Below are 144,179 nucleotides of genomic sequence, written 5' to 3'. Positions count from 1 at the left end.
TCAGTTAAGAGTCTGACTTTGGCTCAGGTCATGATATCAAGGTTCGTGGGTTCAAGCCCCAAGTCAGGCTCTCTGTTGTCAGTGATTCTCTGTCTCCCTCTCTCTCTGCCCCGCCCCCATCACTCTCTCAAAAATAAAATAAACATTAAAAAGAAAGAAACTGTGAAGCCAGACATCCGGTTGGTTTAGGAATGAGGTCCCTATATAGATCTGGTAAAGCTTTCTAAGAAGAGAAGACAACGGTGAATATGCTTCACACTGCGTATGAGTTTGACTTCTCATCAAAATCATACAACAAAAAGAAGATTAATGGACAGACAAGGAAAGAGCAAGATGGAAAGTTATGGGTGAGGAAATAAGAGTGCTAGAAAATAGCCAGAAAATGCACTCTACAAGCTGATCACCTAACATCTAGAGTTCTTAGAACCCAACATACAAAATCATCAGTCAAGATCCTCTTAAGAAACCAGAAACCGCTCTGGATCTTAAAAATACAGGGAACTGAATTTGACTAAAGTTGAAGGAATGAGTAAACAGGTAATTGAAGAGCCCAGAAAGCAAAGAAAATATGGCGAGGCCACAGCAGGAATTCACTGCCACCTGGGGCAGGAGGAATTGTACAAGGAAGTGGCATCATCAGTGTCCAGAAACACAGGGCGTTAGAAGAGTTAGGACCAGGGCAGGGGCCCCCATGCAGAAGCTGGGCATTGTGAAGAAATATGTCTCATGAGAGAGGAGTCTTACCCTAGACAGAGCAAAAGAAAAAGAAATACAGATTTCTCCTGCTAGAGCATTCCTACCAAATCTTTCATAAGTCAAAATGCTGTAAAGTAAAGAAGCAATTCCCATCACTTTCTATGGAAAAATTTGTGAGTATTCCCAGACCCGAAAAATAACCTCTCTTGGGCTTTTCTGATACCTTAGGACACATGTTGCTAATGGATGCACAAAACAAATCCAGTTAAAGCCCAGATGCTCATAGACACAGTTCACAGCTATGGTGGCTGGATGCTGAGAGGCTGAGATGCTTCCCAGAGAAGGAGCTTGGCAGGACCCCTCTCCCTGCTTGGGGTGTTCTGTCTCTATAATAGCTTGCTGCAAAACAAATGTTGAATGCTATTTTCACTTCCTTTTCTTCATAACAGTGAAAATTCTCTTTAGATTTCCTTCAGTTAGCAGAAAAACTTCAGTTAGCTTTCCTTCAGAAAGCAAAAGTTTGCTTTCATAAAAGCAAAGTGGCATAATGCAAAATTTTGAAAACCAGGGAAATACCTGAACCCGACTTCCCCCCTCTTCCTGTCCTGCAGTCTTCTGCCAGTGCCTTCCACTGGTCAAACCTGCCTAGAATGCAACCGGTCAAACCTACCTAGAAATATAATTCCCTGTGATATAGAGCAGAGCAAGGGAAGGGTGCAAATTACATCTGAGAGAAAACAGGTAAATGGTGGGCATATAGGTCAACTCTAAGAGGAATGGGAAATTCCCCTGCCTCCATCTAGTCTAACCATGCAATTCTCCGGCAAGTTGTGGTTTGTTTGTTTGTTTGTTTGTCTATCTGATTCCATCTGTGTAGACATACGACTCTGGGACACAACCAGAGGGCAGGGTCCCTAACTGTTGTCACTGTGATGGATTTTTCGTAGAAGCTACAAGTCTCTTCTAGAACCAGACAACAACCAATTCTTCTTGATGGAGATGATAGTGATTGCAGATTTGGAAGGAAGTCAAACTTCAAAACAAGTCTACCCAACACCCAAACAAATGTTGGGAATTTTCTAAATTCATTAAATGCACCAATTGGTTCTTTTAATCTCATAATATCAAACTAATTTCATTGTTCTTCAGTGACAGCATTATCATCCAGTTAATTTAGCCAGAAACTTGGGAGGGTGGGGGGTCATACTTGACTCTTCTTTCTCTTTTCCTCCAACCAATCCCCCTGATGGCCCAGCCCTCAAAAGATATTCCAAATCCACACATCCTTCATCCAAACTTCTCTCCATCTCCACCCCTAGTCCTACTCACTTTCATCTCTTCCCCAAACCACAACAAATGGCCTCTCAACCCCTGACCTGCTCCCATCCTCCCATCTACCCCTCACTCCCAGCCTCCTCTCCCCACAAGGCTTATATGGCCACTCTTTTTTTTTTTTTTTATGTTTGTCTATTTTTTAAGTGAGACAGAAAGAGAGAGAATGAGTGGGGGAGGGGCAGAGAGAGGGAGACAGAATCTGAAGCAGACTCCAGGCTCTGAGCTGTCAGCGCAGAGCCTGACATGGGGCTCAAACTCAAGAACTGTGAGATCATGACCTGAGCCGAACTCCGAGGCTTAACCAACTGAGCCACCCAGGTGCCCCATGGCAGCTCTTTCATTATCTATCTCTCAGTGACAATGGCATGTCCTCAGAGAAGCCTTTCCTGGCCACCATTGAAAACTAGCTCCTGGGGTGCCTGGATGGCTCAGTCAGTTAAGCGTCCACTTTGGCTCAGGTCATGATCTTGCGGTCTGTGAGTTCAAGCCCTGTGTTGGGCTCTGTGCTGGCAGCTCAGAGCCTGGAGCCTGTTTTGGATTCTGTGTCTCCCTCTCTCTCTGACCCTCCCCTGTTCATGCTCTGTCTCTCTCTGTCTCAAAAATAAATAACGTTAAAAAAAAAAAAAACTAGCTCCTACCCCTGCCATGTGACCCAGTTTTACTGTTTTCATGGTATTTGCAGTGCCTGAAATTCCCTTGTTCTTGTCTTTTTCTTCTTACCTTCTCCATTAGGAAGTAAGCTACATGGGGGCAGTGGCTAGTCTGTCCTAGTCACCACTGAAACTCCAGCACTATAAAAAGTGCCTAGCATTAAACAGGCACTTGATAAATATTTATCAAATAAATGAAAGAATTCATTCTTCTACTCTCTCCATGAGATTGCTTGACTTGGTCAACAATTTAGACAGCAGAGAGGCTCATTACCTAAAATAAATTTATATTTAGAGTTCTGCATAAGTTTTGAGAGGGTTTTGAAAAGTGAAGGTTACCCTAAGAAATATTTTAAGCCAACTGATCTGTCTTAGTCTGCTTGAGCTACCCTAACAAAATACCATCAGCTATTTGGCTTAAAAAACAGAAATTTATTTTCTCATAATTCTGGAGGCTGGAAGTCTGAAATCAGGGTGCCAACATGGTTGGTTTCTGGCGAGAGCTCTCTCTTCCTGACTTTTGGATGATTGCCTTCTCACTGTATCCTCACATGGAAAAGGACAATGTCCCTCTCTCTCTCTCTTTCTCTCTTCCCTTTATTATAAGGGCACTAATCTCATTATCATGGTTCCACCTTCATGACCTCATCTAATCCTAATTGCATCCCAAAAATCTATTTCCAAATACCATTACATTGGGTCGGGGGTTATGGCTTCAATATATAAATTTTTAGGGGAACACAGCATGACCATTACAATAAAATTCACATACATCAACATGATACTAAGAAAGGGTTGTCCCTCAGCCATGTCCACAATTTTCCTGGATTTCAACCAAACCATACTCTCTAAAAAATGACAGGCTTTTTCCATACCTCTGCCTTTCCAAATTTCTTTCCTTCTGCCTGGAACATCATTCTCTTTTTTTCTCCCTGATACCCTTCAAGATTCAGCTCAAGAGTCCCCTTCTCCTAGAAGTTCCCCTCCCCTCCCCACCCACTCCATCTTAGATGGAGTTAGGCATTTCTCTCCCTCTCCCTCTCTCTTTGGCATTTCTTTTTTTATACTCTTAGGGTATTTTGCCCAGACCTTTACCCCAGGCTTACCTAGATTTGCATACCTCATCACTATTATTAATGCACGTATCTGTCTCTTCAAGTGGATTGTATGCTCTTTAAGGTCAGAAGTCATATTATATTCACCTCTGCATTCCTGGCACCCAGCTTTTAGATGCTTAACCAGTGTTTGGTGAACAAACAAATAAATGAGCCCTAGATTTGGGGCTCTGAATTCTGGGTTCTAATATCCAGAAAGTGGGGTATATCAAGACTATGGTGTTTAAAACACCTGGAATCATGAGAGAACATTGTCACGTACACCTCTCAACCCTGAATATCAGTTACAAACCTAAGGAAATTCCTTTTTAAGAAAATTCCTTTTCTTCAGTGCTCTTCTGTGATGGGCTGTTTTTCATCACCATATCCAGCTATACAGATTTTTATTTATTATATGAGGAAGACACTGCAGAATCTTTTTTTTTTTAAATAAAACTCTCAAATTGTAGGCCTGTCATCATGCTATGCATTTGCTCTTCTGTTGCCTTTTGTAAGTGGATTCTCTGATGAAATGTCCATGGAGAAATTTTTCTTTGCCTTGGACAGTCAGAGGGAAAGAAAGCAAAAGCAACTTTGTAAGAGTGATGTTTCCCAGGACCCGCATCTCCATCTCCTTCTTAATAAGTCAGTAGCCATGACAACCTCCAGGGAGCCTCAGACAGCTTGGAGGCTACCTGTATGTGCCATCTGCTTTGCTCCATGGGCCTCACACAGAGGATTCAGGTCTGTATCTGGCTGAGCCACAGGCGAATACAAGCGTTTCCTGAAGCCAATCTTTCCTCAACATGGTCACTCTTAGAGACTACCACGGCTGATACAGATTTGTCTTTGACCCAGGTTTGTCAGGCTTATCAGCTTCTATTTCTTCTTTGGCTTCTGACTATGGCTCCCACTTGCCCTTCATTGTTCTCTGACTTCACACTAAGGCCTTACCCAGAATGCCCTACCCTAGGTTCCCAGGGTCTGCCATGATACTCTTGGTCCTGGCTCCAGCCTACCTCCTCTGACTTATGGCTGCCCAGGCCATTTTGCCCATATCCCTCTCACCCTCAACTCCCTCCAGCCCCCATTCATTCCTTGTCTCTGCTAATTACCTACTTCTGCTAGGGCCATGATAATGGGTGAGTGAAGAAGTTCACACCACCCCATGGATGGAATAAGTATGCTGCTGAGATATTTCCCTCAGCTGAGATTAGATTTGGCCAACCTTATCAAGAGTACCATCTCATATGCAAATACATATGTGCTTGGTTCTAGACTTGATTCTAGACTTTTGGAGATAACCCTTGGTAAATGACAATAAAATGTATGACTAAAAAGATGCTTGATCTCATAATTCCTTCAGTGAAGTTTTCTCTGTTTTATTAATGGATGATTATTTAAAGCTTAAGATTTTAAGAGAGAAAGACTGATTATCACTCATTTTTGTCTTTCGAAAAATGGCATATTTCCAGGCACACATTGAGCACCAAATATTTTAAGGGAGAGGGGAGGGAAGGAGGAAGGGAGGGAGGGAGGAAGGAAGGAAGGAAGGAGGAATGGGAGAGGAAGGGAAGGAAGGAAGGAAGGTGGGAGGGATGGGGGAGGAAGGGAAGGAAGGAAGGAAGGAAGAAAGGAGGGGGGAGGGAGGAAGGAAGGAAAGGGATGGAGGAAGGGAGATTAGTTCCTACAAAGGCAGATTTTTGGCACATAATAGAATCAGGTGGAGGTAGAGGTAGCACTGTAGAAGTGAAAAATCACTGAACTAGGAGTCAGGAAGCAGGAACTATAAACCTGACTCCACCACCAACTTGCCACACGACTTTAAGACATTCTGGGGCACCTGGGTGGCTCAGTTGGTTAAGTGTCCAACTCTTGATTTCAGCTCAGGTCATGATCTCACAGTTTGTGAATTTGAGCCCCATGTCGGGCTCCACACTGATGGTGCACAGCCTGCTTGGGCTTCTCTCTCCCTCTCTCTCTGTACTTCCCCTTTGCTCTCTCAAAATAAATAAATAAATAAATAAATGTTAAAAAAAAAAAAAAAAAAAAAAAAAAGACATTCTGCCCCGAGTCTCTTAGTAGATCTCAAGGTCTGAGAAATGGAATCCAGATTTCATCAGGGTCAGCTGGACCCTCTTGTCTTATGAGTTTTCTAGAGCTTAACTGATTTTAGATAATGGTTTTTTTCTCTCTGGACAGATCTGTGTCGATCAACTCCAGAGTATCCCTGAGATTTGGGGCTTCTACCCAAGCTTTCCTATAGCACCTGGGTCTCAGAAATGTAACCCCAACTTGCCAAAGGCCAGTCAAATCTCCTTGCCAGCTCCTTGCCAAAAGAATCTAGCTCCTTATTCAGATACCCTTCTGTCCCCCTAGTATCCCAGAGGGTTTTGAAAAACAACCCTAGAAACCTCAAAATAGATGGCCTCAGACCTGAATAAAAGGAAATATCAGGTTCTGGGATTTGGGCTCCCATTCTCTAAACTGCCAAAAGATCTATAATTTCCATATTATATATTATATATATATATATATATATATTAATCTATTTTAGAAAGAGACAGGAAGAGCAAGTATGAGTAGGGGAGAGGGAGAGAGAGAATCTCAAGTAGGCTCCACAGCCAACATAAAGCTGGCTACAGGGCTTGATCCCAGAACCCTGGTATCATGACCTGAGCAGAAATCAAGAGTCAGATGCTTCACCACCTGAACCACCCAGGCACCCCTATAATTTCCCTTTAAATTTAAACTTCTATTTAGTGTTTTCTCGTCTTATGTCAAAATGACCTGTTGGTTTTGGGGGTTCTCTCCACAGCTTGATGTAAGTCACAGGCAGCAGGAGGGATAAAAAACTCACTAAGAGTAGCTTGAGCCCATCGCAGTGGCATGAGGTTGTATTTCAGACATTCACGTTTTCACCTATCCCAGAGCTTTTCATGTTGGGCCTCAGTGGAGGATCTGCTTTTTGAACACATTTTCAAAAGGAAATAATTCATAAACCTTAAGTACAAAGAAAACAATGATTCTTAAGCTTTTGTTTCTCCTCATTCAACCATTTTTGCCATCTCTGGCTATCCTAGGCAATGACCCTCCCAGGCACACAACAGGGTGGGCAGTACTAACTTTTTTACTTAGCAGCAAGCGTTCCCCTTACCCTCAGCCTTGGAAGAAGTCATTGAGTGTGAATGACTTTAGGCTGTAAGATTCTTGGTTGCTCCACAGCACTAGGACCCACAGAGTCCTCAGAAAAATATGAAAAAGAAAAAGTGCCAAAAGACTAAAATCCCAATGGCACAGGCATATATGGTACACAGTGAGTGGTGCACATGTTTACTTGAACTATTCAGGATTTTTAAAGTAAGTTTTAGGAAGATAAATTACTTTGAATCCTTGTCAAAAGTAGTTCTGAAGCCCATCTTTGATAAGATCCCCATCCTCAATGAGATAGAGAAAGAGGGTGCAACAGACCCATGGTATAGGCACCCAAGGCTGCTAACTCACATTGTGTTCAAGATCCCAAGCAAAACTCTAGGGTAAGAAGCTCAACCCCCATCCCTCCAAAGCCATGGCCTTCTCCAGACCCCCTGGGCCCTTGCATCTCCTTCCCTGCCCACAATCAAGACCACAGGACCCCATAAAGCCTTTCTCTTTATATCTCAAAATCTAGCTTCTGCCTCTGTACCCACTTTCAGACCCTAGTCCAGTCTTGTCTGACTTCAGCTGAAGACCCTTTGCTACAGACTCTGCCCTTGATTCATTGCCAACTCTATTTAGACTCTGAATTCTGGACAGTTCCTGTGGACCTTGGACTGTCCTTCACCCAAGACATGATCTCCATTCCCTTTTGCTCCCCAACTGCTACCATGTATCAGTCCCACTTCACATCCACACCCAGCTCCAGAATACCCATCTGCACCAGAACCCCAGAACTCCCTACCAGCTGCACAGGAATGTTCACACTGGCTATGCCCAGACACCAAATGTGTCATGTTACTTCTCAGGACCTGGAGGCTATTGGACAAATCCGATGGGCTTGGGATTCAAGGAAAACATGCCCTCCAACCCATGGTCAAACTGGAATCCTCAGAACTCCAGGGATGCCACAAAGGTCCCACAGTGGTCACTCCAGACTCAAGGAAGGGTGACAAATAAGATGGGTTCTGATCCATCTAGCCTCCCTTCACCCAGAGCAGCTCCTATTTGATCTGTCTTGCATGTTTGCTATTCCCATTTGATTTTACTTAAAGGAAAGGTTCCATTTTTTTGGTTTCCAATCCACTGCTTAAACTTCTCCGTGTAAATAATTACAACCAATTTGAATTCAGTTTGTTTTTTTTTTTAATTTTTTTTTCAACGTTTATTTATTTTTGGGACAGAGAGAGACAGAGCATGAACGGGCGAGGGGCAGAGAGAGAGGGAGACACAGAATCGGAAACAGGCTCCAGGCTCTGAGCCATCAGCCCAGAGCCCGACGCGGGGCTCGAACTCACGGACCGTGAGATCGTGACCTGGTTGAAGTCGGACGCTTAACCGACTGCGCCACCCAGGCGCCCCTCAGTTTTTTTTTTTTTAACTCTATGGTTGCTTTTTATTCTTTTTAATAGCTCAAAACTACTACTAAGTGAACTTGGGTGGAATCTTCTTCTACACACCTCGAGTGCAAAACCAGTTGTTTGAAACTATTTCTGAGTGGAATCAGTCACCCCTATTTTCTCCTCATTATGAGAAAAAAAAGCCCATTTTTCCTCAGCAGGATCTCTTTAGAGTGTCCATATTTATAACAACATAATTATAACCCGTGAGAGAGAAATAAAAATGTTAATGGCTATTTTTCCTGAGAAACTGAAAGTCACTCAATGTTTGTGAATAAAATGCTATGGAAATGATCTAAAAAAAAAATGCATTTAAATTTGGCATTGACCTTTGTAGCAGCCAGCCCTAGCTTTCTCTCATCTGGAAACAGTATGCATAGATATCTACAGCTTTCAACAGCAAATCTGTAAACCTCCTTCATTATGTGCTGCCCCTCAGCTGCCAGTATAATCCTCATAAAAAGAAGCCACCTCCTCCTCCTCGCTAGTTAACACATCTTCACAGAAGCAAGTGATAGAAATGAATGTTCTTTTTTTCCCCTCTACAAACACAATAGACATGCTTCTCTGAAGGAGACTCGGTGGGAAAGAACAGGCCCTGTTTTCCCAGAGTTGACAGCTGGCAGGAAGGAAAAGAACTTCTTCAATCCTCCAGGCTACCTTGCCCCTGTCCCGTGTTTCCCAGACCACACACCTCATCAAGGGCCATTGTGAGGTAAAGGATTACAACTCTACACCATTACATGTTGGTTCACTTTATGAAGTTCACGGTACATGATACAGAGTGACATACTTACAAGAAACTGGGACCCCTTTTCACAACATATAAGTCCACAAAAACAAGCTCAGGCCTAACCTGGCTTTATTCGCTGCAGCTGGCCACAAAGCCTTCCTCAGCATGGGAAGAGTGGCTTCTCTCCTCTCTGCCCAGTGTCTTGGCTGATCTCCTCCCAGTTCTTTTCCAAATCTACCACCTCTACAAACAGCTGACTCTCTGAGCCTGCTGAGTGTATAGACCCCTTTAGTGGCTGCAGTTCCTTTTGATAAGGCAAAAATAACAAAATTTTCTCATTGTACTTATCTTTACCAAAGCATCAAATGCATGTAAGATAATCCTTGCCTTCCAGCCTATGTCCTCCCTCTTCTGGGATTCTTCAAGGGATAGTGTTATAATTCACCTCATCTTCCAGCAACCACAACAAAAGCCCTAATACTTTTTTCTAGAAGTCATCTTTTTTTAATGTCATCTTGGACCATAGGATTATGACTTTATCCTTTAGGTGTTCAAACTGTATTTCTCAGAGTCCTAGGATTCTGCAGAGTGGTTAGGTGGGAATATGGCGGTGTCTTCCATTCCCACACCAAAGCAGCCCTACTTTTCTCTGTGTAATGCACTGGGGTTATGTAGCTATGCCCTTATTTACTGGAAGGCAATGAGGTACAACCACTTCTAAATTCCCAAACAGAATCCATACTATTAGATAATCACTCACACACTAAGACTCAGGCTGGGCAAAAACAGCTCTTTAGTTATGCCCTGAATCCTAAGCCCACCAAAGGGTGGGTGTCAGAGAACCCAGCTTCTCTGGTCTTCCCCCTTAATCTTCTTCTCCCCTCATTGCCCGCCTCCATCTATCTCTTCAACCCTCTACTTAGAATTGTTCAACTTCCCTCTACTTAGAAGTCTACCTCTTCTTCTCCTCACCTCTGGAGAAAGGGGTGGGGGTGTGAAGGGGGCATTGCACATCCAGTCCTTCTGGAGATAGAGCATAGGAAGAGCAAAGCACTCTATGCTTCCAGACTCCAAGTGAAATGTCCACAAGATAAACCTTGTTCTGCATGAGTTATTCACTTCTATAGCAAAAATAAAGACAGTATTCTGCCAACAGGGGCTCTAAATCTTTTCACCTTTGGCAAATACCCTTTTCCATTATCCTAACCTGGTATAGGCCAATGTTGCAGTATGAAGATCTCAAAAGAAAAGAAGATAAAAGAAGAGAACTGTGCCCTACCACACTTTAGACAAAGAGTTTTATTCCAAAGAGAAAAAAAAGAGTAAGTTTGAGGTTCTTTTCTCTCTGCCAAAAGAAAGGCTATTCCTTGAGCCTGGAAGCCAGAATGAAGACACTTGAACAGAGTCACAGAGCTACCTTTGACCCAGAGCTGGCATACTGGCACAGCTAGTATGTAGCAAGAACTAGAGATTTGCTGTTGTAACCCACAAGACATGGGGGTTGTTTCCACTGTAGTATAACTTAGAAAATGCTGACAAATAGATAGGAATGATGAAAAACTTAAACTATGTGGCATTTTCTTTGAGTGGAAAGAAAATATTTTTGAAGTGATACGTGCCACCTCTTAGTAGAAACTATAAAGTCATTGCATGGATTCATCTATCATTGCTTTTTTTCCTCCACCATAAGACCAAGATTGGAGTAGCTCTTCAGCCTAGATTCTAGAACGAGGAAGACACATGGGACCAACCACAGAGCCATGGCCATGACATGGACTGAGGAATGCACATTTGTTGTTTTAGGTACCCCCCAAAAAGTTTGAAATGATACATTTATACATCTTCATATCTGCAGGAGAAAAGGAAGAAGGGAGAGAGAGGAAGAGAGGGCAAGAGGAAAAACATATTCCGAATGTCAAGGACAAGAGACATTTTAAAAGAAGAAGGATGTTTGGCACATTGTCTGTCACCAATCAGACTCAAACAAGACCTAGATGAAGTGAGAAAATGCAAGAATTTCAATAGAAACAAGCAGCTGCTGCCCCAAGCCCAATTGGTTATAGTTCTGAAGGAGACATCCAGTGAACAAGTAAAAAATCATCACACTTACAAGCCTTTTGTCAGCAATACCCCCAAGCAACCTCTTCCCTCCCCTTGCCACACCACCAAAAGCCCACCCTAATAATCTGTATGTCAGCATAAAGACTCTCTAGAAAACTTGATTCTTTTCCCTTAGCATAAATGCATTACGAAAACCTTTCTAAATGTGAAATCCTTGGAAACAGTGGCATTAAAAAGTGTCACGGTACACCAGAAAACCAGAATACCTCTTTGTATATAGCCATGATGATAAATGACAAAGATTTGTACACCATCATCACAATAGGTGTCGGGGTGGGGGGGAGAGGGGAGCAGAACAAAGCCCAATGAAGGGGATGCATGTAAGATTATTTGTTCAGCCAATAGAGGCCAGTAGCCCTGAGAAACAAGTGGAATTGGACAACCCCAGATGAGAGAAGACAGAAAAGTCATTCTTGATTCTTCTTTCCTGTTAAGGCCTTATATTCAATCAGTTACTAATTTCTACTAATTTCACTCCACAGCATTCATTTCTAATGCCTCTTCATTTCCCTGATGCTACCGAGTATAGCAATAGCTCTACCTGGACCATTGCAATATTTACAAGCCATGTCCCTGCTCCCCCACCCTCGCCCATCCACTCTCCACGATGCCAATGGATTAATCTTCCTAAAACACTGCTGTGATATCACTCACCTACTCCCTTATGCAATGGACTAAAGTCCCAAATCCCCACCTTAGTGTTGAGACTCCTCCCCAATCTGGCCCACTGTTCCCTTCAGACACTTAGAACTCTGACCAAAATAAAGGATTCATTCTTTTACACAACTACCATTTCTTCCTTTCTGTACCTTGTTTGAGCTGTTGCCTTCTCCCTTTATTTCCAATGTTTCAATCTTACAAATCCTTCGAATGAGCCTCTTTGCCACGTCCTCCTTGAAGCTCTCCACAACTCTTCCAACGCACAATCATTGCTCCTCACTTCGAACTCACAGGTCCCATTAAGTGAGTCTCTGATACTTGTTACTCCTGGTTGGGGTCATTTGTGTGTATGCCTCTCTCCCTCTTACAGCTTACCTCAAGGCAAGATCTGTCTTCTTCCTTACACTATGGAAGGAAGGAAGGAGGCGAGCAAGAGAGGGAAAGAAGGAGCTTTGCTAGTAACCTGACCTGACAGCTAAACAGCCCAAATGCCCTGAGTAGTCCTCCCGACAAATTTAGTTCCTGCTTTACTGCCTCCCTAGACTTTCCTCATCTTTCTAAAATGTGGCGCAGTTATGTTCTCTACTTTCTTATTCTCCCCTGATTAACTACCTAAAAACCTTCCCAGATTAGGTTGCCAGATCCCTGAGCCTTCAGCAGAGGGCCCATAATTTCTTGGTGGCCAGAAAGGGGAAGCCAGGAACAGGGCAGAACCTTTAGGAGGAGTCAAGCCAGTCTGGGGAAGGGAGGGGGAAGTCTCACAACAGAGAGTGCTGTGCAGAACTGTGAAGTAGAGGCATCAAATCAATTCACACGGCTGCCTCTGAGCTACGACCTCAAATGCAAAACAACCAGGTGTCCCAACACCTTCCGGAGACAGCAGCACACGGCTCTGAAGCAAAGAGTCATCCCATAACTCGACAGGCATGCTGTCCTAGGAGCATCCATAGGGAATGAAAACAGTTTGCTATGTTCCAGGCCCTCTGCCAAGTGCTGCACATGAATGATTTAATTTAATCCTCAAAATACCTGCCATTTTATAGGGGAAGAAGCTGGGGCTCTGCTCTGTGGCCCTCTCACAGAGATCCGGATAGCTGGAGTTGCCCATTCCACTCCTGCAGCTTTGATGTGATGTGTAAACAGCTCAGATGGCAGGAGGGCCCCCTGCCTCCCACCACCACCACCACCCCCTTCTCATGTTTCCCTGGGAGGGTCCTCCTGGGAGGTGACTCTGTTTCAGCAAGCCACTTGCAGGCAATCTTTTATTCCATCACCTGTTGTGCTCTGCCAACCAGCGCTTCCAAAGCCCCAGAACTGATTGTAAAGCCCCTGTGTGACTTAATACGTTTGATTAGTTTTGAGTGTGGGGACAATAGATGCTGCCTATCTCCTACCAGATGTCACCTTTTCTTCTGGACCCACAACCTTCCTGAAACAGCAGTGGTAACTTCAGTCAGCGAGAATAGTCAGCGAGTTCAGTGCTGGCTTTGGGCAGCTGTCATTCCATGAGGGCTGTCCTTTAAACCAAAGTCTGAGTCCAGCTGGCCACACCATCCCGGAAGAAGTCTTTCTTTCCTCCCAGAGCCAGGGTCTCTCCACTCTCCACTCACTTTTCATCCAGTTCCCAAATGCATCTTACTCGATAACTTTCAGTGGCTCCTCATTGTCTCAATCATTACGGAAAAGCGTTCTTGTCTCACATTTACAGACCTTCTTATTCTGCTCCAAGCAGTTTTCCAGCCTCATCTCCAGCCCTCAAGACCAGCTGAGTCCACCCCTCCAGACCTGAAATGCTGGCAGTGTTTTCCCTCTCCATTTCCGTACACAGAAGTTCCAACACCACCTCAAGACTCAGCCCAAAGGCTGAATCTTTTCAGAACTGCCTTCATGAGTTCTCTCCTGATTCCCCATCCTGGACAGGATTTTTCCAATTGCTGTGACTCCATGCACAACAGAGGTTGTGCCTCTGTTACTGCCCTCGTAGCATTCAGAGCACTAGAGTCACCTATGCTGTCTTCTGACTTCCTTTATTAACACTCAGTTCAAAGTCAGATTTTCCTGCATGTTCTTTCCCCCCCATCCCACCCACCACCCACCACCACCACAACAGCAAGCAGGGCTTCTCACATCCTCTATATTGAGTGACATTATAATGTAGGTAACTGCGTTGACAGAGTCATTGGGCTTACTCCTTTATCCTGGGGTTTTATGTTGAGATTTGTCGCCTTCCTTTTCCTCATTGTTCATGCTATCAAGTGGTGATTGTCCATTTTAATCTGGTAACAACCCAGAAGTTTTCTAAATATCACTTATGAACAAGTGATCTGAATACACTAGGAAATTCTCCATGTTGTGAGGATAAAATGGGAAGGATACTGAGAAATGTTTTGGGTTTTTTCCCCCTGCCGTGTCCTTCCCAGCCTAGAAGGCCTATGCCAAGCACCAGCCTGGGATGATTTTTATTCCACAGTTTGTCCTATAGGTTTTACACTTTTCCTGAGTTAAAAAAAAAAAATGATTAAGTATTTTTTGGTTTAAAGGCTTGACTCTAGACTCCAAGGGTAGAAAAATATACTAAAAAAGATGAAACCAAGGACATTAAGACCTATTCTGCTTAATTATACCATTAAGAACTGGAAAATACAGGACATCATCAAGTGAAAAGTCAACACACAAAATGGGAGAAAATATTTGCAAATCATATATCTGATAAGGAACGTGTATCCAGAATATATAAAGAATCCTTACAACTCAATAATAAAAAATACAAATATCTCAATTTTTAAATGGACAAGTGGTCTGAATAGACATTTCTCTAAGGAAGAGATACAAATATCCAGTAAGCACATGAAAAAATGCTCAACATCCTAGTCATTTAAAAAAATGCAAATCGGGGCGCCTGGGTGGCGCAGTCGGTTAAGCGTCCAACTTCAGCCAGGTCACGATCTCGCGGTCCGTGAGTTCGAGCCCCGCGTCGGGCTCTGGGCTGATGGCTCAGAGCCTGGAGCCTGTTTCCGATTCTGTGTCTCCCTCTCTCTCTGCCCCTCGCCCGTTCATGCTCTGTCTCTCTCTGTCCCAAAAATAAATAAACGTTGAAAAAAAAAATTTAAAAAAAAATGCAAATCAAAACCACAGTGAAATACCACTTCATACCTACTAGAATAGCTAGAATCAAAAAAAGTCAGATAACAATGAGTATTGGCAAGCATGTGGAGTAGTTAAAACTCATACACTGCAAGATAAGAATGTAAAATGATGCAGCCATTTGGAAAACAATCGGGCTAGCATTTACTCAAATGATTAGATTTAGAATTACCACATGAAGCAGTAATTCCTCTCTAAGGTGCACACCTATGAGAAATGAAAACATATGCCAAGCAAAAACCTTGTAAACAAATATCTATGGCAACATTATTCATAGTAGCCAAAAGGTGGAAACAACCCAAATATCCATCAATACATGAATGGGCAAATAAAATGTGCTATATCCATACCACAGAATATTATTCAGTTATGAAAAGGAATGAAGTACTGATACACGCTACAATATGGATGAACCTTGAAAATATTTTTCTAAGTGAAAAGAGTGAGTCACAAAAGACCACATACTGTATGGTTCCTTTCATATAAAAGTCCAGAATAAGGAAATCTATAGACAAAAAGTAGATTAGTAGGTTGCTTAGGGCTGAGGAGGGGAATAAGAGACATGAGAGATGATATGTAAAGAAGTTTCTTTCTGAGGTGATTAAAATGCTCTAAAATTGATTATAGTGATAGTTGCATGTATCTGTGAATACTAAAAATCATTTATACTTTAATAGGTGAATTGTATGGTATATGAATTATAACTCGATAAAGCTATTTTTAAAAGAGAAAAAGACCTCCTTTGCTTCATTCTGCTAATAAAACTGGAAAAAAATATATACCCTTAAAAAAATATGGATTGTTGGGGCGCCTGGGTGGCGCAGTCGGTTAAGCGTCCGACTTCAGCCAGGTCACGATCTCACGGTCCGTGAGTTCGAGCCCCGCGTCAGGCTCTGGGCTGACGGCTCGGAGCCTGGAGTCTGTTTCCGATTCTGTGTCTCCCTCTCTCTCTGCCCCTCCCCCGTTCATGCTCTGTCTCTGTCTGTCCCATAAATAAATAAAAACGTTGAAAACAAAATTAAAAAAAAAATGGATTGTTAATCAGATGGATAAATTAGATAAAAAGAAAAAATTAATTACTAGCTCCCCCCACCTGCTACTTCCTCATCTGAAAGGATCTTGTGCAGCCAAGGACTCAGACAAATCCAGCTACAATGATCAGAGTTCTTTCCATTGTGAATTACAGAAACTAAATTCAAATGGCTTAAGACAAAAAGGGAAAACATTGGTCCACAGAATGAGGAAGAATAGGGTTGGCTCTGGGCCTCAGACTCAACTGGGCCCAGGGATTCAAATGAGATTGTCAAAACTCTCTTCCTTTTCCTTCCCTTCCCATCCCTTCCCTTCCTTTCCCTTCATTTCCCTCCTCTCCCCTGTGAGCCCCCCCGACACACACACACTCTATCCATCAAGAGTGAATGCCACAAAGAGTCTTTATCAGTTTGCCAGAGATATTGTTGCCAACACTCTAGACCCTGTGAAGCTCATGGTCCAAGAGCAGAGAGAGAGCATGTGTTCATCAATCCTACTTTCATGGATGAAATTCCTAGTTCCTGGGAAAGACTTTGGTTGGCCTGGCTTAAATATATGTCCATCTTGGGCAAACTTCCATGGCCAGAGAATGAAGTGTTATGTGTGGTTGGCCGGACCCGGGTTACATGCCAAGGGGGTGTGGACGCTAAAGGGACTAAAATAGCAAATGTTCATATACTGGACTTAAGGAATGTTAGGGAAATTTTTTACTCACCAGAAAATGTCATCTAGGTCTGTTCCGTAAACCAGTCAATGCACTTATTTGAACAGTATTAAGGAGATTGATTTGAGGAGAAATAATGTTAGAAAACTAACAGCATTCCAGGAAAACCAGAGAATAAGGCTCAGAACCAAAGCTGACGTCATGCACTAAAGCCATTGCCAAATGCTAAATACTATAGCTGGTGTTTCTGCACTGGACCCTGAATGTCGCCACTGTTGCCACTGGCACTCTGTGCCCAGAAACTGGATGGCTCAATTGCCAACCCACTAGAAAGAGTCTTCCTGGTGGCCATGTGTTCAGCTGAAAAGTGAGGACTCTACTCCTAAGAATGAGGAGAGAGTGAACTTGGAATAATCTGACTGGTTGGCCTGGAATTCTCCCAGGCGGTGTCCATTGCCCTTTAGTTCTTGTGTTCCTAACACTTTAATATTTGGCCTGGATTTTCATTTTCATGAAATTTAATTATCAAATGTATTAAAATAAGCTGGGAAGGGTTTGGTAGACCTGCACTTTTCATTTCTGTGCTATGGACCTGTCTGGTAATGTGTGAGATACACATGAAGTCTCACATAAACACATCGTAAAACCCAGAAGACAACTAGCAATCATAACACTTCTCTCTTTCTTCGCCTTTCCAGATGCAACAGAGCTAACACCTCCCTGTAAGTGTCTAGATACAGGGAACTCAGTGATAACACAAAGTGTGTTCAGACAAAAGCAGCTCTGACAACCAACTCCTCTTGGTCTTGGGTGATGTGGGCAAAGTATTTGGTGATACTGTCCCTGCCAGGCACTTGGTGGATCAACCAGTTGTGTTGTGACCTGTGCCATAGGCCACCAGTCAGTGGAGTCCATAGGAAATGATAGGATGGATGCACATGAAATAAATGTGCAGAAATAGAGGCTGAGTGGTCTTGATGGGGGGTATACCACTTCCTATAGCCGTTTTGTCATTTAATGTCTGGGGTAAATATGCAACTACTGATTTTATCGTTTGGTAATGATTTTTTTATTTTGAATTAATTGTAAATGCACAGGCTAATTGTTTTGAGAATTCCCTTTCACCCTCAGAAGTGTCCCAGCTTAGACTATAAATGATATAGGCCCTGTAACAATGGGAGGAAACTAGCAATATCTGTCAGTCTGCCCTCCACCATCCAAATGTCTAGGAGTACTGAGCACCTCAAAGGAGATAACCACAAAATCTGACCGAGTTATCATCCAGCTCAAACTCCAGGATCTCTGAGTGCTATGCAATCTTCTCAATCATATTTAAGTGGTCTGGCAACCTCCAAACCAGAAATCAAGTTAGCTACTTCCAACGTGCCCGGTGCACAGTGCTGGAGAATGAGACAGCAATTGTTATCCCTGCCCTGGAGGTGGAGTGATGTCCTTGGTTAGTGTGATGGGTAGTTTTACGTCAGCTTGACTGGACTAAGGGATCCCTGGATAACTGGGAAAACATTACTTGTGGATGTGTCTATGAGGCTGTTTCTGGAAGAGATTAGTATTTGAATGGGTAGACTGAGTAAAAGAAGATCCTTCTTACCAATGCAAGTGGGCATCACTCTCTCTGATGAGATCCTGAATAGAACAAAAAGATGAAGGAAAGGTGAGTTTACTCTCTGCTTGAGCTGGACATCCATCTTCTCCTGCCCTTAGACAATGGTGCTCCTGATCCTCAAACCTTCGGACTCAGGCTGATTCTTTAAATATCCCTGCTACTGGGTTTTTGGACTTGGACTGGAACTTTGGCCATTGGCTTCCCTAGTTCTCAGGTCTTTGAGTTTGGACTGGAACTGTACCACCAGCTTTCCTGGGCCTCCAGCTTGTAGACGACAAATTGTGGGACTTCTCAGGATCCATAACTCCATGAGCCAATCCTTCAATAATAAATCTCTTTCTATATATCTATATCTATCCTATAGGTTCTGTTTCTCTGGAGAGCCCTGACACCTGACGGTTCATCTAGTCTAGCAGTCCTCTTGCTCTGCTCTCTGAAAATAATGTTCTGGTCTACTGTCCTCAATGCTACTGGCTTTATGTTCTCGGAGAGTTTTCTTTGTCCATGATCGTCCACAGAGACATCTAAGGTGGGTATTAAAAAGTATAAAATAGAACTGCCCAGGTGGCTCAGTCAGTTAAGCATCTGACGTTGGCTCAGGTCATGATCTCACAGTTTGTGAGCTCAAGCCCTGTGTCAGGCTCTGTGCTGACAGCTCAAAGCCTGGAGCCTGCTTCGGATTCTGTGTCTCCTCTCTCTCTGCCCCTCCCCCACTCGTATTCTGTCTCTCTCTCTCAAAAATAAACATTAAAAAAATTTTTTTAAGTAAAAAATAGGCAATGAAGTGTGATATAGAAAGGGAAGGCCTGATATGGTCAATTTAAAGTCTCCTGTAATTTCCAGGCAGCCTGGAAGATGTACAGACGTTCCCATATGCTCCATGGAGGGTAGCACTGGTGGGTGCCAACTGGCCAGCCTTCCAAGGAGGTTACTATGACAAAGGCAGAGTGATCCTGGCCTGAGGGCTACCGGGCAAATGGTTTGAGCCAGGTACTGGGTAGGACTCATAGCTGGGAGGACCTCTGGTCCCAACAAAGCTGATACCGACAAATGAATGACATCAGAAGCAGAAATTGGCAGGATGCCCAGAGATGGGATCGGGCCCACCAGCCAGAGCACAGCAAGGACCGCCCTGAGTCACCAACATGAGGAAATCACCTTAGTTTCCATCTTGGAGAGGAACAGGTAGATGAAGAAAATCTGAAAGCCTGAATCATCCGTAGAGACCGAGCTAATTTAAAGAGACTGTTTCCGTTATAGGATCAGCCTGACTGTACCCTATTGACCTAAACTTTTGTTTTCACCCTCTACCCAATAGGGTGGAGAACTGATGAGAACCATCAGATCAGTTCTATGTTTACTTTACACACATCTGTAGTGTAAACGAATTTCCAACCACATTACAAGCAAAAAGTTTCTATGTTTATAGGCATTTTATCATTATAGTTTCACTTACAGTGAATTTTTAAAAATGCAAACAGCTGTAGCAGTGTTTGCAGGAGTAAAGTTCATCATTATGCCATATCAAAGATACATTCTAGCAGCAGGGAAATGGGAAATTATGAGAAAGTAAAATCTGGAGTGTCATATAAACTACTTCTACAAAGTGTGTGTGCATGTGTGAATGTGCACGCACACACTCACACACATGCACACACACCATTCGTTGAGAAGAGAACTATTGCCAGAAACTACATCTTGTGAGATAGAGAAGATAGCTGGAAGAGAGATCAGAGCAGGGCAGGGGGATGGGGGGAGCCTGTGAAGTTGTGTTAACCTGTTAGGGCTCCTTGAAGCTGATGCTCCTAGTGCCCACGCATTCCCCGGGGGCCTACCTTGGAGGTCACCTGCACCTTCATGGTGAGTTCCTGAGCACTCTCCTGCTGGCTCCCTTCCTCAAACACCTCCACCTCTCTGCCTGAAGTTTTTCTCTGGAAATGTGCTCAGCATACGTGCTGGGCAGGCACGAAAGTGGAGAGTTAACACCCCCAGACCCAACTCTTAACAGTGACTGATGGGAGCTGGTGGATAAACATCCCATCTTCCTCTCTTTCCGGTAGGACAGTTCTGAGGCATGCTCTACATGGTCTTAGAGTGCCCCTGTGGGATTAAACCCTGGTTGTCTGCTGTAGCAACCCACTCCTTAACTCGGCTTCCTTCTCATGCCCTCCTCGCTTCTCCACCCTCTCACTGCTTCCTGGGGTAACCTCCCAAATAAAATCAAACACAGAGCTATGATGCAGGGTCTGCTTTGGGGGAAACTCAAGACAGCTAGGCAGTGAGTGGATGGCAACAGGACTGATAAGCTCTAGCAACGAGCAAATTATGGAAAAGACAGAAACCTCTATTTATAAGATAACTTATAAAGGTTTGTGTATCTCTAACATATAAACTTGTCAAGTCACTATGCTGTACACTGAAACAAATAAAACACTGCGCCAACTAGACTTCAACTTGTTAAAGAAGGTTTATGTATTTCTTTGCTCTTTTAAACCTTTTAATAAGTTCCAGACTACCTTGGCCATGCTGGGGGAAACCAAGGGAAGGAACTTTTGCTTAGGTCTGAATGAGACCCTAAAAGCTGACCCAGAACTGCTGCAGAGACAGGTCTCTGCTGCATGGTGTGACAGTGGGAGCCTTTCAGAGGCAGAAAGAGGTTTACTTGATCCAGTCGCCTCCTGACAAGCAAATAATCTATTGGGGGCTAAATCTTAAGAGTTTGTGGGTTTTACCTTTATAATGGAGACATCTCCCAGATGTTGTTTCCCCTAACCCACGACTTTCCTTCTTCTCGGGCTATCGGAGTCATAAAATGTATACACAACAAGGTTGAGTGCAATTTAGTTTTTGAGTTGACAGAAATGCTTAAAATGATGAAATAGAATACAGCTATAGGATGAAAAATGTTTCTTCTGCTGTGAACATATATTTAATCCAGCTGCTTCTGTATTCTTTAGTACTTTGTTCCAACAGCGTTGGGCACCCACTGAGAATGTTGTGCTAATACAACATTCTTCTGAGATGGTTTACTGTGGCATTAATATTTTAGCTCACTTGTTGCAGCTTTCCCGTTGAGCCAAAATGGGCGTGCAACTGACAGGTTGTGTTGTTATTGTTCACCTTTCTTCAGATAATTATTCACCTTGAGAATGGCCGGCTCTGCTTTCCTGCTGGGTTCAGTCATGTCTAATGCTTTGATCCACTTCTTCCATTGATGTTGCCCTTTCTTAAAACACTTACTAATTGAATTTAGATCAGTGCCTACAGTATCTCTGAAGAAAAGAGCTCAGGGGAAGACTTAAGAAGATAATCATATTTTTCTCCCCACGTGGCATTCATTATGGTGTTCTCAATGACTTGCCAAATTCACAGAGACATTAGCTTGTAAGGCCTGGGTCTGGGTGTAGGGCCTCAGGAGTGCAGCAAGATTTGGTGAGTTGTTTATCCAGAAAACAATGGCCAAAAACAATGTCATTAAGAATACAAAGTAAAAATTGTGATCAAGAAGAAAACTAGAAACCAGAGCTGGACAGGCAGTTGCAAGCCTTAAGTTTTAGGGGAGATACAACTCTGAGGATGTAAATAACTTAAGAGTCAAAAGTTGAGGCTATCAGAAACAGGTCTAGGGGCTCCTGGGTGGCTCAGTTGGTTAAGTGTGCAAATTCAGCTCAGGTCATGATCTCAGGATTCGTGGGTTCAGGTCCCGCATCAGGCTATGTGCTGACAGTTCAGAACCTGGAGCCTGCTTCGGATTGTGTCTCCCTCTCACTCTGACCCTTCCCTGCCCACACTCTGTCTCTGTCTCTGTCTCTCTCTCTCTCAAAAATAAATAAACATTAAAAATTAAAAAAAAAAAACAGGTCTAGAAGCAGATTGTTAGGTTGGGTGAGGTCTTTTGGACTAAGGCCACGAACAATACAAAGGTGAAAGGGACTCATTTCATGGTAGACTAGATTCATGGCTATCATTAATAATTATTTCACCAATTATATACCAATTACTTCTAGGTTTCCTTATTCCTGGGAATAGTGCTGTATTGGACTTCCTGCCTCCCTTATGGTTGGATAGAGCCATTTTACTGGTTCTGAGCCCTGAGTTTTAAGCAAATGCCATAGTTTCCCTTCCAGGTCAAAGCATTTAATTGCCATTGCAAGACTCACCAGAGCTCTCTTTTTCCTCCGGAATGAGGGTTGGCAACCTTCAAGACGGTGATTGCAACATCAGCCTGGTTCCTCAGGTAAGAAACTATGGAGCATGTTGCAATAGTAATGGGATAGATGGCAGCTACACTTGCAGCGAACATAGCATAATGTATAAGCTTTTCTAATCACAAAGTTGTACACCTGAAACTAATGTAACATTGTGTGTCAACAATATTGTAAAAAGAAAAGGAAGGAAAGGAAAAAAAGGAAAGGAAAGGAAAGGAAAGGAAAGGAAAGGAAAGGAAAGGAGGAGCAAAGCACCTAGATGACCTGTAATAGATATGTAATAGCAAGAAATAAACCTTTATTTTGTAAGGCCATTGAGATTTTGGAGTTATTTGTCACCATAGGGGAATCTTACCTAACCTATCTAATACAGTGACAAAGAGGTAATTCTGCTGGGTTCAAAGAGATGAATTTGCCGAATAGTACCTACATTTACACAAGTATCATGATGTAGTGAAAAGAACACTGGACTAGGACGGTTGGATGTGAGAATAGGTGGATGGATAGATACAAAGATATACAAGATAGATACTGATGGTCATAGCACAGAACTAGGGATTCTGGCTTTAATCTGTTCTATTAATTGTGTGCTCTTGAACACCAGTTCATTTAACCTCTCTCATAGAACATCAGTGTCTCCATCTGTACAACAGAGGAAAGAACATCTCCCCAACCTTCTCAAGGACTATGTTGACAACTGTGGCCAACAGACTCCAGGTAGCCCATTATGATCCCTACTTCTGGTGCCAAATCCCCTCCCCTTGAGTGTGGGCAGGACAAGTGACTTACTTCTAACCCATAGAATACGGTGAAAGTTACAACTCATTCTATGATTATGTTATTTTGTGTAAGACTCTATCTTGCTAGTGGACTCTCTCTAGAAACTTTTTGCCAGACTTATTAGAATTCAGTGTGCAAGCTGAGAAAGCCCACATACCAAGAAACAATAGGCAGCCTCTAGGAGCTAATGGTGGCCTCCAAGAGCTGAGTGTCCAGTAGCTGAGGATCCAGCAAGAAACCAGAGTTCTCAGTCGTACAACCACAGGAAATTAATTCTTCCAATAACTTAAGTGATCTTGAAAGCAGATTCCCTTCCAGCTGGTCCTCTAGGTGGGAACGCAGCCTAGCTGATGCCTTAATCACAGCCTTGTGAGACTCTAAGCAAGGACCCAGCTAAACTGTGCCCAGACTTGTGACCCACAGAAACCATGAGAAAATAAATGTGTGCTGTTTAAGCTGTTACATTTGTAGTAATTTATTATGCAGCAATAGAAAGTGAATACAATATGGTGCTTGAGTGGCTCAGTCTTTAAGCATCTGACTTTGGCTCAGGTCATGATCTCATGGTTTGTGAGTTTGAGTTCCACATCAGATGAGCTGGAGCCTGCTTAGGGTGAGCTGGAGCTCTGCATCAGATGAGCTCATGCCCCGCTTCAGGTGAGCCCCGCTTTCTTTCTCTGTCCTTCCTGGGATTCTCTCTCTCCCTGCCCCTCACTCACTTGCACCCTCTTTCTGTCTCAAAAAAGAAAGAAAGAAAGAAGAAAGAAAGAAAGAAAGAAAGAAAGAAAGAAAGAAAGAAAGAAAGAAAGAAAAGAGAAGAGAAAGAGAAAAGAAAAAGAAAAGAAAGAGAAAAGAAAAGAAAAGAAAAGAAAAGAAAAGAAAAGAAAAGAAAAAGAAAATGAATACAATAATCAAAGGAGTTATGTCAAAGCATTTATAATAAACTGAAAAGTGCTAACTATCTGTTAGGTAGTAGCCTCAAAGTTCACCAAAAACTTCATGAACACTCTACATGACACAAAAGTTTAAAAAGTTACTCATATGTTTTAGGGATGAGGGGGTCCATAGGTCATTTTTTAACCAAGTCTTCACATAAATTTTTCCAATTTTCCTTAAAATTACAGCATCTTTTATTCTGACCTTGAAGTTCTGACAACTGTGTCGCTAATCACTTTCAGTCTGAACTTCTATTACTGTCAATAATGACAAAATCTGGGATTTAACTGTTCCTCCTCAGAGAACGATGAAAGCCCAGGCTATTTTAACTACGGATCCCATTTAATAGGTATGCATCAGCCCACATTTCAGTGGAATTGCCACTTTCATCATTTTTACTATGACCCTACTTGTTGCCATGAGTATTAAGAGCATCAAAAGTGCTTATACTTTGTGTCTAAGTTTTTCTTCCGGAGACTTTTAAAATGGATGTTGGGGGGACATTGTCCATGTCGATATGTCAAATTTCATCACAATTACAGGGGTATAAATGATATGCCATCAATCTCTGTTACCAGTAATAATATTCCTTGCCTTCTGTGGCAAATCTCCTTCCAAGAACCCCTGACCCATGTATAAGCAGCTCTGTGGCTCTGGGAGAGGACAACACAGAGCTTTTCCCCTAATCATTCCAAATCTGCAGTACAATGATTATAATAATGCCCAAGAATGAGTATCCACTAAGTGTCAGGCTCTTTGCAAACATCTTATCTAATTCTAAAACGACCCTGCAAAGTAAGTATTTTCATTTCCATTTTATATATCTGGCAACTCTGACTTAGGAGGAATAATTTCCCAAGCTGAGGTCACAAATCCATAAGTCACTCAACCAAGATTTTAAATCAGGTATGTAAGATTATACCCCACCTCCTTTCCTCCACATCCTAACAACCTCTCTAACACTGAAAATTAAGAACACATCACAGCACTGATTTAAGAGTATTTCCCAGTCTTCTTCCATTCATTCACATTCTTTTAACGTCCTAGCCCTTTTTGGTGGTATTTATCTAATCACCAGTTTATAAATAGAATGATGCCTAACTCTGTAAAGGGGTCTTATATTAGTTAGGAGTACACTTGGCTGTGAATGATAAAAAATGTAAAATAACATTTGCTTAAACAAGATATGAGTTTACTTCTCTTTCAGTAGGCCCTGTATGGATTTGGACATGATTAAATCCAGGACCCGGCCCTCAGGAAATTTACAATCTAAAGGAAAAAATAAACAACTGCTGATAATGTGAAACAGAATGCACACTTTGCTATAATAAAAATTGGAGGAAAGGGCTGAGGAGCAAAGAGGGAAGTTCGTTCTAATTGGTAAATCCAAGAAGATTCCTTTGAGGAAGTAACATTGAATTAAGCTTTGAAGGTGAGAAAATTTTCAGTAGACAACAAAGGAGTCAGGGAAATATTTAAGATGCAAGGGGGAAAAAAAGGACATTCTGTACTGAATAAATAACATGAATAAAAGCAAAGGGTCATAAAAGTGCTAGTCCATTTCCCATTTATAGAGAGGGGCTTACGTCTGGAAAAGGCTCCTTTTTTTGTTGTTGTTCCCCCAATATCCATCCTTCCTTTCTTCCATAGAAATAGAATCTTTAGAGGCACCTGGGTGGTTCCATCAGTTAAGTGTCAGACTTTGACTCGGGTAATGATTTTGCAGTTCATGAGTTTGAGCCCCACGTCTGGAGCCTGCTTCGGATTCTGTGTCTCCCTCTCTTTCTACCCCTCTCCTGCTCACACTATGTCTCTCTCTCTCTCCCAAAAATAAAATAAACACTACCAAAAAAAATTATTTAACAAAAATAGAATCTTTAGCAAAGGACATGGCCACTCAAAATAAAGACTACATTTCCAGACTCCCATATAGCTAGTCTGACCACATGACTAAATTCTGAATGATGGGATGTATACACATGTATCATGAAATAGCAACTGAGAGGCACCTGGGTGGTTCAGTCAGTTAAGCAACCAACTCTTGGTTCTGGCTCAGGTCATGATCTCATGGTTTGTGGATTCGAGCCCCATGTCAGGGTCTGTGCTGATGGCTTGGAGCCTGCTTGGAATTCTCTCTCTCTCTCTCTCTCTCTCTCTCTCTCTCTCTCGTTCTCTCTGCCCCTCCCCTGCTCACTCTCTCTCTCTCTCTCTCTCAAAATAAATAAATAAACTTAAAAAATTTTTTAAAAGAAATAGCAACTGAGAATCATCTTCTTTTTAATTTTTTTAAGTTTATGTATTTATTTTTGAAAGAAAGACAGAATGATCAGAGAAGGGGTGGGAGAGGGGAGGGAGACAGAGGATCCAAAGTGGGCTTCTTGCTGACAGCAGAGAGCCCTTGCAGGGCTCGAACTCATGAACCATGAGGTCATGACCTGAGCCTAAGTCAGAAATCCAACTGAATGAGCCACCCAGGTGCCTTGCAACTGAGAATCATCCTTAAGAAACCAGTCAGAAATGTCCCTGGCCTCTTCCACTTTCCTTTGTTTCCTTCCTGCATGTAGGAACGTGAGGTAGTAGGGAACTCTTGAGCAGCCATCTTGAAATTTGAGATGAGCTTAGGCATCATGTTGGAGGTTCCAACATCCTATAATTTCCATAGAAACCTCTCACTGGTCTAGATTGGCTCTTCAATTGGGAATGGGGTCAGTAGAGAGAATACTATGCCTGCTCCTTGAGATCTACAATGAGACTGTGCCCTACCGAGCAATGTTGAAGAGAGACACGGGCCACCAAACAGACATCAATTCTAGATTAACACACATTCTTAGCTGTGTTTTTTGAATACCTGAAAGGGATGGGTACCTGCTCACAGCAACACATGTTTAAATCCTCCTTCCCCTCATATCTACTGCCTTCCCTACACTTTTTCTCTCTTTCAATCTCTAAATTTCCCTGAAAATTTCCTTCAAACAGCTCCTCCAGTAACTTTAGCTATGCCATTTCTCCTTGTATCCCTCTGAAGACCCCAGGCACGCAGCAGTATGGCGGGGACACATGCCATCACGTGGGAGCTGAGCTCCAGACAGGAAAACTTCCATTTCATGAAGAACCCAAACAGCAAGACACATAACTTGTCTCACAAAATATTTTCATCCTTCTGCAGAATCTATTAAAAGGTAACGTTTCCAATGCTAGTCTTTGATTCTAACCCCCGAATGTGTCTCTCTTTCAATAAGCAAAACCTCTAAAGAAACAATAGAACATATGTGCAGATCAGGAAACATTGCTTGCCCTCCCAAAAGCCATTTCCCTTTTGTCCTTACTAATAAACACTTATTTTGTTCAGATTTGAGGAAGCAATGTGCTCAAGGAAGTTTGCATTCTACCCCAGCCCTAGAAGATTAAACATAATTAGCCAAGCCAGCCATGCTGATTCCATTTCCTTTACCAATGATTGGTGTGAGTGCGGGCGTATGACCCACTTCTGTTCAAAAGGGCCTGAGAGGAGCTTACTAGGAACTTCTCGGAATGACTTTTCTCCATGATGAAGAAGGAGAAGGGGAGGATGGGGATGAGAGGGAGGGGGAGCAGGATGAGGAGAAGGGAGAAGAAGGTGGAGGACGAAGGGGGGAAGAAGAAGAAGCAGCAGCATAAAGGAAGCACTCTCCTTCCTGTTTGAGTTCAGTTATGTGAGGACATGATGCTTGGAGCTATGACAGTCATTTTGTGACCATGAAATGAAAACCAGAAGAATCACAGAGAAGCTGACCCAGAACGCAGATATCAACTGTGCTGCTGAATTAACAAACCTTGGAACCACTTATTTCCAGATTTCTGTTATGTAAACAATAACCTTTTATTTTTAGGCTCTATTCAACATCCCATCTCTTATAGCAAAAAGCATCCTAACTGATAAAATATTCATGAATGACATCCATTTGCTTCCCTTTCATTCAATATTTCAAGGTTATTGAAGTTATTATAAATAAAATTATTGAATATTATTATAAACAGAATCTTCACTTTTAGTTAGGCATAACTATAAATTAGACATAATTCATAATCATATTAATAATATTTGACAGATGTAATCAGACCTTGCAGACACATGAACCTGAATCTTTATGAAGGTCATCACAGCCAGGTCATTTTGCAATGTCTTTACCATCTCATTTTTATTACTTTATCTGACTGGTTGAACCCATTGGCTGCCCACCCAAAGAGGTTGATAGCCATGGGGTACGCTCATTGTGTATGAACCACACTCTTGGGGCTTGACCTGAGAGTGGGGTTAGAGATGCCCCAAAGCCTCTCAGCAGAATGAAAAGCCAAGTGGTCAAACTGGAAGATCTGCATGGAGAGCGAAGGTTTTCCTAATACCTTTGTTGAAATGTTTCAACTTGTAGAAGGTTTTCCTAATACCTTTGTTGAAATGTTTCAACTTGTACCTTGGAAAATTTGTGAGACACTAACAACAATGAGTCTGAACTGCTTTTTCCCAGCTAATGTAGAGTTCTTCTGAGTGCCCTAGGACATAGCATATATTTATATGCAGCCTTCTTCACAGTCATTTTTCATTATCATTGGATCTGGAATATCATGTACCCAGCTGTGTAATGTACCTGCCCTAATGTGCAACACATTTATTTTAAAATGCCATTTGTAGATTCTCTCAAGCCTGCAAAGGACATAATGAAATAATGTGGTGGAAAGCACTCGGTAATCGGTGAGGTACTATAAAAATGTTGCTATTTTTATTATAACTCTAGATTTTTTTTAATTTTAAAATGTTAAAGGGAGCAATGGCTTTATAAAAACCCTCTCTTGATCCCAGATTGCTGCTTTTAAGACACTGGGACACATACCTACAGGTAGATCTGTGCTAATGGTTTCTACCATTTTTCCAGGCTAAAATTCTGTCCAAGAGACAGAAATCGTTCAGGAATCCACCTTCCTTTGTTTCTTAAAACAAATAGATATGTAGTGAGAACTTCCAATCCTGAACAATTAAAGCCGGTGGGAAAATGTGTGAAGAAAACCTAACTCAAAATTAGAGTGGAGACGCCACGAAAGGAGGGCTCTCACACACACACCGCTGCTTGTGGCTCTCATGGTCCAGCAGGAAGAAGGAAGATTTCCTCCCCCAGGGGCAGCAGCAAGCTGCCATCACCTGCAGCCACTGAGAAGCCACCACCTCCAACTCCTCATTTTTCTCCTGTCACCGGTGAGACCCCCCTGAACTAGGAAAACTCCTAGAAGCCTCTGACTATTAGTTTTGTCTTTTAGAAACAAACCAAAAGGGGTACCTGGGTTAAGCTTCCAACTTCGGCTCAGGTCACGATCTACCAGTTTCCGAGTTCGAGCCCCCACATCAGGCTCTGTGCTGACAGCTCAGAGCCCGGAGCCTGTTTCAGATTGTATGTCTCCTCTCTCTGCCCCTCCCCTGCTCGTGCTCTGTCTCTCTCTCGGAAATAAATAAACATTAAAAAAACTTTAGAGGGGCGCCTGGGTGGCGCAGTCGGTTAAGCGTCCGACTTCAGCCAGGTCACAATCTCGCAGTCCGTGAGTTCGAGCCCCGCGTCAGGCTCTGGGCTGATGGCTCGGAGCCTGGAGCCTGTTTCCGATTCTGTGTCTCCCTCTCTCTCTGACCCTCCCCCGTTCATGCTCTGTCTCTCTCTGTCCCAAAAAAAATAAATAAACATTGAAAAAAAAAATTAAAAAAAAAAAAAACTTTAGAAATGAACTGATGAATTGCTGGAACAGGAAAAGACACATCGTGAGTATGGCCTGAGCAGATAAATCATAAATTGTCAACAGTCACTTCAGCTTCATTATAATGTTTCATTAGCACAATTTTCATTAGCATAACGTACAGTGTGTATCTAGGAATATTTTCTGAGTGCACATGCACAAGTTTATGCATGCCTATTCAGAGGCCTCCCCCTCTGAATATTCATCTCACACCCTAATAAAAGGAGCCTGCTTACCCCTGTTGGGGGAGTCATGGCTTTGAAAATTATTCCCCAAGATCTCCTTATTTGCACAAATAAAGATCACTCTTGTGGGGTAACTCCACCTGGTATAGTCTCTGTCTATAACTCACCAAGGAGCGGACCCGCTTTGGTCCAGTATCACTCCAATGAACTAAGTTCAAAACAACAGCCCCCCAACTTCCTCCTGTCTTCTATAAAAGGACGCTGTCCTCTTTTGTTCTCCAGACTTGCCTGTAGCTCAGATTGTTTGTTTGTCCCAAATTGCAATTCCTCCACTATTCTTGAAAAAAAAAAAAAAATGGATTTTGCCGGCTGAACTGCCTTACCTTTTTCTTTTTGAAGGTTGACACAGGACAGACCCTGAGATCATCTGCAAAGTGGACGCAACACCTTTTCCCTACGTTCTCACTATTCCCTATGTCGAGCACAGTGTCCAGCTCAGCAGGTATCCTATAAACACGTGTTGAACTGAGCTGAATGCATGAAACACTGTGGAATTCTTTCTATTCGAAGTCTAGGCCGTGGACTAGCTATGTTGGCATCACAGGGAACAGAAATAAGGAACCTAGGGCCCCGCTCCAGACCTACCCACCAAATGAGAATCCTGCTTTGAACAAGACCCTCAGATGTTTGGTGTTCACCTTGAAGTGTGAGAGTTCTGCTATAGTAGACAATATCTCTGCTGCACTCATGTACCGTGAGTCCGCCCAGGAGGTGACTTGAGACATTCTTGCGCACACCTTGCCGCTCATCTCTCCCTGACGGCACTCTCAGACCCAGGAAACCCGTGGTTAGGCTGGCATGTTTCAGATCAGCCAAAAGTGCTGTGAACTTAACGCCGACATGGGGACAGTGAGTTGGTATATGAGCATCACAGTTTTCCCGACCTCTGATAGGAAAATTCTGAGGCATATTCCACACAGTTTTTCAGAGGGTCCCCAGGGATGTTGAACTCCAGTCGCCCGCAATGATAACCCATATTGCCTTTCCTATATTCCACTCTCACGCCCTCACACTCTCAGAATTGCTTCCTGGAATCACCTCCCGAGCAAACCATGTTCACACGTCCCTGTCTCGCGGTCTGCTTTTGGAAGAACTCAAACTAATACAAGTTGTCTCTTCCACTCCTTATAGCCTTTGTTTCTATTCCAGCTCTTTGTATTAGTCTGCTCAGGCTGCCATAACAAAAATACCATAGACGGGGTGGCTTAAACAACAGACTTTTATTTTCTTGCAGTTTTAGAGGCTGGAATTGCCAAGACCAGGGTGCCAGCCTTTCTGGTGAGAGTTGTCTCCCTGCTTGCGAACAGCTGCCTTCTTGCCATGTCCTCACAAGTTCAGTAAATACCCAACAGGTCAATGAGATCATGTAGATCAGAGCAAAGAGGAAATTCAGCCAGCTGGCTTCTAATTCTGGTTCTACCAGTAAGCTCTGTTTGTTCAACTGAAGAATCAAGGTGTCAGGCAAGGTGATCACCAAGGTACCGCAAGGCTGAGTCTCTGGCTAGAGAGCAGGTGGAAGAACCATGATTTCCGGACTCCAAGTTCAGGGCTTGTTCAAACACACCAAACTCCTTCTCCTAACAATGTTGTGAGGAGCTCAAAGGGCAAGAAGACCCAACAAGTTATCACATTAAACTAAAATAATGTACCTCACTCTCTGCTTCTCGAGCCTAAATCACTTTGATTACAACCAATTCATGACAATTCACACCAATGAAAGGAAGCGTTTCCATGAATAATTCAGAAACTCACTAATAATTGGTCCAGCTGTAAGACAATCCTGCCAAGAGCAGCATCCCAGGAGGCCTCCCTGGCTGGGTAGGTGGCAGGCCGGCTCCCCATGCATGCAGATGGTCTGTGGTATAGGAACAGCCTGCTGCCAGCCGCAAGATCCTGTTTAGGAAAGCACTTTCAGACCCTCTAGTGGTGGGGATTGAGGAGACCTTTAGTATATGTGGCCAAGAGGCTAAGAGAGCCGCTGTGGGTTTTCAAAGAGCTGATATGACACAGAAGTCTGTACAAGGATTCTGTCGGCTTCTTTATTTATTTGTTTGTTTCAAGTTTTTATTTAAACTCGAGCTAATGAACATATAGGGTGATATCGGTTTCAGGAGTAGAATTTAGTGAGTCATCACTTACGTATAACACCCAGTGCTCATCACCACAAGTGCCCTCCTCAAGGCCCATCAACCATTTAGCCCATCCTCCCACCACCTTCCCTCCAGCAACACTGTTTGTTCTCTATATTTAAGAGCCTCTTATGGTTTGCCTCCCTCTCTCTTTTTCCCCTTCCCATCTGTTTTGTTTCTTATATTCCCCATACAAGTGAAATCATATGGTATTTGTCTTTCTCTGACTAACTTATTTCGTTTCGCATAATACACTCTAGCTCCACCCACGTCATTGCAAATGGCAAGAGTTCGTTCTTTTTGATTCTGCTGGCTTCTCCATCAAATTGCATCGCTTCTTTGTTCCAGGAGCTCTGTCCACAGCCACCCTCACTCCACATGGCCCCTCCTGGCCTTGGATATTGCTGTAGGAACCTGATGGAGCACAGTGGGAAAGATGCCAACAATCCCATGAAACTCCAATGAACCACTGAGTAGTGAACTCACTTCAATATTCTCAAAGGAAAATGGGTTGGTAGTGTTAGAGAATCACCTGTTGACCATCTCCAAGCAACATATATTCTCCCTCTCCGTCCCCCTCCCACTCTCCCCTGCCAAGGCCATGATATTGTGGGGAAGTCTTCCCAAGCAGATCTGATTGAATTCACTCCCATCATTGGAGCCATACATATTTGCTCCCACAACTCATAAATTAAGCCTATTTCTACTTTCCCTGACCCACAGAAGAGTGCCTGTTATGCTACCACAGTCCTCAGAAAACATCAGCAACTACATGGGTCTTACACCAAAAATATATCCATGTATGTGGCACTAGCCAGAAATGCCATTAAGCATTTGTTTAGAAAAAGCACTGGAGGGACGCTTGGGTGGCTCAGTCGGTTGAGTGGCCAACTTTGGCTCAGGTCATGATCTCATAGTCCACTAGTTCGAGCCCCACGTCGGGACTGACAGCTCAGAGCCTGGAGCCTCCTTTGGAGTCTGCATCTCCCTCTCTCTCTGTCCCTCCCCCGTCCACAGTTTGTCTGTCTGTCTGTCTCTCTCTCTCAAAAATAAATAAAAACATTATAAAAAAGTCTTAATTAAAAAAAAAAAAAAAGAAAAAGTGCTGGATATTTGTGCTCAGTATGACCTCAAGTCTGTACCCCCAACATCTGTGAATGCTTGATGAGAGGGACTGAAGAGGACTGGAGCACCCCAACCAAACAAGGTCAGTAATGCCCCATATGTGGTGAAATTGGAGACTGACTAATCCAGACTTTAAGAAATGTCCTACTGTGTGACTATTGTGTGATGATTTGTTGGAGGCACAGAACAAGATCGTATCTGGATTTTACACCTCTAATGCCCCAGTTTACATCCTCTCAGCCCATCTTTTGATTCATCATTACTGATGCAATCAACTGTACTCATACGTAACCTGACCACACATTATGTCAGCTGCTGCAAATATACCGCCCAGGCTTCTCTGTCAAACCATGTGAGATACCTGCAGACCAACCATTCCAATCATACAGACAGCTAAAAGTGGGAGGAAGTTAACACCAGGGAGCAACCGTTGACCAATGGGGGACGAGAAGCAGTAGATATATTCTCTCCTGTCTGACCCTCACATTTTACACAGCCCCTCAAAGCATCCCTGGGAGCATCAAGCTCTGGTGTCCCATACTGGAGACCATAATGCACCTTGGATTGGCTTTCTCCTCTTCCCACTTTTCATGGTTCCCAATATCAACATCTGGAAAGCAAGACCTTGTCTCAGGCACTGCTTTCAGGAGGAACCGAGGCCAAAATAGCTGTCAGCAAAAGTGTCCCTAGAAAACAGACCCTCTGGATGGGGTTCTGGATCTGAGTCCCTTGTGGTCAAAGATAAGGACCACATACGTGTTGGTATTTCAGGAGGTAATGACCCCAGGGTGCAGCGACATCACAAACACCAAGACGTTCCTGTGGTGGACTGCAGAAAGGAGCAAAGGAAAGTGAAGCATTGAAGTATGTGGCACTTGAACAGTATGCCCAGTATGAGAACTATAATGACTGTGAAGCTGTCCACTTCTATTTAATGGATTTAGAAACCTTGACACAAAACAGGCTCAGGTGGGCTAATTAGCAATTGAAGACACACTGTGAAAGTCATAGTCTCCCTGGCAGAGTTTAAAGAGACCCTTAATCCTGTGGTCTGTGCTGAAAACCAGAGCTAGGGTTGAACTGCAAGTGTAACAGCTACAAAGAAAACTGAATGCACAAACTCAACAGGTCTCCTCTCCTGAAGTCAGGGCCCTGATTGGGGGGGGGGGGGGGGTGGAGGGAGGGGGTGGTCTCCAGGTGTGGTAGAGACTCTGCATGGGGACCTGGCAGGACATGGTGCAGAAGGACCTGTGGGCCCCTTGCTGTTCCTGAGGACACACGAGACAGCCCCAGGGTACTCAGAACCAGCCTGGGGAGACCATGGCCTTGGCCATGAAGCCAGCAGAGACTCCTATCACTGTAATTCGAGTTATATTTTATAAATATATCATTATCTTCATCATATCCAAAGAAAATTACTCTCAGGCTTTGTTATATACATAAATATATTGTATCTCTGTATTTCAATATTTAAAGAATTTACAAAGAAAAGGGGCTGAAGAAGTGGAAAGGGGGCAATTTAGGAGACTAGAAAGAGCAGAGGCTTTCAAACCATATAGATGGGAGTTCAAATACCAGCTATGCTACTTACAAACTGGTAGCCTTGGACATATTGGTCTCTTCATCTGTAAAACGGGATAATCTTGTGAGTTGTTGGATGTTAGACAGTATAAAGTGTATCAAGCTCCTCACTCATAGGAAACATTCAATACATGTTATCTAGATCATTTTTTTTCACCAGGTAAACAACCGAGCCGAGTCTTTCAACATAAAATGAGTGTTGGCAATTATCAATATTGTGTGTTTGGTATAAAGCAGGAAAACAATTCAGTTTACTGGTCTAGAGGGACATTTCCTCATTTTGAGGACAAAATAAGCCAATTTCTCATAATACTATAGCAATCCCCACCTGGTTAATTTATATATAATAAGCGAATCAGTTAAACTCATTCTTTAATAACAAAGCTTAGCACAGAGAAATTATATTAGAAACCCTTGACTGAAGGTTTGGCTTAATTTTTGTGGCATTAAACTGCTAGAGAATTTGGACTGTTAACAGTTTTTAATAATTACTGTCAAGGTTTCAAAGCTCCAAAATTGGCAGGGGTGTTATTTTACTCTTGAGCTTTAGTTCCATAGCATTGTATGGAGCAGAGATTTGGCTACTGTTCAGGGAATCTGACCCTGTAGACAGCTATAAAGCCGTCTAAATAAGCCAAAAACACCCACTTCTGTAGCTAACCCTATGGCAGCAGACTTTGAACTGGCCACTTCATTCTGAATTTTTCTGGGCAATTTTCATGCCCAGGAACATGGCCGAGAAGGCTTAGAGTAGCCAGGTCAGACAGTGAGAGATGGCTGCATAATTCGGCTCAGAAATCTTCACAAGACAGAGATCTACAGGGGACTGCATCAGTATTCTCTAGTTTGGCGGCTCCCTTCAGAGAAACCATTTGTAAAGCATTTCTGTAGAGGTGATCCCTACTGAGAAAAGTCCTTCCAGAGGAAATGTGCAATTCAACTGCCAAGTCTCATCAGTCACGTGAATGAGTTTGGGGTATTTAAAAATCACCTTAAGTGACTATTTTCCCCTTCTAAGAAAGTCCAAAGCACAACTTATTTAAAAAGCTATACCGGTAGGTTAGAAAGGGTCTCGCAACAAGTGCTAACGGATTATAAAAATACAAAACCTTTCTTTTTGTTTGTGTGGAAAAGGCAATGTTAGTCATTCTTTCGTTCAACACGTGTTTATGGAAAGTGTATCATGCACCAGCATTAGGAAGGTAGAGACAAGCAAAACATACTCCTTGCCTTTCAGAACCTCAGGGTCCACTCTGTCTCAAGTCAAACTGATAAAATATTATAAAACTATATACGTAAACATAATTTAGGAGTAGTGGGAAAATAGAACAAAACTATGGAGTCTAATCAAGTTTTATACACAAAAGATGGGAACAGGCCCCTGGGTGGCTCAGTCAGTTAAGCCTTCCACTCTTGATTTAGGCTCAGGTCATGATCTCACGTTTCATGGGGATCGAGCCCTGCCTTGGGCTCTGTACTGACAGCGTGGAGCCTGCTTGGGACTCTCTCTTTCTCTCTCTCTCTCTCTCTCTCTCTGCCCCTGCCCCACTCTCTCTTGCACTCTCTCTCTCTAAACAAATAAATAAACATTAAAAATAAAAAAGAGTTGGACACTTAACCAACTGAGCTACCCAGGAGCCCCAACCAAGGTGAGAGATTGGTTACAAATAATCTCTGACTGCAACACATTCCTCTAGCAAGACTGACCTGTAAACTAACCTCAAAATGCCATTGGCGTTTCTAACAAATGTAAATTTCTACTATCCTTTCAGAGTCCCACACTACTTAAGTCTCTTGAGCTCAGTAAAGTCTTCTTCCATCGCTGTAGCTAACATGCCTCAATACCTTTGAGATGAACTCCTAGGAAATCAAGACTGGAAATGTAGTTTTAAGTTTTACTTCACTCTGCACCATCTCCCAAATGTACCAGTGTGAAGGGTCTTTGAAATCCAATATGCATTATATCGTAATTCCAACTAGCCATATTTCGAGTGCTCAGTCATGACATTTGTCTTCTAGCCATCCCATCGGCCAGTGTGGCTCTACAGTTTGAATCCAGGCTCTACCATTTCCCTATTGTGTGACACTGGATAGATTATTTAACCTCCCCAGGATCCGTGAAGTTGTTTTTGCATATTCAGTGATATATTACCTGCAAATTCCTTTAGCAGAGTGTCTGGCACATAGAAATCTCTCAAATTTTAACCACTAATATTATCACAAAATACAAGGGTAAACAGAAGGGATAATCAGAGAAAATGTATACTTTGGTGGCACTCAGTAAAATAATTTAGAATGAAGTATCAAATGAACAAAAATTCTATCTTGACTATTAGAATTTCTGTGTGTATTGTAGGGCTTATGAGCTAGCTTGAGATTCCAATCCTAGCCCTGTCACTTACTAGATACGTGAAATTGGGAAACTTATTTAACCACTTGATTCTACCTTGCCTTCATCTGGAAAATGTGAAGAGTGATGGCATCTACCGCATATCATTATCATCACCATCATTTTATCATCACCATCACTATTGCTATTGTCATTCTACCATCCTGGACAGTTAATAAATAGCATTGTAATCACTGGGTCTCTGGTCCTCAGCTTTCACTAAATACATGCTGACTTTTAGTTAACCCCAAATCAAACAATCTGTTGTGCGTATAATCATGAATTTTCTCTGTTCAATGTATACAGGCACACAAGGGCAAAAGCATAATTATAACAGACGAGTTAGAAATATCTGGCTTGCAAATATCACAATCCAATTCATAATTACAAGTGGTGTGAAATAAAAGTAAGATGCTGGGGATTGGGCATATAACATGAATGATAATCTGATATTGTCTACTGGCCCTGCATACTCTTCCATCCCCTTCTCTGTTCTCGTGTATATCACGAGGGCTGAAGGAAGCCTGAGAATTAAATGTTCACCTACCCAATTGCCCGCAGGAAACTGGGTAGGGTTTAATCTAGAACACAGAGATAGACTCATGCAAGACTCTGCTAGCATCAGCAGACAGGTGGGTTTTACAAAAGGGGGATTGATAATAGCTTCCATGTTCCCTTGAAATTCACTTCCTTGGGCTTCAAGGATCTAGGCTAGCTGTGGTTTCCTACCAGTTTCTGACCTGTGAGTGGCATCAGAATCTCTCTGCCTCCTTGGATGGACCATGGCTGTTACTGTCCTCTTGACTTTTGCTCCTTCAGTCTTCTCAGTGATTTTTGTAGGTACTTCACTGCCCATATTGAATTTGGTTACCTAGAGTGTTTGAGATACCTAGAGTGATTTCTGTTTTCTTGCTGGAACCCTGACTGATATTGTGGCTTTTCTCTGAAAATTGATTTTGACTCCCAAATCTAGCTGATGCCCCTCAGAAATGCAGGCAGTAAAATGTCAGGAATTAAATTTAGAAATTCTAATTCATTGGCAAATTTTAATTTCAACAAGAGTAACAATAATAACAAAAAGCAAAAGCCATTGCCATTTCTAAATGGCAGAATAAATAACTCTTTACAATAAAACAGACTTCTTTTTTATGACTCTTTTCCTGCCTTAAAATTCAACCTAAAACCACCTGGTATAGATTGAATGTTTGTTCTGCCTCCCCCCAAAAATTCATATAGTGAAGCTCTAGTCCTCAATATGATGATATTTGGATGTGGGGCCTTTGGGGGGTAATTAGGCTGAGATGAAGTCATGAGGATGTATTCCTCATGATGGGATTTATAAGAAGAGGAAGAGACCAGAGCTCACTCATTGTCTTCCATGTGAGAATATGGCAAGAAGGGACCATCTGCAAACCATGAAGAGAGCCTTCATCAAACACCACATCTGCCAACACCTTGATCTTGGACTTCCTGGCCTCCAGAACTGTGGGCAATAAATGTTTGTTGTTTAAGCAACCCAGTCTGTAGTATTTTGTTATAGATTCCCTCATGAAGATTAAATGTAATACTAAAGCCCATGCTCTTAACCAGGAAATTGTATCTACTAAATTGCATGTAATTGAGAACCATTGTCACCCTCTAGGGAGTTAACCTTGGGCCACATTAATACTTATGCTCACACTGTAGCATCAGTGGCATCACCATGAGAGATACCAATATCCTATAAAAACTCTACTTAAAATCTTGCTTCCCTGACCGCAGAAGACATTAACCATGAGTTAACATAATCATTCCCATTTCTAGAAACAGAGAGGTAAATGCTGAAAGAATCTACAATTTCTTTTTTTTTTTTTAATTTTTTAAATCTTTATTTATTTTTGAGAGAGAGAGAGAGCAGGGGAGGGACACAGAGAGAGGAAGGCACAGAATCTGAAGCAGGCTCCAGGTTCTGAGCTACAGAGCCTGACGTGGGGCTCGAACTCACAAGCTGTGAGATCATGACCTGAGCCAAAGTCTGATGCCCAATTGACTGAGCCACCCAGACGCCCCTGAAAGAATCTATAATTTCAAAATAAGTCTGAAGCTAAGGTAGACCCACCTGATCTTAATTGTAATAAATATGTGGTAAGTGCAATTCCCAGCAGTCGTTTTGAAAACGATGCAGCACAAGATTTTGTTTCCACCTAATTTAGCAAACCTTACCTAAAAATACCCCAAGATTCCCACTCGCCCAGGAAAAAGTCCCGAGGTGGGGCCCTTCTCTAGAGAACTGGATTGAACAGAGATGTGGTCAAAGCCTCTTGTCTTGTTAGGCTCCTTCTCTAATGAGACCCAAAGCAGATGGATAAAGCAGCTGGGATTAGAACAGAGTGTTCTTTGAGGTTTCAGACTCTGTGTTTCCACAGCAACATCATACCTGGAGGGAAGCAGCCTTGTGATGAAGCCCAGCACGTCTGTCTCCATAACGACAAGATCATGGCAACATGGCCATGACTCCTCCCTCTTCCTCCTCAGCAGTGACTACAGTAACTATGCTATACACCCTCAGGTTCCAGATAGGCAGGTGTTTACCTCTGAACTTCTTTGATGCATTTCTTAGCCAGCTTCCCCAGATGCAGGCCTTGAGATGAGGATTTGTGTGTAAGTGATTTATTAAAGAAATGCTTGAAAGAAAGAAAGAAAGAAAGAAAGAGAAAGAAGAAAGAAAGAAAGAAAGAAAGAAAGAAAGAAAGAAAGAAAGAAAAAACAGGAAGAAGTATCACCATTTTGGAAAACAGTTTGGTGGTTTCTTACAAAACTAAACATACTCTTACCATGTGATCCAGCAATCACATTCCTTGGTATTTATCCAAAGGAGTTGAAAACATGACCACAGAACAAGCTGCACACAATTTATGGCAGCATTATTCACTATTGCCAGTATTTGAAAGCAACCAAGATATCCTTCCATAGGTGAATGGATAAACTATGGTACATCCAGACAGTGGAATATTATTTAGTGCTAAAACAGAAATGAGTTATCAAGCCATGAAAAGACATGGAAGAAATTTAAATGTTTATTATAAAGTGAAATAAGCCAATCTGAAAACTCTATATATTATGTGAGTCCAACTATAGGACATTCTGGAAAAAGCAAAACTATGGTAACAGTAAAGAGATCAATGGTTGTCTCAAGTTAAGCGGGGAGGAAGGATGAATAGGTGGAGCCCATAATATACCCTTCTGTAATCTAATCACGGGAGGGACCCCACGGAATCATGGAAGGGCAATGACTACTGGCTATTTATCCAAAATACTCAAGTACCAAAAATATTCAGGAACACTAATTCAAAGGGATAATCCTATGATTATAGCAGCATTGTTTACAGTAGCCAAATTACAGAAGCAGCCCAAGTGTCCATTAATGCATAAATGGATAAAGAATATGTGGTGTATATATATATATATATATATATATATAATGAAATATTACTCAGCCTTAAAAAGGAATGAAATCTTGCCATTTGCAACAACATGATTAGAGCTAGAGAATATAATGCTAAGTGAAATAAGTCAGTCAGAGAAAGACAATATCATATAATTTCACTCATATGTGGAATTTAAGAAACAGAACAAAGGAGCAAGGGAATAAAAAAGAGAGATAAATCAAGAAAGAGACTCTTAACTATAGAGAACAAACAGAGGGTTACCAGAGGGGAGGAGGTTGGAGGGATAGGTGAAATGGGTGATGGGGATTAAAGAGTACACTTATCATGATGAGCACTGAGTAACGTATACAATTGTTGAATCAATTTATACACCTGAAACCAATATAATGCTGTATGTTAACTATATTGGAATTTTTTAAAACTTAACCAAAAATTAATTATAAATAAATAAATGAAATGAGTTTGTAGATTTAAAAAAAGAAAGAAAGAAAAGAAAGAGCCACCAGAGTTAGTTCTGTGACATTATGTGCTGCATAAATGCTGGGAAGAGATGTGACTGTCTCCCGGAGTGGGGAGGGTGTGGAATTTAGGGCAATGAAACTATTCTGTATGATACTACAATTGGAGATACATGTCATTATAAATTTGTCTAAACTCATAGAATCTACAGCACATGAATGAACCCTAGTGTAAACTATGGGCTCTAAATGATGATGATGTGTCAATGAAGCTTTATCAATTGTAAAAAGCCTCTGGTGGGAGATGTCAATAATGGGGGAGGCTATGCATATGTGAGGCAAGGGGTATATGAGAAATCTCTGTACCTTCTGTACAATATTTCTATGAACTTAAAACTGCTCTTAAAAATTAAGCCTAATTTTAAATTAATGAAGTCTATTTTTAAAAAAACAAAATAGATGGGTTCACTAGAGAATTCTACCAAATTTTAAAGAAAAAGTAACACTGACTCCATACAATTTCTTCTGGAATATAGAAGAAAGGGCAATACTTCCCAATTCATTTTGGTATTATGTTAATACCAACACCAGACAAAGACAGAACAAAAAAAGAACACCAGACACTAATTTTGCTCATGAATATAGAGATAAAACTCTTAATAAGATATTAGCATTTAGAATTAAGAAATATGTAAAAAGAATTATATACCATGGTTAAGTGGATTTTATTCCAGATAATGCAACATTTGTTCAACATTCAAAAATCAATTAATGTAGACCAGCAGACTAACAAGCTAAGGAAGGAAAATCATATGATTAATCATATTGATCCATGCATAAAGGTATTTGATAAAATTCAATACTCATTCATGATTAAAAAAACTCTCAGAAAAACAGAAATAGAGGGAAACTTCCTTAACTTGATAAAAAAATAATAATAACAAACAGAAAACACCTAACAAAACCCACACTAACCTTATATTCAATAGTATCAGATTGAATGCTTTTACTTAAGATTAGAAGCAAAGCAAGAACGTCTATGTATACCATTTTTATTCATCATAGTCATGAAAGTTCTAACCACTGCAATAAGGTAAGAAAAGAAAATCAAAGGCACACAGACTGAAAAAGAGGAAATAAAACTGTCCCCTATTTGAACATGACATAATTGTCTATATAGAAAATCTCAAGGAATCTAGAAAGAAAGAAAGAGAGAAAGAAAGGAAGAAAAAGAAAGAAAAATGAAAAAATCTCTCAGAATTAATAAATTATTTCATCAAGGTCACAGAATACAGAATAAACATACAAAAATCAATTTTATTTCTATATTCTAACATGAACACACATGGCGACACCAAAATTTAAACATACGATATCACTTACAGTCACTCAATTAAACATTTAGGTATAAATATAGGAAACCATGTCTGGGAATTATATGTTGAAAACTATACAACACTAATGAAAGAAAGCAGAGTAGACACAAAGAAATGTAGAGACATACTGTGTTCATAGATTGGAAGACTCAACATGGTAAAGATGTCAATTTTCCACAAATAGATAGTAAAATTGAATACTATTCTTATCAAAATCTCAGAAAGATCTATACACAAGATTATTAAAAAATTATATGTAAAGGTAGAGAAAGTGGGACAGCTGAAGCAATTTGAAAAAGAAGAAGGAGGGGCGCCTGGGTGGCTCAGTCGGTTAAGCCGCCGACTTCGGCTCAGGTCATGATCTCGCGGTCCGTGAGTTCAAGTCCCGCGTCAGGCTCTGTGCTGACCGCTCAGAGCCTGGAGCCTGTTTCAGATTCTGTGTCTCCCTCTCTCTGACCGTCCCCCGTTCATGCTCAGTCTCTCTCTGCCTCAAAAATAAATAAACGTTAAAAAAAATTTTTTTAATAAAAAAAATAAAAAAAGAAGAAGGAAGTGGGAGAAATCAGTCTACCCAATTTCAAGATTTATTATATAGCTACATTAATCAGGACTATGGTATTAGCAAAGGAATAGGCACATCGATCGATGGAACAGAATACAGAATCCAGCAATAGACTCAAGCAAATACATCTCATTGAGTTTTTATAAAGGCAAAAAAAGCAATTTAATATGGTAAGATAGTCTTTTGACCAAATGTCACTGGAGAAATTAGACATTCATAGGCAAAACATAAATCATGACCTACTTTTCGCAACTTATACAAAATTAACCTAAATAGATGAGACATGAAACTTATAAGTTTTACTTACAGGAAAAATTAGGAGAAATCCTTGGAATCTAGGACTAGGCAACAAATTCTTAGACTTGACACCAAAAGCACAGTCCATAAAAGAAAAAATTGATAAACTATACTTTATCAAAGTCTAAAATTGTTGCTCTATGAAAGGCCCACCTAAGAAGATATACAAACTGGGAGAAAATATTTGAAAATCACGTATCTGACAAAAGACAAGTACCTAGGATATACAAAGAAGACACAAAACTCAACAATAAAAAAAAACTATCTAGTTGGAACATGGGAAAAAAGACATGAAGAGTATTGTACCAAAGAAGATACACAAATGGCAAATAAACAAATGAAAATATGTTTAATATAATTAGCCATTAAGAAAATATAAACTGAGGGGTGCCTGGGTGGCTCAGTCAATTGAGCATCTGACTTTTGGTTTTGGCTCAGGTCATGATCCCAGGGTCATAGGATTGAGCCCCACGTTGGGCTTGCACTGAGTGTGGAGCCTGCTTGAGGTTCTCTCCCTCTCTCCCTTTGCCTTTCTCTCCCACCCCTCTCAATTTCTCTCTTTCTAAAATTAAAAAAAGAGAGAAAATATAAACTAAAAGCGCAATTAGATATCGCTACATACTTGCCAAAAAGAGTAAAATTTAAAAAAAGCAAAAACATGACACAAAATAGCAACAATAAATTGTAAATAACACTAATTATAACAAAGGTAAATCAAACTCTTGATTTGAATGATGAAAACAAACAAACAAAAAAATATCCAACAACTGTTGTTTACAAAAGCCAAACTTAAAATGATGTGGATGATTGAAAATAAAGTGATTATGTATGCAGCAGAGATGATAGATAGATAGATAGATAGATAGATAGATATAAAGAGATAAGAACAAAATAAAATTCTCTCGTCAAGTTGAACATTTGCATAGTCTATGCTTTAGCAATTCCACTCTTACGTGTATTCCCAAAGAAACTCTTGCCCACGAGCGCCAGGAAACATACAGGAATGTTCATGGCAGCACTGTTTGTAATAGCAAAAAAGTTAAAATCCTTTGATAGAATGATATATTCAAATGGTGAAATACTTTATAGAGGTAAAAATGAACAAACTGCGATAACACAGAACATGGATGAATACAAGTAACATAAGGTTAAGTGATAAAAGCAAGTCCCAAAACACTTACGCACAGCATGTACACTCTTTTTAAAGTTTAAAAGCAGCCAGTGGAGGGGCGCCTGGGTGGCGCAGTCGGTTAAGCGTCCGACTTCAGCCAGGTCACGATCTCGCGGTCCGGGAGTTCGAGCCCCGCGTCGGGCTCTGGGCTGATGGCTCAGAGCCTGGAGCCTGCTTCCGATTCTGTGTCTCCTTCTCTCTCTGCCCCCTCCCCCATTCATGCTCTGTCTCTCTCTGTCCCAAAAATAAATAAACGTTGAAAAAAAAAAAATTTAAAAGCAGCCAATGGAAAACAATATTTTGTTTACATATAGTTGAGACATATATGTGTGTGTGTATAGATATAGATATAGATACACAATACAACAATTTTTTAAAGCAGGGCAATGAAATATACAAAATTTAGGATAGCTATTACCTTTGAGAAAAACAGGCAAATGGTGGGGGAGGGGTGGCAGAAACAGAAGCACATAGGTTGATGTCATTGTTACTGTTTGAGTTCTTGAGTCAGGCTGTGGGCTAAAAAATACTTTTTTTAACCTATTTTTTAAAGGGATGAAAAAAGACAAAACTAATTAGATATAAACCAGAAGAAATCAGTATAGCAATTTTAAGACTAGACAAAAAAAGGATATTTAAAATGAAAAACATCATATGGGATAAAGAGGACTATTTTATACAGGCATTAGGAAGAGGAAATGAAGAAGATTTGATGATCATGAACATATATATTTAATAATGTAAGCTTTAAAATATATGGAATAACTGACAGGACCATGAAATAAATTAATCTTCTACTTGGAAATGTTTAAGTTACCATTTTCAGAAACTGATAACCTAAGTAGAAAAAGAAAGAGCTAAAGTGTCGCACTTTTCATTCCCAAACTCAAACTAAAAAGCATGTTACTAAAAATACGTGCAAAATGTATGTGACCCATTCCAGGCAAAACTCTGGGCTTTTCAGAGCTGCATCTTTTTCGTTTCATATATTTTAACATTTGGCCTTGAAAACCTAGAGACTGTTCTAACTCTGGTGAAAAGTCTTTGCAAGATAAGAAGCAAATATTTCCACTTCCTCCTGGAGCTGCCAGAAAAGTGCAAAATATTCTGCATCATAAAACTGACCTGACAACGTTAATTCTAACAAAGATTTGTAAGACATCCAGATTTCAGAAACTGTTGTTATATCCTGGGGAAAGAATTCCTCATCTCTAAGGGGCTTATAATGCTGATTGGCTGTTTTACAATGTGTTGCCCTGGTGATAATATTTAAAATGGCATCTTAAAGATATACTTGTTGACTTTCTTTGTTAAGCCAGAAAGAGATCATTGGCACTTAAAATGCCTAGAGAAAACAAGTAAAATGGCTTTTAGATTTCCATTTTAGAGTTTGATTGAAAGTCTCATCTTATTGAAATAAATGAATAATGCTTGGGTTAAACAGAAAATCATGAGGGAAATTATAAGCTACTTAGAACTGAATGACAATGAAAGTACTATATATTAAAATCTGTGAGATGTACCTAAATAATACTTAGAGGGAAATTTATATCTTTGAATATATTGAAAGAAGATTAAAACAAGTTAACTATTTCTCTTCTTCCTCTTCCTTTCCCTTCCATTCGTTTTCCTGCCTTCCTCTCCTGAACAATTCAGTCCTAGATGAGCCCACTTCTAAGATATGTAGGCATCTACACCATAGGAAGGGGAGATGGTAAGCCATGGCAGCCAACAGCTTAGAGTTGTCATCTGAGAAAGGTAATAAAGATGTCCACAAAGGGGAGAGGACCAACATAGCCAAGCCAGGTAAGAGGTCACCTCCACCCAGATGACACAGGGAGTCAGAGCCCGAACAGGGTGAGCACATCATCCCTGTGGGAGGGAGAGCTGGCACGGGAGTTTGAAAGGATGGGCACAGTGAGAAGGGTACCACATTGGGAAGGGTATGGTGGCAGGGATGAGAAACTGATTATACACAGGGGACTAATCGAATAAGTAAATAAAGGGTGTCCCAAAAGTCTTCCTGCAATTTTAAGCTTTAATAACTTCAGAACCATAAATCCTACAAGCATAGCAAATTTTTTTAAGCTTATTTATTTATTTTGAGAGAGAGGGAGAGAGGGAGAGAGAGCATGCATGTGAGTGGGGGAGGGGCAGAGAGAGAATCCCAAGCAGGCTCCACGCTCTGAGTGCAGAGCCTGTCATGGGGCTGAATCCCACTAACGTGAGACCATGACCTGAGCCAAAACCAAGAGGGTGCTTAATGGACTGAGCCACCCAGGTACCACCAAACAGAACAAATTAATTTGAATGCTAGATATTTAAATTTCTTCTATACTTATTTAGATGTGAGTGATAAATATTTAATATAAAATTTTGTTTCAGTCTCTCTGATTGAAGGTGGCGAGTGTCGACTGAAACAGGATAAAATGTAAAACGTATTATTCACCCTTCACAAAAATAAACAAGTGTAAAAGGAATTTAAGTAATTAAACTCTCAAATGATGATGGAAAGGGGGGAGAAAACTAGATTATACCTGGGAGGTGAGATTGGAAATGAAGACATTGATGCAAAATCATGGTTTTTAACGTATAAGTTCAGATATTAATAGATGTGTGTGTGTGTGAGAGAGAGAGAGAGAGAGAGCAAAAAATACAAATATTCTGGGACACCTGAGTGGCTCAGTCGGTTAAGCGTCCGACTTCGGCCCAGGTCATGATCTCGCGGTCCGTGGGTTCAAGCTCCGCATCGGGCTCTGTGCTGACAGCTCAGAGCCTGGAGCCTGCTTCACATTCTGTGTCTCCCTCTCTCTCTGCCCCTTCCCTGCTCATGCTGTGTCTCTCTCTGTCTCAACAATAAATAAACATTAAAAAAAATTTTTTTTTAAATACAAATATTCCCTCTAACAGTGTCCATTAACTAGGCTAGAAGCAGTGGTACCCCAAAATCAATGGGCACACCTAGTACTCAGATGACACCATTCGCCAGTAAAAGAAACCGGGTCTTTTTGGAGAAATGGCTAATTCAGGCTGGGACAAGATAAATATAAAGTTGACCCTAGATCTTATTGTTGTACCAGAAAGTAAGTAAGTCCTCAAAAAATGATGGGAATATGTTGAAAGAACACATGTGCTATCTTGAGAGGGCTCCCCGGGGCCACTTGGGCACATTTGGAACATTGAACTAAACAATGATGGAGAAAATTCTATCTCAACAACTAGGCAACATTACTGCATACAGATTTAACAGCATAAGTAAGCTGAAAGTTTGATGGAAAATAGAATGTTTGCGTAGCTTCAGTATCTCCAACAAATATTTATCGAATACAATGGGAGGAAGAATAAATTCACAGTGAACAAGTGCGGCAAACACCGGATTAATCTCGCAATCAAAATTCACAAAATGAGTATCGCGACAAATATCAGTCATGTGCCACCCGGTAAGATCCAAAGGAGAACACAACGCCAGTGCAGTGGTGTTCCTGCCAAAGGTGCATAACCTGAATGTAATCATGAAGAAACATCATGTAAATCCAAACCGAAGGACGTTCTACAAAAATAACCGAAAAACAACAACAACAAAAACCTGGCCTGTAATCTCAAGAAGTGCCGGGAATATGAAAGTCAAGGAGAAACTAAGGAACTGTTCAAGACTATAGCTGACCCTTGAATGACGCAAATTTAAACTGTGCTGGTCCATTCATACGTGGATTTATTTTTTAATAAAAACAGTATAGGGGCGCCTGGGTGGCGCAGTCGGTTAAGCGTCCGACTTCAGCCAGGTCACGATCTCGCGGTCCGTGAGTTCGAGCCCCGCGTCAGGCTCTGGGCTGATGGCTCAGAACCTGGAGCCTGTTTCCGATTCTGTGTCTCCCTCTCTCTCTGCCCCTCCCCCGTTCATGCTCTGTCTCTCTCTGTCCCAAAAATAAACGTTGAAAAAAAAATTAAAAAAAAAAAAACAAACAGTATAGTATTGTAAATGTGTTTTCCTTATGATTTTCTCAACAATATTTCTTTTCTCTAGCTGATCTCATTGTAATAATACAGTACATAATACATATAACATGGAAAATACATGTTGATTGACTGTTTTTGTTACCGGTACAGCTATTAGGAGTTAAGTATGGGGGGAGTCCAAAGTTATACATGGATTTTCCACTGCACAGGGGTCAGCATGCCTAACCCCTGTTTTATTTAAGGGTCAACTATAAAGAGACAAGACCATTGAATGCAGCACATGATTACACACAGGACCCTTTTATCATAAAAGCACATTATTGGGACAGTTTGTGAAACTTGAATAGAGTCTGTGGATGGACGGGTAGTCATATGGCAATGTTATTTTCATGAATTGGATAGCTGTGTTGTGGGTACCTTGGAGAATTTCCTTGTTCTTTGAAAATAAATAGTATGTAAAACTGCTGAGTTCCCTGCATCCCTGTCAGTAATAGGTGTTATTGACTTCACTTTTTATATTTGCAGTATGATAGATATTAAGTGATATCTCGCTGTTACTTTAATTTGCATCTCCTGACTCCTTGTGAGTTCCACCATCTTTCATAAGATTGTGGCCATTTGAGAAAAACACACACACACACACATACACATATACAATATAACTTTTGGATTCCCAGTCCTACTGGAGATATTTTCCATCCCTAGATTATTTTCCTGCAATTCTCTTACAGAATTTTCATTGCAGTTTCTTTTCTTCATTTACATTATTAAATGCTCTTAAGGTTATATTTGTATGTGGTATAATATGGGGGCCAAATATTCTAGATCTCTTATAGATTTTGTATTTATTAAATACTTCTACCTTCTCCCAACATAGTAAAATATCAGTTTCTTGCATTTTAAATTCTTTTAGATGCCAAAATCTATTTCTGTACTCCCCTTTGACCCATTTGTCCATTTCTCTATTCCTATGCCACTGCCATATTTTTTTTGACTTGAATGGCTTTGTAGTATATTCTAATAACTGATAAGAAAGTCCTTCCTTTGCTAGTCTACGTCTTCAAAGTTTTCTTGACTATTTATTAGTCACCTATTCTTACTCTTAAATAATTATACTCAGTCCCAAAGAGATTTTTTAAAGGTCCTATTGTTCTAATCTAAATGTCATCAAATTTATATTAATTCAGGGGAAATTGACATTTTTATTATATTGTCTTCTTGCTTGAAAACATTTTCTTACCATTTGATCAAATCTTGTTTTATGTCATACAGTAAGATTTGTGGTTTTCTTCATATAGTTCTGTGTTTTTGTTTTAAGCTTATTTATTTATTTTGAGAGAGACAGGGATAGTGCAAGTGGGAGAGGGGCAGAGAGAGGAAGAGGGGCAGACAGAGAGGGAGAGAGGGAATCCCAGGCGCCAGGGATCAAACTCACAAAACCGCGAGATCATGACCTGGGCTGAAACCAAGAGTCAAATGCTTAACCAGCTGAGCCATCCAGGCGCCCCCGTGCTTTAATTTCTTTTAAAAATTATTTCTAAGTGCTATACTTTATAGCGTTTGTCACCTATGTAAATGCTACTTTTACACAATGTTTATTATTAAAATAGAGGAAATGACTCATTCTTGTACAAGAATCTTGTAAGCAGTCGCCTAACCAAATTTTCTTACTGTAATTTAAAAAAAATGTTTTTAATGTTTATTTATTTTTGAGAGAGAGAGAGAGAGAGTGTGTGAGCAGGGAAAGGGCAGAGAGAGATCGGGAGACACAGACTCTGAAGCAGGCTCCAGGGTCCGAGCTGTCAGCACAGAACCCTATGCCGGGCTCGAACTCACAAACCACAGGATCGTGACCTGAACTGAGGTCAGATGCTTAACCAACTGAGCCACCCAGGTGCCCCCTCCCCAAATTTTCTTACTAATCTTTGTCCATTTTAATTTATTGGTATCTTGGTTTTTCTAAATATAAAATCATACCATCAGCAAAAAGTGACAGTTTTCATTCTTTTCCAATATTTACATTAATTACTGTGTTTTGTTGGTTTACTACATCACTAATACCTCCCAGTCAGTATTAAATAATAATGGTGATAGTGGACATCCCCGATTAGTCCCCAATTTTAGGATTTTAGGATAATATTTACTGTCAGGGTTTCATAAATAAAATAAAATAGCTTTTATTTTAATTAATTTTGTAGTAGAACTGGAAATTACCAATCATACTGAGAATTAGTGTGTAAACAAAGACAGGCCTACGGGGGGGAGTCAGTCATCAGGTTAGCCTGCCTTTATCCCTGTGACCTTTACACAGTTTTCTACTGTCAAGTAAACAACGGTGGTCTCATAACTTCTCGTATCTATTGCAGGAATTAGGAGAATGTCATGAGCATTTTGTAACATAAAGGAATTTGGGGATTAACTTAAGGAAAATCTGTCTAGCTAGCTAGTTCTCTGGAAACGTACGAGGTTAGCTGGACAGTTGTTCGCAGTGAGCTGGTTAGAAAGTTCAGAATATTTATATTTTATCACACAGGTAACAAAGTTTACTTTTTAAAATAATGGGACAGGGGTGCCTGGGTGGCTCAGTCAGTTAAGCATCTGACTCCCGATGTCAGCTCGGGTCATGATCTCACGATCCATGAGATTGATCCCCATGTCGGGCTCTGTGCTGACAGGGCAGAGTCTGCTTGGGATTCTCTCTCTCCCTCTCTCTCTGCACCCCTCCCCTGCTCACTCATGCACTCTCAAAGTAAATAAAAAACATTTAAAACTAATAGGGGCGACTGGGTGGCTTAGTCGGTTGAGCATCCAATTTCGGCTCAGGTCATGATCTCAAAGTTCGTGAGTTCAAGCCCCGCGTGGGGCTCTGTGTTGACAGTTCAGAGCCTGGAGCCTGCTTCGGATTCTGTGTCTCCTTCTCTCTCTCTGCCCCTCCCTTGCCCCTGCTTACACACACTCTCTCTTTCTCTCAAAAATAAACATTAAAAATAATAATAATAATAAAATAAAATAAATAAAGGGACAAATAACGGTTGTCACATAAAATGTACCACCCCAAAGAATTCCCTTCTGCTCCTATTTTATTTAGAATTTAATTGGGAATGGATGTTAACCTTTACAAATATTCCTTCACGTCTATTGAAATGATCACATGATTTGCTATATAATAAAGTATGTTACTAGATTTTTTATTATTGATTATCCTTAAATTTCTAAAATAAAAATATTTGATCAAATGTATGATTCTTTTGATTCATTGCCAGATTATTTTTACTGATACTTTATAATTTTTTGCATCTATATTCATAAATGAGATTTGTCTCTATTTTTTCCCTATCTCAGGCTTTAGTATTAAAGTATTATCATTAGTATGATAATCTCATAAACTCATTTGGAAACATAGCTGTGTTTTTACATGGCCTGGAATCCTTTGAAAAACATTAGAATTATTCATTTTTTAAAGATTAGATGATCGTTCTGAACACATCTGTTCCTGGGTGTTTCTAACAGATCTGGCATCACCTTTCCATACTTGTCAATAATTTTCCATGTGTTCTCTGTTCAATTGTGATTATTTACACTTTTCTGGGAAATAAACATTCCCTCTAGCCTTTCAAAATTTTTCACATGCAATCATATGATCATGAGTTAAAGCGAGAGTAAGCCTCAGAAATGAGAGACAAATGAGAGGAAATGGGAAACTAAAGGAGAGCCAGCCTCAGATAACCAGTAGCGCCTTCCATTGTAAGCACTGTTCTTCTCCATCATCCGTGTGAGTTCCCGCAGGTTGCTGCCCTGACCTGGTGGGGGAACGGGTCGGGACATAAGCGAGTTTCCACCTACCACTTCCTGGCCATGTGACCCTCTGCTACCACCCCCATTCAAGCCACTCTAATCTCATCCCTGGCCTGCAACAGCCTCTTAACTGGTCTCCCCGTGTCTTGCCCCATTACAGTTTAACCTTCGTGCAACAATGAGAACATTCTTTAAAACTATACACTAGAGGAAGTATCTTACCTAAAACGTTCCAAAGTTTCCCAGAAATATCTGCACTTCTTACCACCGCACTCAGAGCCCTACGTGACGTGGCCACCCTTTAAACCCACAAACAGATATCACACTACCCATAGCCCAGCCCCCATGCTCCAACCACTCTGCCCTTTTTCTCTCTGAAGATGCCAGACTTGATTCTGTCTTGGGCCCTTTGCGTCTGCCATTCCTCCTGTTGGCATGCGTTTCCTCCTTCCCGTTTTTCAGTTCTCACCTCAAATGTCGCCACATAAGAAAGAGTCCTTCACCATACTCTGTTTTATCTTCATAACACTTATCACTACATACTTCTGTGTTTATTATTTATCTTCCCCACACAATATAAGCCTCTTAAAAGTAGGGGCCACCTCTGACTACTATGTTCTTAGTGCCTAGAACGGTGCCTGCCCACAGTAAATACCTGATAAATAGGTGTGACCGATTACCTGTCACTTTCTAGGCAAAATTCAAACTTATGCCAACCAAGGAAAATCTTTCTTGACGAGAGCAATGTGACACCACAAGTGTACCGATCGATGTAGAGAAAATACCTGGTCTTCTAACTGTCCTAAGACACTGCTAATTTGCTATGGAAATTTTACACACACATTTTAGTTCTCCAACTAGATCATTGGTTTTCCCCAAAGACAAGAACCACCTGTAGTCCTTTGTTTCATCCCTCCTTCCTTCATTTTTCTGGAGTCCCCAAAGCCTTGAGTATAGCATTCCGCATGCAGTGGAAAATCAATAAATGCTTACTGAACAGTTAAAGGAAGAGATGAGTGTCTGGAGTTCATGGGGTTGAAGGGGGTGACAGGTGGGTGGTGGATGGCAAGGAAAGGTTGATGCCTCCTTCTGCAAAATCCAAATATCTCCATAGAGGTAGTCCAAGGACCCATCCAAGGCCAGAGTCAGAATCAAGAATTACGCTTTGACCATAGAGGAAGAGGCATGGAAAATCTTTCTTGACAAGAGCAATGTGACTCCACAAGTGTACCCATCGATGTAGAGAAAATACCTGGCCTTCTAACCGGAGCTACTGCATGCTTTCAGCACAGATAGATAATTTGCAAGCACCAGAGCAGAAAACGTAATGAGGAGCTGAGACTCACAATTATCTCCCTCTCCTTGCACTCCACTGCAAGCAGGAAAATGGCTGCCAGGGTCAGCGGTAAGCGTGAGGTGGCACTGAACAGCGGCCAGAGGGAACCTGCCAATTTCAATATATTCTATGGGAATGCATTCCCCGAGCATCTGACAGGTGATGCTAAGTGTCTGGGAGCAGCAGGCCGAGGAGGACAGCCCGCCCATCAGTTCCTGGTCTGCTTTAGCGTACGAGCAGCACTTTCCTTCGGGCCTGTCAAGGGCACTTGTGTCTCCATAAATGAAAGGCGAGTGTTCAAAAGCAAAAGCCCTTTTTTCTGTTTTTGTTTTTTTGTTTAAAAGCCAAAAGCATATTCTCAATGTAAAAGTGAGGGGAGGAGAAGGAAGAAAAAATTCTTGCTTTAAAAATGGGGAGGAACTCATTCTGTGATCGACTATGTGCGTTCAGCCAAAAGGGTTTCTCTTGAGTGAAATGGTCCTGTGCCCATGCTCCTAACATCTTTCACTTCACGGAGGTCACCCACCCTCCATCCCCGGTGCCAACTCCAGGTGCTAAATCCATCCCTACAGCACAAGATATGAGAAATATGAAGTTGGGTATGAGATGGAATCATCCAATCTCCAAGACAGCAGTGATGTTACCAAAATGGAATTCCTCGTCAAATAATTAGCCACTAGCAGTTTTGAAATGAGATAATGAAAAGAATAGAAGACATCTGAGTAAGGCTAGCCTATGAAGGGTCTTGTGTCATGAAAACATTTTTTTCAGTCCTATATGCATACTGGATTGTGATGGAAATTGCGTTGCTCACTGAGTGGTTGCAAGTCACAAAACTTTAAACGGGATGGTCAGAAGGACAAAGGTGCTTAAATCACCCCAAAGTGACTGCTAACTCCTGGTCCAAAAAACACTGGGGTTTCATCTGAAAGCTTAGAAACTTCCTTTCTACAAACGTAATTGTTCTTTACACAGCAAATAAACATTCACTATGGGTCCTTTCCATAGTGAATTGTTCAGGCCCAAAACATTTTTAAAACACTTTTACAAAGCATTCTTAAAAATTTGTTAATGTTTATTTATTTTTGAGAGAGACAGAAACAGAGTGTGAGCTGGGGAAGGGGCAGAGAGAGGGAGACACAGAATCTGAAGCAGGCTCCAGGCTCTGAGCTGTCTGCACAGAGCCCGACGTGGGGCTTGAACTCATGAACCATGAGATCATGACCCGAGCCAAAGTCAGACACTTAGCCAACTGAGCCACCCAGGCGCCCCATTTACAAAGCATTTTAAAATACACGTTTTAAAGTCTCCCGTTCTATCCCTGGGGGAAATCAAAGCATGTCCACACCTCCCAGAATACCCTTTTTGGGCTGGCTGTTGGATGTGTAGGCTATCTATGCATCTCAGTTAATAAGCATTTGCACAGAAAACAGAACTTGAGGAAGTGTGAGAAACTGCATAAACAGCATCAGGGTCTAGAAAGTGTGCTGCTTTGCCCTGGCAGTAATGCCAAGGTAATAAAGACCATGGATTAAAAAGATCAAGTGCAAAAATATCTGCATTTATAGCTGAAGATTTCTCTCTCTGCTCACTAATGCAGCAAGAGGTTCACTGCTGAAAAAAGACAGCCTTCTCATCCGTGAGGGCAAATAGTCTCTCGCTTTTTCCCTTCCCCCTGCCTTCTTTTTAAATGAAAAGGTGAACATACATAATGCTTACCAAGTATCAGACAGTGTTCTCACCACTTTATGAATATTAACTCATTTAATCCTTGCAACATGCCTATGAAATGGGTGCTTTATGCCTCCACTTTATAGATGAGAAAGCTGAGGTATGAAGAAGTTACATGGCTTGCCCAGGGTCACCCAGCAAAGCCAGGATTCAAAATACGTAGACTGCTTCCAGAAGCCAGGCTGTTCACCAGGCCATTCTGACTCTCATGGTTATGACTTACTAATAACTGCCAGAACCAAAGTTCTTCAAACAAACAAAAAATGCATTGTTAATGTTTATTATGGAAAATACCAGACATATAAAAAATAAGTAGTGTAATGAACCCCCTTGTACCCATATCTCAGCTTCAACAATTATCAAATCATTTCTAATCTTGTTTCATCTGGAACCTTAGCCCAATAATGGATTATTCTGAAGCAAATTCCAGGCATCACATCATTCCATCTGAGTGGAATAATTTCTTGAGTGCAGTGCTAACAGATCTTTTTTTAATAACAGCTTTATTGAGATATAACTCACACATCATAAAGTTTACTCACTTTAAGTATACAATTCATGGGGCGCCTGGGTGGCTCAGTCGGTCAAGTGTCCGACTTTGGCTCAGGTCACGATCTCACGGTCCGTGAGTTGAAGCCCTGCGTCGGGCTCTGTGCTGACAGCTCAGAGCCTGGAACCTGCTTCGGATTCTGAGTCTCCCTCTCTCTCTGACCCTCCCCCGTTCATGCTGTATCTCTCTCTGTCTCAAAAATAAATAAACATTAAAAAAAATATACAATTCAATGGTTTTTAGAATAATCACACCATTGCACAATTATTACCACAATCAATTCTAGAGCATTTTTATCACTCCGAAAGAAGCCTCATCACCAGTAACAATCATTGCCCATCCTCCCTCCCCTTGCCTCCCCCAGCCATCAATCTCTATGGATTTGCCTGCTCTGGATATTTCATATAAATGGAATCACATGATATGTGGTCCTCTGTGACTGGCTTCTTTCACCAGCGTAATGTTTTTAAGGTCCATTCGTGTTGTAGCAGATATTAGTACTCCAGTCCTTTCATGGCTGCCTAATATTCCATTATGTTCATCCCTTCACCAGTTGATAGACATTTAAGATGTTTTCACTTTGTGGCTAATCTAATAATGATGCTGTGAACATTTGTGTTCAAGTTTTTATATGGATCTGTTTCCATTTCTCTTGGGTATTTACCCAAGAGTCAGATTTCTGGATAGCATAGTAACTCTATGCTTAGTCTTTTCAGGAATTGCCACACTGTTTTCCAAAGTGACACCATACATATTCCCACCATCGATGTATATGAGTGTTCTAATATCTTCACATGCTCACCAACACTTGCTATTATCTGTCTTTGGACGGTAGCCATCCTAGTGAGTGCAAAGTGGTACCACATTGTGCTTTTGATTCTCATTTCCCTGGTAGCTAATGATGCTGACAGTCTTTTTTATGTGGCTAGCAGATATAAACCTGCAGGCTCTGTCACTTGGGGATTCTCTCTGGAACACCTCTTTTAATTCTAAAATGTTCTCTTTCCTTTTACCAATGAAATGTTCATCCACGTTGGTGCCTTATTTTCTCTTTCACCCCTGTTCTCCATAATTCCAAATTCCAAACTTAGTGTCTAGCCAGAGACCCCCCACAAAGAACTACTTTTTCTACGTAGCTGCTCCACGTTTTACAGTCTTTGTAGTACTTCTCACCATCTCTAATAATCTTGCTTACCTCTTTATTGCCCGTCTTCCCATACACACACTAAAATACAAGCCCCATGGGGATAGAGACCCTGTCTATTTGTTTACCACCATATCCCTAGTGCCTAGAAAAGAATCATAGAAGAAATTCAATAAATATTTGGTGACTGAGTGAATAGTTCCTAGATTGTAGAGTTCTTACTTAATTTTGTTATGCTACGTTATGTATGCATTGCACACTAACATTTCACAGCTCTTTAAAACAAAGTGATGGGGCGCCTGGGTGGCGCAGTCGGTTAAGCGTCCGACTTCAGCCAGGTCACGATCTCGCGGTCCGTGAGTTCGAGCCCCGCGTCAGGCTCTGGGCTGATGGCTCAGAGCCTGGAGCCTGTTTCCGATTCTGTGTCTCCCTCTCTCTCTGCCCCTCCCCCGTTCATGCTCTGTCTCTCTCTGTCCCAAAAATAAATAAACGTTGAAAAAAAATAAAAAATAAAAAATAAAACAAAGTGCATTTCCTTACAAATCAAAACCGCAATGAGACATCACTTCACGCCAGTCAGAATGGATAACATTAGCAACTCAGGCAATGACAGGTGTTGGTGAAGATGCAGAGAAAGAGGAACCCTTTTGCACTGCTGGTGGGAATGCAAACTGGTGCAGCCATGGTGGAAAACAGTATGGAGGTTCCTCAAAAAATTAAAAACAGAACTACCCTACACCCAGCAACTGCAGGATAAAGGATAATGTATCCTTTATCCAAAGGATACATTTGTTCTGTTTTGAAGGGGCACATGCACCCCCATGTTTATAGCAGCACTATCAACAATAGCCAAAGCCTGGAAAGAGCCCAAATGTCCATCGACGGATGAAGGATAAAGAAGGTGTGGTATATACATACAATGCAGTATTACTCAGCAATCAAAAAGAATGAAATCTTGCCATTTGCAGCTATGTGGATGGACCTAAAGTGTATTATGCTAAGTGAAATTAGTCAGTCAGAGAAAGACAAATATCATGTGACGTCACTCATATGTGGAATTTAAGATACAAAACAGATGAACATATGGGGAGGGAAGCAAAAATAATATAAAAACAGGGCGGGAGGAAAAACACAAGAGACTCTTAAATGTAGAGGACAAACTGAGGGTTGCTGAAGGGGTAGTGGGTGGGGAGATGGGTAAATGGGCAAGGGGCATTAAGGAGGACACTCGTTTGTTAGGATGAGCACTGGGTGTTATATGTAAGCGATTAAGCACTGGACTCTACTCCTGAAATCATTATTGCACTAGATGCTAGCTAACTTGGATATAAATTTTAAAAATAAATAAATAATAAATAATTAAATTAAAAATTAAATAGAATAAAATAAGGTGCATTTCCTTCTGAAATACAGAAGAGCCAAATATATCACTCTTCATCATAGTGCATTTATAAATGAAAAGGTATCAGTAACACTAAACCCTTGACATCTATGATTGAAATGTTATGCAAGACAGGTAAATGGTGTTTACATACAGACCATAGTTTTACAGGGATGTGCTTGCTCTATTATATGAAAAAGAGCAAGACACAATTGTGTGTGTGTCACATCATGGTCACAAATGGGTTTTTATTTTTTTAATATAATTTATTGTCAAGTTAGCTAACATACAGCAAGTGTGCTCTTGGCTTTGGGAGTAGATTCCCATGACTCATCACTTACATACAACACCCAGTGCTCATCCTAACAAGTGTCCTCCTCGATGCCTATCACCCAATTCTCCTCTCCCCTGCTCCCCCCCCCCCATCAACTGTTAGTTTGTTCTCCATATTTAAGAGTCTCTTATGGTTTGCCTCCCTCCCTCTCTGTTTGAAACTATTTTTCCCCCTCTCCTTCCCCCATGGTCTTCTGTTAAGTTTCTCAAGTTCCACATATGAGTGAAAACCTATGATATCTGTCTGTCTCTGACTGACTTATTTCACTTAGCATAATACCCTCCAGTTCCATCCACATTGTTGCAAATGGCAAGATTTCATTCTTTCTCATTGTCAAGTAGTATCTCATTATGTATATAAACCATATCTTCTTTATCCATTCATCAGTTGATGGACACTTAGGCTCTTTCCATAATTTGGCTATTGTTGAAAGCACTGCTATAAACATTGGGGTACATGTGTCCCTATGAATCAGCACTCCTGTATACTTTGGATGACTTCCTAGTAGTACAATTGCCAGGTCATAGGGTAGATCTATTTTTTAATTTTTTGAGGAATCTCCACACTGTCTTCCAGAGTGGCTGCACCAGTTTGCATTTCCACCAAAAGTGCAAGAGGATTCCCCTTTCTCCACATCTTCACCAACATCTGTTGTTTCCTGAGTTGTTAATTTTAACAAATCTGACTTGTGTGAGATGGTATCTCATTGTGGTTTTGATTTGTATTTCCTTGATGATGAGCAATGTTGAGCCTCTTTTCATGTGTCTGTTGGCCATCTGGATGTCTTCTTTGGAAAACCGTCTATTCATGTCTTCTTCCCATTTCTTCACTGGATTATTTGTTTTTCAGGTGTTGAGTTTGGTAAATTCTTTACAGATTTTGGATACTAATCCTTTATCTGATATGTCAACAAATAGGTTTTTTTCTTTTTAATGCTTAACGAAGAGATGGGAGGAAATAAATTAAAATGTTTACAGGGTTGTGTTTTGGTGGTACTGTTAAGGGCCACTGTTTTTTCTCTCTCCTTCTTTCTACTTTTCCACATTTTCTAATTTTCTATCATGAACATATGTCACTCTAATGATAAGAAACAAAACTAACTCTATTAAGAAAATCTAACCATAATTAGCAATCTCTGTTATGCTCTCACCATAACATAGACTAGGCATTTTTACTGAATTTTATACAATTCTAAAGCAATACTTTACAAAACAAAAACATGCCACAATTATTTACATTACCAAGTTGATTAGGGTAGTTTTCTCTTTATAGTAATGTTCCTCCCCAAACAAAAGATGAATGAATAAAATAATGGAGCTAAGACAACGATCATCAGTGACTACCAGTCATTATGTATCCCCTGATGGAAGAGCACAATGTAAGCTACGAGTAGTCTTGACAAGAATTTTCCTTAAAATGGATTAATCTTACAAATTATCTGCTTACAGGAAATACATAACAAATGATGCTACAGGGGTGCAAGAAGCAAAATCCAGAATGTGCAAAACTCTGTATGACAGATAACACATTTCTCTTTAACAACTAAATTACAGAGGAATAAAATGAATAGGGAGGTAGGAGGAAAGATCCTACAGACTAAAAGTAACATAAGAGACATATCAACCAGTTGCAATAAATAGATCTGCACTGTCCAGTTTGATAGTCACTAGTCATTTGTGGCTCGAACTGAGGTGTGTAACTCCCTGATTTCAAACTATATTAGAAAGCTATAGCAATCAGAGCAGTATGGTACTGGCACAAAAACAGACACATAAATCAATGGAATAGAAAGCCCGGGAATAAACCCACACATATACGGTTAGTTAATCTATGACAAAGGAGACAAGTGTATGCATCAGGGAAAAGATAGTCTCTTCAATAAGTGATGTTGGGAAAACTAGAAAGCTACATGCAAAAGGATGAAACTGGACCACTATTTTACATCATATACAAAAATAAACTCAAAATGGATTAAAGGCTTGAATGCAAGCCCTGAAACTATAAAATGTCTAGAGGCAGTAAGCTCTTTGACATCAGTCAGCAATATTTTTTTGCACAAGTCTCCTCCTTTACATCAAACTAAAAAGGCCTTGCACAGCCCAGAAAGCCATCAACAAAACAAAAGGAGATATTTGAATGCCATATAACCAATAAGAGATAAACATCCAAAATATTAACTTACATAATATTAAGAAACCCAATTTTAAAATGGGCAGAGCACTTGAGTGACATTTTTCTAAGGAAGACATACAGATTGGCAATAGACACTTGAAAAGATGCTCAACATCACTCATCGTCAGGCAGTGCAAATCAAAACCGCAATGTGATATCACCTCACACTGGTCAGATTGGCTGTTATCAAAAAGACAAAAACATAACAAGTGTTGGTGAGAATGTGGAGGAAAAGGAACCCTTGTGCACTGCTAATGAGACTGTAAATTGGTGCGGCCACTGTGGAAAACAGTCCGGAGGCTTCTCAAAAAATTAACACTAGAACTACCCTACAATCCAGCAATTCCACTTCTGGGTGTTTATCCAAAGAAAACAAAAGCACCAATTTGCACTCCTATATTTGTTGCAGCATTATTCACAATAGCCAAGATATGGAAGAAACTAAGTGTCCATCAGTAGATGAATGGATAAAGAAAATGTATATATACATGAAACATGACTCAGCCACACAAAAAAAAAAGAATGAAACCTTGTCGTTTGGGACAACATGGATGGACCTAGGGAGTATTACGCTAAGTGAAATAAGTCAGAAAGAGAAAGACAAATACCGTATGATTTCATTTATATGTGGAATCTAAAAAGCAAAACAAACAAACAAAACAAAACAAAACAAAACAAAACAGAAACAGACTCAGATACAGGGGACAAAATGTTGGTTACCAGAGAAGGGAGGGGTTGAGGGAAGGGGCGAAATAGGTGAAAGGGATTATGAAGTACAAACTTCCAGTTATAAAATAAGTAAGCCATGGGGGTATAATTTATAGCACATGGAATATAGTCAATAATATTGTAAGTTATTACAATGTGCACAGTGACACATGGTAACTAGATTTATCATGGGGATCAGCATATATCATAATATATAAAAATGTCAAATTGCTATCATGTACACCTGAAAGGAATAAGATGTTGTAAGTCAATTATACATCAATTAAAGAAAAATTGAGGTGTGTAAAATATATACCAGATTTCAAATAGTTAACATGAAAAGAATGTAAATATTTAAATATTTTATCCTGATAAATGTTGAAATGGTAATGGTAACATTTTTGATATATTAGATTAAATAAAACATTAAATCTACTTTTACTTTCACTTTTTAAATTAGTATTAAAAATTCATACATAGGTTGCATTATATTTCTATGATAGTCTGGCATTATTGGTATTATTCAGACTCTGATTTAAGCACAAAAGTTATTATATAAATATATGATTGTTCATTGCTCATTGCTTTAGGTGCGATTGTGGCTCTGGTTTTTTTTTAATGGTCCTTATTTGTTAGAACTATATCTGAAGTATGTAGGGACAATATGACATTATGACTAGAAATTGCCTCAAAGTAATGTGAAGGGGGAAAACGAGTAAGTGTATAGATACATAAGGTTGGCCATGAATTGGTCATGTTGAAACTGGGCAATGAATATGGGGTTCAGTGCCTTAGTGTCTCCACTTCTGCATATGTTTGACATTTTCCATGATACAAAAAGAAGGGGGTAAGCTCGGGGTGAGGCTACAACTGTGGGCTTACTTTTAAGAAGAGTAAGATAGTGAGTAGGATGCCACGTCACAGAACCCCAGCTAGTCATGCTTCCTTAGAGACTCCCTTAGTGGCTAACCCATCCTTGATCTTGAATCCTTCTTCGGTGCCCCGACTCCTTTCTGCTATTTAGCTTTTACTCTGGAAATACATCCTTGAGACTTAACTCTCTTACCACAGATCCTTTTCTTGGCGGACCTTAATTTTGTATTCCAGTTGCCATTGCTGGGTACAAATCACCCCAAAACTTGGTGGGTTGAAACAACAACAATCACTTTCTTATTATTCCTCAGGGATCAACGAAGTTGAGCTGGGAAGTTCTCAGTCTATCCATCTACTTAGGAGATGATTGAAGCTACAGCCATTTGAAGATTTCCTCACTCTTAGGTCTGGCAATCAAGGTTGACTGCTGGTTGGGATGTCAGCTGAGGCTGTCAGCCAGAACACCTACACGTGGGCTCTCCAAGTCATCTGGGTTTCCTCATAGCATGGTGGCAAGGTTCTGAGAGCCGGCATCCCAATAGTATCCCAGGCAGCAAGTCTATAAACTTTATGACCGAGTGTAGGAAACTACTTCAGCTATAGTCACCAGCCACCCACATTGAAGGGGTCCCACCCTTTTCAGTAGGTCCCACCTCTTGCTGGAAGCAGCATCAGTGTCACATTAGAAGATGAGCATGTGAGATGGAGATCTTGTCACAGCCGTCTTGGAAAACTCAGTCAGTCCTACTTTAGATCCCCCTATGTACATTTTGTTCCTCTGGTGCTGACCAGCTTCCAATTACCAGCAAGCCAAAGAGCATTTTTCTGCTTAGGACTATCACTCACCTGGTCCCACTCGGTTTGCAAATTCCCCATGGCGCCACTAAAACCAGCATCATTCCAGTATGGGTGCTGCCTGCTCCCAGACTTCTGCCTCTACCCCTGAGCCCTCACCGTTCCTCCCTCCACTCAAGCCCATTTCAAAATGTATAAAGATAAAACTGCATATAACACTGCTCACATACTCTAGAAAATACTCCACCTTTACAAACCCCATCCAAGAAATGCAAACAGGCAGATATGAAATATGGTGGTAATAGACACGCTTAATTAAATTTCAAAACTATTCAATGACATGTTTGTCATTATTATATAATGGACAATAAAAGTCCTCAATGTCAGTAATCCTAAAAAAGCTCTTACTTCTAAGTACCAGGTAGGGAAGAAAAAAAAAAAAAAAAAAAAAAAAAAAGCATCCTGCACAGAAGATTCCTATCACCAGAAACATTGTGGCACCCTCTGCTGTCAGGAAACAGAGTTTAAAATTACCCTAGGTTCATTTTCCTTGAAGGATTCTCCAGCATCCTTATACCATAGGCTGTCAACCATCTTATCCAGATGTAAAATCCAGATTTTACATAACTTTATCTCGGCAAATTACCCATGAAACACAGAAAGGTTAAATAAGTTGCCCAAGGTCACACAGCGAGTGAATGGTAGAGCTAAGATACAAACCCCGGCAATCTGTCTCCAGAGCCTGTGACCTTGATCACTCTTTTCCACTGCTTAATAAACAAGTATGGCTATTAATGGGGAGGGAATTTCTTTAAATGTATCAAGAATTATCATTATCATTATTGCTCCTACCTAAAAGAAAACTGCGAGGAAAATTACTTGCCCCTTAATAAGAGAAATTAGGAAGAAATCCAAGTCTCCCATTCACAATTAAAGCCATTCTAAAGTTTGGAAGATTCTTTTCCCTTCTAAATTTAGGAACAAATTTGTTCTTTTGAGAAAGCAAAATGTATTACAATGACCCCCAAGCTAATGTCCCTCATCACAATCTCACGAAATCTGTCAGCTGGTTTTCGGAAAATGAGGTCCTCCTACCAGCTCAAGGCTTATACATCTGGACGGATTCATCCACCAACCAACCAGGCAGCTGAGCAGATCGTCACGCAGATACAAAGACTGGTTCACTTGCCAGGTGAAACCTTTGTGGAGGCAGGAGAGAAAAGGCCTTTCCCCATAAAGGACAGAACAATCAATTCCTATCCTCCATCATGAAAAAATAAGTCAAGCAGATCTGGGTCAGGATGAAAAGTATGTCCAAGGGGTTGGAGAGCTCTGGGCTGCGGGCTGAATAAAACAGGACTGCATTCCTGGTATGGTGTTAGAAGAACCTCACAGTTCAGTCAGCCCCCAGATGGTAATGGTAGAGCCTAGACCCTATTCCAGTGTTGGAGACTTGGGGACACTGGTACAATTCACTGGGAGCACATGCTGTAGATCACCTAAATGCTGCCAACAGGAAGATTATGAGCCTAATGCCTACCGAGGGCTCAGTGTGCACTGGGCACTATCCTTAGTGCTTTATCTTATGTAAACCTCACAACACAAACCTTATGAAACTGCTACTGCTATCCTTATTTTACAAAATAAAAGGTGGTTGAGAGCTGACCCAAGGTCGCACGCCAATATGTGTTAGATTGAAAGAATTTGAACTTCTGTCTCTCCGCTTCCAAAGCCCATGCTATTTCTATTATATCAAGCAGACCATGCAACAAACAATTCATGACATTGAGTAACTCTGAGAATTGTTTATGGCCCTCCCCTGAAATTTTAGACTAGACTAGAAGCCCAAATGTCGGGATCCACAAATACACCTAGATTGTGATACCCGGCTATGACACTGGGCAGTACATCTTGGAGGAGACACCTCTTCTATTTATTCCTCCATGTTTTACCTTCTTCTCCCCTAGTCCTCATGTCTCCCTTCCCCCAACCCAGGTCCTCTCTCTTGATCGTTATGTCTTGGATGGGTATTTGTCAAAAGGGACAATCCTATTTATTCCAGCATATATTTAGCCCAACACATATTTAGTGAGCCACAGAGGAGATAATGGTGCAGAAAATCAAGAGAAAGTCTTCCTTTGCAGGCCTCTGTAGAAAGCCTGGGCAAGGAAACTTAAGTTCGCTGGGCTTCAGTTTGTACAAGCAAAACCAGAGTGGGTTGGACTATAGTCTTCTAGCTCTAAAGTCTGTAATTCCGTTACTTTAAACAAATTTGTTATTCTTCACAAATGAAATGGCCCCGACGAAATACATTAACTTACAAAGAAAAAGGTCAAAAGAAAGGGATAGATTCATTCTAACAAATTCTGTGCTTTGCCCGGACAACATGATTTGATTTAAAAAAACAAAAACAAAAACAAAAGAAAGTGCACAGACTTACACCAGCCAGTGCTGCTTTCCTCTCAAAATGACGGAGTGGAAGGTGGGTCTTGCCTGGTGCCATGGTTCACCATCCCTGAAGGTCAGGCCAATTTTAGAGTCTGTACCAGAGATTATTTACCTCATCCTCTGCAAATTACATTCATCCCACAGGGGCTCACCTGATTCAGATTACCTCCCATCCAAATACCAGGAAATAGGGCTGCCTCAGGGTCTTTGAAGGAGGATTTCTCTATATTCTTGCCTCAGCTCATCAATCCTGCCCCCTTTAGAAGTACTGGGAAGAAAAACTTCCATCCCTCCTTCCATGGGTTCTCCATTCAACCCACACCACCAGAGGAGAGTTACAGGATGGTGGTGAGATTTGAGAAAAAGCCACTGCACAGGTGTGGTCTAAGCCCTTTCTAGGGCTCTAGCCTCGCCCCAGGCAGCTGCGGTATTTATAATTCACTGCTCCTCTGCCGAGAACAGAGCCTCCCCTGTAAAAGGGAGGCCTGTAGCCTGTGACCTTATGGGTAAACTCAACTGAGAGCAAGGAAGAACAAACTCAATCTGGCCTTAGGTCCAAGCCACAATGCCCTTTCCAGCTTTAGCAGCAATATTTGACTCCCATATTTACTTCCCAATTGATTTAAAACTTGATTCAGAACTCTGGAGAAATATAACCCTTTAAAACTTTAAAGAAAGCACAGATCATATTAAGTTCAAAGTCACACGCGGTAGTAGTTGCTCTAAAGGAAATTAGAATTCAACACGGGACATTAACATATGCATAATCTAAGCAAGGCAGACTGGAACAAATGCCAAGTAGAGATTTCAGGCAAATGCTGTCATGATGCCAAGTGGGAGGTGGGGAGAAAGGGGTACTGACAACAGTCCAGGGCATTCAGGGCTGTGTTTCAGAAAATCTTTTGGTGCTGTGACCGGGCCCTGAAAGAAGACCCAGAACCGTCCTTTCCTTTCAGGGTTCTCCAAGCTCCATCAGGCAGGCTTAGTACCTCAGGGTCCCCAAACACATGAGGATGAGGAGCCAATGCCAAGCCCCACCTAAATCCACTCTACTGGCAATGGCTGGATTTACAGGCACTTCTAGACAGGCTAAGAAGTCTCTTTACCACACTTAGCTCATTCTGAATTCGGACTCCAGAAAAACAGAATATGTAAGACAAGGAAAAGAACAAAGAGTAAAAATGGGACAGAACAGTTCGTTGGAAGCAAGTTGGTGATTAAGAAAAGTTTTGACTCCAGGGCACCTGGGTGACTGTCCGTGAGGCGTCTCTTGATTTTCAGCTCAGGCCATGACCTCATGGTCATGAGATGGAGCCCCATTTTGGGCCCCGGACTCCAGGCTCCTGTGCTCCAGGGCATGGAGCCTGCTTAAGATTCTCTCTCTCCCTCTCTCTCTACCCCTCCCACCTGCCTCCCCCTCCCACCCACCCCCACACACAGGCACTTGCTCTCGATCAAAAAAAAAAAAAAAGTTTTGACTCTAATTTGAATATATGTTGTTTGTGTCTACGGGCAGGGGGAAGTGCAATCAGTCTGAAGCTTTGATCTTGATCAGAGGTTTACAAGAGTAGATGCTTGGCATTCCTAGGCAACATTATCTGGGCAAAAGCAATCCTTAATGAACTGAGAAATGGCAGGTGCTCCACCAGGGACCCAGTGTATCACATATCACAGACTGGGCCTCTGTTAATTGACATCCATAGGAATCTAAGCTTAAATTCTTAATCTAAAAGAGAGAGCATACAAGTCACAGGCTTGCATATCTCCCAAAGACCATATTTTTGTGGTCCCTGTGTGACAGAACTAAGCCAAAAAGTTGTCCTGAAGAGGCTGTTTCTAAGGACATCTTCCTTATTGAGCCACTTAACATTAAGGTTAGAATTCAGCCAAACTCAGCCAAATTCAGCCAAATTCCTTCAGCACTTTCTGTTGGCCACACATCCACCTCTCCCAGCCAGGAACGATTTGAGGTCACTTACTGTCATACTCACTTTTTTATAACCCAGCTCTACATATTGTGTCTGGCACAAAACCAGTGCAAAGTAAGTATTTGTTAAATGCGAGAAATGAATGGATAAACCGAACGACCAGATTCCAGCATGACTTGATTGTCTTCTAGTTTGAGAAAGGTATGATTCCATCATATTTCAATCAATATGTTCTAGTGTTAAACACTTGGGGGGAGGGGTCTTCAACCAATTTTTGTATAGTATGTGTGCACACGCTTCTATCAGATTCTTACATATGATAGAAATTCAACAAATTCTTTTTTCTTTTTCATTTATTTTGAGAGATGGAGAGAGAGCAGGGGACGGGCAGAGAGAGAATCCCAAGCAGGCTTCGCACTGACGCAGGGCTTGAACTCACCAACCATGAAATCATGATCTGAGCCAAAATCAAGAGTCACCCAGGAGCCTCTGAATTCAACAAATTCTTATGAGTAAGATAGGAGATGAAAAGCTCCATCACTGTCCTCAAAATGTCTTAGGCTTTCTCTCACCCTGATCCTGATCAGTTAGTTACCTCCTGTGTTTTGTCTTTCATGAGTCAACTCCTAGAAAGCTTTCAGTAGTTTTAGTCGTACCCCCAACTCAGACACAGCTTTGTCTACAAGAAGCTTTATATACTGTTTGATGTGCAATGTTGAAATGCGGGGAAAAGCAAAAATTGAACTATAATAAATGAAGTACTAAATCTTTTAAAACTGGTACAAAGTGTTTATAGTTTAGAAGAGGGAGAGGGGCGTGTGGTGGCTCAGTCAGTTAAGCATCTGACTCTTGATGCCATGATCTCGCGGTTTCTGAATTCAAGCCCTGCCATCAGGCTCTGCACTGACAGCATGGAGCCTGCTTGGGTTTCTGTCTACGTCACTCTCTGCTCCTCCTCCGCTTGCTCTCTCTCTCACAAAAAAGGGGCGGGGGGGAGAGAGAGAGAAATTACAGAATAATTTTGGATATTAATTAGCATTCATAGAAAAGGTAAACTGTAAGCTGGACTATGAGGAAGCGGCATTTTCTAAAAATGATTGTTCCATGAAGGAACCATGTGCACAAAGGAGCAAAAATTCATAGGTAGTGTGTTATAAAAATATATGTGAAAGAAGAACGTAAAATAAAACTGAAAAGATACAATGGGAACAATATTGTAAAGATTTCAAAGTAAGGAATCTGGGCTTAATCAAATAAACATTAGTATACCTGTACGTTAATTTTGACCAAGACTGCAATGAGTCTAAGCTTAGGAAAAGTAACCTGGCGGGATGGATATAAGGGGAGACAAACTGAAATCAGATGTAAGACCATCAGCTAGGTCTAAGATTATTATGAGAATGAAAAGGGATATGTAAAAACAAACAAACAAAAAAAGCAGACCTGCCCAAAGGTGGCATTTAATCCAAAGGATTAACTGGACAAGCACAAGGAAAAGTCCACATGAAAATGACAGTAAGAAACAACTCCACTTAAAATTCAGTGAATATAAGGCAAACAGCAAAACCTTGAAGAGAATTTCAGCAGAGACGATGAAAGAAATGGCATAAAGAATGACATCCCCCACTTCAAATTATGCACTACTGATCACCTATTAAGTGACAAGCACTTATAAAATAGGATCTTGGCTCCATAGTACTCACATTCACTTTGATTCGTGACCAAAACTTCAAAAAATTAAAAGAAAATTAAACATGTACACATAAAAATGTTTAGTGGGGGGAAAAAAACCTTGGTTTTAAAATCTACGATGCCACAAACATACTACTACTTCGAACACAAGCTAGTTAGTATCCTACAGAGCTCCATTTACTAGTTAAGAAGGCTCTGAAAGCTACATCAAAAAAAAAAAAAAACTTCATGCACACTCTTTGATGATAAAACAATTAGTTTCTGTACACCCTGATATTCATAAACATACTGAATTACTGGCTTTTGAAATAAGAACATAATAGATATGAATTCTGTGGCAAGGCAACCTTATTTTAAGGACAATTCTTTCATGGACAATTCTACCATACTTAAAATCAGACTAAGCATTTAACATTTCTCTAAGCTTTCTTAAAGTCTCTGAGCAGAAAAAGAAAAAAAAAAATGTCAAAATGTAAACTATTTACCTCTGGAAGATGAGATTGTGAGTTTTTCACCTTTTCTTACATATTTCCTACAATAGATATTTTTGAACATTGAATTCACATGTCATGGACATATCTTTGAAGAAACCCTGGGTGCTACAGCCTAGACTTCAAGAGCGTGAGAAAAATGCTTCTAGCACATGACTGCATGTCAACACGTGGTAATACATTCATTCTGCATTATTTTGGACAAATTTGGATCCTCAAAGATCTAAGTAATCAGGTTTTGAATTAAAACATCTAAAAATGGACAGTCTATCAAATCATGAGCTCCTCCATGATAGAGGACTTAGCTATTATGTAGGTAGTTTAGCAAAATAGAAGTTTGAGTCAAAGGCAGTGTGGTGTGGTGTGTTTGGGGTCATAGACCTAATTGAATTCCCAGCTCCCAACATTTAACAGCTATCATTTACTCAAGCATATCATTTAACCTCTGAACCTCAGCTTTCTCATCTATAAAATGAAGACAACATCTACCCTACAGAATTATCATGCCAATCAATGCTAATGCATAAGCCTGGCATGCAGTAGATGCTCGAAACACAAAGTTTTGTTACTTTTCTATACTCACTCCTACTCAAGATCCAATGATCCTGTGATTAAAAGCAGTATGCTTTTAATTAGCTTAGGGTGACATAACAGAACCAAAAAGTATTACTAACAGAGAGGCATCCGACTCTTGATTTCAGCTCAGGTTGTGATCCCAGGGTCATGGGATGGAGCCCCGCATCAGGTTCCACGCTGAGCATGGAGCCTGCTTAAGATTCTCTCTCTCCCCCTCTGTCCCTCTCCTCCACTCCTGCTCTCTGAAACAAATCTGAGGGGTGTCTGGGTGATGCAGTTGATTAAGTGTCCAACTCTTGATTTCAGCTCAGATCATGGTATCACAGTTCTTGAGTTTGAGCCCTAGGTCCAGCTCTGCACTGTCAGCTTGGGATTCTGCCTCCCTCTCTCTCTGCCCCTCCCCTACCTGCTCTCTAATTATATAAAAAATAAACTTTAAAAAATAAAAAAAATTTTTTAATTAAAAACAGAAGTATTACAACTAGAAAATTAGTCTTTCCGGGGCGCCTGGGTGGCGCAGTCGGTTGGGCGTCCGACTTCAGCCAGGTCACGATCTCGCGGTCCGTGAGTTTGAGCCCCGCGTCGGGCTCTGGGCTGATGGCTCAGAGCCTGGAGCCTGTTTCTGATTCTGTGTCTCCCTCTCTCTCTGCCCCTCCCCCGTTCATGCTCTGTCTCTCTCTGTCCCAAAAATAAATAAACGTTGGGAAAAAAAAAAAAAATTTAAAAAAATTAAAAAAAAAAGAAAATTAGTCTTTCCTTAATCTGTTTATTGATTGGCAACACCTGGGAAGATATCTCATTCCTTCCCCAAATCAAGATCAGCACTACTGCTCTGCCTAAGCCAAGGAAACTAACACAGGAAGGGGAAAAGAGTGGAACACAGAAGACAGGAAGGTGGGAGAGAATAAAGATCTGGGCTCAAAACTAGAAATCAATACTATTGCCTTTATCCAGGTAATGAGATTTCTACAGAATAAATAAATGTACCAGAAATGTTAGGATTTCTAGTTGTAAGCCAACCTTGTTTATTTGCAAGAGATTCAACTAGCTCAAAATTAGAAAAATGGTATTCAATAAATACCCATGAACTAATATGTACACATTTTATTTCCTAACCGAAAGGTTTTTATAAATAGGCTATGTTAGAAACTGGAATACTACTGTATAAGTTGTAGGATCATCAAATAATCTTTTGTGTATTTTGTTCCTGAATTAAGAGGTGTGTTTAATTCCATTACATAAGCCAAAAAGGTATTATAAAATCAGATCTTGCCAGGAATATTCCATGCCCCTTCTATTCATTCATACCTACTTTCAAGCACTTAGAGAAGAAAGAAACAATCCATTTACAACAAAGACAACCACCTCATGCATTAAAAACAAAAAAAAACAAAAAAAAAAACCAAGGGAAAAGCTAGTCATGAGGCACCACCACGAGGGCAGGGACTTTTGTCTTGCTCACTGTTGTCTCCACAACCATCTAGAACCTTACCCAGCGCATAGTAGTTGGACACTAACTACTTGCTGACTGGATTAATCACTCTTCGAAGAAATAATTCCGGGAAACCAAAACAAAATTATTTTCAATGTTAATGGTTTTTCTTAAGGCTTGGAAGAGTTCTACTGTTTTATATTTTTTCCAACTACTCTAATGGAAGAGTACTTCAAAAGAAAGAAAAGAGGTTTTCTACAGAAATATGTAATACATATTTGTGTATGCATATTTGTATTTATAGACAGAATTATATATAAGACTATATTGCCCAAACTAAGCCAAAAATAAACTTGGAAAAAACTTTCTATAAAACACTGTTTCAATATAATTTTATTAGCAGTTATTACATCAAAATTCACATTTATAGGATCCAAAGGACTGTCTTAGAAAATTCTAAAGTATATGTAATAAGATTTCAACAGTAAGATACAACATATTCTCATTATAGCACAGCCCTTAAAAAGTCAAGAATAATACTGAGAAGTAAGTGCAGTTCTATCAAGAACTAGAAATCAATTCTGCGTGCAGAGTGTCACTTAAAGCGAAGTTCCATGAAAGTATAACATACTTCTATGGATGTGAATTTCAGTGGCAAACATCATTGGCTTCCAAACTGACACTAAAGGAATTTCCAATCAAAACACAAGCACAGTGGCTTTCATCCAATATAGAGTTATGACAATTCTACAAAGAGACCCTGAATCCTTAAGTACTTGTAGTATGATTTTTTGCTGTGACACTAGTACAAAACACATCAACTCTATGCAGATTCTGACACATTATGACAACAGAATACTAAAGATAGCCTTTTCCTAGATCAGAAAATGCTGAGTTTTCCAGTGTAATAAACGCTGGTCATTGCTGATCTAGTGAAATTCTACATCCTCCAGCTTGAGCAGTATTGTAAGATTCACAAATATTACATTTCATGCCTAATATATGGAACTGGACAGTAGATCTCCCATTGCAATCATTGCAGAGAATCTGAAAAGTGAAGAGAATTCAAATTAAGTATATTAAACCTTATAGATACAAAGTGGCATTGTCTGCCCAAAACAATTCCTCAAAAATCATACTGAAGAACTGAAACACATATAGGTAAGTCTAAACATTTCCCCAAATAGAAATGTCTTTTATTTATTTTCTGAAAATTCTAAGAGGGCTACTAAGGTGGCTTTGAATTTAGAAAATGAAAGTGTAAATTTGAGTCAAGAAATCTTATTTTAAAACTGTTCCCAAATAGTATATAAATAGTACTGAGCATAAAATTTAACATAGGCATTATCAGATTGACAACTATATTTACAGTTCAAAACAACATACATGATTTCATTATTCTTCCTTGACACTTGCAAAATTATCTTAGTTAATAAAATCTTTACACTTATTTTTTTGCTTATTCTTTAGGTTTAATATACTAAGCTGTCAATCTTCTATGCCTCAAAAATAAAGTCCTAAGAAGCAGTTCTTAAAATTTAGTTAAAAAATAAAAGGTTTTGGCTCATCCCTAAAATGACAGTAAGAGGGGCACCTGGGTGGCTCAGTAGGTTGAGCGGCCGACTTTGGCTCAGGTCAAGATCTCACAGCTCGAAGGCTTGTGAGTTCAAGCCCCACATCAGGCTCTGTGCTGACAGCTCAGCGCTTGGAGCCTGCTTCAGATTCTGTGTCTCCCTCTCACTCTGCCCTCCCCTGATCATGCTCTGTCTCTCTCTCAAAATAAGTAAGTAAACAAAATAAACAATAAATAAATAAATAAATAAATAAATAAATAAAATGACAGTAAGATATCACTTGAGAATTAATCTCTTCTAACACAAAGATCCCAAAAAATAAAAAAGGTGTTAACCTGAAAACAGATCAACGCATTAGTATGTAAGAAAAGCATTAGCTTTAGAATACTCATACCTGTTTTCTTAAATTCCACATGAGTGAAACCATACAGTATTTGTCTTTCTCTGACTGACCTATTTCACTTAGCATAATACATTCTAGCTCCACCCACATCTTTGCAAATGGCAAGATTTCATTCTTTTTGATGACTAATATATGTGGAATTTAAGAAACAGAACAGATGAACATATAGGAAGGGGTGGGGGGGGATGGGGAAGAAAGGGAAACAAAGCACAAGAGACCCTTAACAACAGAGAACAAACCGAGCGTTGATGGAGGGACATGGGTGGGGGGTGGACTGGATGGGTGACAGGTACTAAAAAGGGCACTTGTGGAGAGCATTGGGTGTTGTATTTAAGTGATAAATCACTGAATTCTACTCTTGAAACCATTGCGTGATATGTTTACTAAAATTTAAAAATAAATAAGATTAAAAAAATTGAATAGTCATACCATAGTAAATAGAAAACTTCCAAGTTTGTTCAAAATTATAATTTGGAATACAATCTGAATGTAGAAGGATTAGTGGTTGCCTAGAGCTAGGGGATTGGGGAATGACTGCTAAAGGGTATGGGATTTCTTTGGGGGGCAATATCCTAAAATTGACGGTGGCTGATGTTTGTACAACTCCAAGAATATACTAAAAAGCACTGAATTGCACACTTTAAATGGATGAGTTACACGGCATATAAATTATATCTCAATAAAGCTGTTATTTGAAAAAATGACCTACATGGAACAAAGCACACTGAAGCCTCTAGTAAAACATCACGTAATTACCAATTAGTATTCCAAAAGCAATCCTTCATTTACCTTACTAACAATTCAATTATCCACATGAATAAAAAGGGTAACGAACATTAAAAAACAAAAAGTAATCTTCTTCAGAAATCAACAAATACGTATGCCTAAAATAAAATTTAAAATAATTAGAAATAAAGCATCATTAAAAACATCACACCAGTAATTCACCTCCACACCATTACATGACTGACTGGCTCTGACAAGTAATACGTAAATAATTCAGAATAAAGTTTCTGCCTGCCATCTAGTGTTGGGAAGAATTGCATAAAGGTATTCTTAGAATTTTTTTGGTCTGGTCCTTTGAATTTAAAATTTATATTTTGTCCTTCCCATTAATCATCACATTGGTGTTTCTGCCAAAGCAGTTATTTTTTAGACAGATTTGAGCAAAAAGGCAAAAATAAACAAGAACATCAACTAGGAACCTGAAAAGTTTTAAGCATTGATCGTACTCACATCCACAGTCATGTTCTGATATTCTGATGGCATAGGAGTCTGTGCTACCTCATCATCCAGCTGTCTCCAGTACCTAGTCATATCTAAAGCAGAGTGCATACATAATGGACATCTGTAGCCTCTAGAAGAAACAGAGAGGTTATTTTCCAAACATTTAACAAGGAGTATATCAACTCAGGTATACAAGAGGATGCATGCTAACTGGTACATAAACCATCCAAAACAGAGCATTATTCTGAATTTTAAGATGATCAGTAGATCCATGGTATTTTTTAAACCTACTCTTTTTCCTCAGCTCTCTAAAATTAGAAGGAATCAGCCCGTATTCTTTGTAGAATATATTCAATATATTTTAAAAGCCAATTAAGCTACTTTCTAACTAAATGACCTCAATTTTTTTAATATATTCAGGCAACTTAGATCATATTATTTTCTCTCTAAACATTCTGAAAAAGTTCCCTTCTATCTGGCTCTTATATTAAATTAAAATTTCTGCTTATGAAAATACATTCACACAGTCTCTTCTATCCTAACTACTCTCATCTCATTGTAACATCCTTTCCCCATAATAAAGTTTCTGCTTTAGATAATCTTGTTACCAGCTTTCTTTGCAGATGATTATCCTGGGCCAATATACTGACCTAACAGGATTCTGAGTGACAATACCTCAGCAATCTTAAAATGCTATCGATTGCCTCTGGTAGAGCCCATGCCTCCTGTTAAGCAAGGCCAGAAAATAAGAGTCTCTTGAAATGAGGGATGAGATAAGGCATACTGCAGACATGGGGGAAAAGGTGCAGTCCTACATACACAAGACGCTTTGCCCAGTTTACCATTATGCATTTACCCGGCCCATCTCAACATAAATATGTCACGCCCCACACAGTGTGAGGAACAGAGCTGGCCCACTTCCACATCCCCGAAAAAATAATAAATCAGCATCTTACAATAATTAATTTTTAAAAATCCCATCAAACACTCACTCTTTCAACATTTCTTCATAACACGTTCTGAAAAAAATATATAACATTGTTTCAGTAAAACAAAAACTATCTCCACTATTTTCAATTTTGAGAGAAAAAACACAAAATTCCTTTACCTATGTAAAAGATGTCCACACGGCAAGACATGAGCAACAACACGGGATGTGTGAATGTCCTGTAAAGGAAATAAATGTTAGTGCCTGCATGAAGACAATATAAACATCCACATATCTTAAATTCAACAGGGAATATTTCCAAAGCAAATGATATTTTAAGCTTACCTCCAAACATATTGGACAATTCTGCCGGGAAACATTTTCAATACACTGTTTAAAAGAAAAACTCAAATTACTAAAAACTTAACTAAATGGAAATGACAAACAGATTTACTAATAAAAACAATAAAGGAAACAACACTACTAACTTACTAAAGATAATAATTAACAATACGTGTTTCTTATATGTCAGATAAGAACTGAACAGCTAACTCACATAACTATTTCAGGCTTTGCACATTACCTGAAACAATGAAATTGCTCAGTATATCTTAATTGTTCAAATTACCTTCATTTTACACATAAGGAAAATCAGTGAATCAAGATTTACCAAAGATGCAGAGACAATAACTTTTGGAATCTATTTTATATGTGTTTTGCTCCAAAGCAAACTACTTAATAATATCGATAATGGTAAGAGTTCATATTCTTGAAATTTACTACATGTCATATACTAAGTACATTACCTGCATTAGCTCAGTTAAGTCCCACAACTCTAAATGAAACAGGTACATTACCCCATTTTACAGATGAGGTATTTGAGGCCTAGAGAAGCTAAATAACTTCCAAAGTCATTTGCCAATAAGAAGTGGAACGGTTTTTGAACTCCAACAGGCAGCCTCCAGTGTCAGAGTTCCTAACTTGACAAGACAGTGTATGATTAAATGGGGGAAGGTAAGGGGAAATGCCACGCCATGGATGATGCCCAGGTTTTTTAAGTAAGCACCTGAGTACATGATAGGACCATTTACTAAAATACAGACAATAAGAAATAACTGAGAAACAAGACAAAGATACCACAAGAGAAAATGTGTATATAGTTTTTGAAAGATAACACGGCTATCACCCCAACTCAAATCTGTAAAACCAAACTCAATCTTTTATCTCCAGCAAATTTACAATCTATTTATCCAGTACCTTAAAAGCAAGGGCTAAAAACCTTGGGAGTCTTTACTCAGCCCCATTCTTTTTCCCTTATTCATTGTCACCATATCCCAAATGTTCATTATTCATCTCAATTTATCTTAATACTTGACTATTTTAGGCTAGTTATTATCTAGTACCTATTTTTAAAAAACCCTCATTAATGTTAACTATACTGGAATTAAAATTTTTTAAATTTTAAAAATCATTAGTCTCTCTGTTCTGTGATGTTTATTAGATTTTTTTCTAAATAATGAAAAATAATTTTAAAGGAACTGGTATCATGATATAATTACTATATCCAAATTAAAAATATTTCTAACTATGAAAGAAAACCCAAAAATATTTTCTGAATTTTCTTGGAATGCTGTTACATTGCTATTTCTTCTGTACTGTGCATTTTCACTTATTCTTAAAACCAGTATCAATGAGAAGAATCCATTACTAACTTACTTAGAAGTTGTCAACAGTATGCTAATAACTGATATAAGTATTCTTACACACTATGAAGAAGAAAAAGAACTGTAGATCAGATATTCTGAGGCATAGATCTGAGGACACCTACTTAATACTGCTTAAGAATAAAAAGCAACAGAGTTGTACTTGGTAATATCTGAAATTAGCATGCTTCCAAACATATTAGGATTTAAGCTAGTTTTCAAACACAATACAATATTTTTTAAATTACACAAACTTAGTTATATACCTTGTGCTTTCCTTGGAGATTCATAGCTAGACATAAGTTACATTTCAAACAATGGAAAAAATCTTCCTTTGGACCAATCCTAAAAATACATGTGAAAGTCAAAAGATTAGATTCATTTTTACAGAATGGTATCTATCCAAGTCTTTTTTCCTACAAAAATCTACACACACACACACACACACACACACACACACACACACACACCCTTTGGGCTTTATTTTTTACATAAATGGATTCTTTCTCTATATTCTGTTCTTTGACTTTTTCTTCACTTAACAACATATCCTGAAGATTATTCTATGTCTGTCTATATAGAACCACTTCATTCCTCTTCATAATTACATAGTATTACATAGTATAGATAGACCATATTTTTTAAAGTATTCCCTTATATAATTTACTATCTTTAGTTAATACGATGATATAAAATACCTATCTTTATACAAACATCACTTAGTCTATCTGTTGATAATCTTTTATAAGATTTCTAAAAGTTAAACTATGGGTACTGAGGGTACTGCACCACTGGTTTTGATACTGACAAAACGACTTTCAAAAAGACAATACTAAATTATACCCGCACTAACCATGTATGACAGCACCTGCATTCCCTGCACCCTAGTGAACACTGGTTACCTATATGATAGACAAATACAAGATGTCATTTTAATTTGCGTTTCTCAGATTATGAGACAGGAAATATATTTTAATGTTTATGGACCATGTGGATTTCTACTGTAGATTGCCTGTCCATGTGCTCTTTTCATTCTTCTGCCAGGGTATTTGTCTTTTACCATTTTAAAGCAGCTGTTTATATATCCTGAATATTAAACTTTTTCATTTGTATACTTACAATTTTCTGGTGTGTGACCAAGATTATCTTGATTTACATATTTTGTCATACAGCCATTTTAATTCTATGTATTAAAAAGCCATTGATATTTTCTTTTATGGCTTATGCTTCTATCTCTTATTTAGGAAAGACTTTTGAAACCTCTAGGTCATAAATATATGTATACCTCTAATACTTATGGCTTTTAATTTTTATATTTTTCTTTTATCCATTTGAAATGTAAAGAGATATGATAAAGAGAAATTGCTAGTTGTCCCCAAATTTTTATTTTCCCCTTCTTACACAACAACAGAACACTCAGGCACAGGGCTGTCCTGAATAAAGACTACTTGCAACTTCTCTGGAGGTTGTGAACAGAAGAGATGAACGAAAATTCTGTGTTATGTCCTTAAAAGGAAAGCTCAACAAACCCTAAACACAAGCAACATGAAAAAAAACTCTATCATGGATCATCATAATCAAACTGCTCAAAACCAAAGATAAAATCTTAAAAGCAGCCAGGCGTGGCGGGGAAGACTTGTATAGTGGAACAAAAAGAAGATGACACCAGATCTCTCACTGGAAACAATGCAGAATGTATATCCACAAAATACAGCAGAGCAACATTCGGTCAGCCTAGAATTCTATATCCGACAAAAATATCTTTCAAAAATGAAAGTAAAATGAAGATGTTTCAAACATACAAAAACCAGGAGACTCCGTTTAAACAAAAACAGTCAACTTGGCGTCAGTACATAGTCACAGTTAGAGGTGACCTGGCAGACTCTGCAGCAGTGTCTCTCAAACTTCACCTCAACACACAGTAAATATTTTTACATCTTGACCCAGTTCTCCCTTCATTTACACATATACACACACACTCAAAATGCTAATGAAAGTTCCACATAACAGTACTTATCCTTACCATGTATTTATCTCTTTTTTATTCTTTTCTTTATTTTTTTTTTTTTTAATTTTTTTTTCAACGTTTATTTATTTTTGGGACAGAGAGAGACAGAGCATGAACGGGCGAGGGGCAGAGAGAGAGGGAGACACAGAATCGGAAACAGGCTCCAGGCTCTGAGCCATCAGCCCAGAGCCCGACGCGGGGCTCAAACTCCCGGACCGCGAGATCGTGACCTGGCTGAAGTTGGATGCTTAACCGACTGCGCCATCCAGGCGCCCCTATTCTTTTCTTTAAAACGGTGGCGGGGACTAACTAGATTTGCTTCCGTTTAAAATAACTACTCTAAATAATATAACCTCTTCACTTCCATCCTCAACTCCAGTCTCTATCTGTCCCACCCCCTCACTCCATCCTTTCACTGCCTTTTCTTTGGCTTGGCTATTTATTTATTTCTACCCAGACCATTCTGATCTATTCAGCCTCGGCCTATCTCTGTTAAAACTTTACTGAAACATTCCTAAAATTAAGACCACTCCAATCCCTATAATCAGACAAACTCTCTAGCAGTGATTGCTTATTAAGCCCATTCTTCCACAAACAGAATAGAATTTAAGAACAAGAATCATGCCTTCTATACTCTAGTGCTCTACACATGACAAAGATTGGTCTGATGCTTATTTAATAATTTGCAGAAATGTGCAAACGCACATCCTTCTCTTACAGCATCATCTTATTAGATGTTATATTTCCCCAAATGTAGTTACAAACTTATATCTTCTTAAACTTTAAAAGTAATCCTCATTATTTAAAACATATAAAACCCAGAAGAACATGAACCAACAAATATACCAACAAATACCTTAAATCACTCATGATCACAGCACTCATGGATAACTATTGCTAATATTTTGGTATGTATAACATCCTGACAGATAATTTTTATGAATCATTTCCCAATCCCTAAATATCATTTAAGAACATTACTTTTGATATGGGCTTGCAAATTAACAATCTCCCAAACATACAGGTTGTTTTTCATTTTTCACTATTATACTTATTGGTACAAGACTTATACTACACAGAAATCTTGGTACATATCTCTATTTCCTTGGGATAATCTCCTAAAAATGGAATTATATAGTCAAAGGGATGAAACATTTTTTTAGATCAGAAATCAGAACACCAAAACCATATCTGTTATATCATACTCTCATGGTAAGTATCATGGTGCTTATCTAATAACACTAAGAAATTTTATTGCCCCATTTATTTAAAAAAAAAAAAAAAAAGCTCATTCTAGTACATTTCAGTAAGGATATATGTACCTTCTGCCAAAAAATTCAGTATTGGATGTCTGCCCCTAATTAAAGAAAAACTGAAATCCTATCTTTTAGGGCACGTCACTCTTTAAGAGAATTACCGCCACACTCAAAAGATTACCTAACTATCATGAAGCTATTTTAAAATATAAAATCAGGAATAACATATCACTAACTCTAAGCAGTACTGATTTCCTTACAGTGATTACTGCCTAAAGACAATAATCGTCAAGCTCATACCTCCAGACCAGAGCCAAGCCTAGAGGTGCCTTAAGCGCCAAGCACGAGAAATCAGATCACCCTTGCCTTGCAGCTTTGTTTAATAAACTAAAAGCAATAACTAAATTTCATAATATACTGAAGACAAAAAATACTTGTCTTTAATATCCAAAAGAGGACTCACTGTAAAAGATTATCAAAGAAGGTTAGCTACAAAGTGAAAAGATTGATATTTATGCAAATATATAAGAACTCATACATTCAAATGACATGATTTTTTTTAATGTTACCATGAGAGGGTAGAGTTTCCAAAAACACTGCTATTGCAAAAACATTTTTTTAGGTGGTATAGCTCAGTGGTAGAGCATTTGACTGCAAAAACATTTTTTAACCTGTCATTTGATATTTTTGTTGTTTAAAAAAATAGTCATTATCTGATGGTCATATGTCATTTCTGACTAAACACAGTATATGCCAATCTTATTTAATAGAGTTTGCTCCCAATATCTTTTAACAATCTGAAAAAAAATGAAGATGAACAGCTCTGAAAATCCCCAAGGGGGGGTTGAATTTTCAGTGTGCCACTGGCACTCTGAAAGAATTGTACAAAGATGTTTCAAAGACGGGTGGGCGCCTGAGTGGCTCATTCAGTTAAGCCTCAGACTTCAGCTCAGGTCATGATATTGCAGTTTACAAAGTTCAAGCCCTATGTCGGACTCTGTGCTGACAGCTCAGAGACTGGAGCCTGCTTCAGACTCTGTGTCTCCCTCTCTCTCTGCCCCTCCCCAACTCACACACTCTGTTTCTCTCAAAAATAAATATTTTTTTTAAAAAAGATGTTTCAAATATTTTTGAGCAATGACAACAGACATAATGCCACCTAAAATACCTACTTGAAGTGATAACAATCCTTTAAAACACATACCATGGATGAATGGCCTCACTCAAAAAAAATGAACAATGTATTTCAAATGAAAAAAACAAACAAACATAGATTCTTCATCTAGTCATTCAATAAGGACTTCAATTCACAGTATTTTGTTACATGAACCTAAACCAACCCATTTTGCTAAAAAGATGTGTGACAGCACTCTTCCATCTTTTATTATGTTCGTACACCAAAATTTACTCAGTATGGCTGAGTAAAATGGACAAATGTTGAAGTATGTGCCTAAAGTATTTGGAAGAGAATAGATGATGTAAAAATTGAAAAAATTCACAGGACTGACATTCCAGTAGGGATTTACAAATCTAAAAATAAAAAATATTTTGTTATATTGGAACTAAAATGATGGCCACCTATAAATACAAGGTTTCAAAAACACTGAATTTGGCAATGCATAGACACAAGTAAGGATAAGCCAGAATCTTACTAGTGATGTATCTGACATCTGGAATCAATATTACATTTTGATGGTACAAGTGTAAGAAGAACCAAAAGTAATTACAAGCTAGAACCTATTAGAACTATATCTAAAACCTAGAATCAATTATTAACAAGATAGACATGTGCCAGATTCATGACAAGTGACCAGTGAATAGTTACAGTCAAGGGATATTGTCAAATTTAGTACATATCTTTTCAAAACTAGAAAAATATGGAATCAAAATTTGGATTTACAATGTTTAAATTCTTATTAAAATTTCCAATGAAGTTGTTTTTCACCGCCTTTATTCTTACTTCTATCATTCATAATAATATATATAACAAAATATTTACTGTTATTTTAAAAGGTTTTAAAAACATACTTAGATGGTAAATGTTGAGGACAAATTTTCCTCACATACAGAAAAGAATCATAACACCAAAAACATTCTGCTTAAGATGCACAGCCTACACATTACGAGCACACACTGTGTACATGGTACTCTCAGGTATAAAAATTTAAACTTTTGAAAATACCTTGATCTCACGAAGCTTAATATTACCAGGTATAGGAATTTAAAATTTGAAAATATCTTAACTTCACAAAGCTTAATGTATACAGGGTAGTATGAGATATGTATCCTGCAGTCTCAACAACTTGAGTCAACAAATTAACTATAAAATGTATTGATTCCTTTATTGTAATAGTGGTAATTAAAAGCTGTGTGCAGATCTGGCATACAAAATAACTCTGTACAACAGTGAAAATCAACTGGAGCTCATGAATCAAATAGGAGAAACCCTAGAAACAAGGCTCTGTTTCAAAAAAAAAAAAAAAAGGCCACAGAAAAATAAACATAGCATGAGTTAAAAAAAATAAGCAAAACTAAACATACATTGTAAACTTCCACTCCACAATGGATAAAATAGCTTGTACAGGACCAAAGCTCCCACTGAGAACTACAAAGTCTGGATTCAAAGAAAACAAGCAATTTAAAAGCAGTAAAAAAAAAAAAAAAAAATCAACAAAGGGCTTAAAGGGTCAATATTCCAGACAGAAGGGAAATACACTGAGAAAAATCCAACAGTCCCTGCTTCACCGTCCTTGGGGGACTTGCAGATCCTAAACTATACTGTCAGAAGCAAACAAGCTAAGCAGCAAGCAGCAGGTAAGAGGATATGTAACCACGCAAACCCTCTGGCAATTTCTCAGCTAGGGAGGCAAAAAACTGGGAGCCCAGATCCCATTACAAGAGTTGCCCTGATAAACTTTAAATCAAGACCCCTGAGGAAACATGTGCTAGGAACCTGTGTTAGGGAAAACAAAAAAGAACAGGAATATAAATAAAACTTGGCCTCTAATCATCTCAATCTTTACTTATTTATTTTTTAATGTTTATTTATTTTTGAGAGAGATAGAGTACAAGCAGGGGAGGGGCAGAGAGAGAGGAAGACACAGAATCCAAAGCAGGTTCCAGGCTCTGAGCTGTCAGCACAGGGCCCAATGTGGGGCTCGAATTCATGAACCATGAGATCATGACCTGAGCAAGTTGGGACACTTAACCAACTGAGCCACCCAGGCATCCCATAATCATCTCAATCTTTAAATGGATTAGTAGGATCTGGCTCTACATGAACTGCTTGCCAAAAGAAAATTCTCTTTGGAGAATAATAAATAGCATTCAATTTTGTCCAACAACCAACTAAAAACAATATCAAGCATGCCAAAAGGCAGAACTAAAGAACCAAACACCAAAGGAGGAAAAACAGAAAACAGAACTGACCCACAAATAATCAACATATTGGAGTTATCAGACCCTGCCTTTAAATGACCAGTGATTAATATGTTGAAAGAAGAAAAAAAATTTTTTTTCACCTGAAAAAATTAAAACTACAAAGGACGGGGGTGGGGGTGGGGCGGGATATTCAATGTAAATTCTATAATTTTAAGAAAAAAAACCCTAAAATTAAAAACTCAACAGGTTAAATAGCAGATTCAACACAGTATGACAGACACATCAGTAGGAACTAGCCAATTTAAGCATGAAGGGACAAGAGATAAATACAGAAAAAAAGAAAAAGAACTAGCCAATTTAAGCATGAAGGGACAAGAGATAAATACAGAAAAAAAGAAAAATGTAAGAGACATATGGGACAGTGAAAAGGTCTACACCTAAAGTCCCAGAAGGGGCCAAGAGCAAGAGGCAGAAACATTATCTGAAGAAACACTGGCCAAGAATATTTCAAAACTAACAGAAGACATCAAGCCATAGATTTAAGAAATTCTACAAACTGCCAGCCAGATAAGTATCTCACACACCTGGACACATCATGGAAAAACTAAAAACCAACAACCTGAGGGGGGCACCTGGGTGGCTCAGTCGGTTGAGCGTCCAACTTCGGCTCAGGTCACGATGTCATGGTTCGTGGGTTTGAGCCCCGCATCAGGCTCTGTGGTGACAGCTCAGAGCCTGAAGCCTGCTTACGATTCTGTATACCTCTTTCTCTGTCCCTCCCCTGCTTGTTCGCTTGTTCTCTCTCTCAAAAATAAATAAACGTTAATAAAAAAAACCTGAAAACATTCAGAGGGGGATAAAAGATTGCCCTCAAAGAGGCACTAATAATCCTGACAGGCTATTTCTGAAACAGAAACCATGGCACCAGAATATTTTTAAAGTGCAAAAAGAAAGTAATTCTATACTCAGCAAAGACAAAATTTTAAAATGAAAATAAAGACATTTTTAGAGAGACGAAAAACTGACGGAATCTGTCACCAGCAGAGCCTCACTGGAAGTATTAATAAAAAGAATTCCTGAAGCCAAAGGAAAATAATCCTGAAGATGAAAGAAATGCAGAAAGGCAAGAAGAGCAACAGAAATGGTAAATGTGTAGGTAAATGTAAGAGGATACTGTTTGAAACAATGTCTTACAGAGTTTAAAATATCGTAGATTAAAAGACATGACAAGTACACGTAAAGCCTCTTAGTTAAGGTTCTTACACTGTCCAGAAATGATAAATGCATTACTCTAGTAAACCAAGGATGTATAATTTCTAAGATAACTACCAAGAGAATGGAAGAATATATCTCTAATAAGTTTATAGAGAATAAAAATGAAACTTAAAACACGGGGCATCTGGGTGGCTCAGTCGGTTAAGTGGCCAACTCTTGATTTCAGCTCAGGACATGATCTCATGGTTTGAGGGTTCAAGCCCACATCATGCTCTGCACTGACAGTGCAGAGCCTGCTTGAGATTCATTCTCTCTCTCTCTCTCTCTCGCTCTCTCTTCCTCCCTCCCTCCCTCCATGCTCCACCCCTGCTCACATTCTCCCTCAAAATAAAACAATAAACTTTAAAAAATATTTTAAAAATAAAGTAAAATAGAAAAATTGCCGATTAATCCATAAGAAGGCAAGCGAGGAGACGGAAAAAAAGACAGATAAATACTAAGGGGATAGAAAATACTAAACTTGTCGACTAAACTGTAAAATTGTACATTTAAAATTTATATATACAATTATATTAATAAGACTAAATATGCTAATTAAAAGACAGCTTTCATTAAACTGAATAAAAAATGCAACTACATTCTGCATACAAGCTACATGCCTTAAATGTAAGCATACAAAATGTCTGGGATAAAAAAATAAAAAGGGGGGCACCTGAGTGGCTCAGTCGGTTAAGTGTCCAACTTCAGCTCGAGTCATGATCTCCTGGTTTGTGACTCTGATCCCTGCATCGGCTCTCTGTTGTCTGCAAGAGCCCACTTTGGATCCTGTCTCCCTCTTTCTGCCCCTCCCCCACTCTCCCTTGGTCTCTCAAGAATGAATGAATGAATGAAAAGAGACATACATGCAAAAACTAATCAAAAGAAAGCTGATATAGATACAGTAGCTCTTAAGGCAGAAAATATAACTAAAGATAAAAAGAGACAATGATAAATCAATCACAAAGGAAAACAGAACAATTCTATGTAAATACATAAAATACATTAACACCTTAAAATATATAAAACAAAACACAAAAGAGCATTTACTATAGGATCCCCAAAGCTCAAGAGAGTAGTTACCTTCAGAGGAGTGTATTTATTGACTTGTAGGGGGCATGAGAGAGGCTACTACAGTGCTATGAACATTCCATTTTTTGATCTGGGTAGTGATTAAAAAAATGTTTTCATAAATAAATTCATAAGATTGTTTATGACTTCTACATCTTTTGGTATGTTTGTCATCCTTCCTTAAAAACAAACTACATAAAAGCAAGTGATTTAAAATATTCTAGACAGTGGTTATGGAAAAAGACTGATATGGAACACCTGGAGCTTCTACAGTATTGGTAACAGTTTTCTTTTGTTAAGTAGGGTTCTTGCCCAGCACAGAACCCCAACGCAGGGCTTGAACTCACCACGAGATCAAGACCTGAGCTGAGATAAAGAGTCAAGATGCTTAACCAACTGAGCCACCCAGGAGATCAAGACCTGAGCTGAGATAAAGAGTCAAGACGCTTAACCAACTGAGCCACCCAGGTGCCCTGGAAACATTCTATTTCTTAAATTGAGTGGCTGAGTTATTGTATCAGTATAGTTTACAACAGGGGTGCCTGGGAGGCTCAGACGGTTAAGGATCTGACTCTTGAGTTCAGCACAGGTCAAGGTCTTATGGTTTGTGGGACCAAGCCCCACATTGGGCCCTGCACTGACAGTGCTGAGCTTGCTCGGGACTGCATATGCACGCTGTCTCTCAAAATAAACGTTTTTTTAGAAAGTATAGTTTATAATGTACACAACGTTACATATATGTTTTTGTATGTAATGCTCAAAAATTTTTGGAAAGAAAAAAATTCTTATATGACAACATGTCTGTAGTAGCTTGTCAGTGGGAGACTGGACTGTAGCTTATTTTTATTCTTTCTACTTTCTCATATTTTCCAATTTTTACAAAATCATCCTATACTTTCTGATAATGTTTTTAAAAACTAATTGTAAAAAAAAAAGAAAACTCTACCCTAATTTTCTATTTCAGCTGCCCACAAAACACATTATATAAAAGCATATTTTACATCCAAAAGTTACAATTTAAATAGCCACACAATAGTTGATGGGCTAATTAAATGATTACTACAAAAGAGGCATGAAAATATTTTTCAGAATAACGGAAATGTTTTTTATCCTGACTGTATTAGTAACACAGCTATATATATTTGTCAAACTTACTAGACATTTAAATCGAAGGCATTTTATTAGATGCAAGTTATATCCCAATAAAGATTTTAAAAACTATTATTGCCCAGGTACATTAGAATAGGAAAAGAACATTTTACATACAGTACCTACAAATTCCACAGTTTTCACAATGATACTGCTTCTTGTCTTTGTCAAAAAGATGGCATATACTGCAATAATATTCTCCAAACAATGTGCTACATTCTTCACAAGTCTGTTGGGCCTAAAACAGATACATGTAATTAAAAATTGGACTAAATTTATCAAAACATTTTGTATTATCATTTAAATATCCAGTTTGTTACAGTATATGCAGATTTTTACAAGGTTTTAAACATTTAAATCAAAGATATTGCTTAGAATTAAAGAAGTCACTTGCAATACCAATTTTTTTTAAGCCACCTTAACATTATTTAAAAAGAAAATAGAAATGTGGTAAAATCTTACGTGTTGGATTTTTTCACAGTTTATGCACTGCACTTCCTTTACTTTAAAGCGATCTAGCTGATGATCTTCATTGTTATCATGACACAACCGACAAGTATAAAGTTTGTCACAACAAGGTGCCTAATGCCCAAGGGGGAAAAAAAGTTATAAAAAGAGAAAAACAAGTTTGCAATAAAAAAAAAAAAAAAAAAAAAAATTTCTTCCTCCTCCTCCTGGAACAAGGTCAAAGAATACAACCAATGGATTCGTTTGTAAACTAATCCTAAACATAACTTTTCACTGTTTCTTAGCATATTTTAATTATTCCCTTCAACATCTATGTCTGTATTAAGTTGAACATAATCTGGTCCTTAAAGATAAAGGAATCATGAAGAATGGAAATCCCTAGACTGAAGAACCAATCTCACAATACCCTAAACTCATTCTCAGCCTTAAAAGCAGGCAGGCAATTTCTTCTTAGACATTTCCAGATAAATTCACTTACCTACTTAACCCCTTAAACATTAAATATCATAAAGATTATATATACTTTAATTTGCTTGTGTTTATTAATCATCAACTATATGCTTGATATTTTAGAGGATGCAATAAATGTAAGAGATAGTCGTTGTTTTCAAGAGTGGCAGACTAGCAAAATCTATTCTCTCCTTCCCAGACACAATTGCCCAGCTTTATTACAGTTCCCAGCTTTCTTTGATTTCAGCTGTGGCCAAATGACTAAGTTCTTACCAAAAGAATACAAGCAGAAATCAGTGTCACTCTTGGGCCTGAGTATTATGAAACTGGGCATGCCTCCTCCTCCACGCTCCCTTTCTCCTTTCCATCAGATGAAACCTGGACATAGCAGCAATCCACCTGCTGACTGTATGCCCTAAAGCAGGGCAAAATACAGTGGGGAAAACTTGTCCTGAAGTGATCATGTGGAACAGTCTTATTACCAAACTGGATAATTAACCTTGAAATTGTTAGGTGGGAGGAAATAAATTCTATTCTTTAGCCTACATTACTGTTGGGCCTTTTTGTTACCATTAGTAACTTAGCTTTATCCTATATAGTACACCAAAAAGTTTCCAAGCCAGTAAGCTCACCCCATAGTTTCCAGTATACTGTGACCTTCCAGATCCACTCATTTCTGAAGATCTTACACCATAATTTACCACAATACAGTTCATTCCTTAAAGATTTTAACACTTAACTGGTACACTTTCTCTCCCAACACTACTCTTGTCCTACATCTTAGTGATCTGCACATCCACCACTATAATCCTTCCAATACCATGAACTCTCAATTCCTTGACTTTCTTACTTCCAATGACCTTGTCCTCCAAACCTCCTCAGCGACATATTCTCAAGGTCATACCAAAGAACAGTGGTTCTCAAATGTTTTGGTCTCAGGACCTCTTTACACTCTTAAAAATTATTGAGGATCGGGGTGTCTGGGTGGCTCTGTCTGTTAAGCATCTATCTGACTCTTGGTTTCAGCTCAGGTCACAATCTCACTGTTTTGTGAGTTCGAGCACCCTACCACCCCTACTTTGGGTCGCTGATAGTGTGGAGCCTGCTTGGGATTTTCTGTCTCCCTCCCTCTCTGCCACTCCCCCACTCGTGCTGTCTCCGTCTCTCGAAATAAACTTTAAAAAAATTACTGATGATCTCAAAGAGCTTTTGATTATGTGAATTATATCTGACACCATATTATAAAATTGAAAGGTTTTTTAAATATTTATTACTTCTTTTAAAAATAATAGTAGGGGCGCCTGGGTGGCGCAGTCGGTTAAGCGTCCGACTTCAGCCAGGTCACGATCTCGCGGTCCGTGAGTTCGAGCCCCGCGTCAGGCTCTGGGCTGATGGCTCAGAGCCTGGAGCCTGTTTCCAATTCTGTGTCTCCCTCTCTCTCTGCCCCTCCCCCGTTCATGCTCTGTCTCTCTCTGTCCCAAAAATAAATAAACGTTGAAAAAAAAATAATTAAAAAAAAAAATAGTAATGAACCCATTACATGTTAACATAAATAACATTATTTTAATGAAATAACTACTTTCTCCCAAAATAAATGAATTCTCATTTCTGCTTCTGTATTCGGTTTAAGTATATGAAGAAACTTTGGCCTTCCACAGATATGTAGTTGGAAAAAGGAGTATTTTAACAGCCTTTGCAAGAATACTCATCTCTGATACTACAACAAAACTCAACAATTCATAAATCATTAGTTGTAACACGGACTCTGAAATTGTATGTGAACTTTTCTCCGTTACGTCAAAATCCATTGATCTATCTTGCACTCTGAATGGATCTTTTACCCACGCATTGGTCATTTGGAAAATATCAGTTCACTGAGTTCTATAGCTCTTTCAAATGTTCACAAATTTTCCATGCAAGATAAAAAAAAAAAAAAAAGTGCTTGTTAATATCACTACCGATCTCATCAGAAAAGTCTTTAGGAACTGGGACACTTTCAAGCTTACAGAGAATAATCCAAGTTTTCCAAAATTCTAATTTTGGGGCACCTGGGTGGCTCGGTCTGTTAAGAATCCAACTTAGGCTCAGGTCACGATCTTGCGGTCCATTAGTTTGAGCCCCGCGTCGGTCTATGTGCTGACAGCTCAGATTCGGGAGCCTGCTTTGGATTCTGTGTCTCCCTCTCTCTCTCTCTGTCCCTCCCCCACTCACACTCTGTGTGTCTCTCTCTCAAAAACAAACATTTAAAAAAAGTTTTAGGGGCACCTGGGTGGCTCAGTCGGTTGAGAGTCCAACTTCAGCTCAGGTCATGATCTCGTGGTTTGTGAGTTCAAGCCCCGTGTAAGGCTCTGTGCTGACAGCTCAGAGCCTGGAGCCTGCTTCAGATTCTGTGTGTGTGTGTGTGTCTCTCTCTCTCTCTCTGCCCCTCCCCCACTCACACTCTGTCTCTCTCTCCTTCAAAAATAAATAAACATTAAAAAAAACTTTTTTTTAATTTTAATTCTAATTTTTAAATGACAGCTTGAATTTTATTACTGTCAATGATCTTCCTTGCAATGACAGTTTCACTTCTCTCCTTTTCAAAAAAATGTCCACCAAATACTCAAATTTGAAAAGCCAGATTTCAAGTAAGAAATGTTCCGCAAGAAAGCTACTAGTTCAGTGCACGATCCAATTGCATAAGAACTTTCCTCACAATGACCATCTAATTTTAGTTTGCAGAAGTTCTTGATGAAAACATCCCATTTCATCAAACATGTAAAAAACATGTAAAAAGACATGTATTCAAGAGCTGAGATTTTATACAATTTTATCAATGACATTCTTAAGTGAAACTGGCTTTTTTTTTTTTTTTTAATTATAGGTGTAGCACAGGTCAGTGCCACTGTCTTCATTTTGCTAGGGTGCCAGCAATTTTAATCACCACTTTTGCATACACTGAGAAAGAATACATCTTAGTATTAGAAAGTAGTTTTGACCTAAAAGGGCCTCAGGAATCACAGGGTGGGGGGTCCATTCACCACACTTTGAGAACCACTGCTCTAAGCAACTGAATCTTGTTTCTATCTTAATTTCAAGCATGCAATTCTCTAATCACTACTTCCTCTCTTCCCAACTCACTTCAATTCTTCCCTTGCACATACTCTAGTTCCTTCTTTCTCTCTTCCTCTACATACCTAACCAAAACCCCAAATCTGGTTAAATCCAATTCTCTCCTGTATAGGAACAGCTAGATATAGCTGAAGAAAAGGGACTACTGGTCTCACTTCTAAGTCAAAATCACTAATAAAATATGAGTTTTTACTATACTTCCCTAGTTGACTCCCTCATTCTTCTACAATCTAGGACCTAAAATCTGGGTGATTATTTCACATCTCTTTCTTTACAGCTTTTCCTCCACCCTTACACTCTGCTGATACCTTGCTTACTTCACTACGAAAATAGAAATAATCAAAAGAAAACATCCTACCACAAACTCTATCAACCAACCTACTTGCAAATGTACCTAATACTCTGTCCTCTGTTCCATGTTTTTACTTAAGGCCAACTCCTCCACTTGTGCACTGGATCCCATCTTTTCTTTGATTACTCAAGGGCAGTAAGTGCTCCTACAGTTTTCTCTTTCCCTCCTGCATTAAAAATGTTCTCACTTTAATGAGTCATTTCCAAGAGTACAAAAACATGCTGCAATACCTCCCATTTTAAAGATTAAAAAAAAAAAAAACTCATGATTCTAAATCTCACAGCAACCAGAGTTGTTGTTTTTGGGTTGTTTGTGTTGTTTTTTTTTTTTTTTTTTTTTTTTTGGTGGTTTGTTTTTTTGCGCTCTTTCGCAACAAAACTCCAAGAATTGTCTATAAAGACTATTTCCAGGGGCACCTGGGTGGCTCAGTCAGTTGAGCGACCAACTTCGGCTCAGGTCATGATCTCACGGTTTGTGGGTTTGAGCCCGGCATTGGGCTCTGTGCTGACAGCTCGGAGCCTGGAGCCTGCTTCCGATTCTGTCTCCCTCTCTCTCTGCTCCTCCCCCACTCATGCTCTGTCTCTGTCTCAGAAATAAATAAACATTAAAAAAAAATTTAAGATTTCCAGTTTCACTTCTCTCTCTCTCTCTCTCTCTCACCCACTCCAATCAGGCTCTGTCCCAATCTCCCCACTGAAACTTCTCTTGTCAAGATCACCAGGGACCTCCTCATCCAATTTAAAGTTCAATTTTCAGTTATCTTACTCAAACAACAGCATTTGATTTAGTTGATTACTTCCTCCTTAAAACTCTTCACTTGGCTTCTAGTATTTAAGGAAGGAGCAAGAGCGGGCAAAAAGTATTTGATACTCAGGGTCAAGTATCTAAACTCTATGAAACTCAGACATATTTATGTAGTTTCTTGGGGGAAAGGGCCAAAATGTTGAATTCAGTTCCAATCATCAAGTTTCAAACAGTAACATCAGTCAGTGGAAATGGAATCATAAGGACAGCCTTCAATTTGCTTACACAACACTTGGTGAATGACTTTGAAAAAGTTTCATCCAGTGCTGTGGAGGAACTTCACCAAGCCTGGCCTAAAAGAAGGCTTTAAGTGATCTTTACAGGCCTCATACTTTTTTATGAAACAGTAACTCTATCAGCCCTACTGTACAAATGGAGCACCTGCTCAAAAGCACTGAGCTATCAAGGGGCAGCGCTATGACTTGTGGGTAGGGCTGTGGGACTCCAAAGCTCACGCTTTCTTAAAATCTTCAAACTGCTTCTTGCAACAACAACAAAATCAGGAAACTCTGAGCGGGTGCCCATCTAAAAAGTTCTAGAGTGACCAGCAATTTTCCTCAAAGTAAACGGCAAAAACAAGAATATATGTATAGTAGGCACTTTCCTACACATAATCTCCTATTTAGTGGCAATCACACGGCTGGCTTTCCATGTCACAAAAGCATTTTCTCCTCGGCAGCCTGAGGTTCACTCACCGACTCTAAAATGAAGCTGGCGAGCGGTAAAACTGTTACTACAGTAGCTGAAATCGTATTCCGATTCTCCACTCGCTTATCCTCTTTCATTACTTCATCACACACCTGAAAGTGATCCTGGGGAAAAGCCGGCCCAGGCCCGACGCTGCCTCAGTCTACTTCCAGTAGCAAAAGACTAAACCCGTTGATACAGCGACTGATGTGCAAGCCTCGGCTCTTCCCAAGCAAAAAGGACTTTGCTTACAAAGTAAGACAAGAGTACGGGTGCGGCCTGTGGTCGCCCTGCCGAAACGTTCTCTACAGCGGGAACCCAGTTCGAGGTGGAGGAGGGATCCTGACAAACAGCTTAGCCTCTAACTTCAGCCCAAGCCTAATCGCCTGGCCCACTCCGCCCCCGCCCGACCCGGCGGCAGCCTGTATGGGAAGAGCCCATGGAAGTCATCACCTTCAGGAGACATCCTCTGTCATAGTGCTTGCAGCCCCGCCGCCCTTGCTTTTGGCCGCGGGCGCCATCTTCCCGCGCCGAAGCCGCCATCTCCTCCATCTCCCCTCAAACTCCACGGACCCTTCCCCCAGGATGAAAACCACGCCCAGAGAAGTAGCGTCACTAGCGCACCCCCTCTTGGTCACAGCAGCCAGCCGAGCTGATATGGCGGCTCAGCACGTGACCCGGGGCAGCCGGATTTCCGGTTCCCGGGGCGACGGGGCGGAAGTGAAGGGAAACGCAATCTCTGCTGTCGACGTCAGTTGCTGACTTCGCTGCTAACGGTAATAACTTAGGTTGCCTCTTCTTTCCACCCCCCAGTCCCCATCGCTACTCGCCCAAGCCCTGGGCGTGGTTCGGGGCGAGGTGGACCGCAGCGGCGCGGAGACGCCGGGAGGCCCCTGAGAAAGGGACGCTCTTCGGCCGCATCCGCACCTGTGACAGGGCGGCCCCTCCCTCTCCCCTTGCGGCGGCCTGGTGCCCCGAGAAAGGGGCGGAGCTCCGCCAGGCCTCCGGGCTCGGAGCGGGTACGGGCGCGCTCTGCTTTTGCAGCAGCTGCTTTTAGTCGTTCTTCATTCCTTCAAAATATGCATTGACGTTTCCTGTATGCCAGTCACCAGCTAAGCATGGGGACAAAAAGTGAGAAAAAGTACACGCCCCACCATGCCCTTTTGGATCTCACAGACTGGTAAAGGAGAAAGACATTGATCACAGAATGAATCACTGACATAAATGAAGATTACAGCTTTGAGAAGTGCTAGGAAGAAGTGTGTGTTCTATGAGAGTTAATGCTGGAGGGGATCGGATTAATCTGGGTGCCAAGGAAGGTTTCCCTGGGGAAGCAACACGTGAGCCAAAAAGATGAGTAGGAGTTCCTGTGCAAAGGCCTTGTGGCATGGTGCCTGTAAAAAGGCGGAAGGAAATGTACAAGCCTGCAAGACTGAGTCAGACGCTTCCGGGTGCGCAGTGAAAAAATGATTGGCCTTCTGAAGAGGCAAGCCCCTGGAAAATTTTTAGAGCTGTTAGTGTTGGAAGAAAATATTTGCCTTTGGCTTTCTAGCATGATTTCACATCACCCAAAACACGCTGGGAAAAGTAAACATGTTCCCCTTAGCTTTGAAATTGCTAACTCTTACCGTTTTAATTTTCTTTCAGTTCTGTTATGAGTTGCTAAAATCATGGTGAAATGTTGCTCGGCCATTGGATGTGCTTCCCGCTGTTTGCCAAATTCCAAGTTAAAAGGACTGACGTTTCACGTGTAAGATTTTGCCATAGTTAAGCCAAGTACTTCTGTTAAAAAAGCCAAAGACAGTTATACTTAATTTTTCAGTTTTGACCTTTAGTTCCCAAAGCTTTTTTAAATAAATAGCTTTTTAAGTGAATTTGAAGTGATACATTTACGTTTTTATAACTTAGTTTAAAAGTTGAAGATTCCTGTCAAGGTATCAAAGGCTAGTAAACAAAAATATCAAGCTCATTTTTGTTAATATTGTTACTTTGTGTTTTAACATACCTTCAAAGAAATTGTTTTGTTTATATGGAGTTTACAATCTGAAGGAAGGATCTTTGCCCAAATATATTGACCTTTCTATTTAGAAATAGATCAAACTTACGTTGTAGAGAAAAAATGTAAATTACAAGTTCAGACCAAGGGTTCTTTTACAGGTAAGTCAAGATGATCTAATTTTAATAATTATTCATTTGCTAGAAGTTTATTTTGCTGCTTTTGTGCCAGGCACTGTGCTATGTGCTAGAGAAAGATCTGATAAGTACTTTGCTAGGTATGAGGAAATAAAAAATGAGTATGTATACCCCACCTTAGTCCAAAAAAAAAAGATTTGAATCAGTTTGGAAAATTACAGAAGATATGGTTATTGGTTTCCAGATCTCTCAAAATAGTTCTTTTTTCTAGAACCCCAAACTCTGCAGCTGTTGTCTGCCTTCATTCACTAAGCATTTATAGACCTGTTGTGTGTTAAATGCTGTCCAAAGCAACTTTCTGATGCTGACAGAAGAATGAAAGTATGAGGTACTCTGTTCATCTGGGATAAATTCTGGGTATGGCTTCACATAGGAAAAGTCCCAAATGGTATTATCATAGATAGATGAAGGAAAATCCCCCAGTTGTGGATCTTAATGTAAGGGTGAAGTATCCCTTGAAACTTTTCTTCTTTATGATATGAGAAAAATTGAAATGAGGGCCATATGTTTGCAGCATGACTGGTGGAAAAATCTGTTAAAACTGAAAGTTCTGAAAGCTTGATTCATGATGGCTTCCTGAATAGTCCATTTCCCAAGAGTAGTAACAAACTTCTCAGTGAACCAATTTAGTCACAACCTTAGTTCAAGTATATATTGACAGTGCTTAATATTAGGATACTGTTTGTATGTTTTTTTTCTAGATTCCCCACAGATGAAAACGTCAAAAGAAAATGGGTATTAGCCATGAAAAGACTTGATGTGAATGCTGCAGGCATCTGGGAGCCTAAAAAAGGAGACGTGTTGTGTTCCAGGCACTTTAAGAAGACAGATTTTGACAGAAGTGCTCCGAATATTAAACTGAAACCTGGAGTCATACCTTCTATCTTTGATCCCTCATCTCACTTACAGGTTTGTTTATGAGACACTGCTTAGCATCGTTACTCATTTTTTATGGTACTGCTGAAGAACCGTCACCATTCAGGCTAACATTTTGATTGTTTGCTTATTCGTTTGAAGTCCATTTTTTGAGTTTCTAAATTTGGAAGTGACTGCTTCAGGTTTTATAATATGTAGTAGGAGTATTTTACCAGTAGCCACTCAGAAATATTGACATGTTACAAATATTTGGTGAAGGGGACAGATTTTAGGAGTTGACATAACTCAGGATTTATATCTAAAAAAGGAGGAAAATAAGAGGGCTGAATTGAAGTTCCGAGTTGCCAGTCCTCTTCACACTAGAGCAAAAGTCAAGAGCAGAGCCAAAGTATAGAGCCAAAGTAATAGGACCAAAGTATACTTTTAGAGCCACATACATTCAAGCTTAAAGCCTAGGTAAAACTAAAAGGAAGAAAAGCAAAAGAGAGGAGAACGGGAGAATGAAAGAAGAGAAGAGGTAAGAAAAAGAAAATAAAAAGACTGTATCAGTAAAGTCTAGTTGAATTTTGTGTTTTTTCTCAGTGATATTAGTGCCACGGGTTGACTGCCTCACCCTCAGTATCTCTCTTGAGTTAAAATATGGCAAAGTGTTGGGGGCGCCTGGGTGGCGCAGTCGGTTAAGCGTCCGACTTCAGCCAGGTCACGATCTCGCGGTCCGTGAGTTCGAGCCCCGCGTCGGGCTCTGGGCTGATGGCTCAGAGCCTGGAGCCTGTTTCCGATTCTGTGTCTCCCTCTCTCTCTGCCCCTCCCCCGTTCATGCTCTGTCTCTCTCTGTCCCAAAAATAAATAAATGTTGAAAAAAAAATTAAAAAAAAAAAAAAATATGGCAAAGTGTTTCTAGACACCATAGAGTAACTGATTCCAGTGTAGAAAATTCAGGGAGAACCTATCAGTTCCCAGAACAATAGTCATGAACCTCCATTGAAAGATATCTCCTTCCTGACAGTTGGAAACAAGGGAAATACAGATGGCCTTTGACTTCTGATTTTTCAACTTTACAACAGAGCGAAAGCAGTACACATTCAATAGAAACCATACTTTGAATTTTTAAGTTTCATCTTTTCCTAGGCTAGCGATACGTAATACAGCGCGCATGGGAGTATGCAATACCATATTCCCGTGATGCTGGGCAGTGGGAGTAAGCTGCAGCCACAATGGTCACGAGGGTGAACAACTGATACACTGACAGTCATTCTGAACCCACACAACCAGTCTGTTTTTCAGTTTCAGAACAGTATTTAATAAATTACACGAGATATCAACACTCCGTTATAAAATAGGCTTTGCGTTAAATGACTTTGCCTAACTATCGGCTAATGTAAGTGTTCTGAGTATGTTTAAGGTAGGGTAGTCTAAACCATTATGTTCAGTAGGTTGGGTGTATCAAATGCCTTTTCAACTTACAATATTCTCAATTTATATAACCGTATCATAAGTCAAGGAAGACATGTAATCTGGAAGTGTACCTGCTTCGAGATGGTGTTGGTCATTTTCCAGTGCCTGAGTGAGCAAGTAGAGACTGCCTCACTCTCTCCCATGTTAATAAATTTATAATATCGGGGCGCCTGGGTGGCGCAGTCGGCTAAGCGTCCGACTTCAGCCAGGTCACAATCTCGCGGTCCGTGAGTTCGAGCCCCGCGTCAGGCTCTGGGCTGATGGCTCAGAGCCTGGAGCCTGTTTCCGATTCTGTGTCTCCCTCTCTCTCTGCCCCTCCCCCGTTCATGCTCTGTCTCTCTCTATCCCAAAAATAAATAAACGTTGAAAAAAAAAATTTTTTTTTTAAATAAATAAATAAATAAATTTATAATATCTTGTGCAATTTGTTATAAAGGATTTCTTTCCTTATAGCAAGGTCTCATCCAGCATTAATGTTGAGAACCTTAAGAAATGCGGGCATAATAAAATCAAACCATAAGTTACTAACTTTCAAAAACTATATCCTATAACAAAAGAAATTTTGCATTATAGGAAATTAGATGACACAAGCAAAAAGAAAATAAAAATTATCAATAATCACATAATCCAGAGATAATACTTTTAACACTTCAATGTGTATCTTTCCAGTCATTTGTATGTGTATGTTTGTATATATATTCACCTATATTTATATATTCTTACAAAATTATAATTACACTGTACATTTGATCCTTGAAAACAATTTGAATGCATGGGTCTACTTATATACAGATATTTTTTAATAAATATACAGCGCAGTACTTTAAATGTATTTTCTCTTCCTTAGGATTTTAATAATATTTTCTCTAGTTTATTGTAAGAATATGGTATATAATACATGTACAAAATATGTGTTAATCAACTGTGTTAACGGTAAGGCCTCCAACCAACAAACGTTAGGCTATTGGCAGTTAAGTTTTGGGAGAGTCAAAAATTATACACAGATTTTCAACTGTGCAGGGAGGTTGGTGTCCCTAACCCTGCATTGTTCACGGATCACCTGTATATCCTTTTCTTAATTTGCTTCCATCTCATTCCCTTCCACCCTCCCCATTCATTTCATCTCAACATTTATATAGTGTTTATTATGTGCCAGGCACTATTCGGGGCACTTTGCATATAACTCATTTAATCCTCATAACACCCATGTGAAAAAAATACTATTGTTATTCTCATTTTACTAGTTGAGGAAACCTAGGTCCAGAGAGCTGGAATATCTTCCTCGTTGTCACACAGCTGTTCAGTGGCAGAGGCTGGATTTGAGCCCAGGCATTTTGGCTTCAGAGTCCACTGTTTTTTGTTTTTGTTTTTGTTTTGTTTTTTAGAGAGAGAGTGCATGAGCAGGGGGAGGGACAGAGGGAGAGAGAGAGAATCTTGAGTAGGTGCCATGCCCAGCACAGAGCCCGATGTAGGGCTCAATCCCACGACTATGAGAGATCATGACCTGAACCAAAATCAAGAGTCAGACTCTTAACTGACTGAAGCCACCCAGGTGCCCCTAGAGTCCACTGTTAACTACTACTTTCCATGATGCTAAATATTTTTCCACAACAATGGCTCTCAAACTTCAGCCTACGTAAGAATTATCCAAGGAGCTTGTTTAAAATGGAGAATCGTGGGGCGCCTGGGTGGCGCAGTCGGTTAAGCGTCCGACTTCAGCCAGGTCACGATCTCGCGGTCCGTGAGTTCGAGCCCCGCGTCGGGCTCTGGGCTGATGGCTCAGAGCCTGGAGCCTGTTTCTGATTCTGTGTCTCCCTCTCTCTGCCCCTCCCCCGTTCATGCTCTGTCTCTCTCTGTCCCACAAATAAATGTTGAAAAAATTAAAAATAAATAAATAAATAAATAAATAAATAAATAAAATAAAGTGGAGAATCATGTGGCCCAGAGAATTTGACTGACTGAGTTTGTGCTGGAGTCCAGAAACCTGCACTTTTTTTTTAAGTTTATTTATTTTGAGACACAGAGAAAGCACAAGCGGGAAAAGGGCAGAGAGGGAGAGAGAGACAAGAGAATCTCAAGCAGGTTCCACATTGTCAGTGTGGTACCCAGTGCGGGGCTCGAACTCACTAACCACATGATCATACGCTGAGCCAAAATCAAGAGTTGGACGCTTAAACAACTGAGCCATCCAGGAGCCCCTAAGAAGGCTGCATTTTTTAACAGGCATCCCACACAATTGTCTTGCAGATCTATGGATCATATTTTTAAGAGAAACCTGTGTAGAACATCAATTTTTTAAACTAAATTTACTGAAATATAGTATCTATATGGAAAAGCGCACACATTGTAAGTGTACTGAGCAATAAGTTGTCATAAAATGAATATACTCATGTAACTCTCTTCATACCAAGATATAAAATAGTATCAGCACCCAGAAACCTCTTCATACTCTTTGGCAGTCACTACAGCCCCAAAGGTAACTACTATCCTGACTTCTGTCACCATCAGTTATATAAATGAACTCAGACAGTATGTACTCTGACTTGTTTAGCTCAGCATTTTGTTTGTATGATTCATCCATGTTGTAGTATGTGATAATAGTCCATTCATTTTCTCTGCAATATAGTATTCTATTGTTTAAATAAACTTTCACCATTCTATTAACAAACATTTAGGTTGTTTTCACTTTGGAGCTATTGTGAATGGTGCAACTATGAACGTTTTTGTCCATGTCTTTTGGTGCACTTAGGTTCACATTTCTGCAGAGTATATGTACAATTCTCTTAAAAGTGGAACTACTGGGTCCTAGGGATGTGTGTGTTCAGCTTGAGCTGATACTGCTGTAGTTTTTCCAAAGTGGTTTTGCCAATTTGTAGTCTCACCATCTGCATGTAAGTGTTCCTCTGGTTCTATATCCTTGTCAATACCTGGTGGTATTGGTTTTATGGAACATTTTAGTGACCATGTAGCAATGGATCTTATGTATGAACAGTGGTTTATGTAACCCAATCACTATTGTATATAGGTTATCATCTTTTGCTATTTTAAATTACACTGTGATGAACATAATTCTATCCAAATCTTTGTACTTATCCTTATTTCCTCAAACCAAATTCCTGGAAATAAAATTGTTAGATCAAAGATTATACACATTTTTAAAGCCTTTGCTTTTGAATCAGATCCCCAAAGGCCCACCAGAAAGCTTGTACCAGTCTTCTTCCCAGTAGCTATGCATGAAAGTGTCCATCCACCCTAATCCTCAGTGTAAGTTGTGTTTTTAAACCTTTGTTAAAATTGATAGGCAAAAGTGGCATTTCATTGTTTTATTTTTGAATATTGGTGAGTCTCCACAGTTTTTCATATGTTTATTAGACGTTTGTATTTTTTGTGAGTTACTTATTTGGGTCCTCTGCTATTTTCATCTTTTTTAAACTACATGTAAAAACACTGTACATTGAAGATACGAATCATTTAACTGCCATCTGTGTTGCAGTTACTTTTTTTTTTATAATTTTATTTATTTTTTAATGTTTATTTGTTTTTGAGAGAGAAAGTGTGTGTGAGCAGGGGAGGGGCAGAGAGAGGGAGACACGAATCCAAAGCAGGCTCTGGGCTCTGAACCATTAGCACAGAGCCTGATGCGGGGCTTGAACTCACGAACCACAAGATCATGACCTGAGCTGGTCAGACACTTAACCGACTGAGCCACCCAGGTGCCCCATGTGTTATAGTTACTTTTTGTCATTTGTCTTTAGTACTAATTATCACATTGGTTTGGTATTTTTTGTTTTGTTTGAAGTTCAGACTTCTTTTTTAAATAGTATGTTGTATATTTTTTATTGAATTGTCTGACTTTAGCCTTCCCTACCTTAAGATTATATAAATATTCCCTGATTTTTTCTAGCTCCTAAGGGTTTTCATTTGTACATAAATTTTCAGTACTAAAATTTCATCATGATTTATTATATATAAAGGATGTATCTATTTTTCTTAATTCATTTTTACATGATTTATAGCCTTTTTCCACTTATTTAGAATGCCATTTTTTATCCTAACACCTTTTATACACTTGATCATTTTACAGATTTTTCTGTCTCATCTTAGGAGAGTAGCACACTATTTTAACTGTTGTTATTGGGTAATATATCTTTAATAAGTGGTAGAACGTATTCTTTCTCAATACCACTCTCTTTTTTTTTTTAGGAAAATTTGTGTTTCTAGATGAACTTTAGAGTTATTTTCAGGAAGTTCCTTTAATCTCAGAGAAGTTTAAAATTTACTGAGTTTTTAAAGCAATTTCATGAAAAGAAATATTAATTCCACTACACAAAGTAGAGAAGGAATAAAAATGTAAGAAAGGACAGAAGTATCTACAATGATTTTTATTAACTCTTCTTAACAGGGGAAAAAAGAAAAACTTCATTCTAGAAAAAACTTCACCCTCAAAACCCTTCCAGTCACAAACCACAATCACCAGCTTGTTGGTGCTTCCTCATGTACTGAAGAATTCCAATCTCAGTTCACTTTTGTAAGTAAAATGACTTACTGAACTAATGTTGATATTTTTAAGGTAATACGTCTTCTCCATTAGGATTAAACTAGAGGTTTAGGCATTTGAGGGTTTTTTTAAGTTTACTTATTTTGAGAGAGAGCCTACCCAAGTGTGCACATACACGTGCATGAATGGGGGAGGGGCAGAGAAAGGGAGGGAGAGAATCCCAAGCAGATGCCATGCTGTCAGTGTGGAGCTAGAGTTGGGGCTGAGCCCCACAAACCATGAGATCATGACCTAAGCTTAACCAACTATGCCACCCAGGTACCCTGACATTAATATATATATGTTATATATACATTATATATGTATTATGTTATATATTATATATACATAAATATATATGTTATATAATGTTATATATTATGTATACATAATTATATATATGTACATGTATATATGTGTATATGTATTTGTATATATATATATATAAATATGTTATATAAATATATAAAATGCCCAAAAATAGTGTTTCCCAGGGCCATTATAATTTTTATATATGGGATAATAATATACAGGTAGTTAATCCTTTGGTTGCATATTTAGTTCAAAGAGTGCTTTCATACAGCTATTTTTTACCAAGAAAATGCAATAATCCCTTTGAGTACTATATTTTCTACATGGAAACATCTAATAAAAAATATAGTTATATCTTTAGGTTTTCTTAAAGAACAGTCATACATACAGAGTTTTCAAGCTTGCATTATTTATTCATCTCATTGCATATTCATATTAGAGCCACACCTAGAATCCAGGTCTGTTTTACTTTCTTGATTACCATCGCTTCATAGTAATACTTGAAATAGGGCAGTGTTTGTCTTCCAACTTTGTTAATTTTCAAAGTTGTTTTGAATATTCTAGATCTTTTGCATTTTCATATGAATTTTTAGAATCTTTTCTTTTTTTTTAATGTTTATTTATTTTTGAGAGAGACAGAGTGCAAGCAGGGGAGGGGCAGAGAGAGAGAGGCAGACACAGAATCCGAAGCAGGCTCCAGGCTCTGAGCTTTCAGCACAGAGCCAGACACGGGGCTTGAACTCACGAACTGCAAGATCATGACCAGTCATGATCAAGATCAGTCAGCCGCTTAACTGACTGAGCCACCCAGGTGCCCCTAGAATCATTTTGTAACAATTTCTACAAAAATGCCTCCTGGAATTTTAGCTGGGTTGTGTTGTATGTACAGATTCATTTGAGAAGAATTGACATCTTAATGAAACTGTTTTAAGTCTTTGAACCTGTGAACTCATTATATCTCTGCATTTATTCAGGTCTTTAACTTCTCTCAACAATGTTTTGTAGTTTTCAGTGTATAGGTCTTTCATTTTGTCAGATTTATCCCTAAGTATTATATGTGTTTGGATGCTATACAAATGGTGTTGTTTTGTTTGGTTTACTGATAGTATACGGAAGTTGATTTTTGTATGCTGATTTTGTACTTGGCAAACTTATAAACTCATATATTAATTATGCTTTTTTGTAAGCGCTGTTATATTTTCTACATAATCATGTTGTCTGTCATTAAAGATAGTTTTAATTTTTCCTTTCTAATATGGATGCCTCATTTCTTTCCTGCAATATTTATTGGACTACTTTGAACCTCCAGGGCTTTGCTGAATAGAGAACACTGAGAGCTGATCTCCATGCTTTGCTCCTGATTTTAGGAAGAAGACATTCAGTCTTTCACCACTGAATATGATATTAACTGTAGGTTTTTCATAAATGCTTTTATCAGGTTGAGGAAGTGCCTTTCTGTTCCTAGTTTGCTGAAAGTTTTTATCAGAAATGAATGTTAGTTTTGTCAAACACTTTTTCTGTGTCTATTGAGGTTTTCTATGGTTTTTCTTTTTTAGTTTGGGAAAAATGATTAGTTATATCAATTGATGTTTGAATATTAAACCAACCTCAGAATAAACTCAACTTCTTCATGGTGTGTTATCCTCTTATATATTGTTGAATTGGATTTATTAAAATTTTGTTTAGAATCTTTTCTTGTATGTTCAGTAGGGATATTGACCTGTAGTTTTCTTTCCTTGTAATATTTTTGTCTGGTTTAGAATCAGAATAATGCTGACCTTAATGAAAAAGTTGGAAAATATTGCCTCCTTTTTTGAATTTCTGAAAGAGTTTGTATAGATTAGATGTTATTTCTTCCAGAAGTATTTGGTAGAATACTCCAGTTAAACTATCAGGGTGTGTGATTTTGTAGGTAAGGGTTTTTTTGGTAGCTTGTATCTTCCAAGGGATTTGTCCCATTTTATCTCAGTTGTCAAGGTGAACAGCTTAAAATTGTTCATAATATTGGCTTACTGTCCTTTTTAATATATGTAGAATTTGTAGTGATATCATCTCTCCCATTTCTGATATTGGCAATTTGTTTCTGTTCTTTTTTATTGCTGATCAGTCTTCCTAGAGATTTGTCAATTTTATTGATCTTGTTAAAGAACTAGCTTCCATTGATTTTCTCACTTTTTTTGTTTTTGTTTTCTACTTCAGTGATTTCCATTCACCTTTACTATTTGCTTTTTCTATTTATTCCAGTAAAATTTGCTCATCTTTTTCTAGTTTCTTAAAATGAAAGCTAAGGTCATTGACTTGAGACATTCCTTTATAATGTAGGCATTTAGTGGTATTAATTTCTCCCTAGGTATTGCTTTAGCAACACTCCATAAATGTTTTCATTTTCATTTAGTTCAGAAAACTTTCAAATTCCATTTTTATTTGTTCTTTGACCCATGAGTTATTTAGAAGTGTGTGTGTGCCATGTAGTTTCCAAATACTGGGGAATTTTCCAGATGTCTTTCTATTAATATGTCTAATTTAATTCTGTGGTAGTCAGAGAATATACATTGTATGGCTTGAAATTGCTTGAGATGTTTTTAAATTTATTGCGATTTATAGTCTCTAATACAGCCTGTCTTGGCAAATGTTCTGTGTGCATTTGCAAAGAATGTGCATTCTGCTGATGTTACCTAGAATGTTTTAGAAATATCAAGACTGTTGTTCAAGATTGTATCCTTACTAAATTTCTGTCTACTTGTTCTGTCTGTTATTGAGAGAGGAGTTTAATTTTCTGGTGTAACTATGTATTTGTCTAATTCTCCTTGAAGTTTTCAGTTTTTATTCATTACATCTTACAGCACTGTGATTGAGTGCTAATATCTATGATTGTTTTGTCTTGTTAATTTAACCCCTTTATTATTAGGAAATGACCTTCCCTGGTAATGTTTTTTAGTCTGAAATCTATTTTTCTGATAGCAGTATACCCACTCTAGTTTCCTTTTTCTTTAGTGTTATATGGGTGTACAGATGGTCCCCAACTTATGATGATTCAACTCATGATTTTTCAGCTTTACAATAGTGCAAAATGAATAAGGCATTCAGTAGAAGCCATATTTTAAGTTTCTGATTTTCGTCTTTTCCTGGGCCAGCGATATGGAGTACTATACTCTTTTGTGATGCTGGACAGTAGCAGCAAGCCACAGCTCCCAGTCAGCCATCAGTCACAAGGGTGAACAACCAACACACTTGCAACCATTCTGTGCCCATACAACCATTGTATTTTTCACTTCCAATACAGTATTCAATAAATAACATGAGATATTCAGTACTTTATTATAAAATAGGTCTTGTGAGACCCATCATAACTGGAGGAAGATCTGTATCTTTTTCTACTCTTTTACTTTAAACCTATTTGGGACTTTTTGAAGTACATGTTTTTTTTAGGGAGCTTATACCGTTGGGTCTTGATTTTTTAATCTTATCTGGTCATTTCAGCCTTTTAATTGGGTTATTTAGACCATTTACACTTAGTGTGTAAGTGGTCCTGTTTGGTTTCCTACATGTTCCATTTGTTCTTTGTTTTTTAACAATAAATTATCTATTTTTTAACAATTATCTTTTAAAGAGATATAAATAATAAGAAAAAATCTGTATACATTACCTGTGTAGTGGCCATTGCCAGGGCTTTTCATTCCTTTGCATAAGTCCATATTTCCATCTGGCATCATTCTGTCTGAAGCATTTTAACATTTCTTATAAAGCAGCTTTGCTGGGGATGAATTCAGCTTTTATATTTCTGAAAGAAGTCATTATTTAGTCTTCGTGTTTGAAAGATTTTTTCATTGGGTATCAAATCCTAGATTGATAGTTTTGGAGATTTTTTTATTTGTTTTTAGTTCTTCAGAGATGTTGTTCCACTGTATTCTCACAGGCTTCGTTTCTAATGAAAAATCTGTCGTCTATATCCTCTATACATTCTGTATCCTCTAACATGTCTCTTTTTTTTTTTTTTTTTTTTGGCTTTTAAGAATTTTTCTTTCCCAGTGGTTTGAATAACTTGATTATGATATATATAGTTCAGTTTTCATATTTCTCATGCTTGGGATTTTTGAGCTGCTTTATCGGTGGGTTTATAGTTTTAATCAAATTTGGAAAAATTTTGAAGACTCATGGAGTCTTCAGATATTTCATTCTACCTCAACTTTTCTTTCCATTGCTTCAGGGATTCTGATTACGTGTATATTAGGCTATCTGAGTCATGCTACCACTCACTGATGCTCTGCTAATTTTTTTTTTCTGGGTTTGTTTTTCTTTAAAATTTTTTTTTTCAACATTTATTTATTTTTGGGACAGAGAGAGACAGAGCATGAATGGGGGAGGGGCAGAGAGAGAGGGAGACACAGAATCGGAAACAGGCTCCAGGCTCTGAGCCATCAGCCCAGAGCCCGACGCGGGGCTCGAACTCACGGACCGTGAGATCGTGACCTGGCTGAAGTCGGACGCTCAACCGACTGCGCCACCCAGGCGCCCCTGGGTTTGTTTTTCAATACTCCCTTTTCTCTCTGTAGTCTGTTCTGGATGGTTCATATTGCTGTATCTTCACTTTCACTAATATGCTATTCCCCCCAATGTATTTTTCACCTCAACACGTTGTAAATTTTACCTCTAGGTGTTCTGTTTGATTCTTTTTTGTATCTTTCGTTCTCTCCCTAACTTTTTGAACATATAGAATATTATTTTAATAACCTTAATTCTTTTATCTGGTAACTCCATCTTTTGTATAAATTCTTGATTATTTTCCATTGACTGGTTTATGGTTCATGTTGTCCTACTTCTTTGCATACTTGGTAGATGTTGTGTGCCACACATTGTGAATTTTACTTTGCTGGATGCTAGATATTTTTGTGTCTTGTATTTTTGAGCTTGATTCTGGGATACCACAAAATTATTTGGAAACAGTTTGATCCTTTCAGGTTTTGTTAGGCAGGACTAGGAGAATGTTCAGTTTAGGGCTATTTGTTCTCCACTGCTGGAGCAAGACCCTTTTGTATGCTCTCCTCAATGCCCCATGAATCTTGAAATTTTCTGATCTGGAAGGGGTGGGAAAAGTGGCCATGCCATCTGAGCACAGGGCACTCCTGGTCTTCTCTGGTCATTCTTTCTTCAGCCTTGAGCAGTTTCCTGCCTGTGTGCACTGAATACTAGAAGGGGAGCCTCTAAGGATCTTCAGAGTTCTCTCTTGGTCTTCCTGGATGCTTCACACAATCTTCTCAATCTGCTAAGCTCTGCCTGGGTTTCCCCTCCATGCACTGAGGCATACACACTCTCCCAAGACAGTAAGCTGGGGCAGTCGGTCATAGGGTTCACCTCTTAGTTTGCGTGTCTCCAGGATTGCTGCCTTCCCTGCCTAATCTCTGTTATCTTCATAACATTTTTTATGTCTTTTGGCCCTATGTCGGTTTTTTTAGATAGGAATCAATTCAGTCTCTGTCATACTGGCTAGAAGCAAAAGTTCTCTTTAGTAATTTGAATAGTGAGTAACAGCTTTTCAAAATTATTTTATAGTGCCTTTTTAAGATCTGTTAGTGTTACTTTCCCTATTTTCAATTGAAAAAAAAGTATACCCAGCAAACTTAAGCATAACCATAATAAATATTGAAAGAGCTTAAATTCTGTCTCTAAAAACCCAAAACCAAGGTCCTCGCTAAATAAAAACACTCAACCTGAGGACCTGCTCCAGTGCTCCTTTTTTGTCATCACCTTTAAAATGAGATATTTATCAAAATAAAATAAAATCGTTAAAAGTTTAACAACATAAGATTTTTGGGTAGGTAAAACTTAAACTTAGCAGCGCCACGCCTAGAGAACAAAAGCTGGATAGTCATTACAAGTGTCATGTTTATAGCAAATACTTACCCCAATAAGCAGTGCTTCCCATCAATAGATATTGTACCCCTCATGTTATTCCTAGCCTTAGATAAAGGGGGAAGTCTCTGGGCACCCAAAATACTGCTTCCACCCCCATCCTCTTCCTGTGTTCTTTAAACCTCTAAGTATCACCAACTTAAAGATACTTAAGCATCGTAAGAAACAGCTGAGGCCTAGCTAAAAACTTTTATCTAACTACTTGTCTCTCCAGTTTAATAACTTGGTGTTTATGTTTTTAGGAACATAGCTACAGTGTAATGGACAGTCCAAAGAAACTTAAGCATAAATTAGATCATGTGATCAGCGAGCTAGAGGATACCAAGAAAAGTCTGCGGAATGTTTTAGACCGAGAAAAACGTTTCCAAAAATCCTTGAGGAAGACAATCAGGGAATTAAAAGATGAATGTCTCATCAGCCAAGAAACAGCAAATAGACTGGAAGCTTTCTGTTGGGAGTGTTGTCAGGAGAGCATAGAAAGAGACTATATTTCATGAAATAATTCCATGTTATATTCTACCTACAGTTAACATTGGTACAGGTTTTTAGAAAATAATTCTTGTTTACCATCATTAAATAGCCATCGTTTAGAGTGCTTCTTTGGGTCTTCTGTAGCATTATACATATAGTTGTTATTCAAAGACTTTGTTTTAAAGATTTGCAGAAATTTGTGCTAGTTATCATGTTTTTGTGTGATATGTGACAATTACGTTTTTATAGACCTAAACTAGTGCCAGTTCACTATTATAAGATGTTAAAAGCTTAAAAAGATTCCACAGGACTTAGGAAATGAGGTCAAATTAGTCTCATTCAACAATGGTAGTAGGAATTGGACACTGCTTCGACAGCATCAGATTTTTGGCTCAAAGGAGTACCTTTACTTGTATGTACTTTATGGTAAGTAAAATGAATTATACTTTAAATGTACTTTACTATAAAGCAGAATTCATTTATGACACATGTCCACCTTGGATCCAATCCAGGGTGCTTTTGTTAATAATAACAAAAGATTACACGGCATCCCATAGTACTGACCCTGAGAATAGCATATGGTACAGATCTGTTGGCTTTTAAAGTTGTTCAGAGCCAAGTTGAGAAGACCTCTGATGAGGTCACAGTTTTCAGTACGGTACATCATTCCTCCTCCGTCTTCTTGGCTAGGAGCACTTTCATATAAACCAGCAGAGGTTTAAAAAGCAAACAAAAAAAAAAAGGGGGGGGTCATAAATCTGATTTTTAAATGGTTGGTTGCTGACAGTTGTTCTGAACATTTTGTTTCATTATGAAGGAATCCTTTCAAAACCTAAATGCTAGTACTAGCTGAATATTTTTAAAGTTGCTTTGTATTTTACAGAAAGTAATGTTGCCAGCATTTCTAAAATACAAAATGTTGGTGAAATCATTAAAAAATTGTGACTCTTGCAGTTGTAATAGGAATTGGAGAAAGGGTTAGAATATTTTACTGTAATTAGGAGAGTAGATTACTGCCCAAAGGCTTTTATTTAAAGAAATAGCTAAGTAAAGCAGCAGCTTTAGAATAGCTTCTTACTGAATGTACACAAGAATGACTCTTAGCTATTTTCTGATCCAGGTGTCAGAAATTTAGCTTTTCTCCTAATTTCTTATTAAAAACAACTGAAATTTAGAGTCATAAATTGTGAATTAGAATAAAAATTACTAGCTCAAAACCAAACTCTACTTTGAAGCACATGTACATATTCAAACCACATTCAGATGTGTATGCTCTAGTAGTTAGAATTTGAGTATCAGTTGTTTCCATGTGTTAACTAGAAATGAATCGCAGTTTGTGCTAAAATTTTCATGGAAATTTTATTTGTGTTATATTGTCAGCAAGGATATGGTCACTTGAATTTCCTTTGTATTCAAGAATATTCTATATGTTGATGTATGTTATATTTTTATGTAGGTTTCCAAACCTTCCTCTGAATTGGAATCTTCCCACATTTGAGAGGTCAGCATTATGCTAAGAAGAAACACTGAGGTCATATCTTTTTACTTCCTAAAAAAAAATCTCATTAGCTACCCGTTATTTATTTTAGTTATTTAATTTTGAATAATGGACATTCTGATGGAAAGTTTGGGTACGATCTTAGATTTTATGGAGGTACTATGATAGAGATGGAAAGTATTTCTGAGTATAAAAATTAAAGTCAGTGGACAATAGAGAAAAGTAGGATAGATCCAAACACAGTATGTCTACATTCAAGCTCTCTACTGGCTGCTTGGAATAATTCAAGCCTGGGAGACCTTTCCAAGAGTCCAGTCCCAATCTGTGCCACAATCACAGTTGTCACGGTCACCTTTGCTCACCGTGAACTCCGCCCTTGTCGTCTTTGTCATTGGTCTTAGTATCACTGAGAGATAAGTAACTGAGAGCAAAATCTTGGTATCATCAAGCACCCGGAGCTACCCATTTGCTCTTTATTCTTACAGAGAAATGATTACCAACAGAAATCTGACATAAGAAACAGGGTTCTCCCCACCTGCCACCCAGAACAAATGCCTGGATGCAGCAAATACCTCAGTCCCCTCTTCCAGATATTCCAGCCTAGCTCAGTGAGAAACTGTCCTGTGCAGAGCAAGCCAGTGACCCCATCCAGAGGTTTCTCAAGCAGCTGAGACCAGCCTGAGGGTTTCGCTTTGCTTTAAAGCTTGGAGTAGCCTCTGGATCCTGGAACAAACCAATACACCAGTTCAACCTCAGCACCAAATAAGGTACAAAGGACTTAACGTGGCATTTTTCTCCATATCAAGTTTAAATCTCTGGAAATAGACTTTGGTTGCTAAAGATAATCACAATTATACCACAGCCTTTGAGAAAAGATGAAATGTATTAAAATATGTAGTTTTAATGAAAAGGTAAAATATTACAGAAATAATTGAGTGTAGAATACATTATACATTTGGAAAATAAAATATTTTCTCCAGTAATGTGTTGTATGTGGTTTTTATACAGTTATCCAATAAAATGAGCAGAGAAAAATGAAGAGTATATATACTGTGGTTTTGCTTTAATCTCTCCTGCATTGTTTTCCCTCCACAATAACTCCAAAATCATAGAGTCTGCTAGGTTAAGTGATCCAAATGACAGACCTGCTTTTAGCACAATGTGGATGTGCCATAGAGCCCTTTCCTGCTTGTGCCTCACTCAAAACTGGCAGCTTTTCATGTCACCCAAGTATAACAGCTGAGAGCAGTATTTTTAGGTGTGAAATGTGCTCCCTTCGAAATCCAAAACGGCCTGTTAGGCATTGTGCTTCCTTCCTCACAGTGGGAGATGCAGGCCGTAATAATTTGTCTTTTACTTCAGAGGGGATGTCCTAGCATGCCCGTGCTCGCTGGATACTCCTCCCCCGAAATTTTACTGATCTGTCATACACATTGTCAAATTCAGTGCTTCTAGAGGGAAGCTCAAAGGTATAATTGGCTCCTCCATTGGATCAATGGGAAGGCCATGATAGTCAGTGGGTCTGCTGGAGGCAAGCTGGATGGGGCGTGAGCTCTCTGCACCAGTGACTGCCTTCTCCGTGGGCCACATGGTCTTCCTTTCATATCGCTTCCTCATGCTTCACTCCTCCGTGCTTCTAACAATTGTCCCATCTCTTACCGTCCTCCCTGCTGTGCATCTGGTCATAGAATGGGGCCTGATGCAAAGCAGGAGCTGGCCGGGATAAAAAAGGAAGAAAAAAAATATTGGATCAGGACCAGGAAATCCAAGAGCAGAAGAAGATGCACTTTGTGATCTAAGAACCGTGTGGGAGTTAACAGCACCAGGAACAGCCGTTTAAGAACAAGTGCTGAGCACATTCATCAATTCTACACGTTTTCAAGTACCAGGAACTGTATGCCAGGGCATGTGCCAGGCACTGGGGAAACAAAAGACTCCGTTCCTGTCCTCAAGGAGGTTACAGAGTAGTAACAGGGCCAGCAAGGAGTGCATCTCAGGAGAATGGGCTGTCCGATGCCTTTCTCCGCACTGCGTTATAGGATTACGCGCATGCTCAGATTCATATCACACCTTAAAGCTTAAGTGCCTGAGTCTCACTCGGTCTCATTCATCTAATATTTATCTTAGGCACATGAAGAAGTTTACAGACTAACATTCAGTGTAACAACCCATCCATCACGTGTCCTGCTTTTAAAGCCCCATACCCTCTTGTGAGGGATGCAAAAATGAGATGAAGGCATCCACAACCTACAGGGACACAAAGTATCTAACAAATCTGGAGAAGTGGGCGACGACGTAGCAGAATTTAGGCAATTAAAGAAGGTGCCGAGACTGGGAGAGTAATGGAATCTCAAAGTTACAAAATGGAACATTAGTGTGTCAGTGTGGGCACTTTCCAAGTCCTGTCCCAGGATCTGGATTTCTCTTAGCACCTCCTCGGGTATGAGAGTAGCAGACCAACCCCCCCGGGAGAGAACCAAACAGACCTAGAGTCAAGGCCCAAGCCGGCCACTTTATCACATGTAGGACCCGGACCAACTTCCTGAATTTCTCTGCGCATTTACAAAGTAGACAGTAATGCTTTCCTAACCCAGTTGTGGTGACAGTTGTATTCCATTGTGTGTGAAACATAAAACAATGAGCTTTCCGTATATATTTTCTTTCTTTAAATTCCATGCCAGAAGCATGGAAAAAGGAGATAAGAACAGGAAGGAGGGCAAAAACAAGAGAGGAAAATGCATTTAGTGGGGAAGGGTAGTGGTACAGGCAACGGTGTGCCTTAAATAACTTCCCTCTCTGTGAGAGCTCAAAAGCAGGTAAAGAACACTGCCCCACTGAGAGAGAAAACTTAATTCATCCTTCTCTCCATCCTCCCACCTCAACCCTGGAAAGCCATTTAATCCAGATTAGATATGCTTCATTTATTCATTTGTTCGTTCAACTTCATAAAGCATCCTAGTGCTACTTAAAATGGGGTTCACAGACCAGCGGACAGAGTAAGGAGTTTTTGCAAGGAATGCAAATCAACTATGCCATGAAGCACACTGTAGTTTTAATAAAAAGGTAAAATATTACGGAAATAATTGTGGACTGTAGAATCCATTATACGTTTGAAAACTAAAATTTTTTCATAGCGTTTTTTTCGCAAGACTTTTTTCTGTGAATGGAACGGTTGTAATGGTTGACGTTCTGGAACAACCAGAACCAGATACGTTGCCGTATCTCATTCTGGACTAGTAAAAAAAAAAAAAGATTTCACAGGCTCACGACTTTGAGTAACACTGTCTCAGATATCAAGTCACTAAACAGTCTTTGAACTATTCTTAGCTCCTTTGTGGTCGTTGGCAGCAAGGGAGCTCCTGACACATTTGTGTCATGTAATAAATTTCCCAAATCCTTGTGCTAGAGCTTGTGCACTTAAAAGATAATATCACGTCTGACTCAGCAGATCTGGCCTCATGCTTTTTAAAATAGAAGTGTCGGGGCGCCTGGGTGGCGCAGTCGGTTAAGCGTCCGACTTCAGCCAGGTCACGATCTCGCGGGCCATGAGTTCGAGCCCCGCGTCGGGCTCTGGGCTGATGGCTCAGGGCCTGGAGCCTGTTTCCGATTCTGTGTCTCCCTCTCTCTCTGCCCCTCCCCCGTTCATGCTCTGTCTCTCTCTGTCCCAAAAATAAATAAACGTTGAAAAAAAAAAATTAAAAAAAATAAAATAAAATAAAATAAAATAGAAGTGTCTCATTAAACAAAGATAGTGAAGTATACAGGCTGTGCAGGATGCCAACCACAAATACAGATGACGAGCACCTTGTGGAGACGGGCCTTCAGCTATAGACTTGCCAGCAAAGTGCACTCAACAGACCAATTAAATTGAACGGTACTGGTGCTTCTGAAAGAGGTCGATTTTCTAATGGTACAAAGTGTTGCCAGGCTACACACCCGAAGGAAATTACCTGAAATCCTTAGGATTTCAAAAAAGGTTTTGGCTGCCGTTCTCACGATGCCACTCGTAGATGGGTCTTAAGAGCAGAGTGTCTTATTGAGATACACCTTTCACCTTTCTGTGGCCATCACCATTATTTGGCCATATTTTGTTGAAAAGATGGGAAATGGTTTTAACCAACAATAAAATAGGGCTACCCAAAGGTTTACACTCACCAAGGCCCCATAGGGACTGGGAAAAATTCGAGGGAAATGAAAATGTATTCTGTAATATAAATCTCCAAACAGTTTCAGCAAGTTATTTTTAAACGTGCCTTACATGGCAAAGAGGTTCTGCGTGTGCCCAAAGAGGTCTATGAGAATTTTTCAAGGGCGAAAAAATGGAAAGGAAATAAAATTCCATCAAGTGGTGACAAACTATGGTGTACCTACATAATGCAATAAGAAGCAACGATTGAAAAGAAAGAGATCGGTCCATATGTATTGGCATGGAAAGAAAAGGCTCACTTTCAGTGAAAAGAAATAAATGGCAACTCAAAATATTATCCCACTTTGGTAAAAATTTTTGAGACCCTCCTACAAAACAGTTTCTAAGTGTGTGTAAACATACAGAAAAAGAAATCAAAAGATATATGGCACACTGTTAAAAGTGGTTACTTCTGGAGAGGGGAATATAGACTTCCTGTGAAACACAGAGAGAAAGGGGGAAGAGGAGGGGGAAAAGGAAGGGAAAGAGAATTATAACAACAGCATTCTACAAATGGAAATCAACACCATTTCCTCTCTGAAAACCTAGGGGTTGGTTGTTACCAACCCTCATCATCTCCTGGAGACATTGGCTAAAGTTGAATCCAAGTCTTGAATTACTGCCAGTTCCTGTGCTACGTGAGCATTTCAAAGAACTCTCTCAAACCCCTACCAGCTTAACCACTGAGATTTATGGAAACCACTGTCTGGGTAGGTGTGGTTACAAGATTTTAGTTAGCCTGCCTATGACTGGTCCCTAGCAGAACCCTAAAACAAACATACAATGCCTTCATCCCCTGTAAGAAACTTCCAGACAAGCTTTCCAACGGACTCCGGATCTCAGAAAACTAAAACACAAGACTTCAGAGTCCGATATCTGAGAAGTATTGCACACTCTCACAGAGCTTTTCACAATTTTCATAAATCCTCGTATTTTTGCCTTTTCTTTGTCTTCTTTCAGATCTCCAGGTTCTAGAGGAAATGTTTGTCCGAGGCAGAAAATTGTTATTTTGCAGTAATAATGATAGCTAACATAAGGTGCCAATTTCTTTTCAAAGTGCTTAAAAGTCATTAACTTATTTAACCTTATAACAAGCCTATGAGGTAGGTACTATTATTTTCATTTTATTTTATTTATTTTTATTTTATTTTAGAGAGAGAGAGAAGCGGGGGAGAGAGAGGAGGAGAAAGAGGGAGAGGGAGAGGGAGAGGAAGAGAGAGAGAGAGAGAGAGAGAGAGACAGAGAGAGAGAATCTCAAGCAGGCTCCACGCTCAGCCTGGAGCCCAACCCAGGCCTCAATCCACAACCCTGGGATCATGACCTAAGTTGAGATCAAGAGTCAGTTGCTCAGCCGAATGAGGCACCCAGGCGCCCCTATTCTCACTTTACAGGTGAGGAAATTAAACAGAAAACTTAGATACCTTGCCCAAGCTCTCACAGCTGGTACGATACATATTCTCATCACTATACAAAGATACATATTGTCAACCCTGACCTATAACACCAAGCCCAGAGATTCCGATTCACTGAATGTTGAATTACTGTCGAACATTCACAGCACCTTCAGGCTAGGCTTCAATCATTCTGTTCAGAAGCTCCAACTGGGGTATTGAGAGGCTGAAAGATAAAATGTGAACTCATCCTGTGTCTGAAGCTGGGGAAAGCCCAGAGTTACTCATCACCACAATCTGGATATGTCTGATGCTACAGCCAAGCATAAACAAGGCAGCTGAGCACTCAGGGTGAAGTCACCTCATCACACACGTCGGCAAGACATTCAAGCAGCGTTTCACCTGCTCAGGAATCTGTCTAGTTCCCTGGTTTCTCTCAGCTCTCAGGAAGAATGCATAGAATGTTTAATACATTGGTCCTGATCTCTGCCAGTGCCTTACCCAACTACTACAACAGAGAAAGTTTTCTACTCTGCGTCTGCATCTATAGTTGGTTAATATCTCTTCTTTCCTAGCAACACTAGGCTTATAATAAAATCTTTATTCCATATGTGCTTTGCTACTATGAGATTGTGTTGGTTATATTTCAGGATTTTAGCAAACCACATGCAGTATACTGTATGGCCTCAGGTACAGCTGGACCCAGGGGTTCAAATGATGTTGTCATAATCTGACATCTCTCCACTCTGCTTTATCAAGCAGGCTCTCCCTTCAGGTAGGTGTATCTGTTCCCAACTTCAGGTTCAAGGGTGGTGTGTCTTTTCTAGTCAGACTCATACAAAAGTCCTAGGATTAGTTTCGACTGGGCCCGGTTGATTTGGCTTGAGTCAAATGCCCATTCCAAAACAAATGCTGTGGCCGTAGGAATGCTATACGGTGATTGACAGGCATAGGTTACAGACAATCCTGGAGACAGAAGAGTAATGCCAGTTCCTCAGAGGGAACTCAGAAGAATTGGGATGATTCTGGGCTGAGCACACAAAACAAGGCAATAGAGCTCAGAACAGAGTATGGGCTCTGAGAGGTGTAGTGGTGGGGACATCCCTTCAGAGTGAAGATTTTTGTGTTAGTAAATCTCTTTGTGGACAGGTGTCCACCAGGACAAATGGGAATGGTGTATAAGTATTTTGGTTCTTATTATGACTGTGGTAGATAAAGCTCCCCTTAAATATACAATTTGGCGAGGCGCTTGGGTGGCTCAGTCAGTTGAGCATCCGACTTCGGCTCGGGTCATGATCTAAGCTCCACGTCGGGCTCTGTGCTGACAGCTCAGAGCCTGGAGCCTGCTTCGGATTCTGTGTCTTCCTCTCTCTCTGCCCTCTCTCTCTCCCCCCTCTCTCTCAAAAATAAACACTTTTTTAAAATACACAATTTGGCTAAATGGGAAACAAAGAATCATTTTATCATTATATTTGGCCCCGAGATTAGATTCTTTTTTCTGCTCTCATGACAGAATCATTCTCTTCCTGTACACCAGTCATTTGCATTCATTCATTCATATGCACATGCAGTCATGCAGCCCAGAAGAATCTTCTATCTGCCACGTGGAAAGGACCCAGGATCACCCTCAAATAAGTGACCCCTTGGAAGGTGAATCCTCTAAGCAGATCCTAATTGTTCTCTCCCTAGGTACTGTCCTTCTTCCCACTAGTCCTGTGAAGTAGGTCCACGGTGCTTTCAACATTTCTGAGAAATACAACAAAAATTTAAACAGGGTGATTTTCTTTAACTTTTTATAATGGAAAGTGCCAAACAAAAGCAGAGTATAATGAACTCAAATGCATTTGTCATCCAGCTTCCATGATTATTAAACATGGACAATCTTATTCTATTTCCCCACTCACTTCCCAACCTCTCAATTATTTGGAAGCAAATCTCAGACAGCATCTAATCTGTAACTACATCAGCATTTATCTCTAAAAGGTAAGGATTCTATTTTGGGGGGGGAGGGGGGACAAAGTCATTTATCATTATCACACCTTCAATAATCCCTTAATATCGTCAAATACGCAGTCCACATTTCCCCAATTGTCTTTTCTTTAATTTGCATATTTGAAACGACCCAAATAAAGTCCCAACATTGTAATTGGTTGGTATGTCTCTTAAATCTTTTAACCTGTAGAGTCCCTTCTACCTGTTTATTTATTCATTTTGCCTTGAAAAGCAACTGTTTTAACAAACGAGTCTTTGTCCGACACTACACAGGTGAATTTCAAGGATACTGTTACAAAGCTTTCACATCAATAAGTGGACGGCCAGGGTGTCAGAGCACACTTAACCCAGGGATTAGGACAAGAGCTCTAGGGGCGCCTGGGTGGCTCCGGTGGTTAGGCGTCTGACTTCAGCTCAGGTCATGATCTCACGTCCGTGGTTTTGAGCCCCGTGTCAGGATCTGTGCGGACAGCTCAGAGCCTGGAGCCTGCTTTGGATTCTGTGTCTGCCCCTCTCTGCCCCTCCCCCATTCATGCTCTGTCTCTCTCTGTCTCTCAAAAATAAGTAAACGTTAGGGGCGCCTGGGTGGCGCAGTCGGTTAAGTGTCCGACTTTAGCCAGGTCACGATCTCGCGGTCCGGGAGTTCGAGCCCCGCGTGGGGCTCTGGGCTGATGGCTCAAAGCCCGGAGCCTGTTTCTGATTCTGTGTCTTCCTCTCTCTCTGCCCCTCCCCCGTTCATGCTCTGTCTCTCTCTGTCCCAAAAATAAATAAACGTTGAAAAAAAAATTAAAAAAAAAAAATAAGTAAACGTTAAAAAAAATTTTTTTTAATTAAAAAAAAGAACAAGCGCTCTGGAGCCTGGCTTGCTCTCTTGACTCTGCCCTTATTAGTCACATGACTTAACCTCTCCGTGCCTCGGTTTTCTCATCTTTAAAGTGGGGGTGACGACAGTACCTATCTCACTGGATTGATTTTAGGATTCAATGACTTGAGGTATGTACGATGATTACAATAGTGATGCTTAGAATACAGGAAATGATAGACAGATGAGGAAATTGAGGGTCACTGAGGCTGAGAGTCCAAGTTCTTGCAACTAAATGGTGGCGGGGCAGGGACTAGAATGCAGGTTTATCCCACTGGTTTAATACTGCTTCAAACCGCTAATAAACAGGGTCTCTGTCTCGTAGTGGGCGTCACTCTGCCCACTGACCAGGATGTTATTGCCATTCTGTTGTTAAATCACCGGGATGACTTCAGGAAACATGTCCGGGACTGTCTCCTGCTCTGCAAAAGGGAGGAGCTGGAGATATGCCTGAAACCCCTCTCAGGAGCAATCCCAGCAGAAGACCCCCTAGCCAGGTGGGCGGGGGAGCCATGTAGGCCGCCACAGAGGGGCACCTTCACGTCAGTGCCAAACACAGAGCCTTGAGATTCCCCACAGAGCAACTGCCCCGCTCCTGACAGAGAAGCCCGAGCCACCGCAGGCCTCTGGGGGAGAACCCTCACAGCTACTCCCTCAGACGACGTAGGAGGCAGGCCCAGTACCCGCCATGCCTCATGCTCCCTGACACACGCAATCCTGACTGCACTGCCCTCCTCACGGCTGCCTCCTGGACTACTCACCAGGCTGTGCGAGGGGAAGGCCTCTCCCAGACAGCGTCAGCGGTCTCTGCCGCGGGAGACTAGCCTCCCTGCACATAACAGGAACTTGCCTTTGCTTCTCCAAGTCTGCACAGTAAAACAGGCCCGTTAACACAACAGGACTGCAGAGGCGAGCGAGATCAGGCGCCACCGACCCACTCCCCAGGCAGACATCCTGCTGGACCCTTGAAAAGGTCCTAAGCACCGCAGATGGTCGACTAGAACAGTCCAGCCTTCTGAACACTGCTGGGTCCAAACTGCTGTTGATGGATTTTTTTCCCCTCTCAGACTGCTGGCTTCCACTTGAATGTAGAAGGATGGAAGGATGGTTTATACTGTCTCAATTTGAGCATCTAAAACTGAAACTGGGGCACCTAGGTGACCTAGTCGGTTCAGCATCTGTCTTTGGCACAGGTCATGATCTCACGGTTCGTGAGTTCAAGCCCCACAACAGGCTCTGTGCTGACAGCTCAGAGCCTGGAGCCTGCTTCAGATTCTATCTCCATCTCTCTGCCCCTCCCCTGCTTCCACAATCTCTCTCTCTCTCTCTCTCTCTCTCTCTCTCTCTCAAATATAAAATAAAGCATAAAAAAATTTTTAAACCAAAAACCACTTTTGTGGTATCCAAACCCATATCTTCAGAGTTGGAGCTCCTCGAAATTCTAAACACGTTTTTAAACCACCAAAGGAAGGCAAAGGAGACAGCGGAGAGCAAAGCAGGGTGGTCACCACTTTGGGACTCTCCCCCCAAATAGTTTCAGCCCCAGTTAAAAGAAAGGCTGTCCTGAGCCAGGAAGGGGCAGCTCTCCTCATGGGCATCTCTCTGAAGCACCCGTGTTAGAAGCAGTGTGACGCTCACAGACCAGGCAGAAGTTCCTAAAGTCATGCCACACATCTCTGCTCAAGGAGCACTTGGCTCAGCCTTTCATTATCCACAAACACCAAGGTTCTTCATAAGAGCATTCAATGTAAGTCTCCTCCTGTGGGCTTGGCCCCTCACCCTGACGGGGCAGCATGTATACACATGACAGTGAAAGAGAGAGAGAATATGGGTGTGTTTGTATAGAGGGGAAGGTTTCTTTTGAGGAGCTGGTGCACGTAATCATGGAGGTAAGCCCAAATTCTGCAGGGCGGACTGGCAGGCTGACCTAGGGAAAGAGCCGATGCTGCCGTCTAAGTCCCAAGGCCATCTGCTGCAAGACTCCCTCTTGCTCTTGCTCAGGGGCGGTCAGTCTTTTGCGCAGGCCTCCACCGTTTGCGTGAGGCTCATTCACAGCAGCGGGGCAATCTGCTTTACTCAAAATGCATCCATTTAAATGTCAATGTCATCCACAACCATCCTCACAGAATGGTCGTTATTTGAGCAAACAGCCGGACACCATGTCCTAGCCAGGTTGACGCATAAAAGTACCACCACCTCTCAGGGTACGAGTGGGAGGAAAAAGGAGATTAAATTCCCCTGAGCTCAGATCCAAAAAGCAGGGCATGGCAGACAGCTCGAGACCCTGGACAAAGCCACCCTCCTGCCCTCCCCCGACAGGGACTTGCCAGACAACAAGATGCATGAACCCCAGTACACAAGCAGAGGCCCTTCTCCCCAGACATCTGTCTGTGGTGTATTCCAAAATAGTTTACTGAGTGCTCACTATACACAGGCACTGTGGCTCCGAATGTAATCAAGGCTCAGTTCTTCTGCATACCTAAAAACGGTTAAAATGCTGGAGCACCTGGGTGGCCCAGTCGGGTAAGCCTCCGACTCTTGATTTCAGCTCAGGTCATAATCTCACGGTTCATGAACTCAAGCCCTGCACCAGTCTCTGCACTGGGGGTACGGAGCCTGCTTGGAACCCTCTCTTTCTGCCCTTCCCGGCTCGCTCTCTCTCTCTCTCTCAAAATGAATAAATACACGTTTTGAAAATGGTTAAAATGGTCATTTTTATATTGTCTATTTTATCACAAAAAAAAAAAAAAAAGACCAAGTTCTTGCCATCAAGGTTCTCAAAGTCCAGAGAAAGACAGAGAGAGAGAGGACAGATACAAAGCACAATTTCAGTGTAGGGGGTTACCCGTGGTAAGACAGGGCAGCCTGAGAAGCCAGACCCCACACAGGAACAGAAATGGCGGCTCGCTCATCTGCCCACCCTGTCCTTTCTCTCCTCCTTGAGCACAGCTGCTTTGGACACACGGCCAGTCAGCCCACAAGGCAGATCCCTCTTAATACCCAAACCTGAAGATCTCACTTCTCCAGTCCTACAGCTTCGAGGTGCCACTCCACACGCTATAACTTGTCTTATGTTAGGTACTCGCTAAAGTACAAACGTGCTTTTTATTCACCTGATTTTTTTTCATTATGGAGGAAGCAATATTATAATAACTTTATACAATGCAATTACAGTCTCACCACCTGATCACACCCAACGTCAGCCGTCAAACGCTCAGACCAAAACTAGGGTGTTACCTAGGACTCTGGTGTCTCTCACAACCTCCTTCCAACCCTTCCTCTCCCGACAGGAAATCCTGTCAAGTCCACCTTCAAAATATGTCCAGAATCTCCTTATTTTGTTCGTCTCCACTGCTGCCACCCCAATCTGTGTCACCATCGTCTCCTTCCTACACTTCTGCTAGTTAGTTCTCCATCGCCCCCCAATAGTCTCTCCTCCACGCAGTGGCCAGAGTTGTCCTTTCAAATGTAAGTAAGGTCATGTCATGCCTCTATGTGCAATCTTCCAGTGACTTCCCATTTCCCTGAGGGAAATGATCTGGCTCCATCACTCCTTGAGCTCATCCCCTAGTCTATCCCAGCTACAACGGCTTCCTTGCGGTCATATATTACATGCCATGCCTACCTCTGTCTCAGGGCCTTTGCACTGAATTTTGACACAATTTTGAAGTCAGGAAAGTTCCTGTTCCAAATCTCAACCTTACCACTTGGTATCTTTGAGTCTTTGAGAAAGAAATATAACTCCTCTTGAGTCCTACATCACCTCCTCATAAAGTTATAGGAAACAAACAAACAAACAACAACAAACAAAACCACCTAACACAAACCAGCTACATGGGCCCTTCTCCTTAACTCAGTGTGTTACAGAACCCTGAAATCCGATTCATGTTCCCAAAGCGCAGTGAGTCAATCTCTGAATCACCAGGTTTAATTCACAGAAAGCTTTATTATCAGAAGGGCAGCCCAACCAGCAGTCAGGAAATCAGTCCCAAGTCTGCCTTGCCCTGTTAAGCTTAGGAACAGTTTATGTATGATTAGCAAATTATGTGGGGGTTAGGGCAGGAACTGGATGGGCATCGAAACTTCTCTAAGAGGCTTGAAACTTCTCCAGGTAACACACTGTCCTCGGCGTCCTGGCACCATCCAGGGGTCCTAGTTCCTTACCTGTTGACCTCACATCTGATACCGGTTCGGCAAGACAGACATTATCAACCTGCATCCCATCCCTGGTCCCTGTAATTAACCTCAGGAAAAAGAACAAAAGGACAAGGTTAATAATTCTTACAAGGCGGTAAAGGAATGTGCCCACGTGCAGTGTGTGAAGTTACCATGGAGGGAGAAACTAGTAAAGATTTAAGTGAAAAAACATACCTGGGTGCATCAACAAGAGTGACCCAAAGCCATAATAGCTTTCTTGACATTGAGAATGTGGACATCAGAATCTCACTGATTAGCCTTCAATTAAATGAGAAAGTGATCATCTGTGGATTTTTAAAGTATATGACGGCGAAGATTATCACTAAAATTACTGCGTTTGAAATAAGCTTCAGAAATATTTCCTTTTTGGGGGTCCCTGGGTGGCTCAGTCAGCTGAACATCCAACTCTTGATTTTGGCTCAGGTCATGACCTCAGGGTCATGAGATCAAGCCCCAGGTAAGGCTCTGCACTAGACGTGGAGTCTCTTTAAGATTCATTCTCTCTCTCTCTCTCTCTCTCTCTCACCCTCTACCCTTCTCCACTCCCTACCCCCTATAAAAAAAAAAAAAAAGAAATAAAGAAATATTTCCTTTTTTAAGGTAAATAAAGATTTTTTGCAAATTAATCTAACCTCACAAGGGGCACCTGGGTGGCGCAGTCGGTTAAGCGTCCGACTTCAGCCAGGTCACGATCTCGCGGTCCGGGAGTTCGAGCCCCGTGTCAGGCTCTGGGCTGATGGCTCAGAGCCTGGAGCCTGTTTCTGATTCTGTGTCTCCCTCTCTCTCTGCCCCTCCCCCGTTCATGCTCTGTCTCTCTCTGTCCCAAAAAAATAAATAAACGTTGAAAAAAAAAAATTAAAAAAAAAAATCTAACCTCACAACAGCTTCACTGATTTTATGTGTTGTTGAACACTTGGTTCCCCTCAATATATATATATATATATATATATATATATATATATATATATATATATAACATACACACACACACACACACACACACACACACACATATATATATATATATAACATACAAATAAATAAGATATGGCAAGACAGTAACTCCATACATCACCAATGAAGAAGTAAGGTAGAATTTTCTGTCAAATAAGAATTCAATGAGATTTTTAAAAATTCTGTTCGTTTTGGGGCGCCTGGGTGGCGCAGTTGGTTAAGCGTCCGACTTCAGCCAGGTCACGATCTCGCGGTCCGGGAGTTCGAGCCCCGCGTCGGGCTCTGGGCTGATGGCTCAGAGCCTGGAGCCTGTTTCCGATTCTGTGTCTCCCTCTCTCTCTGCCCCTCCCCCGTTCATGCTCTGTCTCTCTCCCAAAAATAAATAAACGTTGAAAAAAAAAATTTAAAAAAAAAAAAAATTCTGTTCCTTTTGATCTGTCCACTGTTGGCACTATCAGAGATCTGGTTAGGGCCTTAATGTGGCCTCCTGACCCGGTAGTTTTAGTCTTTAAGCAACAGGACTGGAGGCTTGCCCCATCCTCCTAGGTCTCCATTAAAGCATGTCTATTTTAGTATTGGGTGCAGAAAAGCTTGAAAAATTAAACTGGTGAGGAGAGGCAGAGCCCATACCTTTCAACCCTACTTCAGCTACCTGTGTTTTAGGATGACCCTTCTTAGTTGTATCAAGCAGAAGGTGTTACCTGGCTTCTTGTGAATATACTCATTTCTAGTTCTCCAATTCGCTTTGACCTAAGGGAGAAAATTCACTTTGCAGCTTGGCAGGAGTGCGACTGACTTTGCAACTGATTTGATCACCCAGTGGAGACAAAAAAGTCTTGCTCTTAGTACATCGATGTTTCCATTCCAGTGTTCCCTTTATCCTGAAACTTGTTCCTCCTTTTAGCAAATTCCTAAAGGCTCAAAGAAATGATCAACACACTTCACACGAGGTTGCTCTAAACGTTATTTTTTTTAACAGCAGCACTATTGGCATTTGGGGCCAGAGATGACTTCGCTGTGGGGGACTGTGACAACAAAAAACGTCTCTAAACATTGCCAAATGTCCTCTGGGAGAGGGGGGGAGCAAAATCCCCTCCGGTTGAGAACCACTGACCCCATACAGATATTTGCATTCCTTCCTTCCTTGGAAGAGCAAGACAAAGTTGAGAGTTAGAAGCAGAGAACTATGCCTGGGGTTGGGATCTAAGCTAGAGATTGATGGGAGATGGAATAAAACCATTGATCAAAACAGATCAGTAATACAATTTTGAATATTCACCTAAGGAATTTGGGTTTTGTTTTTTAGGCAATAGAGCATCATCAAAGGATCCTTAGAAAGTGATATAATTAGAGTTTCTTTTTAAGAACATTTTCTTGATCTTAGAATGAGAGGGGATTGAAAAGACAATAGCTGTCACAAAACTTGGACATGATGACTATGTGAGATAAAGCCTACAAGGTGGAAAGGAAGTGCCAGCCCCGCGTGCCAAGCCCACTGGCATGGAGGCTCTAAGGACAGATAATGCTCACTTCCCATGTTTGCTTTCAGTTGATCTTCAGTTTCCGTATCAACATCATCATGTGCGGCTTCCCTTGCAGGTTACTGTCTCAGAATATTTTCACCTTATACATCCCGAGTTTTTTTGGTTTTTAGTCGTTTTTGCCACCGGTGCTAGCAGGTACCATTCCCCTTCTTTGCCTGTTTCCTCTACACATGGGTTTACACTTTCAAAGGAACATCAGGGAATCTGATCCGCTACCCCCAGGGCAGACCTATGCGGGGAGCTTAGCCCCATTTGCATGAGTATTTTTTGAGTCTCCCAGAAAAATAATAAAAGAAATTTGGGGTCTGGTGGTTAGGTTCCGTGCATTCAGAATGAATGTCTTCTCCAAGAGAGAGGGGCAGAGTCGAAAGCTTATGTCAACCTCTCCACAGGGTGTTCCTGGTGGGCAGGAAACCCTATGGAAACCCTATTAGGAAACCCTATTAGGAAACTAATCTATAGTGTAGAGCACTACCTGAGACACCAGTTGATTGTCTGATAGACAAATTTACATTTGGTTTCTTCTCTCACACCCCGTCTCTTTCATTTTGTTTTATATCATCAACAGAGCAAAGTTTTGTTTGTTACATACTTGAAAAAATCGTTTTCCTCCTTTGGAAGCTTCATTCCTTTATTTTATAAATTTCAGGACAATAGATGCAAACAGAAAAAACAATTACACCATTTGGCTTTTGTTATTTATTTCATCAACATTTAAACTGAAGGCTTGTCAGAAATCCAATAGAGAAAAGAAAGAGGATCAGAAAAAATGATACAAACTTCCATCAACTAAAAGTTTGCTTCAATAATTTACAGTAAATCCACCAAGAGGAACATTGGGCAGTAGTTAGAGATTACATGGATCGAATTTTATTGGCATGGTAATGTGTTTTCAATGCAGGGGGCAAAGTAATATATCATGTGGGGCCGCAACTGAATGGTCAAGAAAGATTTCTTGAGCTGTTTTTGGTGTAAAAAGGTACTTTTATTTATTTATTTATGTTTATTATTTACTTAATTGATTTTTAATATAATTTATTGTCAAATTGGCTTCCATACAACACCCAGTGCTCATCCCAGCAGGTGCCCTCCTCAATGCCCATCACCCACTTCCCCTCCCCCACCCCCCATCAACCCTCAGTTTGTTCTCAGTATTTAAGAGTCTCTTATGGTTTGCCTCCCTTCCTCTCTGTAACTCTTTTTCCCCCCTTCCCCTCCCCCATGGTCTACTGTTAAGTTTCTCAGGATCCACATAGGAGTGAAAACATATGGTATCTGTCTTTTTCTGACTGATTTATTTCACTTAGCATAATACCCTCCAGTTCCATCCACGTTGCTGCAAATAGCAGGATTTTATTCTTTCTCATCGTTCAACAATAGCCAAATTATGGAAAGAGCCAGAAAGGTACTTTTATTACAGCACGGGGATAGGACCCATGGGCCGAAAGTGCTACACTTTCTGCTGCTTAGTGCTCAAGGGGGAGGGGACGTGCAGGGAGTATTAGATCATAAATGTCTTCTTCAAATTTCTACACGTAAAACTACTTTCACAAGATTTCTCTGGTGCTTATCCTTCAGCTTGATATTAACTATCAGTGAGATTTACAAGCAGTCATGAGACCCTTTAAGACTGTAGCAAAGGGCACGTATTTGATCCTCATCGGAACAATGCAGGCTGTCAGTCAGCCTTCTGGGCTAAAGGTGAACATTTTTCTGCTTCAGTCCCTCATCAGTATATGTAATACCTCACCCAGTGACATAAAATTACAGATTTCTCTGCCTCCAGTACTCCTCTCTCGATACTCAAGACCCTTTATTGTTATTCTTAGTATTTAATGTCCTTGCACGACCATAAGCTCCATGAGAGCAGAACCCTAAGTTTCAGTCCCAGCACCTAGACCAGTGTGTGGCACATGATACATGACCAACAGAGAGCTGCCCAATCAGTGGGTAATGCCTTGTTCTCCATGATCCCTGCTTCCTTTCCAAACTGCTGACAAATTGTCCGTTTAATCATCTGTCCTAGAATTTTGCCTAGGATCCTCATCAGGCCTGTGGAATCTGCCATTTTCTAGTTTGTGAGTATTTGCATTCTTCCTCAGTTTGGTCCTCAGCTTGCATGGTCTCCCCCGATAGATTGTTAGCCCTTGGAAGCCAGGGACTGTGTTCTGTTTTGTTCTTTCTGCAATGCCCAGGAAAATATTCTCAAAGTGGAGGCCTGTGGAGTGACTGAATGAGCAGACAACTATTAGCTCCTAAGAGAACAAGTTAAGAACTGGAGTCATTATAATTCACTGACAACCCTAACCAGTCCCTTTCATGGGCCAGGCCCTGTGGTTGGGGCTTCAGGTCAGTTACCTCTTCTATATCCATCACCACTCTGAGGGAAATACGACAAGGCCCATTTTACACAAGAGACGCCTCCGAGTCTCAGGGATTCACCTAGACAGGAAGAGAAGGTATCAAGATTGAAGCCAGTTTTCCCAATTCAAGATCCATGCTCTTTCTCATGGTGGCCATCCCCTCCCATCTCTCCTAGACAAACCGAATTCTCTCAGGAAACAAACCAGGCACACCATGTCCATCATAGGGACAATATGATGAATCAGAAGGAGCCCTGGAAACACAACTCACTGAGTTCATCTACCAAATGGCCACGTTTGAGGGCACCTGGGTGGCTCGGTCAGTTAAGCGTCCGACTTTGGCTCAGGTCATGATCTCACGGTTTGTGAGTTTGAGCCCGGCGTCAGGCTCTGTGCTGACAGCTCAGAGCCTGGAGCCTGCTTCACATTCTGTGTCTCCCTCTCTCTCTGCCCCTCCCCTGCTCATGCTGTTTCTCTCTCTCACACAAAACAAATAAACATTAAATTAAAAAAAAAATAGCCATGTTTGTGTGGACAGCGACCGTGATGGCTACTAGAGAAGATAGTTTTGTGACGCTGCTGCCTTTGGCTCCTGGACAAAAGCAGAGAAAAGAAAAAGCCGTAATCTCTGACCCAAGGCCTGTGAACAGCCTCTTCAAACCACCTGGGTCAGGAAGACTTTGGACAACACCCTCCCCATCCTGCTTGGCTTTTTAAAGTAAGTCAACCACACAGAGGGAAGCACTGTTGAGTATTCCCTAAACAGATTCTTTCTCTTGCCCAGGGAGACCCGTAGAACAAGTAAAGAGAGGGCACTACGGGCAGAGAAGATTGGAGGGAATTAAAAGGGTAGTGAGGGCGTGGTTGCCCACAATCTGACTCCAAAGGATAGATGAATGCCGTTTGGCTGTCATTCCAAGAAACTTCTGGTTGATAAACACTGTCTGGTATTTCCTTGCTGATTTCTCACCCTCATACCGCAGGCCCTGATTCCTGTGGTCCACTGAGCAAATGCAAATTACCCGAATCAGGCTGCCGGTGACTCACCGGCTCCCCTTTAAAGCAACTTGGGCTCAGGGCAGTGACTGCTCAGGGTGGAAAGCCATGGCTCACCAACTCCGCTTCGCCTGCCGGCTATTGGTCTGCTGGGTGGTGGTAACCGTGGCAGAAGGTAAGGCTTTGGCTCTTATTCTACTGTGGGTCCCTAATTAATAAGTTGTGTGAAAAGACAACTATATGTATCCATGAACCGGACATAATTTTGTCAGCTTCCATCAGCCTGTGTGGTTGAGGAGAAAGAAGCTAAATTTTGTCATCTGAAGACCTTAGTCCTCGTCTCAGCCCTAACTATGTGACTTCAGACATGCTTAAACTTTCTCACATCAGTCTCCTCCTATGTGAGGTGACAGTATTAATAATTATTATGGGGGTTATAAGGACAAAATGAGCTATCTTGCAAGAAAAGCTCTTCCAGCTCAAAACACTATTCAATACCAGTTGTTATTATTGTAAAGCTAACAATTTCCACCCTGAATTACGGCAGGGTCCACCTCTTGCTATCCCCAGCAGCACAGTAATTTGCACATGGTGGCTGTTTAATCTCTGTTTGTTAATTGCTTTAATTAATCACATCTAGGCAGCTGCGTCTTGGGGCTACCGAAGTGGACATAGCTTTCTCTAGGATTATATTACATTCTGCTTCTCCAGTGCTCCTATCCTCTTTCCTTTCCCCCATCACAAGGTTTCCCAGGCGGCCTGAGCTTTAAAATTGGTTTGCACACCCCTGGAGGAAAGAGAGAAAAGGCTAGGGAAGAGGGGAGAAAGGGAAAGGAGAGAAAGAGATGCTGGGGGATCTGGGTCTAATGTTGTTTCTTTCACAAGTCACCTTCGTTCCAGCACTAGATACTGTTCAGGGAGGTGAGACCCAGGATCAAACCAACTACCCTGGGGTCTCTGCAGGGGCTCAGCCAGACCCTAGTCATCTCCCCTCCCCCAAAGCTCACATACAGAGGAGAGGGGCAGAGACCTGGAGGCTGGGAGTGAGACCACCAGAGGTCACTTTGCCCAACCTCTGCATGAACTCTGGCAATCAGAAGGGGAGGAGATATTACAAATGACACCTGCCCCGTTCCCAAAACCAGACCCCCAAGCACCACCTGCTGAACGTGACATCTAAAAGAGGCATCGTAAAACACAACCAGCCACCTACCTGACATCTTCTTTCCAGAAAGTGAACCACTCTTCTGGAAACTTTGTAAATACATAGCTGAACAAGCTATAATGAGGTCATAGGTGTATCCACATCTGAAAAAACACCAATTAAAATGTGAGATATGACTTCTGAATTTGGCTCATGCTTCCCACTGTCCCTCAGGCTGGCATGGAAACTCCTTCAAATGTAGCTTCGCTCTATCCATGCAGCCCTGGTTCCAGCTCGTCACTCGCCTATCTGTGCCGTGTCTGGTCGTGTGTGGGTGTCCAAACTCACCCTGCCCTCACCTGTTTATTGCAATTCTGCTTCACCTGATGACATTTAAATGTAGCTATAGGATTGCTCCGCAAAGATTTTTTTTTTTAACTTTTTTTTTTTTAATTTTCTTTCAACGTTTTTTATTTATTTTTAGGACAGAGAGAGACAGAGCATGAACGGGGGAGGGGCAGAGAGAGAGGGAGACACAGAATCGGAAACAGGCTCCAGGCTCTGAGCCATCAGCCCAGAGCCCGACGCGGGGCTCGAACTCCCGGACCGCGAGATCGTGACCTGGCTGAAGTCGGACGCTTAACCGACTGCGCCACCCAGGCGCCCCAAGATTTTTTTTAAGGTACATAATTGAAAGGGGCGCCGGGGTGGCTCAATAGGTTAAGTGTCCTACTCTTGGGTTCAGCTCAGGTCATGATCTCATGGTTCATGAGGTCGAGCCCCATGTCGGGTTCTGTGCGGACAGCGCAGAACCTGCTTGGGATTCTGTCTCTCTGTCTTTCTCTCTTTCCCCCTCCCCTGCTGGCATGCATGTGCGTGCGCGCGCTCTCTCTCTCTCTCTCAAAAATAAACTTAAAACAAAAGAAACACATAATTTAAAAATTGCTATCTCTCTCTCTGACATCTCGGAATTATAGCAATTTGTACATCATCCGTGACACGTGCCTCTTTCTGCTCTGTAGTACAGATCCATGTATTTGTAGCACTTCCCAAGTGCAGGTCCGTGTCTTTATTATCTCTGAGTTTGCCATAACACCTAACACAGTAACTGCACACAGTGGAAATGACTGGCTTTATAGCACAGAATTGAAAGAGGCCTTTGTGACACTTTCTGGGCTCCAAATTCTTTCCCTGTAGGCTTAGAGATTTGACCAAAAGAGCCAGTCATTCTGTGAGTCTACAAAATGAGCTGAGTTGCAGTTATTGTGAGTAAATTCATCACAGAACTTATATTCCTTTCTGGTTCAACTCTGAAAGCACATGAGAATTTTCTATGACTCCATGGGCCTTATAAGGGGAGAACTGCGTACTTAAACATTATGTATGAGTTTACTTCTCTTAAAAATCAGTACAGTTCATTACAAACCAGCTATCGTCTGCCCAAATAACCACAGACTACAGGTAATTGTTCTGTTGGGGTTTTTTTTCTTTTTTTTAAAGAAAAGGGACTTCTCATCCTTACTTAAAAAAAAAAAAAAGTACTAGTTGTTGATATGCTATGAATTTCATGTCTAGACTATAATAAACCCGCTCAAAATTGATATCCAAACTTCAAGTGATACTTTGGCTTGATTTTTTATTATAGTCTAATTTTAAATGTAAGTTATTGCAAATTTTCTGGGACTGAAATTAAATACTCATGAGCTTCACAAAATCTACAGAGAAAAACCCTCAACATCTGCCTGACCATTCATTCAATTTATTGACTATGTACTGGACCCCCCTCTAAGCCAGGTATATTGTAGGTGCTAAGGACAGAGCCATGACCAATAGAATCTCTGTTTTCATCAAGGTCCCGTTCTAATAGCATCTGTACCCTTTAGTCCTATCAGTAGCCACATATTTTATACCTAAAGTGGAACCCGATGGGCCCAAGAAAATGGGCCTTTGTGCTGATAGAATCTTTCTTCCATGACATTCAAGATTAATAATAACAGTAGCTAATGCCTACTAAGTGCATACTGTGTATCAGACATGTTCTGGACACTTTACGTGTCTTAATTCAGATAATGCAACAAGCCAATGAGGTAGGTAGTATTTTTTTTTCCATTTTACAAATAAGGAAAAGGAGACTCAGAAAAGTTAAGGAACCTGTCAATGGTCATACAGTTATTAAGTGGCAGAGCTCAGGGATCCTGGTTCTAGAGTCTATGCTTTAAACACTATCATGTTCTGTCTTATAAATGTTTTTTAATCTATATTTATTTTTATAATGTTTATTAACTTATTTTTTAGAGAGAGAGAGAGTGGGGGAGGGACAAAGAGAGAGGGAGACAGAGTATCCCAAGCAGGCTCCGTGCTATCAGCACAGAGCCCCATGCGGGACTCGAACCCAAGAACTGTGAGATCATGACCTGAGTCTAAACCTCAGACGCTTAACTGACTGAGCCACCCAGGCACCTCTCAATCTGTATTCAAATATTTCACCTACTTTGGTCTGATTAATGTCACAGAAGGGCTCTCATCTTTGACATTCAGTGCCTTTGGGGGCATGTCTGTGTGTTAAATATTGAAAACCATCTATTTATAATGATCGCATCATCTCTGAGAGGTGGGGAGATGGTAACTTTGGCAATTATGGAAACAGAGATTTCTCTCAATCAATTCAATTCCACTGCAGGCACTGTGGCAGGGCTAAGGAGATGTGGTCTACAGGGTGGTCATGTGGATGTTCCGGTGGAGAAATGCAACCACTGAATAGTAATCACATGACTGATGAGTATTCTGAAAGTGGACTCCCAGAGTGGTATGGAAGCATAGTGCCAAGGGCTTTAAGCCAGCCTCAGGGTAGGAAAGACCTCACTGAGGAAATGAGGCATGAAATATGCGTAGGAGTAAGCCAGGCAAAGAGGACAGGAAATGGTGCTTGGGTATCTGGAACCAGTTTGTTAAAAGCCCAGGACTGGTAATGACTTTTGCCAAAGTAGGTTTTCTTTTTTTTTTTTTTTTTTTAATGTTTATTTATTTTTGGGACAGAGAGAGACAGAGCATGAACGGGGGAGGGGCAGAGAGAGAGGGAGACACAGAATCGGAAACAGGCTCCAGGCTCTGAGCTGTCAGCCCAGAGCCTGACGCGGGGCTCGAACTCACGGACCGTGAGATCGCGACCTGAGCTGAAGTCGGAAGCCCAACCGACTGAGCCACCCAGGCGCCCCAGTAGGTTTTCTTGAGTAGAGAAAGCACAGTCAGGTTCCAGTAGATTAAATATGGGGGGCCATAGGGGGCACATGTAGATGACTGTGTAGATATCTCTCTGAAGTGAGAGAGATAAGAACCAAAGAAGTTCATGGCAGATCACTGAAGTTTTCTTTCTGAAATATGCAGCTAAGTAGTCTACTTACAAAGGTAGAGAGACTTTTGAAGAAAATTCTTCAAATGAATGACAAAGAATGAGAATTTTGAAGGGGCTTTGAGAGGAGTGTCAAAGATTCAGAAGCTAGTGGGAATGGAGCAGAACGAGGAGAAACAAAAGAATTGGTGAGCAGTGTTAACTCAGCCAAAGTTGGAGACCATGAATGGCATCAATGTCCTCACCCAAATGTGTGGCCTTAACCTGTATAGTTTCCGAAATCAATCCCTATGGTTCCCACATTTTAGAGCCCTTGTGCTAGTCAACCAGTGCCCTGCAATAGTCATCATGTGTCTAGTTTGCTGGAAGAATATGGTTTTACGTGGTCCTGCCCACATTCTTGGGCTGGTTACTAGGACAAGCTTGTATCTTGATATAGAGCTCTTGGAAATCCCCGGGAGAGAGCAGTGAACACTGCTGGACATCCCAGAATCAGAGAAAAGCTACCTAGCAGGCTCTAACACCCCAGAGTCAGCAGGAAGATTTGGTTGAATAGCCTCAGGTTTGAGAAATCAGATGAGCACAGGGGTAGGTGGTTGATTTGTTGTTAATGGCTGGAATACAGTGTACTGAGAGGCAGAGCTCAGGCCTAGCTAAGTCTGATCTAATAACAAAATGTCAAGATGGAGTTTAAGAAGAAAGTTAGTTTCTGGTGCCTGGGTGGCTCAGTTGGTTGAGTGTCTGACTCTTGATTTCAGCTCAGGTCATGATCCCAGGGTCATGCTTAAGATTCTGTCTCTCTCTCCCTCTGCCCTTCTCCCTGGCTCACATGCATGCATTCTCTCTCTCTCTCAAAAATAAAATAAATATTATTTAAAAAATTTTTTTATCTTTATTTTTGAGATAGAGACAGAGCTCAAGCAGAGCAAGGGGAGAGTGAGAGGGAGACACAGAATCTGAAGCAGGCTCCAGGCTCTGAGCTGTCAGCACAGAGCCTGATGCAGGGCTCAAGCCCATGAACTGTGAGATCATGAGCTGAGCTGAAGTCAGGGGCTTAACCAACTGAGCCACCCAGGTGCCCCTAAAATAAATCTTTAAAGAAGAAAGAAGGAAGAAGGAAGAAGGAAGAAGGAGGAGGAGGAGGAGGAGGGAGAAGAGGAGGAGGGGAAGAAGAGGAGGGGGAGGAGAAGAAGGAGAAGGAGAAGAACAAGGAGGAAAAAGAGATGGAGAAGGAGAAGAAAGAAGAAAGCTAGCTTCTCCACACTGACTGGATTCTCTGCAGAAAGCTTTCATGTTACAACAGTTCAGGAACAGACACCCACTCAAGCCAGCTTAAGAAGAGAATAAAGTAGGGGCACCTCAGTGGCTCAGTTGGTTGAACATCTGCCTCTTGATTTTTGGCTCAGGTCATGAGCTAACCATCATGAGATCAAGCTCTGCTTAGGACTCTCTCTCTCTCTCTCTCTCTCTTTCCCTCTCTGCCCCTCCCACAAGCGCGCGCACACACACACACACGCTCTGCCTCCCTCTCTCTCAAAATAAATAAATTTTAAAAAGGAGGCACCTGGGTGGCTCAGTCGGTTGACTTCAGCTCAGGTTATGATCTCACACCTGGTGAGTTTGAGTCCCAGGTCGGGCTCTGTGCTGACAGCTCAGAGCCTGGAGCCTGCTTCAGGTTCTGTGTCTCTCTCTCTCTCTCTGCCCCTCCCCTGCTCATGCTTTGCCTCTCTCTCTCAAAAATAAACATTAAAAAAAATTTTTTAAAGAGTAGGTGGAGTGATTATTATAAGGATATTTCTAAGACCCTTGTGCACAGCCAGGCTTCAGAGGGATCAGCCCTAAAGAGTCAAGAACCAAGGCTCCTCTTACCATCACTCTGTTACCACATGGTCGCTTGTCTCTCTTTCTCTGAAAGGCCTTACCATTTTATGGCATCTATGGAAAGACTGGCTTCTCTGCTTACTCATCATTCAACTGGCCAAACAAAACCTAACACTCCAGTCCCTGCCCTACACCTTCCACTAACATCTTCCACTGTGTCTCTTTGTTGAAATCCTTAAATGAGAATCTGATTGGTCACTGACCAACCAATGAATGAGGTGAGTGTCTATCAGCAGGCCAATCAGCCATAGTCAAAGATACGTAGGACTGACCTTTCCAGGGGTTGTGGGTAAAGCAGAATCTCCAGAAGGGGCTATAAACACAAGCAGGAAATAGGTATGTCCTACACAACCAAGAAATCTGAATTCAGTTGTTCTAAAGGTGAGGGGAATCCAGTTCTTTCAAGTGCCTCAGTACTTTCAACTTTCTGTGGGGAATTTGTTTTTCCATCATTTACATATAGCATCCCCTTCCAGGCCTTTGTAGGTAAGTTTGTAAGAACATGAAAGAATAATTTTCTGAAGGGCTTACTTTTTCATAGCCAATTCCATTGGATGATACAGAGAAGAGTGTTCTCTATAGAGAAGACCTTGACACTTGAGCTTGACCCAAATTTCTTCTCAGAAACTAATTTCATCCTGGTTTTTAGTACTTGCTCCCCTCCTGTGTGTAGATGCCCACCCCCACCCCCCCACTTCCCTCTTTAGAGAATGATTTCAGTGCTAGGGGAAGTGAAGCAGACCCCTTGGATGAATAGCCTTCACAGGGAGGGGCAGTTATTCTTATTTTATTAACATTAATTCTTTTCCTCCGCTGAATTCTCTTTTATTTTTTAATTTTTTTTAGTGTTTATTTATTTTTGAGACAGAGAGAGACAGAGCATGAATGGGGGAGGATCAGAGAGAGGGAGACACAGAATCTGAAGCAGGCTCCAGGCTCTGAGCCGTCAGCACAGAGCCTGATGTGGGGCTCGAACTCACAGACTGTGAGATCATGACCTGAGCCGAAGTTGGCTGCTTAACCAACTGAGCCACCCAGGCGCCCCTGAATTTTCATTATTTGGTTATAGCTTATGAACAATAAAATATACAAATCTTAGAGGTACAGACTAATCACATTTTACATATACACATATATGTATGTCTGTATGTATATAAACATGTGTGTACGTATATGTATGTGTAAACATAAATGTGTGTGTGTGTCTCCATAACCACATAACAACCACCTGAAACAAGATCTAAAGAATCCTACCTTAAAAAATAATAAAAATAAATAAAAATAAAGAATTCTTTTTCCACAAAATAACACCTACCCTAACCCTAAATTAATTACTTAAGAATTTTTTGTGACCATAGATGGGTTTTCCTTGTTCTTGAACTTTATATAAGTGGAATCTTACAGTACGGACTCTTTTGTGTCTAACTCCTTTTGCTCAATATATCTGTGGGATGCCTCTATGTTGTCATATTAGTAAGTCTTCCTTTATTTGTTGCCCCCTTTTCATTGTATATACACAGTTTGTTTAACCTTTCTCCTATTGATGGACACTTGTACTGTTTCCAAGCTTAAGAGCTATTATGAATAAGGCTTAAGAAGGGTGGGGGTGGGCAGCCGAATGCCTCAATGGGAAGAGCATCTGACTCTCGATCCCAAAGTCCTGACTTCAAGCCCCGTGTCGGGCATGGAGCCTACTTAAAAAATAATAATATGAATATGAACAAGGCTGCTATGAACATTCGTGAAGTAGTCTTTTGAAGACATATGCATTCATTTCTCTTGGATAAATTCCTCAGAGTAGGACTGCTGGGTCATGAGGTGTGTTCATGTTTCATTCTGTTGGACCTTGGCAGTTTTTTCAAACTTGTTTTGAGACTTCTCTATTTCTCTCTCCCAATCTTTCTGCCCTGCTGCCATCTAAAGTATCTCCCTTCTGCTTCTGTTATCAGGCCTTTTTGCTGACTTGCACCTTTCTCCCTGCAGGACAAAAAGCAGTAGCCACCCCTCTTAGAGGTTCACAAGATGATGGAGGCCCTACAGACTGCGAGATCTTTACACTCACCCCTCCACCCACCATAAGGAACCCGGTGACGAGGATTCAGCTCATCCCAAGGACACCCAAGTGTCCCTTTCACTTTTTTCCACAAGGGCCTAGAGTCCACATTAGGTTTCCAAACAGACCTTTCCTTCCTCGGAAGTGCAATCGTCGTTTTCAGTTTCGTCCGTTCTTTTGGCCACACAGTTGCCTCACTCCTCATTACAGATACTTCCCCAGAAGAAAACTGTGGAGAGGAAGCTCCTCTGAAGAAAGCAGAGAGAAAAGAGAAGCCCCAAACATGCTGATGCAAAAGAGGCCAATACCTCCGAAAAGAGATTAAAAACATTCCTGCTTTCTTTTTCCAAACTAAAGTGATTGGAGTTGAACATGAAGTATCTTAAACACCACAGACTAGAAATCGTTCTTAATGTCTGCAGGGAAGATATCGGCTTACAGGATATTCATGTTTGCCAGATAGGAGCGATAACTACATTACTCTTATCCCCAACTTTTTAAGATCTCGGGATATTCATGCAAATAAAATCCTAAAGTGGGTGGTTCCAAGAATTCCTGTACAGACTGCAATGCCAGGAGAATCAGCTCTCTCTTCTAAATTAAAGTGAAAGCGTTTAAACAAATCGATATAAACCAAATGAAGACATTAATGACACCCTTTTTACTCACTGGAAAACTTACAGAGCGAAGCACATTTACAAAGTGAACTGTAAAGGAAATTATAGAAAAACTGAAAGTTTAATGTTATTCTTATTCTATTCTCTGTTTGGCCATGGTGTAGATAGTGGCTACTTATTCATTTATCTTTTACCGAGGTGTAATTGACATACATTATATTAGTTTCAGATGTACAATGTAATGATTCCACATTTGTATATATTGCAAAAAATCACAATAAGTCCAGTTAACAACCATTACCATTCAAGTTACGATTTTTTTTTCTTACAATGAGAACTTTCAGGATCCACTCAGTTTTCTAATGACAACGACAAAAGAATTATAATCATTTAAGCAAAACAAAGTTATGGGGCATCTAAGATAATACCTTGAAGATATCAAAAACTAAATTACCTAACTTAAAAAACTATTTTTTAACCGTAATATCTAAAGTTACTTTTATGTTGACTTTTTAAGCAACCAGTGCAAATTAGTTTGATAAGTATCTCACTGTTTCTCACCTTATCATCATATGGATACTAGCTTAGATTGCTTATTATTTATTTCCCCTAGAACTTTCAGTAAGGTTCCAGACTCAAAGTCTGATTAAAAGTTTACATGGATGATTTCACTCATATGTGGAATTTAAGAAACACAGCAGATGAACATAGGGGAAGGGAAGGAAAAATATGATAAAAACAGAGAGGGAGGCAAACCATAAGAGACTCCTAAATACAGAGAACAAACTGAGGGTTGTTGGAGGGGCATTGGGTGGGGGGATGGGCTACATGAGTGATGGACATTAAGGAGGGCACTTATTGGGATGAACACTGGGTGTTACATCCAAGAAATGAATCACTAAATTCTACTCCTGAAACCGTTATTACACTATATGTTAACTTGGATTTAAATAAAATTAAAAAAAAATTTTTTTTAAGTTTACATGGATGTTCTTGTAACTCTAGAGCTCCAAAGACATAAGTTGAGTCAACTATAGGAAGCTGAGCGTGCAACAGGAGTTAACAAATCCCACCGCTTGCATTCATTGGGCATTACTGTAGCCATTCTGTAAATACTGCCTCCTGTCTGTGCCACTCACCTTACCTGTAACATAGGAACTTGACTTTTGCAAATGTGGTCAAGGGCTTACACCTGTTCCTCCCAAGAAGTGCGTGCAAAAGTTGCTGCTGCTGCCACTGCTTTTACAAAGAAAAAAAAAAAGAACATAAAGACATGAGGTCACTGGGAGTGTTGCCTGGGAAAGGAAGAGACAGAGAAATTCATCGTACTGTTCTTCTTTGCTATGTGAAAAGATAAAAAGGAAAAAAAAAATTCCTTCACTCACTTCCTAGCAAATTTTCTTACAGGAACAGATATTTGCTTCAAAAGTATGAGCTTAAATAAAAACTGTATTTGAAATCCTAAGAAACTCTGTATTTTGTAATAAACTGGCTGTCTCGTTTGCTTTCTTTTTGATTCGTGGGGCATAATCAGAAAAGGGCCAAAGTTGGGCAAACCTGAAGACAGGTAAATGTTTGTGTTTGAATCTCACCTCCCTTTCTGGACCCCCTCCTCTATTACAGCACTCTTCCTGCTCCCCACTCCCACTCCAGAGTCTTCCATGGCTCACAGGAATCCCAAACTCAATTGCTCTGAAATCTAGTCCATGGAGACCCTGCTGGGTGACATACAAACCTCAGAAAAATTAAGACAAACTAAAGCATCACCGCTTCAATGCCTCAGTCACTGCATCTGTTATAGAAAGCAGGCTGTTTCTGCAGTGTTTCATAGTGGGGACCTTTTCCAGAATAACTCTGGGTATAATTGCAACATTCCTCCCCCTTGAACATGCATAGAGTTGCATGTAGTTGCCTACACCTGTAATTTAAAACGTATGATTTAAATGATTTTTAAAAAATCATGATAAAAAAAATTTGTATCCTTTTGTCTAATAAATTTTTCTTTAAAAATACAGTGATGCCTAGCAGGTTTATTGCCTCAGGGAGATCATTTTCATCACTAACACCTCAAAGTGAATTTATGTATCAAATGTGTTCCTCTTAGCATGTAAGTGGGCTTTGTTGCTTTTAAAGCAATGGAAGGGTGTGATAACTCTTGTGCTTTGTGGCATGAACAGACTATGCATGTCTAAAGTTCCGATTATGCTAGAAAGGCATAACCTGAATCTAATCATCAGACAAACCCAGACTGAGGGACATTTATAAAACACCTGCTGTGTAATCTTCAAAAATGTAGATGTCGTGGTAGGCAAAGGTTAAAGGAGATCAAAGAGACATGATAATCAAATGTAACATGTGGTCCTGGAGGTGGGAAGGAGAGGGAGAGATTACCAGAAAGAATAGTATTGGGATGACTGGCAAAATTTTAATGTGGCCATGTGTTACATAATAGCCTTATGTCAGTGTTAATTTTTTTGAATTTTATGATTATGTAAGAGAACATCCTTACATAATAAGATGAAGTATTTGAAGGTAAAGGAGTATGATTTCTTCTCAAAACCATTTCATCTCAAATCATTCAGGGGGCAGCCAAACCAGGAGAGGAGGGACATGCAGGCTGCATGGGGTTGGCTACTAAATGATTGGTTTGTGGCCCATTTAAACCCTGGGGTTTGCTACGCCCCTGATTAGACATGAAAAATTAAGAAAGAGCTGACTTATTTTATAGATGTTACCGTATGGCATTTGGAAAATCATTTGAAACCAATCAAATGTTAGTTTGCTGGGACTGCTATAATGAAAATGCCACAGCCTGGGACGCTTAAACAGTGCAAATTCACTTTCTCACAGTTCTGGAAGCTGGAAGTGCAAAGTCAAGGTGTCAAGAGGGTGGCCTTCCTCTGAGGCCTCTCCTCTTGGCTTGCAGATGGCTCCCCTCTTGCTGCCTCTTCACGGGGTCTTTCTTCTGTGCACGTGTGTGCCGGTGTCTTTCCTGTGCGTGCAATTTTTCTCTTCTTAATAAGGATATCTGTCAGATTGGATATCTCCAAATATAGTCACCCTCTGACGTATTGGGGATTAACACTCCAACATACAAATGTCAGGATAAATTCAGCCCATAACACGAGGTATCCAATTTTGAAAGCAATGAACTACAAACTCCTAGAACAGCTGCATAATCTAGAGAAAGCTGGCTTTGATTCTACAGAACACAGTGGGACAATGCTCAGGTGCTTCCATGAAGGAAGGAAGGAAGGAAGGAAGGAAGGAAGGAAGGAAGGAAGGAAGGAAGGAAGGAAGGGAGGGAGGGAGGGAGGGAGGAAGAGGTTCAGCATTTTCCTTTTTTAAGCACAGAGCATATCTGACTTATTTGTATAATAAAATGTAAGTAACTTTCAAGTTCCTACTGGAACCTCCAGGCTTGTTCTGAACAGCAGAGAAACAAAAGCATCAAGGATGGGAGGTGCAAACGAGTAGGCGCAGCTGAAATCATGCACTGGGGCGGTCAGTTCTATATACCTCAGCACCTCCTAGGGTCAGCACCACGTAGAACCACTGAGTCATCATGAAATAGCTCTTATCTGGAAACATAGAGTCCATCAACAGTAGAAAGGATGACTAAATTGTTATTGTGTCATACAGTGGAATACCACACAGTAAGGCAAAACCGTGGATGACGGCTTCACATCACAGCATAAAAGAACCTCACTTCATGTTGAGTGAAAGATGTCAAATACAAAAGAATACATACAATAAGATTTCATGTATATTAAATTCAGGGGCAGACAAAACTAATCCATGGTGACAGAGGTCAGAATAGTGATGACATTTAAGGGGTGGTTGGCTGAGTAAGGGCAAGAGGGAGACTGCTAGGAGCTAGAAATATTCCATAACTGGGGGCACCTGGGTGGCTCAGTTGGTTAAGTATCCGACTTCGGCTCAGGTCATGATCTCACAGTTCGTGAGCTCCGCATTGGGTTGTCTGCTGTCAACGTAGAGCCTGCTTCAGATCCTCTCTCCCCATCTCTCTCTGCCCCCCCCCCTCAAAAATAGACGAACATTTTTAAAAAACAAAAAGAAAGAATTATTCCATAACTGGATCTGGATGGTAGTCACACAGGTGTGTGCATTTATAAAAATTCATCAAACTGTACACTTAAGATTTACGTATCTTACTATATGTAAGTTATCAGTTAAAAATTTTTAATGCTGTAGGGGCGACTGGGTGGCTCAGTCAGCTAAGCATCCGGATTCAGCTCAGATCATGATCTTGCAGTTCGTGGGTTTGAGCCCCGCATCTGGCTCTGTGCTGACAGCTCAGAGCCTGGAGCCTGCTTCAGATTCTGTGTCTCCCTCTCTCGCCCCTCCCCAACCCATGCTCTGTCTCTCTCTGTCTCTCAAAAACAAATAAACATTAAACAAATTTTTTAATATGTTTAATGCTGTAGTATAAAAGAAATCAGTAAATATATGCTAATTATAATTATAGATTTGTTTATCAAACAAGCATTCAAATATTCTATTTTCTGGTAGATACCAAGGTTGTATAAAGTAATACTTCCCTGATAATAAATCAGACCAAGAAAGGCAAATACTGTATTATATCACTTATATGTGGAATCTAAAAAAGCCAATCACTGAGACAGGGAGAGCAGAGTGGTGGTCACCAGGGGCTGAGGGGTGGGGAAATGGGGAAATATTGGTCAAAGAGCATAAACTTCCAGTCATAAGATTAACATGTTCTGGGAATCTAACATACAGTGTGGTGATTATAGTTAATAACACTGTATTATAGACTTGAAAATTGCCAAGAGAGTAGACCTGAAATATTCTCACCACAAAAACAGAGATTGTAATCATGTGACAGGATGGAGATGTTAGCTAACACTACTGTGGTAATCATACCGCAATATGTGTGTGTCAAATCACCATGTTGTACACCTTAAACTTATACAATGATCAGTGTCAATTATCTCTCAATAAATGGCAGGGGAGCCATATTTCACTGGAGAAATATTTCACTGAAACATCACCTCCTCACAGTAAGCAGAAGACTGCATATTTTTCAGTATATGGCAATAAGCATTTGTCTTTCCCAGCGAAGGCAAATTTCAACTGGAGTAGTCTGAACAGCCTTAAATACAACCCTATACTTCATACAGTTGGTTAGCCAAAGAACCACAGAAAGAGATTAACACGCATGCCAAACAGAAAATCTCTCCTACAATGTCAACATGGGAAATTTATGATAAGCCTGAATTGGACAGTAGCGGTTCAATGATTTGTATAGAAGGGACCGTGACAAAGTATGACATCTGAAACCTCCTGACACAGATGTCCAAGTCCTTAAGGTGGCCTGCATGACCTGGACTCCCATTCTGGGTCCCCAACCTTTTCCTCTCTGACCTTATCTCCTACCTGTCTCTTCCTTTTTCACTCCACTCG

General features: G+C 40.3%; 3 protein-coding genes and 1 long non-coding RNA gene across 12 annotated transcripts; 3 read left to right on the top strand and 1 right to left on the bottom strand.

The window, feature by feature from the left end:
* Nucleotides 1-72,505: 72,505 nt before the first annotated feature.
* RCHY1 (ring finger and CHY zinc finger domain containing 1) lies at nucleotides 72,506-94,540 on the bottom strand. Of its 6 annotated transcripts, XR_015250401.1 has the most exons (10): nucleotides 94,407-94,540; nucleotides 88,544-88,663; nucleotides 88,204-88,319; nucleotides 78,232-78,310; nucleotides 76,608-76,652; nucleotides 76,443-76,501; nucleotides 76,327-76,353; nucleotides 75,344-75,464; nucleotides 74,897-74,991; nucleotides 73,040-73,177 (listed from the first exon to the last, which is right to left on the bottom strand). XR_015250401.1 is itself a non-coding variant. In XM_025922459.2 (9 exons), the coding sequence occupies exons 1-9, from the start codon at nucleotides 94,503-94,505 to the stop codon at nucleotides 73,049-73,051; spliced, it is 795 nt and encodes a 264-aa protein (XP_025778244.1). In that variant the 5' UTR covers nucleotides 94,506-94,540; the 3' UTR covers nucleotides 72,506-73,048. The 6 variants fall into 6 exon arrangements, 5 of the variants coding, with proteins under 5 accessions (XP_025778244.1, XP_086560963.1, XP_025778246.1 ...); XM_025922459.2 differs by lacking the exon at nucleotides 74,897-74,991 and having other exon boundaries at nucleotides 72,506-73,177; XM_086704837.1 differs by lacking the exons at nucleotides 74,897-74,991; nucleotides 94,407-94,540 and adding an exon at nucleotides 93,962-94,073 and having other exon boundaries at nucleotides 72,506-73,177.
* An 88-nt stretch (nucleotides 94,541-94,628) lies between these two features.
* Nucleotides 94,629-112,188, top strand: THAP6 (THAP domain containing 6). Of its 4 annotated transcripts, none has more exons than XM_025922293.2 (5): nucleotides 94,629-94,729; nucleotides 95,601-95,703; nucleotides 96,848-97,055; nucleotides 102,880-103,005; nucleotides 109,479-112,188. In XM_025922293.2, exons 2-5 carry the CDS (start codon nucleotides 95,624-95,626, stop codon nucleotides 109,731-109,733), a joined length of 669 nt encoding a protein of 222 aa, XP_025778078.1. In that variant the 5' UTR covers nucleotides 94,629-94,729; nucleotides 95,601-95,623; the 3' UTR covers nucleotides 109,734-112,188. The 4 variants fall into 4 exon arrangements, with proteins under 4 accessions (XP_025778078.1, XP_086560969.1, XP_086560967.1 ...); XM_086704841.1 differs by lacking the exon at nucleotides 94,629-94,729 and adding an exon at nucleotides 94,756-95,084; XM_086704840.1 differs by lacking the exon at nucleotides 94,629-94,729 and adding an exon at nucleotides 94,756-95,133.
* LOC147581921 (uncharacterized) lies at nucleotides 98,883-101,629 on the top strand. Its single transcript, XR_015250402.1, has 2 exons — nucleotides 98,883-100,165; nucleotides 100,425-101,629. It is a non-coding gene; the product is annotated as an uncharacterized LOC147581921 (long non-coding RNA).
* A 17,540-nt stretch (nucleotides 112,189-129,728) lies between the features above and the next one.
* ODAPH (odontogenesis associated phosphoprotein) lies at nucleotides 129,729-140,207 on the top strand. Its single transcript, XM_025922363.2, has 2 exons — nucleotides 129,729-129,865; nucleotides 138,048-140,207. The coding sequence occupies exons 1-2, from the start codon at nucleotides 129,799-129,801 to the stop codon at nucleotides 138,440-138,442; spliced, it is 462 nt and encodes a 153-aa protein (XP_025778148.1). The 5' UTR covers nucleotides 129,729-129,798; the 3' UTR covers nucleotides 138,443-140,207.
* The last annotated feature ends 3,972 nt before the right edge of the window (nucleotides 140,208-144,179 follow it).

The sequence above is a fragment of the Puma concolor genome, chromosome B1 (genome assembly GCF_028749965.1).
Source record: "Puma concolor isolate L17-30 chromosome B1, mPumCon1.1.hap2, whole genome shotgun sequence".
NCBI classification, from domain to species: domain Eukaryota; kingdom Metazoa; phylum Chordata; class Mammalia; order Carnivora; family Felidae; genus Puma; species Puma concolor.
This window is presented reverse-complemented; position numbering and strand designations above follow the sequence as displayed.

What these genes read in the sequence shown, in the direction of transcription:
- THAP6 (XM_025922293.2), top strand. Translation starts at nt 95,624, where the DNA reads ATGGTGAAATGTTGCTCGGCCATTGGATGTGCTTCCCGCTGTTTGCCA. An exon ending in AAAGGACTGACGTTTCACGT is followed by an intron (nt 95,704 to 96,847) that starts GTAAGATTTTGC and finishes TTTTTTTTCTAG; the next exon opens with ATTCCCCACAGATGAAAACG. An exon ending in ATCCCTCATCTCACTTACAG is followed by an intron (nt 97,056 to 102,879) that starts GTTTGTTTATGA and finishes TCTTCTTAACAG; the next exon opens with GGGAAAAAAGAAAAACTTCA.
- RCHY1 (XM_025922459.2), bottom strand. Translation starts at nt 94,505, where the DNA reads ATGGAGGAGATGGCGGCTTCGGCGCGGGAAGATGGCGCCCGCGGCCAA. An exon ending in ATCTCCAAGGAAAGCACAAG is followed by an intron (nt 76,653 to 78,231) that starts GTATATAACTAA and finishes TCTTTTAAACAG; the next exon opens with TGTATTGAAAATGTTTCCCG. An exon ending in TGTGGACATCTTTTACATAG is followed by an intron (nt 76,354 to 76,442) that starts GTAAAGGAATTT and finishes TATTTTTTTCAG; the next exon opens with AACGTGTTATGAAGAAATGT.
- ODAPH (XM_025922363.2), top strand. Translation starts at nt 129,799, where the DNA reads ATGGCTCACCAACTCCGCTTCGCCTGCCGGCTATTGGTCTGCTGGGTG. An exon ending in GGTGGTAACCGTGGCAGAAG is followed by an intron (nt 129,866 to 138,047) that starts GTAAGGCTTTGG and finishes TTCTCCCTGCAG; the next exon opens with GACAAAAAGCAGTAGCCACC.